Raw genomic sequence first — 144,179 nt, 5'->3', positions numbered from 1 at the left:
ACTTAGAATTCCTCTCTTCAGGATCTCATGAGAAAAAGAGACTTTCTTTTTCTCTCACATAACAGTAAAGTGTGAATTGTGTTGAATTATGGCAGAAGAGGTCGAGAAAGACAGCAAAAGCAACACTGAGCGTGAGGGAAGGTTCTTTCCTCCACGTGGTGGGTGGTCTGCGTGTGACAGTGGAAGGCCCTGTGCTACCATGACTACCCTGTCCCCGTCGGCCACAGTGCCTGACGCTCCGTTCCAAGATGCATGGAGCCAGGGCGTGCTGTGTGGCATTGGCATCAGGAGGGGCCAGAAAGACATTCCCCTGCAAAAATGTGTTTCCCAGTGCTTCTGAGGGCCTGTGATTATAAAAAACCGAAAGAGAGAAAGAGGCGGGGGAGGGAGAGCAAGAGAAGAGCTTAATAACCGGCAAGGGGAAGTTGTTTAGTCTCAGGCCAAACCCTTCAGGTCTTCTGCAGGCCCGTGGAGGGTGGAGGGTGGAGGGTGGAGGGTGGAGGGCTGCCAGCACCAAGGACCTAACTTGGAGGTCAAGAGAGGGCCCCGGGTGGCCTACGTCATTCACACATGTCCTTGGCGAACCCCAAGAAATTTTTGCACAGAGCCTCACACTTGTTCCCAAAGGTGACAGCTATGAACAGATGGGCCCTCACACCAAGGTACAGGCCCAAGAAAAAGGTGAGAAGCAGTGAAGTCATAAAAACCTGAAAAGTACCAGCAATCATTTCAGAAAGCAGCCACCTGGCAGATCTTCTCCTGGGAGTGCCTGTGTGTACCAAGTGGACACCCGTGAAACACACACAGGTGAGGACGTGAGAAGCTGTCAGGGTCCAGAAGCTCCTCCTGGGCCCCCATCTCCCAGTCATTGCCCTGGTCCACACTACTCCTGAGGGCAACTGCCATCTTGACTTCTAATACCAACGTTTAGTTTACCTGTCTTCAAACTGGATACAGTATATAATAATTTCATATATTTTCTTTGATTCTGGCTTATTTTTCATAATATTATGTTTCTAAGATTTATTTATCTTTTTTGGGTAAAGGATTAATTGTTTGGGGCTTCCCCGATGGCTCAACAAGTAAAGAATCTGTCTGCAACTCAGAAGACATAGGAGATGCCTGTTCGGTCCCTGGGTGTAGAAGATCCCCTGGAGGAGGAAACAGCAACCCACTCAGGTAATCTTGCCTGAAAAATCCCATGGACAGAGGAGCCTGGTGGACCACAATTCATGGGGTCACAAGGAGTCAGACACGACTGAGCAACTAAGCATGAGCACGATTAATTGCTTTATTTTAACAGACATTCAGGATTCCATTGTATGAATTGTCATCATTTATTCATTCTACTGATGATGGTTGGTTATTGCTAGAAAATGATACTATAATCACTCTTTGCATATCTCATTGTGTTCATAGGCACCATTTCTGTAGGGTATATACCTAGGAGTGTGTATCTTCAAATTTAATAAGTTAAACTCTCCTGTAATGATGAATATATAGTTAAATTCAGAATATTTTAATAATATAATGGGGGAGCATGAATCACATATAATCTAATACAAATATTAAAAGACAAAAGTGTTAAAAATAACTGTAATTATAATATTTTTAATAGACACATAATAAAAAAGATGTACATTGTGGCACCAAATCATAAAATGTGGGAGGGGAGTGTAAAAATGTAGAACTTTTGTATGTTTTTGAACATAACTGACTGTTATAACCATAAGATGTTTTATGTAAACCTCATGGTAACCACAAAGCAACAACCTATAACAGATATACAAAGGATACCGGCACACAGAAGGGAATCAAGCATACCACTGGATAATGTCATCAAAGCACAAAGGAAGAGGGCAAGAGAGGAGGAGAGGAACTACAGAAGAGCCAGAAAGCAACTAACAAGACGGCAATAGCATTTCCACACTTATCGATAATTTGTTTAAATGTGAATGGTCTAAATTCAACAATTAAAAGACACACAGTGGCTGAATGGATTTTAAAAAAAGATCCAACTGTATGTTGCTTAAAAGAGACTCATTTCAGTTTTAAGGACACACATAGGCTCAAAGTGAAGGGATGGAAAAGATATTCCATGCAAGTGGAAACTAAAAGAATGTAGCAGTAGCTATACATGCATTTTTAAAAATAGACTTTAAGACAAAAGCTGGAACCAGAGACAAAAAGGTCAACAAATAATGATGAAAGGATCAGTTCCCCAATAGGATGTCACTATTGTAAATATTTATGCACCAATATTGGAGCAAAACTGACAACCACCACCACTACCACCACCCCGAAAGAAACAAACCAATGAAATCCTCTATTCTCTAAAGAATGAACAAAGATTAGGCTTTGGCTCAATTGCCTGAGCCTAACCTTTGACTCTGCCTGGGCATCCCAGCACACCTGTGTCTTGGGATGATGCTGGTCCACACCGGGGAGGTAGTGAGTGTCACCTTTGTTTTCACTCTAGGGTGGCATCACTGACTCAATGGACTTGAGTTTGAGCAAAGTGTAGGACATAGGGAAGCCTGGCGTGCTGCAGTCCATGCAGTCCCAAAGAGTTGGATACGACTTAGCGACTGAACAACGAGGTTCATTTTAAAACATTCTTCACAAGACTCAGGAACCAAAGGTGCATATAAAGAATAAATGCTCACTCTTTCTTTTTTTTTTTGCAATGGTTCAGATCTAGCAGGAAAATGAAATTATAATGTCAAACAAGAAAGAAAAGAGAGATTTTTAAAAGTTGCTAGATCACACTACTCGAAATAAAATCTCAGTTTAATGCAAGAGTCCCTAGGTAGGGTCCCTCTTCCAATCTTGCAGAATCACTTATTCAGCTCCAAGTCCAATGCTTCCCACAGCGCCTCCTGCCCTTTATTTCTCCTTTCTTGCCAGGAAAGCCCAACAATTAGTGGCATCCCTTCTCTCCCCTGTAAACACCTCCTCTTCTCCCCAATTCAAACACTCAAAGCTTCAAAGAAATGAAGAATTTCTCTTCCTTACAAAATAATCCTGGGAAGAACTGACCTGACACACCAAAGTGCAATAAACTCCTTTTTCCATGAAACTTGAAGCAACCAGTAGTATTGAATCGCATTAGACCCCTTCAGGATCCCACCGGCAGGAATACATTGGGTGAGGGCATACCTGAATTCCTCCGGCTTCACAGGAGCATGTGTGGTATGATCCAAACTCTTCCATTTCATAGCAAATATTTTATAATGTAACTCAAGTGTTTGCCTTTGAGATATTGTATTCCAAACCTTTCTCCCAGGGCTCACCCTTGCCTTTAATACCCAAGCAAAATGGCGTGATGTAATTGGAAAGGCCAGATGCCATGGAGCCCCAGTGAAATACAGGTGCTTCTGATTACTCAACAAAACGGATGCTTTTTGAGGACCTATTATGTTAAAAGTCTCAATGCTAAGGTGCTTATAAAATACAGAGAGATTAAAAAAAAATAGTGATGGCCCCATCCTCAAGAGCTTTTATAAGCCAGTGAGTTTTCTGTGTCTTTCACACCAGATCTCAAAACAGCGCCACTCCAGGGGCAGGTGGCTGTCCATTTCCTGTAAAGCCTGGAGAGGAAAAGCGACTGTGGACAGCCAGGGGTGAATCTTCTACTAGAAGCTTGTGCCTGTTTCTCAGGGTATAAATAATCACACAACATAGCGGATCAATTATTTGCTGTTTCTGCAGGCATTTGGAACCATGTCACTTCTCTTCTCCTAGCTGTGAGTTTTTGTCATCACATTTTGCCCCAGTAAGAGTTGGCAAACCTATTCCATGCAGCCAAATGCTTCAGTGAAATGGGATTTAGCTCCTTAGGGCTCAGCTCCCCCATGAGAAATGATCCCCCCAGCATCCCTACTAGGTCTCTCCTGTTGCCAGGCAACAGCCGTAAAGCTCCCTGAGCTTTCGGTCAGGGCTCTGACTGTGGGAATGACTTCCTTTGTCCTCATGTGTGCCTTCCTGCTTTCTAAATGTCCTCTGGTGGCTGAGGTCACCCTGCATGCGAGAATCTATATGCTGATTTGTGTCTACTTCTGAGCTTTTTCCCCCCAAGTATCCCAAATCTTCCTCTTTATGTCATGGATGTTATACCATCTATATGCACACAGCATATATGAACACATTATACATGCAAATGGAGCTAGTTCCTTGGAAGTTCTCTATTTCTTCCTTGCCAGCTGCCAGATTTGGCAGGCCGGCTGACACCCAGCCAGGCCATTTTATTCATCAAGGCACAAAACCGGGGTTTGGCCCCTCTCTTCCTAAGAATCACAGAATATAAAGGCTGGGAAGAGCTGGGGGTGTCCTCAATTCTCCTTTGACAACTCTGGCCCTTTCCTTGAAGCTAAATTAAACTGTTCTCCCCAGCTATTGTAAACCTGTCTTCCTTATGATGGAGTACTTGTGGCTTATTCCTTGGGGAGCACTAAAGACAGTGTCTAAAGAACAGCTGGATATATAAGAAAGAGGGCAGTCTCAGCCTCTGTGGAGAGTGTCCATCAGGACCTGAGGTTTCTTTGTGGCAGGAATGTGTGTGGCATGATAAAAACCCTTCCATTTCATAGAAAACTTGTGATGCAATCCAAGTGTCTGCTTGGGATGTCAGTTCCCAAGTCTTTCTCCTGCGGGTCATTCTTTCCTTTAAGATCAAAAAGAAAAAGAAAAAAAAAAGGAAGCTTGAGTACATTGCACATTCTTTATGAAGCCTGAAGCCCAGTGTCCCATGTATCCTGGGAGTCTCAGAGGGATTGTATTCCTTGCAGTGTCCTCTCTTTCTCTCTCTCCCCATCCCCACTCTCCTCCCCATTCCCTGGATTTCTCTGCCTCTCCTCTTTATCTTCCACAGAAGGTCTCTTTAATATATATGAGCTGCTGCCTCAAGCTAAGCCTTTATAGGGTAATAGAGGACATCTTTGCAAATTAAGTATTTCCTCTGGATTAAAAATAATCCAATCAATACTTTCCCATTCAAAAGAAAAATATGGGGCAATACATATTTTATCCCTCCATAGAGTATTTTTCTAGCTTTTGTATTAGTTGTTAATGGACCATGTAAATTACAGCAAAATTTGGTGATTTAAAATAACATACATTTATAATCTCACAGTTTCTGTGAACCACAAAACTGGAAGTAGCTTAACTGGGTGGTTCTTGCTTGGAGTCTCTCGTGAGGTCTGTCAAGCCCAGGACTGCAGTCATCTGAGGGCTCAACTAGGGCTGAAAGATCTTCTTTCTAGTTGGTTCACTCTCATGCCTGGTGTGGAGTGGGAAATGGCAACCCACTCCAGTATTCTTGCCTGGAGAATCCCATGGACAGAGGAGCCTGGCAGGCTACTGTCCATGGGGTCGCAAAGAGCTGGACACGACTGAGCAACTGAGCATGGATGCCTGATAAGTTAGTCCTTGCTGTTGACAAGTGGTCTTACCCCTTGCACCAATTTCTCCTTGGAACTGCTTGAGTGTCCTTACAGCATGGAAGCCGGCTTCTTCTAAAATGAGTGATCCAAAAGAGAACAAGACGGAAGCAGCAAGGTCTTCTATGGGAAGTCATACTCAGTCATGTCTGTAACGTCCTGTTGGCTTGCGCAGGTCAGTCTTTTTCAATGTAAGAGGCGACACACAAGGGCATGGGCATCAGGAGCAAGGACCATGGTGGATAAGAAGGGCACCATGAAAACTGCCTGCTGCACTGCTTAAAATGAACATCAGACCTCAAAAAACACACATTTCGCTGGATCAAAAATACCATTGACTGCAAGATACATCTTTATTCTATGTAACAATAAGAAAGAAAAAATGGCCAATATTGGGAGACTCTCCAGATAAAGCTGACCCACCAAAGCTACACCTTCAGTTTTCGGGTAAATAATAATAAATCCACTCCACAGAAAGAAACAGCAGAAAACTTGTAAGTCTCAGTTTGCATGGAGTGAAGGTAGGGAAAAAGTACTCCCTAGAGAATTTGAACTCAAGTGGATAGGAGCCCCCAGACTGAGACAGCTTTAAATACAACCTAAAATCCCCTCTTAAGAAACTTGATCTCAATCTAGATGAACTAAATTGAAAAGACATTTGAATTTTAAACAAAGTTAAAATATGGGAAAATGTGTATCTTAAACTCAAGAAAACATAGTAAGTCACCTCAGCGAGAATTCAGATAAAATGTACAGAAATGGTTTAGAGTCAGCATTCTTTAGGGCAAAATCACAAAAATGGAATCTTATTTTTGACAAAAGAACAGAACCTCGGTCCATCTGCTGTGTTTTGTTGGCCAATGTTGTGTCTTTTCTCATGTTGGTTTCTTAGACTCAGCTAATTAATTACAGAAGAAGATGAAGAGAAGCAGAAAGTTTATGAAGGGAATCAGCATAGAATCAGTGGAAATAAAATAAACTTTGAATTAGATCCAGGTTTAATTCAAAGTAGATTGCAGGTCTTTATAGCTGTGTGATCTTAAACAAGCTGCTTTCCCTCTCTGAGTTGTAAGAATTAAATAGCACCTACAAAACACCTAGCACAGTTCTTATCATATTTGTTCAAGAATGATAAGTATTATGATAATTACCATATATTTATCAATTTCTAAAACTGCACTTCTTTTTTGAGATTTTTTTTTAAAACCTCAACTAAGAGAAAGCCTAATACCCAGGGAAGACTACCTTCCTCCTGCTGCTCATTCAGTAATATCTGTCAATAACTGAACATAGGTCCTGGGCTTGAGTGTTAATCCAGCTGCAACAGCTAGACAAGGCACGTGTGTCTACATGATTTTATCTCCTTCCCAAGGAGCCTTAAAGGAAGAGCAGTGTTTTGCCAGATTTACTGTTTTGAAGTCTTGCATTCAGGCTGAGAGCTCTGCATCTTCAGTTGTGTCCAACTCTTTGCGGCCTTATGGACCATAGACCATCAGGCCCCTCTATCTGTGGGATTCTCCAGGCAGGACTACAGGAGTGGGTTGCCATATGCTCCTCCAGGGGATCTTCCCAACCTGGGGATCGAACCCGAGTCTCTTAGGTCTCCTGCATTGGCAGGTGAGTTTTTTACCACTAGCATCACCTGGGAAGCCCCATTGAGGTCTTAGGGGTTCACTGTATAATATCCATTTATTTTTTTCCCTTCTCCCTTCTTCAACTGAAGAACAAAATGCAAGAGGTCGACAAAGAAGGTAAAAAATGGCAGCTATATTGCTGAGAAAGTCAATTAGAGAACATGGCGTTAGACCTGTGATCAAAAGAGCATGTCACAAGAAAGAGGAACTTGACAGTGAAGAAACCTGGCAGATGCTGTCTCAGCCAGGTGATCAAGGTCAATATTGACAGTTGTAAACCCTGCAGATACAAGTACCCTTGACATGTATGGTATGACGAGAATAACACTTTACCTCCAAGGTCTTCCTCCCCAAAACCTATAATTCTGGTCTAACCATTAGAAAAACTTCAGACAAGTTGAAAATGATGAATTTTCTACAAAATACCTGACCAGTACACCATCAAGGTCCTCAAAAACAGGGAAAATCTGAAAAACTAACATAAGCCAAGAGGAGCCTAAGCAGATGGGACCAAAGATTGCAATGTGATACCCTGGATGGGATGCTGGAATGGAAAAAGAGCATTAGGGAAAAGCTAAGGAAACCTAAATAAACAATGGACTTGAGTCAATAAGACTTCAGTCAATTTGGATTCTTTAATTTAACAATGAATCATACTAATATAAGATTTTAATAATAAAGGAAACAGTACAGATTATACAGCTCTCTCTGTACCATCTTCTCAAATTTTTTGTAAATTTAGAACTGTTGTGAAAAACAGAGTATTGAAGAGAAAAACAGGTGGACCATGCCAGTATACCCCAGCCCTTCATCCAAGTGTAGATGGTGGGGCAGCTACCTGGGACCTGCAGAGCAGACTCCCTGACCCAACATGGCTCCCCAGGACCGCAGACAGAGGAAACCAAATCCCCAAGACTTAAAGGCGTTTCCCTGATTGACCCCACCCGACCATGGGCCACCAGCTGTGACCCCTTATCAGGTCATGAAGACAGCCTCCATGGAGGGTCAGGGAACCATTGCAAGGGGCCAGATATGTTTCCAAAGAGGCTCAAGGCAAAGCAGTCAGCTTGTGGATGCATGGGCTCAGCTGTCTGAACTCAAAGCCTGGGTTTGCCACTTTCTACCTGTGTGACCCTCGCAGGTGGCTTAACATCACTGAGCCTCAGTTTTGTGATCTGTAAGATGGTGATGGCGGTGGTATCTACCTCAATGGGCTGAAGAGGATTAAATTAGATAGTATAGCAAAGTGGCTGGAACGGTCCCTGCTAAGTCACTTCAGTCGTAACGATCACTTAGATCAAGAAGTATAAATTTCTAGTACTCCATAAATCCACATACTCCCAGTCACACCTCTTCATCCCACAGACATAACTACTATTTTTAATTTTATGGGAATTACTTCTGTGCTATTCTTTATAGATGTATGACCTAAATATGCATTCCTACACAGTTCTATTGCTTATATTCTTTTGACTTTGTTCTTTAGCTTAACATTTTATTTGTAAAATTCACTCAGGTTAGGCATGTGACTGCAGTTCATTCATTTTTGCTGCTGTGTAGTGTTCTGTTTCATGCTGCTGCTGCTGCCAAGTCGCTTCAGTCGTGTCCGACTCTGTGCGACCCCATAGACGGCAGCCTACCAGGCTCCCCTGTCCCTGGGATTCTCCAGGCAAGAACACCGGAATAGGTTGCCATTTCCTTCTCCAATGCATGAAAATGAAAAGTGAAAGTGAAGTCACTCAGTCATGTTTGACTCTTAGCGACCCCATGGACTGCAGCCCACCAGGCTCCTCCGTCCATGGGATTTTCCAGGCAAGAGTACTGGAGTAGGCTGCCATCGCCTTCTCCAGGAACAGTCCCTAGGAAACAGTAAGTGCCTGATGATTGTATGTTGTTACTATTACTCTCAGAGAAACAGAAAGCCAGGGAAAGAGGGGCCCTCCCTGACCTGGGAGTCGGCATGGGAGAGCTTTCAGGGGGCCCAGGAAGCAGCCCTTGCTGAGATAAGAGGGTGAAAGGCAGTGAAGGGAGCACGTCCGTGCTGTGGCCACAGCCCAGGGCACGTGTGGGAAGAGAGGCAAGACCAGACAGGAGTGGAGATGGGTTCAGCCGTGAGGCCAAAGAGCACCAGGTTTCTGTATTTCTGTAAGGAGAGACAGGGCACATCAGGGCTGAGGTGTGTGTGCTTAGTCGCTCAGTCATGTCCGACTCTTGTGACCCCATAGACTGTTATGTAACCTGCCAGGCTCCTCTGTCTGTGGGATTCTCCAGGCAAGAATAGTGGAGTGGGCTGCCATTTCCTTCTCCAGGAGCTGTGGTAGGCAGGCTTTTTCTGTAAAAGGGCTTAACGTGCACAAAGGCAAAATCAAGGATACAATGTGTCTCTGTTATGTAACGATAAATACACACATACCTTGTGTTATCATGCTTTGCTTTGTTGCATTTTTACAAATTGAAGGTTAGGGGCAACCCTGCACTGAGTAAGACTGTCAGAACCATTTTCCTAAGGGCATTTACTCACTTCATGTCTTTTATACAATTTGGTAATTCTCATGGCATTTCAAACATTTTCCTTGTTATTAGACTTGTCATGGTGACCTGCCAATAGTGATCTTTGATGTTACTATTGTAACTGTTTTGGCATTTTAAATGTTTTTCTATTTTTTATATTTTTGGTTTGGTGGTGCCATGCAGCAGGCAGGATTTTAGTTCCCAATCAGAGGTCGATCCCGCACCCTCTATGGTGGAAGCTAGGAGTCCCGACCACTATATCACCAGGGAAGTCCCTTGGCATTTTTTCGTTTTTACATGTAATAGCCATTTGAAAATACCCTGATGTTGGGAAAGATTGAAGGCAGGAGGAGAAGGGGATGACAAAGGCTGAGATGGTTGGATGGCATCACCAACTCAATGAATATGAGTTTGGGTAAACCCCAGGAGTTGGTGATGTACAGGGAGCCCTGGCATGCTGCAGTGCATGGGGTCGCAAAGAGTCAGACGCGACTGAGCAACTGAACTGAACTGAACTGAACACATGTACACTGACTTGTTAGATATAATGCTATTGCACTAGACTACAGTTTAGCATTGATGTGTATATGCACTCGGAAACCAAAATCTTATGTGACTCACTCCGTTTCAATACTTGCTTTATCGCAGTTGTCTGGACCTGAAACTGCAGTGTCTCAGAGGTCTGCCTGTAAATAACTCCTGGGTGAGTCTAGTGCCATCAGATGGCTTCATTCCTCCCCATCTCAAATGCCACCCCCTCTCATACTTTAATGTGAGTATAGGTGTAAAAATTAAAACAACCAATATAAATTGCAGGATTTACTGGTCTAGAGTTGTTAGCAAGTCCATCTTCAGCAACAGTGCATTAGAACCCAGAGCTTCAGAGCCAGTCACTTCTCCTCTCTTGTTCTCCATCCCCGGATGTTTTTGGAACAGCTGGCAATAAGAAGCAAAAGGAAATGCTCTGGTATGGAAGTAGCGGTGGCTTCCCAAATATTGCTGAGTTACAACTGCGCCCCTGAGATTTGCGGTGCACAGAGCAGCAGAGTCAAGTGATGAGGTCACGATTTGGGCTCCTGGCAACCTCTCTGCAGCTATGGCAGGAAGCAACCAGAGACAACTTGCAGACCAACGGGGTGGCTGTGTTCCCATACAACTTTATTTATAGACACTGAAATTTGAGTTTCAGGTAACTTTTACATGTCACAAAATGTCATTCTTCTCTTGATTTTTTTCCAACCGTCTAAAAACAGTGGCAGAGAAGGCAATGGCACCCCACTCTAGTACTCTTGCCTAGAAAATCCCATGGACAGAGAAACCTGGTGGGCTGCAGAGTCGGACACGACTGAGCGACTTCACTTTCACTTTTCACTTCATGCATTGGAGAAGGAAATGGCAACCCACTCCAGTGTTCTTGCCTGGAGAATCCCAGGGACAGGGGAGCCTGGTGGGCTTCCGTCTATGGGGTCACACAGAGTCAGACACGACTGAAGCGACTTAGCAGCAGCAGCAGCAGCAAAAACAGTGGAAAAAAATAGTCTTAGTTCCAAAACCCTACAAAGATAACAAGATGAATTCAGCTTTCAGGTCACAGTTTGCCCACTCCTATTTTGAAGGATGGGCCTCCCTGGTAGCTCAGTGGTAAAGCATCTGCCTGCCAGTGTAAGAGATGTGGGTTCGATCCCAGGGTCAGGAAGATCCCCTGGAGGAGGAAACGGCAATCCACTCTAGCATTCTTGCCTGAAAAATCTCATGGACAGAGGAACCTGGTGGGCAACAATCCAGGGGTTGCAAAAGAATCAGACGTGGCTAAGCAACTGAGCAAGCATGAGCATGAAGTATAAAGAATGGTTTTAAATAAAGCCTTAATTCTATAAAGTCATCAGCAAACTACAGACCTAAAGCCTCTTCTTTATATTTTCTGGGGCAAATGGTAACAGCACCTCTGCAGAGAGGGTTCTCCGCATCAGAGAGGCAGTTCATCTTACTCTGTTCATCCGTCTTCCTTGTTTGCACCATCTCACCCCACCTTTCCATAAGCAGTTGCTGTCTCGGATGGTAGGAGAAGGAAACTCAGAGAAACCCTTATCACTCTCAACTGGGTGATTCTGGGCTCCTGCTACCATTACAAAAAAGCTTCTTTTAGCCTCATAACTGTTGCCAAAACTGAATGAGTTCAATTCAGTTGCTATAACTCACTTCTATGGCACCTCCCAGGCAGGCAAGGTGTTAACACTAGATGGAAGCTCTTAGCTCCCAGCCTCCCGGGAAGGGTAAGCTTAGGGTGTGCTTGAGAAAATGACATGTAAACAGCAAGGATACGGTTCAATCTAGCTGTGATGCCTCCACAATTAAAATAGTCTTTGGTTTTGTAATCAAGCGGCCTGCATGCTGAAACCAGAAATTTGAAATAGTAACAATAATGGTAGGTGCTGACATTCACATGTGGATGCAGAGTGTCAAACAGATGCTAGATGAACAGGAGTAAACAAAGAAAAGGAGAAAGGAAACCAGAGCTCCTTAATCAGTTCTGAGATTGCACATCTGGGCCATTTTTCAGAGAAGGAGATGAGGCCACAGAGGTCATGGTTCGTCCAAGCTCACCGGCCATTTTGTGGGTACAGTGAAGGCTGGACCTTAGTGTCCCTGGCTGGGATGTTCATGTCAGGCATAGACTTCTACTAACAAATTGGCTGAAATCACAGGATTTATATCTGTTTACGCTGACAGTCTCATGTTCCTCGACTTAAGGAAGAAGGCATTAGCGTGGGTGTCCAGGACAGTCTTGTGTATATTTCCATCCCGTAAGTAACAGTACCCTTTTCACTCTCAACAGTGTCTGGCTGCACAACAAATTACACGATCACTCTAGTATTTGGCTGGACAGACGGCCAGTGTCTGCCAGACTCCAGAGACTAATCAGAGGGAAAATGTTCCCTGATTCAGCTTTAGGGTGGCAGGCTCCCCTGGGATGGCCAGAAGCCTATGTTCAGAGTGCTCTGATTCTCCTCACCCAGTTCTTAGCCGAGGCATCAAGTTCAAAGAGTCTTTTGTCCAGCACACTCTGCAGGCATCTTCTTCGTGCTCTGGAGCCTGATCCTTTCAGGAGCAGGAGACGCTCAATGCAGACATGGCCTTTCAGCATATCTGCCCTGGCCCCTCCCCTTTGAACAGCCCTGGCCCCTCCCGACCATCCCAGGAGAGCAGCCTCAGCAAACTCCAGAAAACCCTCTTACCCGGAAGGTATGGCTTCCAAGTTGGATGCCCTCTGGGAAACAGATTAGAAACTTACTTGGTGTTGAAAAACAAGTACCTAACCATCTGGGAGGGCTTCCCATGGGGAAGTCCATGGGGTCACAAAGAGTTGGACGTTACTGAGCGGCTGGCCTGAACTGAACTGAGGGCTTCCCAGGTGGTGCTAGTGGTAAAGAATCCACCTGCCAGTGCAGAAGACCTGAGAGACTCAGGTTCAGTCCCTGGGTTGGAAAGATCCCCTGGAGGAGGGCATGACAGCCCACTCCAGTATTCTTGTCTGGTGAACCCTCGTGGACAGAGGAGCCTGGCGGGCTACAGTCTATGGGGTCACAAAGAGCTGGACACAACTGAAGTGACTTAGCACTCACACAACCTTCTGGACAAGAGAGAGTTAGAGGTAAACACCACATGGGCTGAAGAAACACAGTGTGACCCTAACCATCCTGATGTTCAGTTAACAAAGGAAGAAAGGAGGGGAGAGACTGTTTTGAGCAGGTGTCCCCCAAAGTGACCCGAGGACCCTCCTGAAGGGCGTGGTAGAAGGCGGATTCCTGACCTCCCTCCTACAGAGAAGCTGAGGACAAGGTCGTGTGTGCTAAGTTGCTTCAGTGATGTCTGACTCTTTGCGACCACACATACTGTAACCCTCCAGGCTCCCCTGTCCATGGGATTCTCCAGACAAGAATCCTGGAGTGGGTTGCCATGCCCTCCTCCAGGGGATCTGCCTGACCCAGGGACAAACCAGTGTCTCTTACATCTCCTGCATTGGCAGGCAGGGTCTTTACCACTAGTGCCACCTAGGAAGCCCGAGGATGAGGTCGGAGGCTGCATCTACCCAGATTTCAGATGATTCTAATGGGCACCACATGCTGGGGAGAAACTGCTTTAGAAACATGTTTCAATAAATGCACTCTGAATAATCTTCTCTCTCTGTAGTGTTTATACTGTCTTGTGGTGGCTTAACAGGCCTTTTTTCCTAGAACTGAAAGGGTGAGATCCCCAAAAGACAGATTCTGATGAGAAAAGAACCAGGCAATCAATCAAAGAGGGGCAAAGGAAGCAAGAAGAGAGGAACAATCATGTGAGCATGGGTCTCTGGGAGCTTTTCCAGCTGGCCTGTGCTAAACACCCTTTCCCCTTGCCTCCCCAGGTAATACAACGTGACTGGGCTTATTAACTCAGAATGTTCCTCTAGCGTTGTGGGCTGGGTCACTGGTCTGATTCTTCAGAGGCCAGTTTGTCCATTTACTCTGCTTTGCCATCAAGTATCTCTCTATGCATCTTGTGAGGTGAAAACAATTGGGAAGCACTGTAATTATTCCACCGCAAGCATATTTATTAGCCTTCTAATGATTGTGCACTCAAGTCTAATGTGTGTGTAGGTGTATATGTGGCATGGATTCCCCACCACCAACAGATTCTCCCACACCAGCGGGGTGTTACACAATTCTGACCCTACCTACCAGGAGATAGCATCAGATCTCACAGATTAAAGAGTTCAGTCCTGCAAGAATGCCCTCAACCTACTCAAATGCTAATCACAAGCCTAGGTCGTCACCTGTGCTTCTGATTGACCAGCTATAGACCAGAAGTTCCCATGACCCCTCTCCTCGGGTTTGATTCATTTGCTTAAGTGGCTCACCGAACTCAGAGAAGCATCTTACTTACTAGATAATGGGTTTATTATAAAAGGATATAACTCAGGAACAACCAAATGAAAGAGATGCACAGGGTAAGACATGGGTAAGGGGCGCAGAGCTTCCATGCCTCTCCAGGTGCCCTACCCTCCCCAAACCTCCCCATGTTTACCCACCCGGAAGCTCTCTGAACCTGTTCTTCTGTGTCTCTTGAGGCTTCATTATATAGGCATGATCAATTAAATCATTGGCCACTGTTGATGGAGGATTCAACGCCCAGCCTCCCCCTGTCCTCTCAAATTTGGGATTGGGACTAAAAGTTCCAGCCATCTATTCACCCACTTGGTTCCCCGGGCAACCAGCCCCCATCCTTAGGTGACCTAGGGGCTTTCAAAAGTCACTTCATTAACTTAACAAAAGACAGCTTTATCATTCTCATCCTTTTCTTTTTTTTTTAAACTTTATACTTAATCATCACTTTTGAAAAATCCCGAGGGTTTTAGCAGTTCTGTGCCAGAAACTGGGATGCAGACCAAATACATATCTTATTTTAATTATAAACCGCATTATCACCCTGTCTTTTCACAGGTTTACTTGGGAAAGGGGGGTGGGGAGCAGTGATTTCAGCTTGCTTGCTATTGAACGAACGGAATGAGAATGCAACATTGTCATATCCACGTGTCTCTATCAAAGTCCCACAGTCAGTACAGGGCTGGTTTATCCAGAAACAGCTGGAAGACTGTGCATCCCTTCAGAAAAGGCTGAAACTCTCAGTGCTAATCTGATCAGAAAACCTCCCATCTAGGCCCTCTCCCCTCCCGTGGCTGGCTTTCTCTCTTTCCCGGTTTACTCCTTCCTCCCAGAGCTGGTGGTGTTTCTGGATGCTTCTGAAGCATCAGCAATAAAAAGGAAAAGCCAGGGGCAGAATCCCGGTGGGGAGAAGGAAAGTGCTGAGGTGACTGCTGCCCCACAGCTGGGTCATTTTACATCAAGTCATTCTCATTGAAAGATGGAGAAGGCCACTCACGTCCTTGCAACACGAATGGACGCACATGGTCTTTCCCCTGAGAGGATCACATTAAGACTGATTTGCCCTTTTAAGCTACCCAAGTGCAACTCTAGAAGATGTGGTGAGGCTATATTTAACCTCAAACCCAAATTCGAACGTCAGCCTCCAGTGAGGGATCGTTGTTCCCCTAGGAACCGGCCAGACTGGACTTTGCTCTCACCCAGCCTTCACTCATGGGCTAGGCCTCCCGAGGGGGGCCCTCTGGGGATCAGGAACTGGCAACCACACCACAGACACTCCTTTCCCGGAGAAAGGACAGGACTGTAGCCGGCTAGACGGACACACCCCAGCCTGCCCTGCTTCACAGCAGACAGGGAAGGAAAGCCGTCCGCCAACTTCTCAGGGGCTTAAGTAGCAGCAGAGTCAGAACGCATGTCCAGGGACTTGCGGAGATGCTGCCCATTTAGTGAGACTTTGGTCCACACACTTTCTAGAACAAAAGCCCTTGTTAGTTCATGCATCCCTCATATCTTCTTCCCACTCCCCAGACATCTGTCAGACTCCTGACAATTCTACCAAGCAGGTTTTCTGTCTTCCGAAGGAGTCGGTGGGCCTTTCTTCATATCTTCCAGAGAGTGGGGGCCAAATGTTAACCTACCACTGTGGACCTGAGAAAATGGGCCACAACCGCACCAGTTTTTTAAAATTAACTATTAAAAAAAAAAAACAAAGACTTTTGTACATACTGCTATATTTAAGATGGATAACCAGCAAGGACCTACTGTATAGCACATGGAACTCTGCTCACTGTTTTGTGGCAGCCTGGATGGGAGGGGAGTTAGAGGGAAATGGATACATGTGTACGTATGGCCGAGTACATTTGCTGCTCACCTGAAACCAACACAGCATTGTTAGTTGGCTATACCACAGTAGGAAATAAATAGAAAGTTTCTTTTTTAAAGAGTTTTCTGAGAGAGTGGTGACTATTGAAATGAAAAGTGGTGGTGTCTCCTTGATTATATTCCTTCAAGAGGAGAGAGCTCCAGCTACGTGATGAAGCCCTCACTCCGCTGTTTGCAGATATGCATAGATCACCTTATTTTCTTGGATTCCTTTTAAAATCCTGTGACCTGTGGGAAAAAAAGAAAAGTGCCAAAATGTGTGGCAAACAGTGTGTGGTACAATTATAGATTCGTTTTCCCTTTCTTCCTATTGGATGTATTTTGCAGTGTTCTAGAACAAGCGTATATTATGCATCAGAAAGAAGGCGAGACACTGTCCTGGTGCTGGGACAGTCATAGGTCACACTGTGCAAATGGATTAACTTAGCGGCAGATGCTTCGTGAGGGATGGGGAAGGGCTGGCACAGTGGCATCATTTCCATGAGTCATGCAGCTGGAATCCAGAGTCAAGTCTTCCACGTGGGCAGAGCTGTCCTCTCTCAGGAATATGCCCAAATCCACCTGGGCCTGCAGTTAGATTGGAAGCAGAGATGGTTGAGGTATTTCCCACCCACCTTTATGCATGCTTGCATGCTAAGTCACTTCAGTCATGTCCAACTCTTTGCAACCCTATGACCTGCAGCCCGCCAGGCTCCTCTGTCCATGGAATTCTCCAAGAATCCTGAAGTGGGTTGCCATGCCCTCCTCCAGGGGATCTTCCCAACCCAGGGATCAAATCCAAGTCTCTCATGTCTCCAAAATTGGCAGACGAGTCCTTTACCAATAACACCACCCAGGAAGCCCAGCAACATTTATAAAACCAGTTAAATGCCAGCTTCCAGAAACCTCTTTACAAATTTGAGAGCAACAACTATGAGAGCTACCATCAGTCATCCAGTCTTGGCTAAGTGGTCCAGGAGCAATGGAAAGAGAAAGAAATGAATGGACTGCTTCCGATCCATCTGACTTTGTGTCTTTGGCCCATAAAAGTGACCCTTGTCAGCAATTCTCTTGGAGCTTGCCCCAGCCTGGTTTAGCAAATCATGTCTCCAGACTTTGGTTAGCTTGAGCACAAACTGGGGTCAAGGAACAGGGTAAGTGTTTGGACTTTTCTAGGTAAATATATTAAAAATAGGAAGCAAATGAGAATTCCCCTCCTCTTGCCAGCTCCCAGCATTGATCTTTTTAATGGTATTTTTAATTTTTTTTTTTTTGGAGTATAGTTGGTTTACACTGTTGTGTTAGTTTTTGCCATACAGCAAACTGAATCAGTTATACATGGACGTATATCCATTCTCTTTTAGATTCTATTCCCATGTTGGTCATTACTGAGTACTGAGTAGAGTTCCCTGTGCTATACAGTAGCTCCCAGCGTTACTCTTTAATAGCATGCACTGGACAGAGGACTATTCAGATACTTTCTCAGTGAGGTGGAGATGGTAGCTTGGTAGCTCTTTATCTATTCCAACCCAAGGGCTATCATATGCTGCAATCACTTTGAAGGCTTAAAAGTACAATTTTCCAGACCTTTGATGGGTCAATCCTTAAATCATGTTCTCCTGAAAATCTTTTCTGGGGACCCAGCCTAAAATCCCACATCTTTAGACCTCCCAACAATTTTGTAAGCAGCTAATGGTCTGTGTTAAATCCCTTTGTGCTTAAACTATAATGAACACTGTTATCTGCAACTGAACCCTGGCTTTCAGCAAAGATGTGCTGACTGCCCCATAAGACAAGCCCTGTGCTACTTGGTGAATGCATGGACAGTAATTCATCTGTATCGAGTACCTCTTATGTGCCACAGATCACTCCAAAGTTCTTTTCCTTCAAAACCTTATTGATGATAATTACAACTGGATAAACAAATATAATTACAAGTGTACATTATGATATAGCCAGTTAATACTATAACAGGAGCTCTAAACAGAGCTATGTAACAGAGGAGAAGACAGAGATCAAGAGTTGGGTAAACTTTCAAAAGTGGGGCTCCATACTCCCTGTATGTAACACGGCTATAACTCCTAGGCTGCTCCTAAAGCCCTCTTCCTTTTCTGGCTGTCTGTCCACCTACTGAGGCTTAATACATTTCAGTCCTGCGAAGTTGGTCTCCTCATGATTTCTCACCTCACCACCTCTGTTTGTTTTATCCCCCATACTTTGAGTTTTCCTCTTTGCCCATCCAATCTGACTCCTTATTCCCCTCTACTTTCTCTGAATTCCTACACCATTTCCACACTCACTCTTTTGTGTTCAGTCTTCCTGATGTGAGGTCTGTGTAGTTTGTCATTATCACCCATCTGCTTATCCTGCTTCAGCAGCCCTTGGAAACAAGGAACCTTATACTAAGCACATGTCAGTCACTGGATAAGGCGCTGGATAAGGCACTGGATACATCTGATATTTTAACAACCTCTGCTGCCTGATTCACTTGTTTACCCACATAGCCCTCACCCTTGCTGTCCTAAATGAGGTCAACACAAATCAGAACTCAAGGGAGAGGAGGAAGTGGGGTACTCAGTTTAGGAATGAAAAGAGGACAAGAAAGGCAGAAAATGGGGAAGGTAATACACCAGAAATCAAATGAAAAAAGGAAGGGAAAAAATACTTTGTCCTAAGGCTAGACAACATATTTCTATCTTCCTCCGAGTATCATCTCCATTCTTGATGATACTGTTTGACTTTCTAAGTGCTTGTTCAGATGATACGAACCATGTTAGAGTCTTCTGATGCTCATGCGAGTGTGACAATAGAGGTCAGGTTCCCAATCATGACCCCAGTCTGCCATTCACAATCCCCATCAGTTGCAATGGTGCATTTGCTTTATTTCCATCATCCAGGCACCAAACACAAAATCCTCTCCGTTCTTTCCTGTCTACCATACTGCTGGGGAAACCAATCTGCTTCTCTTCTTCTAATGAACTAAAAAAAAAAAAGCAAAATGCTTCTCCTGAGAGTAAACTAGGATTTGGAAGTTTTTGCAGTGTTTGTTTCCATCTATTTATCTTCCACTTGAGAGTAGATGGATGCATTCATCTTTATTGAGTATCTCCTATATGCCACAGATCACTCTGACATCCTTTCCCTTCAAGACCTTATTGATAGTTACATTTGAGTAAACAAGCAAACCGAAAATTACAACCAGCTAGTGCTATAGCAAGAATATACCTGAGAGCAAACCAGGTTTGGAAGGCTTTACAGTGTTTATTTAATCTCTCCACCCTCCACATCTCCCCATACAGAGCAGTACTTTTGACCAATGAAAAGGCTGGTCAGCAGCTGAGCTGAATATGTTATAAGCACAGATAAATACCAAACCAGCATGTGAAGATGCATGGCCCTTAAATGGATCCAAGGTTTTTTGTTTTGTTTTGTTTTGAACTTATAGCTCAATGACCTTTGCTACTAACACGGAGACTCTCACTCATGCTACTGCGGTTCTTCCCTAAGGACTCTTCTAGACACCATTTCTTCACCTAGATGCTCCCAAGACAGAAATTACTCCCTTCGTGTCAGGCACTGAGGGCAGGCATGGTAACTCTCTGCTGCCCCTGGAGACTCGTTCATCACAGGCTGCTGATCATCCGCTTCCCAGAGCAGAGGGAAGTCACGCAGGTGCCTCCGGGAGCCACCTGCACAGCAGCACTGGGCCCTGCCCCCTTCAGACTCCCGGCAGGCCTCCCCCCACCCAACACTGATATTTCCCATAGCAGCCTCACAACCTCTCTAGGCAGAGGCTCCTCTTATCTGTCTAATCATGCAAAAGGAAAAGGAAAGTCACTCAGTCATGTCTGACTCTTTGCGACCCCACGGACTGTAGCCTACCAGGCTCCTCCATCCGTGGGACTTTCCAGGCAAGGGTACTGGAGTGGGTTGCCATTTCCTTCTCCAGGGGACCTTCCCGATCCAGGGATCGAACCCAGGTCTCCCATATTGCAGGCTGACAGTTTACCGTCTGAGCCATCAGGGAAGCCCAGTCATGCAAAGGAACAGACAAAACAAGCAACAACAAAACCTAGGCCCAGGTGGAGTTAATTCTTTAGCCAAGGTCACACTGCAAGATGGATTCTCAATCCTCAGGCGCTACAGTGGATCCCTGTGTGGATAAAGTACAAGCTGCTTAACACATGTGTGAAGCCCCTTTTGACCTGGCTTGTCAGCTCCACCCCTCCCGGCCTCAAGCTGCGCCTCCAGCCCTGCTCAAATCATTCGTGTCCAGACGCTTGAACCATGCCGTTACCGCTGCTAGAACTTTCTTCTCCAGCTGCCAACCCACCACCTCTGATGCCTCCTCATACTCATCTTTACTCATCCTTAGGGTCCCAGAATCCCATTCACCCTCTCATTCAATCGATCAACAGGCATTCTGCTAGTCCTTCCCCTACGTGGTGTTGTTGGACTCTGAGGATATGACAAGGAATAAGGGGAACTGGTCCCTGCCACCCAGAGTTCACAGCCCAGTGAAGAGGCGTAAGTAAACAGGCAGTGATAAGATGCTGGGGTAGGTGGTGTGAAAGGATAAGAACAGGGTGTGTATTCAAGGTTGTCCAGAGAAACAGCCAATAGACACTAGAAGGGATGAGTGTGCGTGCAGATCAAAATAAGGATAAAGAGATGTATTATAAACACTTGGCTCATGTGATCACAGAGTAGGCAAGTCTCCAGTCCTGCAGGGTGGGAATCATCAAACTGAGACCCATAAGAGCCCATTGGCTCTAATTCTAGTCCATCTCTGAAAGCTTGAGAACCAGGACAGCCAGTGGTGGAGTTCCAGTCCAAAGGCCAGCTGGCTGAAGATCTGGGAAAAAACTGATGTTTCAATTCTAGCCCAAAAGCAGAAAAAGATCCAATGTCCCAGCTCACAGGCAGGCAGGCAGGCAGGAGGAACCACCCCCCTCACTCAGGGTAGGGTCAGCTCTTTGTTCTAGCCCAGCCTTCATCTGATTGTGTGAGGTCCACCCACACTAGGCAGGGCTGTCTGCTTTATTTGGTCCACACATTTAAATGTTAATCTCATCCAAAACACCTTCAGAGAAACACCCAGGATGATGCCTGAACTAATTATCCTGTAACCCAGCCAACCTGACACACAGAAGAAACCATCACAAGGTGCTGTGGGGACACACAGCCAGGCCCTTGACTCTGGAAGTGCTTTCGTGACCACCCCCTAAGACTCCATCCAAGGTCCTTTCTCTCTGTTCCAACAGCCCTCACTACACTCCTTACCGTAATTCTTGCGGGCTAGTATTCTCTCTCTCCTGACCGTAAAGTCCCTGACGTTGTTAAAATGCTCTTGAGACCTTGCTCTGAAGTCAGACCTACTAGGCTAAAGTCCCAACTCTTCCACTTTTAGCTGTATAGCTGGGCAAGCTTTCTAACCACCTGGGCCTCAGTTTTCTTATCTGTAAATGGGATCGCATTAGTGCCTACGAGCCTCACAGGAATATTGAGAATTAAATGAAGCAATACACAGAATGTGCTGAGGGTCTGCTGACACACAGTAGGTCTCCAGAAAACAGTAGCTCTGACAGTCATTCTCTACGTACTCCAGCACCCAGCAGGCTTCCGGCACATGACAGGTTCTTGTGGAGACCTGCACATTGCCACCTGACTCCCTCTCCTATCCTGCCAGCAGCTGCATCTGTGCCTACGAGCATCTCAGGGCCTTGTCTTGCAGAACGCTGCTAGCATGCCCCCAGACAGGAGCGGTGGGAAGGGAAGTGTCTTGTCTTGCTGGAAAGGTGATGACAGGATAGATGTCTGTGAAAGGCTGTAAGTGCCTGGAGCAGCTGCCCTCAGGACTATTCCCAACAGGTGACAAACGGTGGTCTTTAGTGACCAGCTTGACCTTCAGTTAATAGTAAAAATGACTTCAGTAGGGAAATTGATTTTTGGCCAATCACCTTCAAAAGATGGAGACCTCGGGACAACTCATTATCCAGTATTTGATTTCCACTTGGAGGAGAAACAGGACCCAGGGGAATGAATTGACATTGTGCAGTTTCATTTTTCCCACCATTAAGGCCTCGCCTGTCTTTCTGGAAGCTTTTAACAAGTCCTTAGCTAATTTTTTTTAATTGAAGTATAGTTGATTTGCAATATTGTGTTAGTTTCTGCTGTACAGCAAAGTGATTCAGTTACACATACATATGCATTCTTTTCATGTATTCTTTTCCTTTATAGTTTTGCGTAGTATACACAATACATCTCCTTGCGCTATGCAGTAGGACCTTGTTGTTTATCTGTTCCAAGTAGAATAGCTTACATCTGCTAAGCCCAGCCTCCCACTCTAGCCCTCCTTCAACTCCCTTCCCCTTGGAAGCCATAAATCTGTTCTCCATGTCCCTGGGTCTATTTCTGGCTCATAGATAGGTTCATCTGTGTCATATTTTAGATTTCACATAAAAATGATATCATATGGTGCTTTCTCTTTCTGACTTATCTCACTTAGTACGGTAATCTCTAGTGGCACCCATGTTGCTGCAAATGGAAATATTTCATTCCGTTTTAATGGTTGAGTAATATTCCAATGTATACAAGTACCCCATCTTCTTTATCTGCTCCTCTATTGATGTACATTTAGCTGGTTTCCACATCTTGGCTATTGTGTATAGGGCTGCTATGAACATAGGGTGCATGTATCTTTCAGGATTAGAGTTTGGTCTGAACCAGTCCTTTGTGTAGTGTGAACTCAGTGGTGTACAGACACGAAAGGATTTTTTAAATTAATTTATTTTTATTGAAAGATAATTGCTTTACAGAATTTTGCTGTTTTCTGTCAAACCTCAACATAAATCAGCCATAGGTATACAAAAGGGAGGGTATAAATCCCCTCCCTTTTGAACCTCCCTCTCATCTATCTCCTCACATCCCCCTAGGTTGATACACAGCCCCTGTTTGAATTTCCTAAGCCATACAGCAAACTCCCATTGGCTGTCTATTGACATGAAAGGATTTTGCTGTCCTTCTACCAAGGTCTTCCATCTGTGGTCATGGAATCAGCCCTGGAATGGTAGCTCTATCCTGGCCCGGCCTCTCACTCTCTGTGCATCTCAGTGACCACACTTGTAAAGTAGGGAGCATCACCTTCCCCACAGACCTCAGAGTGACGTCTGAGATAGGACAGATTGAGTATCTATATCAGCTGGGCGGTACTTGTGAAAAAGCCTGGGAGAGTTTGCAGAGTTACGCACATACAGGGCAGGAGCTTACATGGGAGGAACTCAGCCTGAAGGTCTTCCGTAACCCAAACTAATTTTTCATTTCAGTTCAGTTGTTCAGTCATGTCTGACTCTTTGCGACCCCATGGACTGCAGCACGCCAGGTCTCCTATTCATCACCAACTCCTGGAGCTTGCTCAAACTCATGTCCATCGAGTTGGTGATGCCATCCAACCATTTCATCCTCTGTGGTCCTCTTTTCCTCCTACCTTCAATCTTTCCCAGCATCAGGGTCTTTTCCAACTAGTCAGTTCTTTGCATCAGGTGGCCAAAGTATTAAAGCTTCAGCTTCAGCATCAGTCCCTCCAATGAATATTCAGAACTGATTTCCTTTAGGATGGACTGGTTTGATTTCCTTGCAGTCCAAGGGACTCTCAACACTAGGATAAATGTAAAATGGGAGAAGTATTTTCTCACAGCATGTAAGTAAAAAACCATGGAGTCATGCTTTTTAAAAATAGTATAGCTTTTTCTCTAAAATGTCCATGGTGTGTCAAGGTGTTTGGACTTCATCATAGCTTTTTATTTCCAAATCGTTCCAACCCATCTTTCAGCATGAACACCACCAACTAAGCGAGTGCTTATGAGATACAGAAAAGATGTTAAAACGACAGGGAATATTAACAACAGCATGATGGCCCCCAACGTCACTCTGGCTAAGGTTCCTCAGCACATACCACTGTGTGGCTTGAAATTGGGTATTTACTCATCAGCTAGCGACTTCACTTTCACTTTTCACTTTCATGCATTGGAGAAGGAAATGGCAAACTACTCCAGTATTCCTGACTGGAGAATACCAGGGACAGAGGAGCCTAGTGGGCTCTATGGGGGTCTCACAGAGTCGGACATGACTGAAGAGACTTAGCAGCAGCAGCAGCAGCAGCAGAGGGCCCTGCCCAGGCCAGAGCATAAGCTGATTATAATTCACTAGACCCAACACGAAAGCTGAATGTCATGAGTTTGTGTCCCCCCAAAAGATACTGAAATCCTAACCCCAATACCTGTGAATATGGTCTTACAGTCTTCACAGATGGTCGAGTTAAGATGAAGTCATTAAGGCAGGCCCTAGCCCTACATAGCTGTGTCTTTACAAGAAGTGGAAATGGACACAGAGACAGACATGCATAGAAAGAAGACAACAGTCAGGTAAAGACACAAGGAGGAGCCAGCCTTCTACAAGCCAAGGAAGAACAGAGGCTAAGCTTCCGAACCTAGGAAAGAAGCATGGAACAGATTTTTTTCCCCAGCCCTCAGAAGAAACCAATCCTGCCAACACCTGAACTTAAACTTCTCATCTAATGAACAATGATGAATATGAATTTGTTTAAGCCACCTGGTTTGTGGCTGTTTGTCTTAGCAGGTATATTGCTAGTATACTAGCAAACTAATATACTAAGCTACCGTCGGTTTTTTTAATTTAGAGGGACTCTCTTCCATAAGGTAATATCTTCTCAATTATTTAACTAGCACATAGCTTCCAGTGTGCAGTTAGCAGTGGTAACCTAGGAAATGTTTGAGAAAGAAGAACTTGTAGAACTCTGGCCTTCATATAAGAATGTGGAGCTCAAAGCAAAAGAATCTAGGAAGATGTACAAATATCAAAGGAAATTATAGCTAACATTTACTGGCTCTTTCTACGTGCCAGGCACTGAGTTCAGCCCTTCACATGCATTAACTCATTTACTTTGCACAACAACCTTATGTAGTAGACACAGTCATCACCCCCATTTTTAAAATGAGGAAGTCAGTCAGAAAGGTTTAGTTACTTGCCTGAGGTGGCACAGCTAGTAGGTGGGAATTTTGTGAATTTCAGTCCTTGACAGTCAGGCTCCAGAGCACACTCTAATGGCTAGAAAGAGCTGGAAGCCATCAGTTTTATAAGCTATGGCTAACCCAGGGCCTTCCCTGGTGGTCCAATGGTTAAGAATCTGTGCTTCCACTGCTGGGGGCGTGGGTTTGATCCCTGGTCTGGGAAGTAAGATACCACATGCCCTGCAGGGCAGCCAAAAAAAAAAAAAAAAAAAAGATATGATTAACTCCATCATTGACATCTCTGAGATAATGAGGAAGTTTTAAGTACACCCCTTGAGTCCATATTCACTGATGGCCTCTCATGGCTACCCATCATTCCAGGCACTGGGAAAGCAAAGCTGAGCCTAATGCAGACCCTGCCTGCAGGGGGTGCAGGCCGTAGAGCACGGGTTAGGGCCCAAATCTTCAGTCTTATTTGCATTTCTCTGCTAACTCTTTGTTCTGCCCACCACAGAACTGAGACTTATCCTAGGAAAGATTTTTATCATATAGCTGTGATGCTTACTTTATGTTACAGCTTGGCTAGACCAAGGTGTGAAGTGAAGTGAAGTGAAAGTCGCTCAGTCGTGTCCGACTCTTTGCCACCCCATTTACTATACAGACCATGGCATTCTCCAGGCCAAAATATTGGAGTGGGTAGCCTTTCCCTTCTCCAGGGAATCTTCCCAACCCAGGGATCAAACCCAGGTCTCCCACATTGCAGGCAGATTCTTTACCAACTGAGCTATCAGGGAAGCCCCAGACTACGGTACTCAGTCATTTTATCAAACAGTAATCTAGGTGCTGCTGAGAAGGTATTTTGTAGATGTACACAATTTTTTCAAGTGGTTGATAGTAAATAAGGAAAGTAAGCTTGATAATGTAGGTGGGCCTCATTCACTCAGCTCAAGGCTTCAAGAACAAAAACTTAAGTTTCCCAGAGAAGAGAAATTCTGCCTCAAAACTGCACCATCAACTCTTATCTGAGTTCTGAACTTCCAGTCTGCTCAACAGATTTTTGAACCTACCAGTTCCTGTAATCATGTAAGACAATCCTTAAGATAATAAAATGATAATATTAATAAATAATAATATCATAATATATAATTCTGAAACCTAATATTTTAAAAATAGTGTACACACATAAATATAGACATACACGTTTGTATGGGTATATGCGAATGTGTATTTGTATATGTGTATTCTATTGGTTCTGTTTCTCTGGAGAACCGTGAGGAAATAATATTCTCATTAAAAATCACGAGATTAAGGTTGAAGATTTGGCTCTGAGTCCCAGATCTATCACATACCAGCTCTGGAAATTTCAGAAATTTCTGGAAGGCCTAAAAATTCTCTTCAGAAATTCTCTTCAAGCTTTAAATTCCTTACTTATAAAATGAAAAAAATTTAAATGTTTGAATAAAATTTGCTTCACCTGCTTCCTAGAGATGTGTCGAATGACACAGATTAAAAATAGTTTTGAAACAAAATGCCAAACCAGTGTCAGTTATTACATTCCAAGGGCATAATTCTTACAAGTGTAGGTGGCTATTTCTTTTTCTTTCCAACTTAGCACAACTGGCCTCAAAGTGGGACAGTAAAAAGACATGCTGGGTATCAGAGGGAATGAATGGAGACAGAGCTGACTGGAGGTCATGGTGAGTCGGTGCCAGAAGGTGATCAACACACACCGTGGGGCATCCTTGCCGGGGGCACAGGGAGGACAGAGGCAGGCAGGACCTGCATGTACTGTTGGCATGGAGACAGAGGAAGAAGGTATTTTCCATCAGCCCTGCAATCTTCTTAGGAGACGCATGACCTGGAAAATCAGCAGGCAGAGGGGACTGCTCAGAGTTGTGCAGTGAAACTGCCCTCTGAAGCTTCAGCATCTTGGGTCCAGAGGTCCCTGAGTTCTAGTTGAGCAGCCCCCTGTGATATGAGAGGTGGAGGGGAAGCCCCCCTGACCCTATACAGGGCCTGGAATAAGCCTTCAGAAGCATAGAGCGTTTGGCTGGGTTAGGAGTGATATCCCTCAGAAGAGGAGCCTTCTGGTGGGTTAGACATGGGGAAGGCATGAGAGATGGGGTGCAAGGTGCCAGGGAACCCAGCAAGGGTATCATGAGAGGAGCACTCTATTTGCTGTATTCAGAAAGGTGTAGACAAGCTAGCCACCCAACAGCACCTTCCTCACAGTGTCTGGGATGCCCTGCAGTTACTTCTCTGTCTACACAAGAAGGATGCCATGCTGCTGGTTTGGCTGAGTCCTCCCGGAAGCCCCCAGTGACTCCACCTGCTTCAGCCTCATGCATTACAGGGTGCTCAGCAGTCACCCTCTCCAGTTTTGAGGGGGCAGTCTCCATGCATCCCTTCTCTCTACTCCTCTTTAAGCCAATGACCCCAAAAGCCAAATGACACCACACCTGTAGGGTCACAGGGCCACTATTCCCCTGGTCTTTGGGGTTTTATCCAGGCCAACAAATTATTTCTGAGAACAAAATGTTTGCATCTCATATCCAATAGAACCAATCCATTCCGCTAATATTGTAGCTCTAACTTAAAATGTGTCAAGTATGACTGGTGTGAGCTTGTTTGACGTCCTGCAGCCCATGGTCTGGAATTTCTCCATTTTCTCAAAGCTTCTTACCATATACTTGTCATGACAAATATTGATTTTGTATTCAGCTCTCAGGATGTGTCATATTTTTCTTTTGTATTTTCAAGACTGTTCTCTGTTAGTGTTTTCTTTGTCCTCCAGAACATTATCACCATTCCCCATATGTTTTCTCCCCTAGATAATCATAAAAATTAAAAGCCTTCACTAGCATGCACCATTGATGATGCCAAGTTTCCTAAGCACATTTATGGCTTTGCGTCCAATGAACACTGTCTTCTCCCCTTGTCCCCATGTGGCACCTGTTCTGAGGCTGTAGTTCTAGAGGCGGAAAGCATTTCCACTGTTCCCACAGTTTACCACCTGCCCCAGCCACACACCGGTTTTCAGAAGTGGGATAAACTTCAGTCTGTAAGAATTTTATAGAGGAAGAGTGACTCTGGCACTCTCCTTCTCCAAAGTAAACCTCTGAGTTCAAGCAAGAAGTTTCCATAGAAATGATAAATCTTGCAACACATAACCATACCAGAAGGAAGGAAGGAGGAAGAAAGTCATGGACTATCAGGGAGACAGGGGAGGCGACAGATTTTATGGCATTCCAAAGTCATCTAGTCAAGGCTATGGTTTTTCCAGTGGTCATGTATGGATGCCAGAGTTGGACTGTGAAGAAGGCTGAGCGCCAAAGAATTGATGCTTTTGAACTGTGGTGTTGGAGAAGACTCTTGAGAGTCCCTTGGACTGCAAGGAGATCCAACCAGTCCATTCTGAAGGAGATCAGTCCTGAATGTTCTTTGGAAGGACTGATACTGAAGCTGAAACTCCAGTACTTTGGCCACCTCATGTGAAGAGGTGACTCATTGGAAAAGTCTCTGATGCTGGGAGGGATTGGGGACAGGAGAAGAAGGGGACGACAGAGGATGAGATGGCTGGATGGCATCACTGACTTGATGGACGTGAATCTGAGTGAACTCCGGGAGCTGGTGATGGACAGGGAGGCCTGGCGTGCTGCGATTCATGGGGTCGCAAAGAGTCGGACACGACTGAGCGACTGAACTGAACTGAACTGAACTGAATAGGTTTACGGACATAGGTAGCCTCATCTCAGTGGTACTCAGAGCAGGGTCAGGCACAGGCTAGTGGACCAAATCTGCCAGCATACTATAGACAGCCCTCAAATTAAGAGTGGTTTTTATATTTTTTTGAGGATTGTGAAGAAGGTGGGCTGGAGGGAATTGACAGGGCCTCTCAAGAGCTTTGTCACCACAAAGCTGAAACTATTTATGATCTGGCCTTTTACAGGAAAAGTTTGCTCTAGAGTTTCCCAGACTTGCCTGATCACCTTGATTCACTTGGGAAGACTGTCACGCACACAGATCCCCTGTAATGATGAATCCATCACAGCATTGTTCATAATTACTGAAAGTCAGGGCCTAAACATCCATCCAAAAGAGAAAGGGCACACCTCCTTTAGAGTAAATGAAGTGGCCAAATTATTAATATTTACACAGGAAATCCTCACACGTGAAAAACAGGTTGCAGACAGATACATAGAATATGATGCTATTTACACGAAGTTTTTAATGTAGTATTATTTATGGATCCTTCATAAGTAGTGAAAGTATGAAGACATACATGGCAAGGATACACGCCAAAGTCAGGTTCATAGTTACCACTGTAGAGAGAGGGATCAGCAGAGGGGCATAAAGAGGACTTCAATTTATCTATGTTTCACATCTTAAGCTTAATGGCTTGTAGATATCACAGGTGATAAATATATACAGATATTTACACAGACATAGATAGATACAAGTATAAAACATATTTGAATATTCTTCCTTGGATTTTTTGTACACTATAAATATTTTGTTATAATGATTTCTTTTTAAAATTACTGTTCAGTAATTTATAGCTCTTAATAGATATCCAATATAGTGCAGAAGAAGACTCTTGAGAATCCTTTGGACTGCAAGGAGATCCAACCTGTCAATCCTAAAGGAAATCAATCCTGAATATTCATTGGAAGGACAGATGCTGAAACTGAAGCTCCAATCCATTGGCCACCTGATGCCAAGAGCCAGCTCATTGGAAAAGACCCTGATGCTGGGAAAGATTGAAGGCAAAAGAAGAGGGCGGCAGAGGATGAGATGGATAGATAGCATCACTGACTCAATGGACATGAACCTGAGCAAACTCTGGGAGATAGTGAAGGACAGGGAAGCCTGGTGTGCTGCAGCCTGGCATGCTGCAGGTCACAAAGAGTCAGACATGATTTAGTGACTCAACAACAACAATAGATATTCCAGGAAGCTGAAGTATTTAAGGCGCAACATGTGGATCACATGAAAGAAAGTGCACATTTTCTGTTCCCTTTTCTTTTTAGATTAATTAATTGAATGATGATTTAAAATACCAACTGAGTTTTTCTAATCATTTTAGGGTGCAGTGTCAGCTGGGTGGATGCTTGAGTGAGAAGGCTCTGCCACTTTGGTTTTTCTGGCTGAAGGAGGGAGCATGGCTTCCGTAAGTTTCTTTCTGAAAGTAGTAAGGAATGCTGGTCAATATCTTGATTAAATACATGGACAGGTGGAGACTAATTCTAGGAAGAGCCGGGAATAAAAGTCAGTAGGGTAGCAATAGGCGGGGGGTGGTGGTTTAAGAGACAAAGCTGGCTGTGGCCTTAGCTGGGCTCACAACAAAGACACACTGGGAGAGAAAAAGAATGCAGCCTGAGGCAGCCAGGGAAGAAATTCTACAAATGCTGCTTCCAGACACAATGAAACAGATTGGAGCTGTCAGAGCACTGTGAGACCTGCAAATAAAACCTCGAGGCTGGGAGGAAGGATTCTGCTAATTGGAGTGGATAATTTAAGAGGTGAACACAGCACAAAGCCCTAGAGGGACTGATGCAGGTTTAATTAAAGATGATTTTCTATAACCTTGTCCTTGATTTAAAAAACACTGGCCCCTAGAAACACTGGGGATTTAAAAAAAAAAAAAAAAGCGTGTGCCTTGTTAGATGGATTTCACCTTCTTTGAGCCTTAGCTATGGAGGGCCATTTTCCCATCCACAATTTTGCGGATGCCTGCTGGATTTAGGGTACTGACCCAAAGGCCATCTCCACCCCCAGCCAGGTATGACCCCAAGAAGGAGAAGTGATACAAACACATTTCAGTACTAATGAGGACAAAATGTAATACACAGACAGCAAGGATCAACCCAAAGTTCTTTCAGTTCCTCCAAGCTTCTAACTACGGAATTGGAAAACCTGGAGAACCCTGGGGTTCAGATCCTTGTCCCCCATGGGCAGGTGCTCCAGCCTTGCCCCTGGAGACTCACAGACTTAAGCTATGCTGTCAACTCCACTGACTTCCCCCGGCTTCACCCTTGTGGTTGAACCGAATCAGATCAATAATGGTAACAGATGGAGAAGCAAGAGAGAGGAGAAAAAGCAAGGGCCCTAAGGGTAATGATCATCATTTTTGAAACTGAGAATGAGCAAGAAAGATATTCTAAGTAATGACATGCATGTAATAGTAATAACGTGCTGGGTGAGATGTAAGATGTGAGAGTTGGACCATAAAAAAGGCTGTGCACTGAAGAATTGATGCTTTCGAATTGTGGTGCTGGAGAAGACTCTTAAGGGTCCCCTGGACAGCAAGGAGATCAAACCAGTCAAGCTTCCAGTAGACATTGATGCTGTGGCCGACCTTTAATGTTTATTGCTCATTCCTACTCCGCAAGATAGTTAGGGCAAATATTCTTAATTTTAAGAGGAGGAGATGGAAGCCCAGACAGAATCACTTGCCCAAAGACACCAGGCTGTGTTCTGACAGATCCAAGTGCTTTTTTCACTCTGCCAACCTCCTAGGGCCCACGTGGGGCCGTCAGTGAACTTTATCACAGTGAAGGCCATACCTGCCCCATCCACCCCTTTGCAAACTTATCCAAGGCCCCTCTGGTAATTTTCTGAGCTTTACCTTTCTCTGAAATATTTGCATCACATGAAACATTCTGTGGACAAAATATTCAGATCCACGTACCAGAATCACAGACTGTTTCATCTAGTGCCAAAGCAGGGCCTGCCTCGATACATATTTAGTTTTGCTATTTTAGCATTTTAATTACAAGAGATGCCCTTACTTTGTTTGGTGGTGATTTAGTCACTCAGTGGTGTCCGACTCTTTGTAACCCATGGACTGTAGCCTGCCAGGCTTCTCTGTCCATGGGATTTCCCAGGCAAGAATACTGCAGTGGGTTGCCATTTCCTCCTCCAAGGGATCTTCTCGATGCAGGGGTTGAACCCAGGTCTTCTGCAATGCAGGCAGATTCTCTACTGATTGAGCTACCAGGGAAGTACTTTGTTTGGGGAGCCCTATATCACAGTGGGGGCCAAAAGACATGATGGTCCACACTTGACAAAAGCGAAGATGATTAAAGCTTAAGATCCCAGGAGTATGTGCTTAACGTGAAGGAGAATGAATGACTGTGGGGCCTCTGATAAATTGGTAGGGGGGGGTCACTGTGTGGAGGAAAACAGGGGCCCAGGGACCTTGCTATGGCTGCTTAAGCCTCTTCTAGAAGGTGTGTGCTAACCCCACCCCTCTTAGTACCCCAAGCTTGCTTCCTATAAGATTCTTATAAAATCAGCAACACAGCACTAAGGGAACCGTATTCAATATCTTGTGAATAACCATAATAGAAAAGAATTTTTAAAAGAATATATATATATACATATATATGAATTCAGTTCAGTTCAGTCGCTCAGTCGTGTCCGACTCTTTGTGACCCCATGAATCGCAGCACGCCAGGCCTCCCTGTCCAACACCATCTCCCGGAGTTCACTCAAACTCACGTCCATCGAGTCGGTGATGCCATCCAGCCATCTCATCCTCTGTCATTCCCTTCTCCTCCTGCCCTCAATCCCTCCCAGCATCAGAGTCTTTTCCAATGAGTCAACTCTTCACATGAGGTGGCCAAAGTACTGGAGTTTCAGTTTTAGCATCATTCCTTCCAAAGAACACCCAGGGTTGATCTCTTTCAGAATGGACTGGTTGGATCTCCTTGCAGTCCAAGGGACTCTCAAGAGTCTTCTCCAACACTGCACTTTAAAAGCATCAATTCTTCAGCACTCAGCTTTCTTCACAGTCCGTCTCTGGCATCCATACATGACCACTGGAAAAACCATATCCTTGACTAAATGGACCTTTGTTGGCAAAGTAATGTCTCTGCTTTTGAATATACTATCTAGGTTACTCATAACTTTCCTTCCAGGGAGTAAGCATTTTTTAATTTCATGGTTGCAGTCACCATCTGCAGTGATTTTGGAGCCCAAAAACATAAAGTCTGACACTGTTTCCACTGTTTCCCCATCTATTTCCCATGAAGTGATGGGACCAGATGCCATGATCTTCATTTTCTGAATGTTGAGCTTTAAGCCAACTTTTTCACTCTCCTCTTTCACTTTCATCAAGAGGCTCTTTAGTTCCTCTTCACTTTCTGACATAAGGGTGGTGTCATCTGCATATCTGAGGTTATTGATATTTCTCCCGGCAACCTTGATTCCAGCTTGTGCTTCTTCCAGCCAGGCGTTTCTCATGATGTACTCTGCATATAAGTTAAATAAGCAGGGTAACAATATATAGCCTTGACGGACTCCTTTTCCTATTTGGAACCAGTCTGTTGTTCCATGTCCAGTTCTAACTGTTGCTTCCTGACCTGCATATAGGTTTCTCAAGAGGCAGGTCAGGTGGTCTGGTATTCCCATCTCTCTCAGAATTTTCCCCAGTTTATTGTGACCCACACAGTCAAAGGCTTTGGCATAGTCAAGAAAGCAGAAATAGATGTTTTTTCTGGAACTCTCTTGCTTTTCCCATGATCCAGCGGATGTTGGCAACTTGATCTCTGGTTCCTCTGCCTTCTCTAAATCCAGCTTGAACATCAGGAAGTTCACGGTTCACATATTGCTGAAGCCTGGCTTGGAGAATTTTGAGCATTACTTTACTAGCATGTGAGATGAGTGCAATTGTGTGGTAGTTTGAGCATTCTTTGGCATTGCCTTTCTTTGGGATTGGAATGAAAACTGAGCTTTTCCAGTCCTGTGGCCACTGCTGAGTTTTCCAACTTTGCTGGCATATTGAGTGCAGCACTTTCATAGCATCATCTTTCAGGATTTGAACTAGCTCAACTGGAATTCCATCACCTCCACTAGCTTTGTTCATAGTGATGCTTTCTAAGGCCCACTTGACTTCACATTCCAGGATGTCTGGCTCTAGATGAGTGATCACACCATCGTGATTATCTTGGTCATGAAGATCTTTTTTGTACAGTTCTTCTGTGTATTCTTGTCACCTCTTCTTAATATCTTCTGCTTCTGTTAGGTCCATACCATTTCTGTCCTTTATCAAGCCCATCTTTGCATGAAATGTTCCCTTGGTATCTCTAATTTTCTTGAAGAGATCTCTAGTCTTTCCCATTCTGTTGTTTTCCTCTATTTCTTTGCATTGATTGCTGAAGAAGGCTTTCTTATCTCGTGTTGCTATTCTTTGGAATTCTGCATTCAGATGCTTATATCTTTCCTTTTCTCCTTTGCTTTTCACTTCTCTTCTTTTCACAGCTATTTGTAAGGCCTCCTCAGACAGCCATTTTGCTTTTTTGCATTTCTTTTCCATGGGGATGGTCTTGATCCCTGTCTCCTGTACAGTGTCACGAACCTCAGTCCATAGTTCATCAGGCACTCTATCTATCAGATCTAGGCCCTTAAATATATTTCTCACTTCCACTGTATAATCATAAGGGGTTTGATTTAGGTCATACCTGAATGGTCTAGTGGTTTTCCCTACTTTCTTCAATTTAAGTCTGAATTTGGTAATAAGGAGCTCATGATCTGAGCCACAGTCAGCTCCCAGTCCTTGTTTTTGTTGCCAGTATAGAGATTCTCCATTTTTGTCTGCAAAGAACATAATCAATCTGATTTTGGTGTTGACCATCTGGTGATGTCCATATGTAGAGTCTTCTCTTGTGTTGTTGGAAGAGGGTGTTTGCTATGACCAGTGCTTTTTTTTTGGCAAAACTCTATTAGTCTGCCCTGCTTCATTCCGCATTCCAAGGCCAAATTTTCCTGTTACTCCAGGTGTTTCTTGACTTCCTACTTTTGCATTCTAGTTCCTTATAATGAAAAGGACATCTTTTTTAGGTGTTAGTTCTAAAAGGTCTTGTAGGTCCTCATAGAACCGTTCAACTTCAGTTTCTTCAGTGTTGCTGGCTGGGGCATAGACTTGGATTACTGTGATATTGAATGATTTGCCTTGAAGACAAACAGAGATCATTCTGTCATTTTTGAGACTGCATCCAAGTACTGTATTTCGGACTCTTTTGTTGACCATGTTGGCTACTCCATTTCTTCTGAGGGATTCCTGCCTGCAGTAGTAGATATAATGGTCATCTGAGTTAAATTCACCCATTCCAGTCCATTTTAGTTTGCTGATTCCTAGAATGTCGACGTTCACTCTTGCCATCTCTTGTCTGACCACTTCCAATTTGCCTTGATTCACGGACCTGACATTCCAGGTTCCTATGCAATATTGCTCTTTACAGCATCGGACCTTGCTTCTATCACCAGTCACATCCACAGCTGGGTCTTGTTTTTGCTTTGACTCCATCCCTTCTAGAGTTATTTCTCCACTGATCTCCAGTAGATTGGGCACCTACTGACCTGGGAGTTCCTCTTTCAGTATCCTATCATTTTGCCTTTTCATACTGTTCATGGGCGTTCTCAAGGCAAGAATATTGAAGTGGTTTGCCATTCCCTTCTCCAGTGGACCATATTCTGTCAGACCTCTCCACCATGACCCGCCCATCTTGGGTTGCCCTGCAGGCATGGCTTAGTTTCATTGAGTTAGACAAGGCTGTGGTCCTAGTGTGATTAGATTGACTAGTTTTCTGTGAATATGGTTTCAGTGTGTCTGCCCTCTGATGCCCTCTTGCAACACCTACCATCTTACTTGGGTTTCTCTTACCTTTGGTGTGGGGTATCTCTTCACCGCTGCTCCAGCAAAGTGCAGCCGCTGTTCCTTACCTTGGATGAGGGGTATCTCCTCACTGCCGCCCTTCCTGACCTTCAACGTGGGATAACTCCTCTAGGGCCTCCTGCGCCCATGCAGCCACCGCTCCCTGGGCATGGGGTTGCTCCTACCGGCCCCCGCCCCTGGCCTTGCCGCAGCCGCCTGCACTCAGGGCGCCATCTGCAGCCACCTGCGCTCCCGGCCGCAGCCGCCTGCGCTTGGTTGCTCAGTCATTCCCAACTCTTTGCAACCTCATAAACTATAGCCCCCCAGGCTCTTTTCTCCATGGAATTCTCCAGGCAAGAATACCTGAGTGGGTTGCCATTCCCTTCTCTAGGGAATCTTCCCCACTCAGGGATCAAACCCAGGTCTCCTGCACTGCAGGCAGATTCTTTATTATCTGAGCCACCAGGGAAGCCCCACATCAGCAGCACAATAGCTTTCCTTCAGAACCACCATTTAAAGTGAAAGGGGAGACCAGAGGCCACAGCAGCAGTATTGTAAAAACCTGAACCCCGTGGGGTGATGGGCAAGCTCCACCCACTTTCCTAAGGAGATGATCCCCTCTGACAGCTACAGGTAATTTAAAAGTGCTTGTGAAGCCTTGGGTGGAAAACCAACACAACTTCCAGACTCAGCCAATCCCATATAAGCATTTGAAGGGTCAGTCCTAAAGCATCCAAGGCAGACATTAACACTTACTTTCCCAGTGACCTATAAATAGCCACCAAGGACTTTTCAAGAAAACCCTGACAACACAAATGTGATGACTCTTTAGTAATGAAGTTAGTATCTGAGGGATTTGACTGGATTGATGATTGGTTATAATCTTAAGAGCTCTTGTTGCTGCTGCTAAGTCACTTCAGTCGTGTCTACTCCTGCTTGTTTTCCTCTGGGCAATCACCACTGAATGGACATTCTGTCTAATATTTGTTGTTGGCAATAAAATGGGAATTTCAATTCTCAAAGGGTTTCTGCCTTCAGGGTCTGGAGTGCATTAGAAATGTTGCTTTGTCTGGTTCATTCTGTACACGAATGAGTCATTCTTGATCTCAGAAGGTGGAAGGGTAAGCAACTACTTAAGCAGGGGGCAAATTCTGTTCTGAAATGTGCATCCTGCTTGCAGAGTGGCTTTAAGAAGCATCTTTCATGTTTCCTCCGCAAAAAGATTGTAAATTAGGAAGCAACACTTTGGATTAAATGAAACTCATGATAAAACATGAGCAAGAACAATTAAGGGTTGACTTCCTCCTAGAAATTAAAAAATATTTTATGGAATTTAAATTCCCAGACCAAATATAATACATTTGTATGCTTCTGGAACAACAGAAGCATATACAGAGAAGTGGTTTGCAGAAGGCCAAGGCATTATTCCTACCCTTTCTTTCCTTGCTTTTTCCCAGGGACAGGATGACAAAGTGTGGATTTTCTTCCACTCCTTCCGATGCATGGTATACCACTATTCACAGGCTTGTTTTCATGCATTTTCTTGTTTGATGACCTAAGCAAGATTCCAGAAGGGACAGGAAGGGGAGGAAAGACATTCCTCCAGGTGTTCCATCAGCTCAGGGTATGCACTGCTGAGGCAAAGGGCACTGGCTACCGAAGCAGACCTGGGAAGCTGAGCCTGTTGGAGGTGAATCTACATCAAAAACGTGTGATCCTCAGAGCCTATGAGTGGAATTCATCCCACAAAAGCAGAAGAGGAAAGGGACATGGAGCTCACTCCTGAATAAGTCAGTGTATGTGCGTGGTGGGGGGGAGGGGCGCAGGACCATCCCCAGCGGCTTCCCTGCTGGGCAGGTTGCTGTTTGCTCTGGGAGTAGCATCTCAGGGAGAAGCTAATATTCATAGAAGCTATTTAGCAAGTGGAACCTCTGAGGATGAGGTGGGAAAGACAGAAACCAGGGAATCAGGGAGGGCTGGGGCCCAGGACGGGAGGCTGGGCTTGCCCAGCTCTTCTGGAACACCCAGCAACCCTGGCTTCCTGTAGGACTATGGCCTCCAGAGCTTGGTTCTTCACCTGTTCTCAGGATGGACACTGTGGGAACCTGAAGAGAGCCTAGACCCTCTCCTTCCCGAAATGTTCCCACCTCTCTGCTCTTCCCTCTCTGAAGCAATTTATCTCTCCTTTAGAGCACTCTCTCTCTCTCTCTCTGTTGCTCTGTGTGTATCTCTATCTCTGTCTGATCTCTTTCTCTCTCTCTTACAAAGTTTCAGAGGTTTTGAAGTCTCCCCTTAAGGCCACATGAGCTGTAGCTTTAAGAACTCCTAGCTTAAAGATGCAACTTTTCTGGTGGCTCGAAGGTAAAGAACCTGCCTGCCAATGCAGGAGACATGAGACATGTGGGTTCGATCCCTGGATCAGGAAGATCCCCTGGAGAAGGGCATCGTAACCCACTCCAGTATTCTTGCCTGAAGAACCCCATGGACAGATGAGCCTGGCGGGCTACGGTGCATGGGGCCACAGAGAGTCCCAACACAACTGAAGTGCCTTAGCACAGCACGAGCTTAAGGAGATAGGCAGGGCGCTCTCAGCTCTGAAAGGAGCATGTGGGGCTTCCCTGGTGGTCTGGTGGTTAAGCCTCCACACTTTCAATGCAGGGGGTGCATATTTGGTCCCTGGTCAGGGAACTAAATTCCCACATGCCACTCAGCATAGCCAAAAAGTAAAAATTTTTTTAAATGAAAAAAGGAGCACATGTTTGAAACAGAATAAAAGATTTAAAAACTATACTTTTTTTTTTTTTTAAAGCAGTTTGGGAGGTTTTGTTCAACTCCTCACCCATCATTAATTTCAGAAAGAGATGATTCTCTAAGCCTACACTATAGATTATGCATTTTGGTGCTCCATGTTGGGGTTACAGCCAAAAAGAGTGAGGTGCTAAATGCTATAAAAATATTTTTTAAATTAAGATACTTTGCCTTATTTGTCTCCTAATCCATAGCTATCAGAAAGGGGGTTTGAGTCACTAACGGCCCCCTTTACAAATCTAAAGCACACCAGGAGTAATTTCCTACTACTAATAAAAGGAAAACCAACCTGCAAAATCACTTACCCTCAAACAATTTGTGACCCCAAGGGGCATGATGTGTTACACTTTATATGGATCACTTTGCTATCTGGGAGCACCAGGAATTCATTCCATGAGCTTGCTTTCCTATTTTCTTGTTCAGGGACCACTGGATTGACTGTGATACTGCAAATAAAGTTTACAGTCACTAAACTGCTTTTGGAGTTTAATTTGAGGATGTCAAGGTAGCATGTGATAAACTGCCACTCATATTATTTAAGTACCTATTTTAAAGAGAAAGATTCAAGACAAGAACTGCCATCTGCCTATCTTCTCAGCTTCACTCGAGTGTCATTTTTCTGTAAATTTGTTATGTCTCTCTTCCATTGGCCCATTTCCCCTTATCTCTACCATACAGCATCCTCCTTTTGTTGCTAACAAGGAGAGAGAGAAAAAATAGCTTTTGTGAAAGTAAAAGTAAATTCTGCCAACAGAAAATCATTTCCAGACATGAAATCTCTCCAAAGAAAATTTCTGACTCTATGATTGAAAACGATGGATCAGATTAGCGTCTAAACAAGAAAAAGTATCTACTAGTTACACAAATGATGCAAATCATACTCAAAGAGACCAGGAAGACTGATCATTGCCAAGACTTGGGTGGCGTATGAGATTTGACCCTATTTCCAAGTTGAAAAGTTAGCCTGCCTGAGAGCCAGGAATGCATCAAAGACCCAATACTCCTGGGTCAGAGAGAGAGGACAGCTTATTATTCACAAGAATAGTAGCTAGAGAAGCAGCATTTTGGAATGATGATTTTGCAAGTCCCAATTCACACAGGGGGTTGCAAAGAAGGCTGAGTGACAACTGTACTTGCAAAGGGTTGCACTACAGAAGAAAGAACTCTGGACTTAGGGAACCCGTATCTTTTATAATAGGCAGTAAGCTTACCTATTTTCTGCTCTAGAAGGAGAAGCAATCTCTATCTTCCAACACAGTTTGCTGCACATACAATCATACTTGAAAACACTTGTGCAGCCTTAAGGCAGTGTCTGGCCACAAACACGCAGAAACACTAGAGACCCATATATAACTGTCTCCCAACAAGGATAACACTGAATTTGTGTGCATATGTGTGTCTGTAAAATGTGACTAAGTCAACATAGCACAAACACTTTTTTAAACCCCCATATACTTGATAGGACTTTCTACCTCTAGAATCCACCATAATAAGGTGAACCCAAACCCAGCAAGGCCATTTAATACACTCTACTTTGAAGAGCTTGAAGCTGAAGGAAATATGTACCAGAGATAAATCTGGTCTTATTTATCCAACGGACCCAACAAAAGCATCAGAAGACCAGATCTCCAGGGCCTAGTTTGCAGTTGTTGTAACAGTACTCCACTGAGATGCTCATCCAATATGCTGTGGTGGGAACACCCACACAGCTGAGAGAGGTGAAGAACAATTCAGTCTTATACAAACCATTCATTCCCAAGTGCACGATGCCACGGTGGCATCAGAACACTGAAGAAGTGAAGCATTTCCAGCTCTGGTGTCTGAGTCGGGGAGGAGGGGATCTCCAGGAAGTCTGGATCTTTCTTGCTCACAGAAGACTGGGAGAATCCACCTGTTTTTCACAGCAAATTACAAACACCCAGCTAGTTACATCCCAAACTTCAGAGAGAATGTCACCAGCTCTCAGTGATAACTCTCCAGGATCCTCTGGGTTGAAATAAATTCAAAGAAGAAAACAGCAGTGGGGAAAATCACTAGGACCCCTGCCTCTGTTCAATCTGAAACCAGCTTTCCCAAAGTTCCAATGCCAAATACGCTGAGTTCTTTGTGTGTTTTTAGACCATAGACAAGGGGCCCTCCCATCCACAGTACTTCTCCCCACCCAAGACCACTTAGGCCATTTCTACTATCAAAGTGTCCTCAGGTTAGTGCCCAAAGCAGGGGTAAAAGGATGTGGGTGAGGGGGGTGGTAGGAAGCTCCCCAAAGTGTTGGCATTCGAGGAAGATCCCTAAGAAGCAGAGGGAATCACAACTTTAACTCAGAAGCAGAAGCAGGGTGAAGTGCAGGAGTGTCACTCAGCAGTCACACGAAGGGCTGGCTCTGAGCCCGGGTGTCTCGCCGAGCAACACTGGAGGGACAGGAATAAGAACAAGCCCCGTGCTTGCAGGCCGGGCGTGGAGCAGCACCCAGAGCAACACTAGGCACCAAGGCAAACATGTGGCTCCCACTCTGGCCATGGAAAGGGATGAGGTCGCCTCCCAGATGCTCGCCCACCTGCGTCTCCAGGTGGGGGCCTGGTGCCTGCCTGGCAATCTCTCGGCATTGACCCCTTCAGCCTGTACCCCTCAGTGTGGCTCGCACAGAGGTCATGTCCCCAGCCACTCCATCTTCTTGGAAAGAATTGGAAATAATGACTTACTCATCTACTGTTGATCAACTGATTTCTGCACAGCACACAGCCTTTCATGGGGTCTCCAGTTTGTAAATGAAAATCAAACATCTGTGTGTAACAAGAGCTGGAAACCACATCACCTTGGGCTTCTCTTTCTCCTAAATTTGCCTTCCCAGGAAACTGAAGAAAGGGTGCTCTGTACTTTGCTGCCAAGGCCAAACCCAGGAGCTTTTTGTTAGGGGAGACAACAAGAAGAGCCTGGAATAGGCTGTGCCACAGCTCCAGAGCAGGCGGGGCCCTGGGTTCTCCAGTAGAAAATAAAATGAGAAACAATGTGCTCACATCATGGCTGCCACCTGTCACAACAGCACAAGCTGATGACCTGTTATCAGACGTGAGCATTGGGTTATACAAGAATGGCCAGTGGCCCAGGCACTCAATCGGGGGACCTTGAAAATTGCCTAAGCTCTGCTTCTACCTACAGATGGAGAGGACTGTCAGGAGGCCGAGGACCCCTCCTACCACAGAGCCTCCCCACCGCACCCACCAGCTCAGGGGCCCAGCCCACTGTAGACGCAGTGAGATTCCCTGATAGATGCAGATGCAGGGGCCCTTCTCCTGTGTATGGGACTGAATATCCCCCTGTAAGAGGCAGGTAAGCCTAATGGTCAAGGGCTTGAATCTCGGCTCTATAACTGTGTGATCTCAGGTAAGCTGCTTACCTTTTCTGAGTTGATTTTTTCTCACCTGTAAAATGAGAATAGCAATCCACCCCATGAGACTAATGTCAGATATAATGAGATAAGGCAGATAAACACTTAACACGGTGATCAAGAAGTGGGAGCCACTATTACGATTGCTGTAAATGGATACCACTCCATTTAAACGTGGATTTCCCAGGGTTCAAGCAATCACTGAGCCAGAAATTGGCTCCTTTGAAGTCATTCCCCAAGTGCTGACCCTTAATTGCTCTCCAGTAGAAAATAAAATGAGAAATAGTTAGCGTGCTCATGTCATGGGGGCCGCCTGTCATAACAGCCCAAGCTGATCCTGCCGTCAAACGTGGGCATTGGGCTGCACAAGAATGGCCAGTGGCCCAGGGTACTCAACTTGGGGACCTTAAAAATGCCTAACCTCTGCTCCTACCTACAGATTCTGATTAAGTTGGTCAGGACTAGGGTCTAGGCATCAGCAGCTTTTAAAGCTTCGCGGGTGGTTCAAACATACGCTTGGGTGTAATATGCACTCTCCAAGGTGGGAAGGAGTCAGTTGAGTTTTCTCAAAGAATCATTTATAATGTTTATTCAATTGGAAAACACATATTGATCACTCTGATGGGTCAAGCACAGAACCAGGGGCGTGATTGATAAGACCCAGTTCCAACCTCAAGAATCCTAGAGTCTAACAGATGAGACAACAGGTGAATGGCCAGTAGTAACAGTGGAGACATGCCACTAGGCTGTACACACACTTAGGAAGGGTCCAACCCAGCTCTCCAGATACAGCCTGTTGGTGGAGAGGGTGTACCAGATGCAGGTAATAATTTCTGTAAAATTTCTGAGGAAAAAAAATACAGAGAACATTTCAGACACCCCAAGGAATTCAGTAGGACCAGACATTAGTCCGAAAGGCCAAAAGAGAAGGCTGGAGAGATAGGGACCAATTCCTTGAAGAGAAGTCAGAGGGGTTTGGGTTTTAGGTAGGGGAGTAGAGTGATCAGAGCTGTTTTGGGGAAAGATTATTCTGATTACTGGGTGGAAAACAGATCAGAGGGACATAAGACAGAACACAGGGAAGTCAAATCCAAGATAGTTGTAGCAATCACGGCAAGATTTCCCTGGGACAGATTTAAGCAGTATTAACAGAGGAAAAGCTTGGTGACTATGGATGCATTGGGACCTGGATGAAGAGGCGAGGAGGAGGTCCCAGCTTGTGGCTTGAGTGCTCCAGGGAGTCAGGTGATGCCAGGCCAAGAGCAAGGCCGCGGGGGGTGGGAGGGGGGCAGGAAGTGTGTGATGTGGTAGGCCTCAGAGGCCTTCAAAGGAAAAGTTCAAAGGAAAACATTATAATTTGGGCTGGTCAAACCTAACAGAACTCCTGCAAGTTTTGATTTTTGTGTACTCATAGCGTGTAAGGCATTCTAACAATAACTGGAATATCTGATTAATCTGAAATCTTGAGAATATACACCAGATGGGCAAAAGGCAGTTTGAATGAAGTGAAAGACGCATGGCCTGGGGGAGTGCTGTAGAAGGCAGGCAGGGCCAAGGCACAGAGTTATTTTCTGTTTCCTGCTCAAGTGGGGATTCTGTCCCAGCTCCCCTCCTTTCGCCCCCTGATCTGAGGATGCCTCAGGTGAGGTCCAGGATCAAATGAACAAAAGACCTGAAAATGAAAAGCCAGGGGTGCTTGGTACCCTTGTCTGTGGCTTCTCAGTTGTAAAGAACCCACCTGCCAATGCAGGAGGTGTGGGTTCGATCCTTGGGTCTGATCCTTGGGTCAGGAAGATCCCCTGGAGGAGGGCAAGGCAACTCCAGTATTCTTGCCTGGGAAATCCCATGGACAGAGGAGCCTGGCGGGCTTCAGTCTATGGCGTCGCACAGAGTCAGACACAACTGAGCATATGCGCACACGCCCTCGTCTTCAGAGCATCTGACAAAGTAAAATCACGCCCATGCTGTTTTGCAAGGCAAACGTGTAAGCAGAGTTGTAAGCAGCTTTGTTTATTTGAGTAAATAGCTTGTAAATAAATCATTGGTAAACATTACAAAATTAAATACATTTTCAAAGCTTGCCAGTGTACATAAAATTCACAAACATAGTTCTTTTAAAAAATAAAATATGTTCAGAGCACCCTTGATATAAAATGCCTGACCCCTGTCCTCTGACAGGGCCACCTAGAGACACCTTACAGTAGGGAGGGGGTTTCTATGGGAGGCAGTGGGGGCTTCCTGGAGGACGCCAAGAGTTTCTACTCTGACCTTTGACCCCACCCACATCCAACTGCATTTTGATCCTTCTCCAAGGAGCTGGTATAAAACTGAGAGGGGCTCAGCAGGTGCCCCAGGCTCAGCTCCAAGCAAAGGGATCAGATCAGGGTGCACAATTAGGGCCAGAGTCCTCACCATAAGCCACTGAGAGAAGCCAGAAAGGAAATCTCTACCACACTTCCAAACCAGCCAATGCTCCTGCATCGACTTTCTCCAGAAGAGCGGAGGTTTTCTCAGTTGTACACCCACTCATCGCTCAGCTCATCCACTCTGGTCTGATGCCCCCCAGGCACAGAAGTGCCCAGATCTACTTCTAAGGAGGAAGATATTGAATCTGCTCACTTCCTTATGACCTGCTTTCATGGAGAGAGAATAATATATGGTATTTGGTAGAAAGCACAGAATGAATTGCTACACGGCGCTTCCTGGTTCCACCGCCAAACACCCCTCAGATAGTGTGAACGTTTCTCGAGAAATTCGAATAGTCATTCAAAGAAAGGGTTCAGAAAACTTTAAAATACCACAAATGAGGCAATAAGTACATGACCTGGCGAAGCATCCCGATTAACAGAATAATACAAAGTCCATAAATTAAGCCCTTGACCAACTCCACATTGTCGTAGTGTAGCTCATTAAAATAACGGATACGCTGAGTTCTTTTCACTTTGGTGCAGAAAGTGAACATTGGCGGTCTCCAGCACTCACATGAGAAGACCTAGCGGCCTTTTGAAAACACACATGTCGTGACCTCCAATTAAAGGATGACCACAAGTTTATTCCATCCATGTGAAATAAAACTCACATCCACATTTTAACTTAGTTGCCTGTAGATATATACAAGTACAAGAAATTTGACCTTTGTGTCAAATGTACAACTCAAGAAAAAAGTATTACCAAACTAGCTGTAAGAAAACCATCATCCCTGTATCATTAGGTCCTTAATATCTGGTTTCTCCAAGAAGATGCTGCCTGGTCCAGCCCCTCCTTGCATGTCTGCCTGATTTGATGCTCTCTGGTTGGGCTGAAGCCAGAGTCTGTGATATCTTTGCTATTAAAATATTACACCAACCAAACCTTTAAAAACCAAAAAAGGAACACTCTTGAATAAATGTCTAATAGATATCACCCCTCCCCACCCCCAAAAAAGTTGCTCATAAGGACAACAGTTCTTTAAGAAAAGTCTTCGTGAAGTCCAAATTCCTCCCTGCATCTCCAGCAGAGTTCCACCTGGGCTGGAATTATACAGCCTTCTTCTGTGGGGGGCTCAATTTCCTCATGCCTCTTATCCGAGAGAGCAGCTCCTTAATGAACTCCTAAAAGAGATCAGAAGAAGTTATTATGAGAGAGACACTATTCAAATAAGGGTTTAAAATCTGCTTAAGGCAGCTAACCTTAATTGATGAGCTTGGTTGGGTGTGTTAACCCAACTGGCACAGTATAGGACATTTTTTAAACAAATGAAGATAGTTAAACTTCTCACCATCTTGTGTTCTCACTGCTGTACTCTCTCTAAAGAGAAAACCAAGCTGCCTTCACTCATTGACATTATCTACTTGGCCCCTGAAGGCCTATGTGGTTTAGATCAATGCTATGCAAACTTCACTACATCTTTAACACTTGCTTACAACTCACCAGGGAAATGTGTGGATTCTGAATGAATAAGTCTGGTTGGGGCTGAATATTTTGCATTTCCAACTGGCCACCAAATGATGCCAGCGTTAGTCTCTGAACCTCACTTGAAATAGCTAAACTAGACCCGTGGTTTTCAAACTTGAATGCACATCAAATCGCAGGTGAGCAGGAGGGCTTATTAAATAAACTCCAGAGTGCTAGGCCCACTCCCCCAGAGTTTCTGATTCAGTAGATACAGGCTGTGGCCTGAGAACTTGCATTTCTGACAAGCTTCCAGGTGATACCTGTGCTTCTGGTCTCAGGATCTTACTGAGAACCATGGGTCTAGATCGTAATAGAAGTCTCTTGACTTTTTTGGACTGCAAATCACAGTTTGAAAAGAAAAACAAGACACATTTATATTTACAATTCAGTACATACAAAAATACATCTGAAATAAAAACTTGAAGAATGAACACTTACTATGATGACAGTGAAAGAGGAGAGTGAAAAAATTGGCTTAAAGCTCAACATTCAGAAAACGAAGATCATGGCATCTGGTCCCATCGCTTCATGGGAAATAGATGGGGAAACAGTGGAAATAGTGTCAGACTTTATTTTGGGGGACTCCAAGATCACTGCAGATGGTGACTGCAGCCATGAAATTAAAAGACGCTCACTCCTTGGAAGAAAAGCTATTACCAACCTAGATAGCATATTGAAAAGCAGAGACATGACTTTGCCAACAAAGGTCCATCTAGTCAAGGCTATGGTTTTTCTAGTGGCCATGTACGGATGTGAGAGTTGGACTGTGAAGAAAGCTTAGTGCTGAAGAATTGATGCTTTTGAACTGTGGTGTTGGAGAAGACTCTTGAGAGTCCCTTGGACTGCAAGGAGATCCAACCAGTCCATTCTGAAGGAGATCAGCCCTGGTATTTCTTTGGAGGGAAAGATGCTAAAGCTGAAACTCCAGTACTTTGGCCACTTCATGCGAAGAGTTGACTCATTGGAAAAGACTCTGATGCTGGGAGGGATTGGGGGTAGGAGGAGAAGGGGACGACAGAGGATGACATGGCTGGATGGCATCACTGACTCGATGCAAGTGAGTGTGAGTGAACTCCGGGAGTTGGTGATGGACAAGGAGGCCTGGCGTGCTGCGATTCATGGGGTCACAAAGAGTTGGACACGACTGAGCTACTGAACTGAACTGAACTGATATGCCACACACTCTTTTTTATTCCACTCTAATTTCATTTAAAACATAATAGTGGGAAGACCCACTAAAATGATGTTGTGACTATTCATGGATCAGAACCCAAAGAACAATCTAGAATAGTTCTCACTTTAAGCCATTAGCAATCTTTCATTGTTGCCTCATGTATTAAAGTTTCTGGCTACTAAATAAGTCACCTTTATTAGATAATAATCACTTTGTCTTCCTTTTTTAGATTTGTTGAAACAAAGCTGACAGCCAATCAGACTTTCTGATCAGCAAGGGACAGCCAGTGATTGATAGAACTGTGCACAGTAGGGACATCCGAGAGCAAAAACGTCAAGACTTCCTTTCCTTTAAGACCTCTGAAAAACAGTCACCCACCAATTAGAACCCCAAGCCATAGCTCCCAGACTAAATGGTCCCTGTGCTTCTATCCAGCTCTAAAACATAATGTGCTTAAACAGTTAATATATGATGAGCTGCCATGATTTCGTTTTTAATAATCTTTTTGCTAATATGAAAGTTACATGTGCTTTTTCTAGAAAACCTAGAAAATATAAACCAATAACAATTACTCCTCAGAACGAACCACTATTAACATATTTTCTTCTATGGAAATTATTTTTACCTAATTAAGATTATACTATATAAATATATCCTTTATTTGCACTTAGCAGTGTGTGTGTGTGTAAGTCACTCAGTCAAGTCCAACTCTTTGTGACCCCACGGACTCTGACTCCAGCCTGCCTGGCTTCTTTGTCCTTGGAATTCTCCAGGTAAGAATACTGGAGTGGGTAGCCATTCCCTTCTCCAGGGGATCTTCCCAACCCAGTGATTGAACCCGGGTCTCCTGCATTGCAGGCAGATTCTTTATTATCTGAGCCACCAGGAAAGCCCACACTTAGCAGTATGTCATCTTTTCCCCACAATATTAAATAGTCATTTTAAAAATTAATTTTAATAGTTATACAGTCCTTTATTATATGGATGTTCTACAATCTGTTTAATTCCTCCATCACTGGATATTTGGTTGGTTTCTGGCTTTTCAAAAGTATAAACAATGCCACAATTAACATCTTTATGTATAAATCTCTGTATACAATTTGGATTATTCCCCTTGGAGAGCTATTCTGTAGTAGGTCAAAGGACACAAACATTTTAATTACTACCATTTCTGAACTTGGACAGAAAACATAAATATGGGTATGACTAGCACTGATCTAAATGGCTTTCAACTAAAAACAAAAACAAACGAAAAACCCGAAAAGTCTTGTGATCTATATAGTTATAGCAACCTAGTACACAGAGATGCAAGATGGAAACAAAAGCTTCGCATAAAAATTCTATATGTAATACTATATGTAAGATATTTTCTATTCTATTCTATTTTGAAAAAAATACAGATCAAGATCACGTAATGGTTACCATCTATAATTTGTAAACACAGGAATCTAGACCAAGGTTATTCAATACATTAATCCCTAACCACATGTGGCTATTTCAATTTAAACTAATTAAAATAAATAAAAATTAAAATTCACTTCCTTAGTCACACAAGCCACATTTCAAATACTCAGTCGCCACATATAATATGTTAAACTAGCTAATGGTTATCATATTGAACAGTAGGATTTTTCCATCATCTCAGAAAATTCCATTGAACTGCTCAAGATGACAGTACTTGGAATCACAAAACTAGATGCAAAAACCTTGGAGAAAAGTGCAAATAGAGAGGGAAAAAAGGCCAAAGACCAAGGGCAGAGGCTCCCTAACAAGTGAGATCTAAAGGCTTGGAGCCAACAAACAAGACTGAAAAAGAGGAACCAATGAAATTAGGGGAAACTCAAGAAAGTGTTCTGGTTTTATTTTATTATTTTTTAAAAATTGAAGTTTAGTTGATTTCCAATATTGCGAAGAAAGTGTGTGGTTAAGAAGCCAAAAGAAGGAATTACTGATGAGAGATTAAGTCAAAGACAGAGCTACTGAATTAGGCAAGAAGGGGCCGTTGTGTCTTGGAGGAGAGAAATTTTAATAGAATGGTGGGATGGAAGCTCTTAACACTGAAAGGATCCCAGGGACTTTTTTTGTTAACAGCTTCACTAAGATATAATTGATATGCCACAAAATACACATAGTTGAAGTATACAACTACTATGGGCATACTATCTGCACAGTGAATAGAATGGACATATCTAACACCTCCAGGTGATTTTTCATTTTCCTTGTAATCCTCCCCTCCTACCCCAGTTCTCCTGCCCCAGGAAAACACTGATCTGTTTTCGGTCATTCTAGATTCATTTGCATTTTCTAGAGTTTTCTATAAATACAATTATAACACTCTATACTTTTTAGTCTGGCTTCTTTAACTCAGCAAAACTATTTTGAGGTTCAGCAATACTGCTGCATGTATTAATAGTTCATTCCAACTTTGTTGCCAGTTGGCATACCACTTTAGAGAAGTATCACAATTTGTTTTACCTAGTCACCTGTTGATGGAAATTTGAGTTATTCCCACCTTGGGGCTATTATGAATAAAATTGCTTAAAAACATAAATGTTAGAGAGAGTGTGGAGAAAAAGGAATCCCCTTGCACTGTTGGTGGGAATGTAAACTGATGCAGCCAGTGTGGAGAACAGTATGGAGATTTTTTAAAAACTAGGAGTAAAACCACCACGTGATCCAACAATACCACTACTAGGCATATACCCTGAGGAAGCCATAACCGAAAAAGACACATGCACCCCCAGTGTTCACTGCAGCACTCTTTACTATAGCTAGGACATGGAAGCAACCTGGATGTTCACCAACAGATGAAAGGATAAAGAAGCTTTGGTACATATATACAATGAAATATTACCCAGTCATAAAAAGGAATGCATTTGAGTCAGCTCTGATGGGGTGGATAAACCTAGAGCCTATTATATAGAATGAAGTAAGTCAGAAAGAGAAAAATAAATATTGTACATTAATATATATGGAATTTGGAAAGATGGAACTGACGAACTTATCTGCAGAGCAGCAGTGGTGACGCAGACATAGAGAACAGACTTATGGACATGGTGCTGGAAGGAGAGGGAGGGATGAATTGAAAGAGCGACACTGAAACACTGCAGTCCCTTGGACTGTAAGGAGATCCAACCAGTCCATCCTAAAGGAAATCAGTCCTGAATATTCATTGGAAGGACTGATGCTGAAGCTGAAACTCCAATACTTTGGCCACGTGATGCGAACAACTGACTCACTGGAAAAGATCCTGATGCTGGGAAAGATTGAAGGCAAGAGGAGAAGGGGACGTCAGAGAATGAGATGGTTGGATGGCATCACCGACTGGATGGACATGAGTTTGAGCAAGCTCCAGGAGTTGGTGATGGACAGGGAAGCCTGGCGTGCTGCAATCCATGGGCTTGCAAGGAGCTGGACACGACTAAGCAACTGAACTGAACTGAACTGAACATTGAAACATATACACCACCATACGTAAAATAGATAGCCAGTGGGAATTTGCTGTATGATGCTGGGAGTTCAAATCCAGTGCTCTGCGACAAGCTGGAGGAGTAGGATGGGGTGGCAGGTGGAGGGGAGGTTCAAGAGGGAGGGGATATATGTATACCTATGGCTGATTCATGTTGCTGTATGGCAGAAACTAACACAATATTGTAAAGCAATTTCAAAAATAGAAAACTACACAAATCATAAAAAAAAAATTGCTAAAAACATCATGTATAAGTCTTTGTATGAAATATGCTTCCTCTTATTTTGGGTAAATACCTAGGAGTAGAACAGCTGAGGCATTGATCTATTTATGTGTCTATCCTTACACCAATAAGGAAAGTATAGATTTTTATAATAAGTCTTAAATCAGGTAATGTTAATCAGCCAAATTTATTAATTTTTTTCAAAACTATTCTAGGTCCTTTAAGTTTCCTTGATAATTTTAGATTTGTTTTGTTTGTAAATGCCTACCAATGAAAACTGGCTGGGTTTTCATTGAGACTGCATTAAATCTATAGATCAATTTGGAGAGAACTGACATCTTAACAATAATAAATCTTCTCACCCATGAAAATGGTATATCTCTGTACCCATTTAAGTCTTGTTTAAGCAACATTTTTGGTTTTCAGTGTACAAATATTACACATCTTCTGTCAGATTTATTTCTAAGTATTTAATATTGTTGATGTTATTGTGAGTGGTGTGGATTTATTTCAATTTCGATTGTTGCTAGTATATAGAAATACAATGCTGCATTTTTATATATTTATCTTGTATCCTGCAAGCTTGCTGAACTCATTATTTCTGATAACTTTTGGGTACACTCTTGGATTTTCTACATAGACAATCATGCTGTATGTTAATAAAGATAGCCTAAGTGAATAGCAGAAGAGGGGATAAATATGTTACAGTATATTGTAACATATAATGTTATTGCCTTCTTTGAGGAAGACCTGTGTTTGCGGTGCTTACATTCACTTGAGACTCCAAATAACTTGATTTGGGGAGAGAAGAGGAGCTTCACCTAACTTCTTTGCAGTTAACACTTAGTATTTGAGGGGCCTTTATTTGGCAAGGAGAGTTAGTGAGTAACACACTATTTTAGGAAGATAAGACTGGACAGTTCAAAAATGTTAAATTTTGGAATTATTTAACTCTTAAAAGTCAGCAGAGTGATAGAAAGTTCTGTTGCCAAGGTGCCCACTGAAATTCACAAGGAATTCCAGAAGACACTTGAGTAGGGGTAGAGAGACACATGAGACTGTATTGTTTTATAGTATAGCCCTGGGAGACCCAGAGACCTTTCTAGGTTTCCTATGAGGTGAAGACATAATGACTAAGATACTAGCCTTTTCTTTCTTTCTTTCTTTTACCATTCTCAAATAAACAGTAGATTTTCTAATGAGTAGAAAGCAGATGCCCGTAAGAATCTAGTGTCTTAGCAAACAGATCCATGTCAGTTTTTAATGTAGTCATGAATTATAGTAAAGAGGATTATCTACATTTAAACAATGTTATTGCACAGGAAATCAATAAAAATGAATAAACTAGAGCCTTCTATGTGAGCATGGACAAATCTCAGAAGTCTCATGTTGGGCACAATAAGCAGGCTGAAGAAGAAATGTTACAAAGTATCATTCATATAAAGGATTCAAGATAATCCCTGCACCCTTGTCACTCCTACTTGGCTGCAAGAATCCAGTTCCTTCTTGTTTTCCTAGCACGGTGCATAATACAGGAGGTGCTCAGCAAAGGTTTGTAAAGCCAAGAAATATGTACAAAAAGCAATTAATCCACATAACAAGGCATTAAAGTGAAGCAGCAGGGAGAGAAAACATGAAAATCTTTGTATGTCAGTGGAGAAGGCTGGAACGGTGCAAAGTATCAACTGGCCCCAGCTACTCTGGAGGAAGGTTCCAGAGTTCTCTCTTCAGCGCTGGAACCCTAGGCCTCCTGGGAGAGTTAGGGAAGAGGAGGAACACTTGGGGGAGAGTGGAGTCTAGGATGCTGGAGGCGGGGAGGGCAGCGAATGGAGGAGAGCTGTGCACAAGCACACACACGGAAGAGATCAGAGAACAAAAGAAAGAAAAGAAACATCTCCAGTGACCCTGGAAACCTGACTCAATGACAAGCGGCCACCGGATTTATGGAGAGAGTCCTAGGAAAGAAAAAGCAAAGCAGGCTTCTGAGGGGACCTGGCAGCTTTGTGAAAACAGAAGGTTCCTCCTTGCTCTCGAGTTTGGGCGGTGTGGGCTGGCACGGGGCATGGCCTTGCAGTGGCCACACTCTGAGCTCTCGTTCCTAATCCCTCCTGAGCCCTGTGGCTTTCAGCTGCCACCCCCTCTCGCCTGCTGGGGTCTGTGCCAGAGGTGGCAGATGGATGCGCATTTTGCAATTATCACCAGAGCCAGGCGTCTGCAGCCCTTCCCTAGTCGCTCAAAGTGACTCATCTGTTAGTGATGACACTGCGCTGCTCTGGGTGGGTCCCTCGAAAAGCGGGAGAAGGAGAAATCTGGGTGTCACTACAGACCGCTGCTGTGTGCATGACTAAGCTGCACTCACTCATGTCGCTCTTTCAAGCGTTTCAAGTCATTGGAAAAGATAAACAAGATAAATGGATATTATGACGCAGCCCCTTGATGAGAAATATTTCCCAACAAACAGATTTTTCCAAAGAAATGCTTAAAACTGCCGCTTGGTGAATGATGTCACCAGTGAGAACAATCGTGTGCAACATGTAAGTTCTGACAAAGGGCGCCCGGCAGAACTCTGGGGGCTTTACCTGCTTGTCCAAAGAACACCACCCACCCCTTAGGTGGCATGAAGAGAAACAGCAGGGGAGGATTCTGAAGGCTGGAACCCATGAGGATCAGCAACTTCTTGTGTGCCTCCTCTTGGTCAACCCAATCACTGCACCAAGCATTTCCTAAAAAGGCACATTCGGGGACCATCTGTCCCTGAGCCTCGCTGCCAAATGACGGCAAATCAAGTCAGCTTGCACCTGTTTCATGTAGCTACCTGACACTTCTTCCAAAAAGCCTGGCATTCAACAGATGACATGGGAATCAGGCAAGTTGTGATTGGCAGAGATGGAAGAATTTCACTTTTTTAATCGACATATAATTGACATACAACATATTAGTTTCAGGTATACGACATAATGGGGTTCCCTCATAGCTCAGTCGGTAAAGAATCTGCCTGCAATGCAGGAGGCCCAGGTTAGAGTCCTAGGTTGGGAAGATCCTCTGCAGAAGGAAATGGCAACCCACTCCAGTATTCTTGCCCGGAGAATCCCATAGACAGAGGAGCCTGGCAAGCTACAGTCCATGGGATTGCAAGAGTTGGACATGACTTAGCAACTAAACCACCATACGACATAATATAAGAATATATCGCAAGATAATCATGACAGTAAGTCTAGTTAACATCCATCACCACACAGTTACAATTTTTTCTCTTAGCAACTTTCAAATATACAAAACAGCACTGTGAACCACAGTTACCAGGCTCTATGAGAAGAATTTCAAGATCCAGCAAAGATTAGATACGTGAGAACAATGGAAGTGTAGGCAGTACGTGCCTCTTCTTAAATATGATGGCAACACCTGAAAACTATTCCAAATGGCAAAATGTACCCCCTCAACGAAACAGCTAAGCATTTAAAAATCACGCTGCAAACTTTCACTGGCTTGACTATCCAGGTCACACAGGATGCCAAAGGAGCAGGCCGTGAATCAGTCCTGATGAACGTGGCTTTGGGGGCTAGCCCATCCCTGTGTGACCCTGGGATTTGCTCTCCTCAGTCACTGGCATTATTTAGCAGCACCAGTGCCTTCATCACTCATCACTGAAATACTTCACTTCTCTGTCTTTTGGGGGAGAAGAGGAGGGGAGAGGGTTTATCTTCAGAGGAGTTCATTTGCTGACAGGGCCACACCAGAACTGATCCTATTTTTCATGATCTGAAGGGAGGCTTATGAATCTGTTTTGGGTGAGGGTTTGTGCCTGCTGTGCTTATAATGACTTCTGCCAACATAAATTCCTGAAGGTCTTAACTGCATTCATTTTGTACATTAATTTCCTTGACTACCCACCATTAAAGATTAATTTGCTCTGCTGATGAGAGCAGTCTCATGAATCTATTTTAGAGATACAGACCACTGCTCTTAGATTAATTTATTTTGTATCCAAATTCTAACCTTTTTGTATATGCAGCAGAACAGTTCATTTGCCCTCACCAGATCCAACCTAATTGGCATTTAATTCTTCCTTCACTTACTAATGGGTTTCTCACATACCATACACCTGAAATTTATACCACATAAAGTCCACATAAGTAATCCAACTCCAATAAATAATCAGTGGACTAAACTCAGCAGAATTATAATTTAGAAAACTAATTTCATCGAGGGTCCCATTATCAATGAAGGACAATATTATTTAGTACAAACACCTGAATTGTGTCTAAAGGAAAGAAATCCATTTCTAAATTGTTTGAGACTTGTGTGATTGTGACTCCCTTTGCTAAAGATACAGAAATCAAAAATCATGTGTTAAATTGCCTTTAACATAGTTTTTCTCCTGCCCAGATAAATCTAAACACAAGAAGAGAACATAAAGCTGATTTTAATATAGGGTTGATCAGCTTTTAAAACATGATCATGGCGTCACATGATCACTTATTTGAATTTAATAGAAAAAGAAAAGGCCATAAAAGCACAATCAATCACTGGAAAATGCCAACTGTTTAAAGTCACTGCCCTTTAAAGCCTCTACCTCCTCCACTGAGTCTTTTATAAAATAATAATCATTAATTATTGGGGGGAGGAGGACCGTCCAATGGCAAGATGCACGTGGTTCTTCCAGCAAAGCCAAAAAATAAATAAATAAATCTACTTTAAAAATGGGTCCAAAAGTCAGCTCCAACACATCCTGGCTCTTTCTCCCTGGGCAGAAGAGGTCTGGAGCCTAAAGAGCCCTAATGAAAGTGTGTGAACAACTGACATACTGGGACTAAAACCCTTTTGGCACTTGATAAAGCTTCCCATGTTTCTGGCTAATAAATCTGAACTCTTTATGATCTGCCCACCTAATTACTCTAACACGTAATTAGGCTCTTGTAGCCAATGGCTCCAACCGCTAGAATGTTGTTCCTACTTGACTCCAGTCTTTGTAATTTCCCAATTCTCACTTTTCAGAAACATCATTCTGAAGGTGACAGTTTTCAAAGGGTAGATTTCCACTCATTAATCTCACATTCAAGTTCTACTCCTCTTCCCAGCCCCAAACAGCAGTCTCTTTTGAGGAAATCCCATGAGAAGCCAGATGAAAAGTTTTCCCTGCATGCAAAACCGTGGCCTCCTTGGCTTTTTCCAGCAAAGCACAGATCCCCTAAAATCACTCTCCATTCATCAGTTTGATTTCTAACTTAGAGAACCGTGAGATAAGCTGACACCCCAGCATATCTGTCCTTTTATCCCTATTTAAAAATTTTGTGAGCATTGAAATTCTCACCATAGGTGGCTGTGGCCTTTAAAAAGATTGTTCTTATTTTCTATTTATTATTTAATGTTTTTATTTATTTTGGCTGCACTGGGTCTTAGTTTCAGCATGTGGGATCTAGTTCCCTGACCAGGGATGGAACCCGGGTCCCCTGAATTGGGAGTGTGGAGTCTTAGCCACTGGACCACCAGGGAAGTCTCTAAGAGATTGTTTTCAAACTGGACACACATGTTCGCCACCCTCTCTAACTCCCTAGATTACAGAAATCTTCTATAAATATTTGTTGAGCAGATGAACAAAGAGAATATAGCAAAACACCAAGCTAAGCCTTCTCCAGTCACTCACACTGATTCTCCTAGTTTACATTTTCTTTCTGTTGCAGTCAGCTCAGTAATCAGGGCCGGGAGTACTTCCATGTACACATAAACTGAACAATATTTAAATGACAGATTAAGATACTAAATGGTGGGTGTGAGTAGGAAGGTGACAGTGGCCGGCACCAACGCCTATCAGCAATGTAAGAGCCACTGGGACATCAAAGCAAGGAAAGAGCATCTGTCTTCCTACCCACCAACACACGATGAACAACGGAGCAGGCCTGTCCTTCTGAAAACGCTAGTCAGTTCCCATTTGCAAACAGTAGTTAGACATCCTTCTTCTGTACCGTCACACGTGGCATAACATTTCCATGACCCAGCCGACTACCGGGATCAAAGATGCCTCTCACCGCCTACTCACAGACTGACTCATCCTGCGTGAACCTCTCATGCATATCAATGGACAGACTCTGATGGCTCAGAGTCGCGAAGTCTCTGCTCCCCCCTAGTCTGGCTAATTAGCCTTGACATCCCCATCCTTGATTTCTACAAAGCCCACTGCATGCTTGCTCAGTGGCTCCGTCATGTTCACTCTTTGCAACCCCATGGACTATAGTCCACCAGGCTCCTCTGTCTATAGGATTTTCCAGGCAAGAATACTGGAGTAGGTTGCCATTTCCTCCTCCAAGGGATCTTCCTAATCCAGAGATTGAACGTGTGTCTCCTGCATCTCCTGCAGAGGCATGTGGATTCTTTACCATCGAGCCACCTGGGAAGCCCTACAAAGTCCACTGGCATACTTCAAGTAATAACCAAAGCAAAATTACTTATTTTCTTCATGTTTTACCTAGAAATATCCTTTTTCTACCTATCAGCTCTATGTTAGTATCAACTACATCAGAAATGGCATCTATTGAAGTGGGAAAAATGAAGGCATCATTCTGACTAGTCAGTCACTAATCCATTAGTGTGGGAACTTCAATTATACTGCTGTGTTTTCTAAAGGGCCGGAGTCAGGAAAGATTTAAATGTCAAGAGTCCACAGTTTGGCATATCAATCAAAATGGGCAAATACAAGTCTCTTTCTTCCTAACCAGGGAGCCACACAGGATGAAACCACGGACCCAAAGTCTGTGACAGAACAATATCACTTCTGTGAAGTCAGCAGATTCTTTCAAACCTGCTCTTCAAATTAAATAATGCAAGAATATCATTATCAGTGCATTTGGGCATTTTATGCAATTAATATGTAATGGAGAAATATTGCCTTATATGGAGCCAGATTCAACCAGCCATGTGGCAAGCTTCATGTTATGTGCTCTCCTACATACCCTGACTTCTCCACTTATTAACTATGTCACCTGAGGCAATTTACACAGGCTGTTCTGTGTCTCAACTGATGATCATAGTGCCAACCTCATAACTCTGCTGTGAAGATGAAATGATTAATACATGTATTAGATCAGTGCCTGGCATGTGCTTTGAGATGACTAAGCTATTATTATTGTTGATATCACTAATATTCTCATTGCAAATAGCCCTTACTAAAACCTAAGGAGGTGGTTATTAACTACCTCCATTTTCATAAAGGAAGAAAAGGAGGCTTAGAGAGGTTGAGAAAATTCCTATAAGTCACACAAATTTGGTGCTGGTTTAAGACTCTAGATTCAAAGTCCAGTCTTCTTTCCACTCCCCGGTCCCCACCCCAACCGCCAACTCATCCTTTGCAATGAGACTATAAATAGATCTGTCTGATTCAGCAAAGACGGCTTCCTTACATTTCTAACTTCAAAGAGGCATAATAATTGTATGTAAAATTCTTTTGATCAAAAAATAGTACTTCCAGAGAAGGCGACTTGAAAAGGAACATCATTAATTGTCAGGCATTTAGCTGAGATAAGTCAAAGTCCTTTAATGTCCTGCATGTCTTGCTGTGCAAGCAGCTTAGGAAGACTGGCAGGATGGAAAGAAAGAGCACAAGATCAGGTGTCAGAAACTCAAGGATAAGTCGCGGGTCTCTCTGCTCACTGCTATGAGATCTTAGACAAGTCACCCAAATTCTCTGCTTCAAGTGATGGTTGTGAGGATTAAATAAGATAATACTTGTTCCCTCAGTGTGAACTCTAGAGCTCGGGGGAAACACAAGCTATTATTTTTATCATCACAATCCAGGTGCCAGTAAACTCTGTTTCTTGTACACATAAGCTTGAAGACAAAACTATCCAAACTTTTCTGAAATGATCCTTTAATACATCAATGACATTGACTGAAATTCCCCAGCATTTTATACCATTTCTATTCCTAGGAACCATGAGCTAAAAAAGGGGGCAAGAGAGGCTCCCTCATAAACTCCAGCACCTTTTCCTTCCTTCTTCCTTTGGGACTCCGATGAACGTTCAAATACCACATCCTCTCATCTCATAAGCCTCCTCAAAGAGACCAGCTCAGTTCAGCGGCTTAGTGTATCTGACTCTTTGACGACCCCATAGACTGCAGCATGCCAGGCTTCCCTGTCCATCACCAACTCCCAGAGCTTACTCAAACTCATGTCCATTGCGAGTCAGTGATGCCATCCAACCATCTCATCCTTTGTCGTTCTCTTCTCCTCTTGCCTATACCCATTCCCAGCACCAGGGTCGTTTCCAATGAGTCAGTTCTTCACATCAGATAGCCAAAGTATTGGAGTTTCAGCTTCAGCATCAGTCCTTCCAATGAATGTTCAGGACTTATTTCCTTTAGGATTGACTGGTTTGATCTCCTTGCCGTCCAAGGGACTCTCAAGAGTCTTCTCCAACACCACAGTTCAAAAGCGTCAATTCTTCTGTGCTCAGCATTCTTTTCAGTCCAATTCTCACGTCCGTACATGACCACTGGAAAACTCACAGCTTTGACTATATGCACCTTTGTCGGTAAAGTAATGTCTCTACTTTAAGGAATACTATTATTGCAGGAGGAAAAGATCCTCCATCTCATTTAATTATAAAGAGTATAAACACTTTTCTCCTTGAACATTGCAAAACCTGGGGAAAGGGGAGGAGGCCTCTCATGCATATCCAACCTTTCTCACCTAAATACCAAAAGATGCACTTCCCCACGCAGAAGAACCGAAGAAAAAAGGGACTGATAAGTGAGTACGGGGCATGCCTACACCCACCAGTCTGCATCCACTCTCAGCAGCCATCCCTCACCCCTACATCCCATGTTAATTTATCGGCATAATTCATCACTTATCCTGACTAAGATTCCACTAAGCTTGTCCAACCCTTCGCAACAATTTGATACTGCTCTCCAAATATCTAATTGTTTTAACTCTTAATTTCCCAACTATGTATAAATAAAGGAGTTCTAGTCCCCGAAGAGCTAAGGGGGAAGTCTCCCGCTGCCGTTCTGTCCTTACTTCGACAAAGCCTAAAGTCAGATTATCAACCCTCAGATAGGAGTTTACCAGGTCAAATCTTAAAAAAAATAAAACAGAAAAACCTAAAAACCTCTCCAGAAAAGATATGTCCAAACAGCAACAGTTTGAGAAGCCCCCTGTTCCATATGGGTGTGTGTGTGTGTTTGCACTCAGTCGTGTCTGACTCTCTGCAACATTATGGACTATAGTCTACCAGGCTCCTATGTCCACGGGATTCTCCAGGCAAGAATACTGGATTGGGTTGCCATTTCCTACTCCAGGGGATCTTCCTGAGCCAGGAATAGAACCTGTGTCTTCTGCATCTCCTGCACTGGCAGGCATATTCTTTACCACTGAACCACCTGGAATGCACCCCCTTCTCCATACCCACATACAATAAAAAAAAAAAATCTGATTTGCAACCTGGTCACTCCATGGTGAGACCCACCAATGGACAAATTGTGCTCATACACACATATTCCAATCAGCTTACTGAGTCCTAACATTCAAACATGAATACACTGCCCAGAATTAGCAAGGATGGACAAAGACAGAGAAAAAGGTGATTCAGAGAAAATGCAGAATGCAGAATAATCTTCAAAAGGAAACAAAACATTGACTGATATCCTCAAAAAGAAAAAAGAAATAAATGCATCCATAATATCAAAAGAAATACTCAAACAAAATAGTGAACAGTGATCAAGAAACAGTTCTTGAATATTAAAAATAAGACAGCTGAAATTTAAAAATATCAGTAAAAAGTATAGAAGATAAAGTCAGGGAAATCTTTCAGAAAGTAGAACAAAAGATCAAAGAGACGAAAAACAAAAGGAAAAAGATAAGAAATTAGAGGCTCCATCCAGAAGATGTAACATCTGAATAATAAGAGAACCAAAAATACAGAATATTGAGGGGAAAAATTTATAAAAATAATAAATAGTAAAAAGTTAGTTTTGAAGAGCTGAAAGGCATAAATCTTCAGACTAAAAGAGTTTACAAATTACCCAGCATATGAACAGAAAAGAACCCACCCTAGAGCATATCATTGTAAAATTCCAAAACATGGAGATAATCCAAGTTAACTGAAAGGAAAAGAATAGGTCACCTAGATTCTAAGAATGGAAAAAGCTTCAGAATTCTTCACAACCGAAGTAATACAACAATAGAATAACGCCCTTAAAATTGAGTTTTAGAAATGAATTTTATTTAGAATTCCATACCATCCAAACTGTCAATCAAGATACACTTTTATATATGCAAGGATTCAAAAATTTTACCTTTTATACATCCTTTCCCAGAAAGCTATTGTAGGATGATGTACTCCAACTTAAATGAGGAAGACTGAGATTTAAGAAACAAAGCATCTGACATGGGACAGCAGTGAACAGAAGTCTCAACACAATAGCTACTCAGCAGACCCAGAGAATAACTTTTCCATATTGTTGCAAAGGGGCTCCAGGAGGAAAGCCTGGTGTACAGTGAGTAATGATGCATTTGAGCATACAAAAAATATACTACATAGACAAAGATTCTGGAGAGTTCAACAAAAAATACCAATAGGCACTAGACAAAAACAAATGACAAGGTACTTATCAGCTCTAGGAAAAACAAATGGCTATGCAAGAAAGAAGCATTGGTAATATTTCACTGTTTGACTTATCAGTGAAAACCATTTGTTTAAATCATAATATTATTAATCTTGACTACTGGGTTAAAACAATACTGTTATATAATTTTATTGAAGGGATGGAAGGAAATGAATTGTGTGGAGAGTAAGAGATCTATCATATTTCTCTTAAGTCAAGGAGTGAAAAAAATAGTAAATTCATACTTAGCAATATAAGAGTAAACAGCAGGGAAACAGCCAAAATTGTTGTTATGTAAAGATACATAAATATAAAATATATACTCTAGGGAGGGGAACTAAGGAATGGGAAAGACAATGCTACTTTTTCATCATAAGCCTGTTTTGGGTTTTCAAAATTATGAATATGTATATCACATTGATTAAAAATATATATGTTTTGATAACTAAAATTTTAAAATCTCTATGAATACAGTATGTAATCAATATAAAGGAAAACCGGAGATTGTAAGAATAAAGCTCAAATAAGTAACTGACCTCAAGGCAAATGACCCTAAAACCTCCCATTCATTTAAATTTTACACACTCTTAAAAGCATGCTTTCCTCTCACTTTGTAGTTTTACCACATCAAAAATAGAAGTCCTCTTATTATTGCTTTGATATAGTAAATTAACTTCAAAACATCTGATAGATCTTCTAATTTCTCTTAGTTATCATAGGAGCAAAGTGCAAATACCTCTTTTACATATATTTTCATAAATGATCAAATCCTTAATTTGTACACTGGTCATTAGAGTATTCATTAAATGCTTTGGTCTAATCAAACTAATATCCACGTGTTTTACATGAATACTTCTGCTCTTGATGAATATCCACACAAAGCATAAAATTTATCCTTCCAATAAAGGCAACCATTCAATTATGAATAACAGAATCAGCTTTAAGCTTTTTAAAAATACATACCTCTACACTAATAGAATGTATTCTCTAGTCATAAATCTAAAATTTTTGCTAAAATGATTCCAAATCTTCTTAATTTCCTTTGAAGTTTGGCTTTTATATGATATAAAAGCATGCAACACAGCCAATTCTATTAGTTTTTAGTCTTCTAGAACCAGACATGTTTAGGTTTACAAATAAGGAAGTCAGTGTTATTCAAACACATGCACTTCACTTATGGATATAATGGTTACTTAGTGTACACATAATCAAACCACTTATTGTGGTTCTGCCTTAAAAATGGAGAAATTGATTTAATTAAAAAAAGAGGAAAAAACCAGCTCAAACTTGACATTTAGGGAAAGTGATTTGCTTACCTCTGTTGGTTTGTAGCAGTCTACAAGAGCTTCCTAGAAGAAAATACACAGAAGCTTTATTTTAAAATTCAACATCATTTAAGTGAAATCATTTAATTTTTATAACATTATTAACAGGGTAAATCAATATTTCATACTGACTACCAAGAATCACACTGTATTTCACTATCTGTTAGCCCTCTGAAGACACAAAATTGTACCTTTCACTTTCACTCTTTAGAACACACACACACACATCTGTCCTTCGGGCTGCTTATGTGGTTCATAACAATCTGGGTACACTTAAGTTGAGACAGCCTGTGAGAGATGGTGGCAATCACACTGGACGTGGAGAATGAGAGCCTGACTGTGATTCAATCACAAAGTAGCTTGTCTCACCTCTGCAGGCTTTGGTTATCCTTCCCTGGGAACCAGACAGGGTGACCCGATGGCAGTTAAAGCTTCTTTCAAGTAATTACTTTTTTGATTAAAAAAAAAAAAATTATGTCATTACATCTTCTATAGAACTGGTGCCTGGGGTTTTTTGCTTGTCTTTGTTTCGCTTTTGTAACTTTCATAACTGGGATGCTATCATCTCCCAACTAATTTACCAACAAGAAATAAGAGCCTGGCTCTACCACATTAAACTGAGACACCAGTAATTATTAACACACTAAACACATTAACACATTTAAATGTGTCCTTTACTTGCCTCTAGTGATCATTTGTCTTCTGTGATAACTAACAGCCATTAACAGTAATTATCAATGAACAGTGAGAACCATGGCAGGTCACAGGTTAATTGGTTTTAGAAACTCACAAATGCCAATTTTAAAATGATAGATTTGACTTCCTGTGGAAAGGGAAATAAGTATTTTTTTGCTCTGGACAAAGGAGATGGGGGAATCTCAATATCCATTGTATTAGGTGAGCATGAACCAATAAAAGATATTTTATTAGAATTATGTTGTAAACAATCTTATCTAGAAATGAATTTCATGAATGGTATAATCCACAACTGCAAGACTGGAATCCTGGGTTTAGGTATTCCAGTTCTAGCTCAGCCCCTCTCCTTCTCATACAATTGTGGGACATGCCTTCCTTCTCTGGCAAATGGATCTCTGGAGGCAGAACCATCCTTCTCCCAAGAAGTTGGAGCTGAAGAAACCCATATCTGTAAGGTGGTGTAAGATCTGACTACAGTCAGGTCCTTTGGGCTGCTTTATCCCCAGATATGCAGTTTATGTAGGTAAATACTCAGCCTCCTATTGATTCCCTCTGCAAACTGCCATTGCCCAAGTGCTGGTGCCAATACCACCCGAGGGCAGGATCAGTGAGAGCCATGCTCTGGAGACCCAAGTGGATTCAAGCATTCATCAAAGGATTGAGATTTTGAATACTACTTACTCGTAATTTTAAAGCCCTCTCTTCTTCACTGTCTGCATCAAGAAGATCATCAATGTCAATTTCCACATCGGGCATTTCTTCTTCCTGGGGGACAAATATGGAAACATTCTATTTAGTAAGATACTGCATTGTATCGAACCAATGTCTTAGTAAGATACTGCACTGTATCGAACAAATGTCATTGAGTCATATAGATGTGCTGACAATTAACGGGGGTGGGGGCACAGGGAAGAAACTCGGAGGAAGAGGGAAAGAAGAAGGAAGGGGAAGTAGGAGACAGAAAGGAGGAAAGAGAAGAAAAATGGAGAAGAGGTGGGAAGGGGAAGGAGGGAAAAGGAACAGAGGGAGGAGTGGGAGCAAAGGAGACATTAGCGTCACAAAGCAGACACTAATGCTACCTCAACAATGAGGATTTCCCACTTTCTGAGAGGAAATTGCCTTTCTGAGTTTTTAATGGGGGGGTTGATCAATTATAGGAAGAGTAGTGTGACTTGCAGCTTCCCACCCAACGTCTACACTTCCCTTAGTGACTACTTTGTCTGTTTTCAAGGGTTGGGGGCACGGGGGGACATGGATCTGCATCTCCCTTCCTAGCTCTGGGTCTGGAAAAACCTGAGTCCACCAGGGGTTTCTGAGCCAGGGCTCTTGGGTCAGTGTCACCCCAGCCCCAGTTACAGACTCGATGCTCTTTCAACAGCAGCATCCTGGCTGGAGAGCGGGCTGAGGCAGCCCGTTACCTAGAAACTGCTGCAACCATTGTGCAATCATGAAGGGAGAGTCTGACTCATGGTGGGCAGACTGGGGAGAAGTAAGAAAAGAGGGTTCTAGAAAATGTCGCCTCTGAAGCCCACCTACATTCCAGTAGAGCCCTATTATTGTGAATCGAGTTTAATATTGCTGCAGCCAAAGACATCCCGTCCATAACAGAGGGCGGCGGGGAAGTGCAGCGGCAGTGCAGCGATAGACCGCCTGATCTGGAATCTGACCTCCAGCGCCTGATCTGGAAACTGACCTCCAGCGCCCGGTCAACCCCGGCTCCCTCTCCTCTCTGTTACCTGATATTCCCTACATCTCCGTCTGAGAAAGCAGAGAGAAAGATCGCATTTAGAAGAGTGCTTTAATTTCGCATTTCCCCTTCCCATGAGGAGTCACCTGCATGCCAACTCATCCCAGCCTCAGGGATGGCGAGGAGTATTTACAGAAGTCAGAGAGAAACTTGTGCGTGGACACCTGCGCTTCCGCCTGGGCTTCGCTGCTCGGTGCCAGCTGCATGGTCTGGTCCTCAGAGGCAAGGCTGACTTTCTGAGAATTTTCTTTCTAGCAAAGCACGTTTTTCACTAGGTAATGGTGCTCAACCATTCTTTTTCCTGCTCCTACACAAAAGTGAGGACCCAAGTGTTTTGAGGAAACTGAGGTAGATGATATACTACTGTGAAATAATAAGTAAATGTTTATTGCTGTCTGTATCCCAGTTCCTGACACAGAGCTCTTCAAACCCTTGTAAATAGTGAAAGTGAAAGTGAAGTCGCTCAGTCACCTCCAACTCTTTGCAACCCCATGGACTATAGCCCACCAGCCTCCTCCATCTATGGGATTCTCCAAGCAAGAGTACTGGAGTGGGTTGCCATTTCCTTCTCCAGGGGATCTTCCCAACCCAGGGATCGAACCCAGGACTCCCACATTGTAGGCAGATGCTTTACCGTCTGAGCCACCACGGAAATCCTTGTAAATCCTTGTAAATAGGTGACTATTGTGTGTGTGTGTGTGTGTGTGTGTTTAACTATTATAAGATATGAAGTCGATATTGGAAAGTTCAGATAAAGCAGAAGGAAAACTGAACCCAAAGTAGAGGGGCAAGTCTAAGACGTTAGTCTTATTAAAGTTAAAATCTCTTTTTAAAATTGTTAATAATACTAACAAAAAATGGGAAGGAAAAAGCAAGTCTCCTTAGAGAAGTCAAATGACCTCAGAATTGGGGAAGAATGATTCTTGCTGGAGGGTAGGGACAGGAATAAAAGTAAAACATAATCACCTGGTCTTCCAGGACATCAGAAAAGCAGTACAGGGTTGGAGGTATGTATCTGCCTATAGGAATATTTGACAGTACCTTACAGGCCCTAAGACTCAGTCTACATGAGGCAATGAACACAGCATCACTGTGCTCCACTTAGAGCTGGCTGGGCTGCTGAGCCTTTTCCCTCCTTTCCTGGAAGCCATCCAGCCCACACTTTTATCCAGCCAGTCTGTCTCTCAGGCTGGTACAGAGCCATTCTTTCAAATGAGATAACCATTTTTAAGCCCTCCCCAGGGCTCTGGAAGCAACAGTTAGAACTGGACATGGAACAACAGACTGGTTCCAAATAGGAAAAGGAGTATGTCAAGGCTGTATATTGTCACCTTGCTTATTTAACTTCTATGCAGGGTACATCATGAGAAATACTGGACTGGAAGAAACACAAGCTGGAATCAAGATTGCCGGGAGAAATATCAATCACCTCAGATATGCAGATGACACCACCCTTATGGCAGAAAGTGAAGAGGAGCTAAAAAGCCTCTTGATGAAAGTGAAAGAGGAGAGTGAAAAAGTTGGCTTAAAGCTCAACATTCAGAAAATGAAGATCATGGCATCTGGTCCCATCACTTCATGGGAAATATCTGGGAAAACAGTGGAAACAGTGTCAGACTTTATTTTTTTGGGCTCCAAAATCACTGCAGATGGTGATTGCAGCCATGAAATTAAAAGATGCTTACTCCTTGGAAGGAAAGTTACGACCAACCTAGATAGTATATTGAAAAGCAGAGACATGACTTTGCCAACAAAGGTCCATCTAGTCAAGGCTATGGTTTTTCCAGTAGTTATCTATGGATGTGAAAGTTGGACTGTGAAGAAAGTTGAGCACTGAAGAACTGATGCTTTTGAACTGTGGTGTTGGAGAAGACTCTTGAGAGTCCCTTGGACTGCAAGGAGATCCAACCAGTCCATTCAAAAGGAGATCAGCCCTGGCTGTTCTTTGGAAGGACTGATGCTAAAGCTGAAACTCCCGTACTTTGGCCACCTCACGCGAACAGCTGACTCATTAGAAGTCTCTGATGCTGGGAGGGATTGGAGGCAGGAGGAGAAGGGGATGACAGAGGATGAGATGGCTGGATGGCATCACCAACTCGATGGACATGAGTTTGGGTGAACTCCGGGAGTTGGTGATGTACAGGGAGGCCTGGAGTGCTACGATTCATGGGGTCACAAAGAGTCGGACACGACTGAGCCACTGAACTGAACTGAACTGAAGTGAGGGCTTTGGATATGTGGTGCTGAAGAAGACTCTTGAGAGTCCCTTGGACTGAACAGAGATCAAACCAGTTCATCCTAAAGGAAATCAGTCCTGAATATTCATCAGAAGGACTGATGCTGAAGCTGAAACTCCAATACTTTGGCCACCTGATGTGAAGAGAACAGACTCCTTAGAAAAGACCCTGATGCTTGGAAAGATTGAAGGCAAGAAGAGAAGGGAGCAACAGAGGATGAGATGGTTATCACTGATTCAATGGACATGAGTTTGAGTAAACTCTGGAAGATGGTGAAGGACAGGGAAGCCAGGCATGCTACAGTTCATGGGGTTGCAAAGATTTGGACACGACTGAGCAACTGAACAAAGGACAGAGCAGAGAGATGGGGACAGATGTGGCCTCTACTGGGGGAGGATGCCGGAGGACCCCAGGGCTGCACTCCACTCAGTCAGGATGCTGGGGAAGACCACACTGACGCTTCCCCGTGTGGGTGCCAGTCTCCCTGTTCAGCATTTACCCTTCACACTGGTATTTTCTTGCTCCAGTGCTGCCTGTGCTGACTTCTTATATTGTGTATACTTGAAATTGTGGTTGAAAGAAAGACTGTGGGTGGAGAGGGGAGCCATTTGGGGAGCCACAAAGAGCAGTGTGGCTCTCAAGGGGCTGCCAGACTTTCCACAGTGAAAGGACTGGTGGGAACTAACACACCAACAAAGAAACTCACTAGATGACGGGACAACTGGCAGCCCATGACCACAGATTGCAGCTGGGAAGACGCAGTGTGGGATAAATGACGCCTGAACACATGGACCCTCCCTGGAGCCAGGGAAGACTGACGCCACGGCACACACGGTGCGGATATTCTAGCAAATGTGGTGCAAGATTAATTCACCTAAGCCCACAGCTCAGCACGACTTTAATAACCACCATGTAAGGGCAAAACACCCAGAGCCCGTTTCAGCTGATGCTGTTCAAGACAAACCAAGTAAAAGCGAGAACCTCACAAGTTTCAGTGTAACAGTCTATACAGCCTCGCCGGAAGTTCCCTGACTCCTCTCTCAAAGCAGTCATTTGGGTTCAGTGATTAGACACGCTTTGGGTGCAAAGTGTGCATTTATGTCACGGTTTAATGAAATCAAGTAGAGGAAACAGGATATAGAAACTCGTTCAAGTAATTACAGCTGAGGGGAGCTCCGTGCCTGCTCTTCTGAAAGGAAATAAAAGAATAAATGAACAATGCCCTCGTCAGCACAGCACAGCACAGGTTTCCCCGCAAACATCGTTCAGCTTTGAGGCCAAATTTGGTCAAACAAGCTTTTACTTGCACAGCGGCAGAGTCTCGCCTACACGGCAGCGTCTGTAATTAGGTGTCCTCTCACCACGACTGTACCAGGCTCCCCAAAAGTTCTGACCTCGTATGACCCATTTCCCCCACCCTTGAGGTCTGGGCCATCCAACGTGGCCACCACATGTGGTATTTATGTTTAAATTCACTAAGATGAAATAGAATTCAAAATCTGGTTCCCCAGTCACCTTAGCCACATTTTAGGGCTCAGCTACCACATGTGGCAAGTGACATGGGGTCTTTCATTTCACTGGACACCATGGCCCTAGGGTCCACTCACTCTCTGGCCCAGACAAAGCAAAGCCCCTTCCCCTCTTAAAGGAGCTTGACAGGAATAAAGAAAACAGCCAGCATCCCAAGGTCACCGCCATGCCCCAAGGGCATATAGCTGAGAAATCCTGGGTTTGGCTTTCTAAGTGGGAAGGTTGATGCAAACCAAGTATTTACTCGTTGAGTAATTGTACCGAATCACTAGGTATCAGCATTTTCTACCAACCGATGAGCTTCTCAGGACCCCCACCTGCTTCTCTCAGAAGCCAGGAGGAGGTCAGGTTGAGTGTATGGACAAGAGCAGAGCATGGAACACAGAGCAGGGTGGATTCTGAAGGTTGGTGATCCTGAAACCAAAGCCCTGGGGAGGACAGAGAGACAGGGCCACGGAGGTACAGGCGGGAAGACAAAGCAGATCTAGCATCAAGCATAGAATCCTGCATATATTTGGGGTTTAATCATTTCAATAAGGAGTGTGGACATAGTCCAAATTCAATTGATGTTCTCTTGAGCTCTATCTTCTGTGTAAAGCAGTATCAGTGAATAACCTTGGGGACAGATCAGGTCACTTACAAGGAAGAAACTCCACCCATGACATACTCTGGTTTGCTAGAATTTAGTTGTGTTCAGGGACTTCCCTGCACTAAAAATAGATATGCCAACAGGGGCTCAGGTGACAAGATATGAAACAACCTCTTCAAAGTGGCTGGGTAAGTCACTAGCTAACATCATCCCCACTGAGTCAGAGGTCTTCCTGTTGGTACCCACAGAACGAGGCCCTTGATCACGTGTGTGCATCCTTCTGGTTAAGAAAGTATCCATTGAGCGTTCACCATGCGTGAGGCTCTGTGTGTCAACCCTGTGAGGCCATGCTCTGGAGAGGCAGCCGACACACAAAAACAAAATGATATCCAGAGGCACCAAAAGACAGACAAACCAAAGTGCTTTATGATGAAGGAAGGGGAACACTTCCACCTGGAGCAGGGAGGGAGGGTTTCACAGAGGAGAAGCTGGCCTTGTAGAATGGCAGAATTTGGACAGGCTTAGAGGAGAGTGAAAAAGTTGGCTTAAAGCTCAACATTCAGAAAACGAAGATCACGGCATTTGGTCCCATCACTTCATGGGAAATGGATGGGGCAACAGCGGAAACAGTGTCAGACTTTATCTTTTTGGGCTCCAAAATCACTGCAGGTGGTGATTGCAGCCATGAAATTAAAAGATGCTTACTCCTTGGAAGGAAAGTTACGACCAACCTAGATAGTATATTGAAAAGCAGAGACATGACTTTGCCAACAAAGGTCCATCTAGTCAAGGCTATGGTTTTTCCAGTAGTCATCTATGGATGTGAGAGTTGGACTGTGAAGAAAGCTGAGCACTGAATAATTGATGCTTTTGAACTGTGGTGTTGGAGAAGACTCTTCAGAGTCCCTTGGACTGCAAGGAGATCCAACCAGCCCATCCTAAAGGAGATCAGTCCTGGGTATTCATTTGAAGGACTGATGCTGAAGGTGACACTCCAATACTTTGGCCACCTCATGCAAAGAGTTGACTTATTAGAAAAGACCCTGATGCTGGGAGGGATTTGGGGGTAGGAGGAGAAGGGGACGACAGAGGCTGGATGGCATCACTGACTCGATGGACGTGAGTCTGAGTGGACTCTGGGAGTTAGTGATGGACAGGGAGGCCTGGCGTGCTGCAATTCATGGGGTTGCAAAGAGTTGGACACAACTGAGCCACTGAACTGAACTGAACTGAACTGAGAAGGGGACAGAGAGCACCCAAAAGAGACAGGATGGTATACAGGAGGCAAAATACCAGAATTGTTCTAAATATTGGGTACAGAAAGGGAGTCAGACTGCTCTGGGCTGCAAATATTAATACTATTGCCTATGAAAGCCAGAAATGAGAGCTGAGGCGGGTGGGAGTATGGAGTATGAGTGCAACAGGCAAGAGAAAACATGCCCCATGGAAGAGCAGCAAAAGAAAAGAAAACAAAAACAAAAAACTAAAACCCTCCATTCCCGACCACTGCAACCTTTTAGGAACAAATGCTCAGTGCTACCAGATTTTCCAAGTTTTCAGAAAAGTTGAAAAGATGTATTTTTTAATGTTAAAATATCCTGATTTTTTTTTTCCAGTTGGCTTACAAGTCCTTAAAATATTGTGAAAGACAAACAAAATCCATCCCCTTCATGTTGCCAGCCATTCCTTGGAGACTGTAGCAACGGAGGGCTCCAGAGCAAGGGTGAGGAATAATGTTGGGAGAACTGGCCCAGCTGCGCAGTCCCAGCCCAGGGGCCCAGGGGTCCAGGGGCCCAGGGTATGGGGTAGGGTTGCTGCTGAGAGGCTGCTGCACTCATCTATGGGAGCTAACAGGGCCTGGATGCCAGTTGAGGCAAGAACGGAAAGATTTCAACAGTGATAAATAGGAAGGAGAAAGAGATGGAATTTGGAGATGAACTGGAAGTTGGAAGAGGGAAAGAGAAGATGCAGGTTTCCAGCCTGAGAGGTTTTTTGTTTGTTTTGCTTACAATTTCTTTCTTTTTTAAAAAATTTATTTTATCATTTGCTGCTGGGCCGGGTCTTTGTTGCGGCATGCAGGATCTTTAGTTGCAGCATGTGGGATCTAGTTCCCTAATCAGGGATTGAACTTGAGTTCCCTGCATTGGTAGCTCAGGATCTCAGCCACTGGACCACAAGGGAAGTCCCAAGCCTGTGCAGTTTTGAAGAAACACACAAAGACAGGACATGCCTCGGACCCTGAAGATACCTCACAAACCAAAACGCAGTTCAGAGGGCAGCTATCTCCAGCAGCCCCACCCCTAAGCAAAAGGGGGACCCCCACGCTGCCACATCCCCGTGCAGGCAGGACTCTGCAGGGCCTGTGACCACCCCCGGCTCACGCACCAGGACACAGTGATGCAACCTCATATTGTGTTCCTGAAACACAGACGGCCTGTGGGGAAAACACACACACTCATACACTGCTAACCAGAGATTTTACACCATGAACCCCGACAAGTGTGGGGTCAGCCGTTAAAAAGTACAAATGCTCGCCTCCCTCCACAACAGGGAAGGCGGCAGGAAGGAAGATGCTAAAGCAGCTTGAAAACCCTCAAGCACTTTGAAAACGGAGAAAGGTTTTTAAGCTCCACCACACAGCCGAAGGGCTTCCCGAAAGTGACAGTGGCTCATTGTTCTCCACAGTCTCCGCCCGAAAATAAGGACGTGAAGGGCTGTGAGGTCAGAGTGTTGTGAGCATGGTGCCAGCGAGGGAGACAGGGCAGCGGGGCCTGGTGGGCACTCGCCTATTCTGATACCCGCACTCCCCACAGCTCCCCTCCACAGGCTTAAGGGGGAACTGGAGGAGGAAAAACCAAAGAAGGTCCCCACTCCCAGGGACTATGTGAGTGTTATTTATTTTCTCTGAAAATATTTGCATTTCATGTTTTCATTAATGACAGCCCAAAACCATTTCTGTAAGCAAGCACATTTCTTCTAAGAATTATCTGGATGACCATCCCATAACTAGATCCAGCTCTGTGTTTATCATCAAGTAGAACTATGTTAATGGCCTAAGGAGAAAAAGCCAACAGATAGATTTAACACTGACTCATTCACACCAAGTGAAGCCCCAAGCCACTGCTCAAAAGACTGTGCTGCCCACAACCCTGCCTTGCTGTTGTGTTAGTGGCTCAGCTGTGTCAGACTCTTTGTGACCCCATGGACTGTAGCCCACCAGGCTCCTCTGTCCATGGAATTCTCCAGGCAAAAAGACTGGAGTGGGTAGCCATTCCCTTCTCCAGGGAATCTTCCTGACCCAGGTATCAAACCCATGTCTCCTGCGTTGCAGGCAGATTCTTTATCATTTGAACCACCAGGGAAGCCAACTGTGCCTAATTCCCCTTAGAGAAGGAATGACATCAGCCATCTCAGTCAATTCACATTGTACGTTTGAGTTGGTTGGGTACTTTATGGTTAATTTGCAATTTTGATTTTGTAGTCAGAAGAACCGCAAGCATAAAAAGTTTATGCTTGGTTTTAAGCGGCTTATATCTAAATATTATCATATTAAACCTTTAAATCACATCATAGTAAACCTTTAAAGCCCTCAAATTTGTAAGAAATTTTTACTTAAAAAGGAGCCCAGCCTACCCTAAGGCACATCACTGTGAAATATCAGAACACTGGAGATGAAGCGGAGATCTGGGAAGCTTTCAGAAGGAAAACAGGTCACACACACAAGGACAGAAAATCAATGTCATCAGGCTTCCCAACAACAGTGCTGTGAGCTGGAAGCCAAGAGAGCAAACGTGCCAAGATCCTAAGGGAAAACGATGCCTACATCCCCCCGGACTGTCAACTAAGAGATAGGGAAAAATCACAGACATTTTATGACACATCAGGTTTTATATCTTAATATGTTTACCTCCTGTTTCAGGAAGAAATGCTCCAGTGAAACAAATAAACTAAGAGAGTCATCTGTTGCTGTGGACCGTGGAGGCCAGAGGGCGTACGAGGATCAGGACTGAGGAGGGGGGCATGAAGAACTGGGAAGGGACCAAGACTGAGTGGGGAGGCGTAAAGAGCTGGAAAGCTGAGTGAAAGGAGAGGAGATGAGCCTCTTTTTAATAGGGGCACCAGATCCAGTCCCTGATGGGCCCACATCCACCAGGCACTTTAGAGGAGCTGGGGTAGGAGAGTCCTGTAATAGAACTCAAAGAGTTAAACGAGCACACACCATTCCAGATTCAACACTGACAATCCCATGTCGCTAGCACATATCTAATACACGCTTGGTTTTTGCTTTTTTGAGTTTGTTTGTTTACATCCCCTTTTTCTTGGATTGCCTTCCCATTAGGTCACCACTGAGCACCAAATCCAGTTCCCTGTTCTATACAGCAGGTTCTCATTAGTCATCTCTTTTATACATAGTATTGATAGTGTATATATGTCAGTCCCAATCACCCAATTCTTGTTTTGAAAGTTAAATAACCTTCAAAGGCTGAAGCTTGCTCCGAGCCAAACAGCAAAATCCGTCAAACTCCTCCTTTAAAAAGATTAGAACAGCCTGACTGGGCTTCACCCTGTGATAAAGCGAAGGGATGATTTAAATAATAAGCAGAGAGGCTGCCCTCCTTGCCTCCCGGTCAGACATCCCTCTATCCCGCACTCCCCACAGCTAAGGTTCATTTCTGGGGTGTCAGCGCATACACACAGCGGTGGCAGGAGACAGCAGGAAAGCCACAGGGCAAACCCCATCCCCAGGGCCACAGGCAGCGTGTCTCCCTCTCGTCCTGCTCAAGGAAACACTGTGATACCAGTGAGCAAGACTGACGTTACTTCACAACACCTAGAATATATTTTAACTTTCTGATAGTTCACCACCTTTACTTGGTACTTTCACTATTATCATTGAATAAATTATTTGAGATACATCCTTGTGTCACAGCAATCCAGTTGAGAACTGTCACCCTGTTCTGTTCTTAGTCACTCAGTCATGTCTGACTCTTTGTGACCCCGTGGACTATAGCCCACCAGGTTCCTCTGTCCATGGGGATTCTCCAGGCAAGAACAGTGGCATGGGTTGCTATGCCCTCCTCCAGGGGATTTTCCCCATCCAGGGATCGAACCTAGGTCTCCTGCATTGCAGGCAGATTCTTTACCATCTGAGCCACCAGGGAAGCCCAATCAACAATACAAAACAGGGGCTTCCCTGGAGGTCTGGTGGTTAAGACTCTGTACTTCTGGTCTTTCCAGTAGTCACGTACGAATGTGACAGCTGAACCGTGAAAAAAGCTGAGCACTGAAGAAATGATACTTTCAAATTTTAGTGCTGGAGAAGACTTTTGAGAGTCCCCTGGAAAGCAAGGAGATAAAACCAGTCAATCCTAAAGGAAATCAACCCTGAACACTCTTTGGAAGGAATGATGCTAAAGCTGAAGCTCCAATATTTTGGCCACCTGACAGTTGACTCCTTGGAAAAGACCCTGATGCTTGGAAAGATTGAAGGCAGAAAGAGAAGAGGGCAGAGACAGTTGGATGGCATCCCCAATTCAATGGACATGAACTTGGGCTAACTCCAGGAGACAGTGAGGGATAGGGAAGCCTCATATGCTGCAGTCCATGGGGTTGGGAAGAGTCAGACATGACTGAGCGACTGAACAACAACAAGTTCCACTGAGAGGGGTGCAGGTTCCATTCAGGGAACTAAGATCCCACATGCTGCACAAGGTGGCCAAAAAATAATAATAATAATTTTAAAATAATACAAAACAAATGCCAGCCCAGAGATATAAAGATTCACACCATTGGTCACAGGAGGATACTCCAGATCTAGGCACATTTACACTGGGCTCTAAACACCCCAGGCAAATCCATGTGACAGCCGTTAATATTTACTGAGGACCTGCTATTTGCCAAAACTTTCTAGATGCCAGGGTTAGAGAATGAATTATGGACAAAAATACTTGCTCTCAAGGAAGTTGATGGGGAAGACAGACAATAAACACCTAAGTACAATATACACAAATGGTGATAAAGGGGTTTCCCTGGTGTCTCTGGCACCCCACTCCAGTACTCTTGCCTGGAAAATCCCATGGATGGAGGAGCCTGGAAGGCTGCAGTCCTTGGGGTCGCTAAGAGTCGGACATGACTGAGTGACTTCACTTTCACTTTTCACTTTCATGCATTGGAGAAGGCAATGGCAACCCACTCCAGTGTTCTTGCCTGGAGAATCCCAGGGACGGGGGAGCCTGGTTGGGTGTCATCTATGGGGTCGCACAGAGTCGAACACGACTGAAGTGACTTAGCAGCAGCAGCTGATGGCTCAGACAGTAAAGAATCTGCCTGCAATGCAGGAGACCTGGGTTCATTCCCTGGGTAGGGAAGATCCTCTGGAGAAGAAAATGGCAACCCACTTCAGTATTCTTGCCTGGAGAATCCCAAGGACAGAGGAGCCTGGCAGGCTACAGTCCATGGGGCCGCAAAGAGTCAGGTACGACTGAGTGACTAACACTTTCACTTTTAATTCAAACCTCAAGGGGCGAACTTCTATACGAGCAGCTGCATGGGTTAACAAAGTGGGCTGAGCCTGAGCGCTTTTCTAGGTGCATGCATAAAGGCACCCTACTGAGCTTGGGTGGGTGTGATGGTGGCTGTGAGCCACTGGCAATGCAGGACACTTGGTGTGCGTGCCCAGGCCAGAGGCGACCTAGATACTAGGAGCTGCCCGGGGAAGCAGCAAGTCATGCGGAGTTAGCCGAGGGGTTGCACCCCAGTTCCCTTCCCTCCCCTCTTGGCACATTGCTCCCCCTCCATAGGTCTCTGAGGAGCTGGTCTTCCCCACCCCCAAATCTCTGCCCTCTCTAAAACATTTAGCAATTAGTTTTAACAGAAGATTGTCCTTGGAGAGATAATGTAGCTCCCCAAACAGTTTTAAAAAAGGGCTCTCAGAGTCAGGGCAGAAATGACATTATGTGTCCCATCCTTGGTCTCAGTGGACATCTGGGTGACCAGGGCTCAAAAGCTGCCTCTTTCCACACAGGCCCAGGTGGCCCTGCTTCTCAGTGCAAATGAGACCCCTCCAGCAGGCGGCAGGAAGTGGCACAGGGCATCGAGTTTGCAGAGAGACAGGCCTAGGTTTAAATTCTGTTCTTGTCTCTTACAACATGCAAATCAGGCAAGATAATTCATCTCCTGACCTGGGTCCCCAACATCCATAATCCTCAGGGATGAATAAGCCGCTGGCCTGAAGGTGCCCGGCTGGGTAGCGCAAACTAACAGATGATAACATGACCTCAGAAAGTGCTCAGTTGACTGGGTGCTTCTGATGGCTGGATTTCTCTTTAAAAAATAAAGCTCAATGTGAAAGTGTCTTCCAAGGAATCCTTCATTCCTGATGCCTGAAAAGGGCAAGTGAAGACCTAACACATTACCAACTTGTTCAAAAGCACAAGGACTCAAAGGAAGAAAAAAGAAAGGAAATATAAGCAAAAATCTCCAGATGCCAAGCTTTCTGAAAACAATAGCACTTGGTTCCGCATTTCTGCATGTGAACATTAAAGATGCATGGCTGGCTGCTAACAGCACCAAACTGACAAGAAGAGGGAGGAGAGATGGCTCCTAATAAGGTATTTGAAACCATCGATGGCTGAGGCAGATGGCAGAGATGGCAGGGACAACCTTCTCAGCCGTGGCACACCTGAGGATGGGGAGGACAGGACGTCCTAAAGGCTCCAGATACAGCAGGCGGACGGCCACCATCCTCACACCCCCGTGCTGACTGACAGCAATGCCTCACCTCTGACCCTCACTCTCCACGGCAGCACCTACATCACGAGGAACACCACACGTAAGCGGGTCCTGAGGGAGGTGGATGACCCAGACATTAAGACACCATAAAAAGACAAGGGACTGGGCAGCTGCAAACTATGAGCAAGGCAACTCAGCAATGACCTCAAATCGGTCCTGGACTGCAGGCAATGACTGAGGACTCTGGGGAAGAATAAAGGAGTGTTCTAGAACAGGGTGGTGATGTTCAAAGAGAGCAAGAGGCCACAGCCATGCAGCCTGTCTCTAGGAAGTCATACTTGTCTGTGTCCCATTTCTCATTTTCAGTGATTTGGCCAGAGCTGTCTTCTGATGCAAGATGGCATACACTCTCCCTTGCAACAAAACTACTTAGGTGCCAAGCCAAACTCTTTCAGCTAGAAATGCTCAATTTATCCCCAGGGTGTTACAAAAGCATTAATAACTCTAAGTCTGGTACAACCCTATTCTTAGAGAAAAGGCAGTTCTCCCATGCTACCAAAACTTTCACTGAATCATTCAGTAGGAATATGGAGTCACTGTGGTGTCTTATTTCCTGAACACGAACACTGAATCCAATCATTTTCCAGTTCCTATGTTGGGAAGGTTCCTAAATCAGCTATGGCTAAATGTCTCCAGGGCTGAAGGTGCACAGAAGAGCAAGATGGAGGAGAAAACGATGTGGAAATGCCACTTGGAAGAGAGGCCAGGCACCAAAAAGAAACTGTGATTCCCATACGGAGACTTCCAGGTGCAGATGGAATATGCAAGACTTGGTGAAATGAGCTACCAAGTCATGAGAAGACATGGGGGAACCTTCATGCTAAGTGAAAGCAGCCCATCTGAAAAGACTCCAACTATAGGACATGCTGGAAAAGCCAAAACTATGGAGACAGTAAAAAGACCAGTGGATATCAAGGGCTCACAGGAAAGGAGGGATGAGTGGCTGAGCACAGGCATTTTGGGAGCAGAGAAATCATTCTTAAACCGTCATGGTGGATCCATGCCATTACTGTCAAATCCCATAGAATGTACACACAGTGAACCCTAATGGAAACCATGGACTTCAGTTAATAATAATGTATCAATAGTGACTCATCAACTGCAATAAGCACAACTGCATTAATAACAGGGAAAACAGGGAGGGTGGAATTGGTGAGGGGGTGTAGGGGAGCTCTGTAATTTCTGGTCAGTTTTCCATCTAATATAAAGCTGTTCTAAAAGTAAAGTCTATTGATTTTTTAAAAAATGACTATTAGATACAGAGAATAGACTGGTGATTGGCTGGGGTGGGGTGATGGGGGTAAAAAGGGGGGAGGGAGTCAAAACTTGGAAACTTCCAATTATGAATAAATAAGTCATGGGGATGTAATGTCACAGCATAGTGACTACAGTTAGCAAACTGTATTGCATATTTGAAAGCTGCTAGGTTTAGAAATTCTCATCACAAGAAAGAAATTCTGTTATGGTGATGAAAGTTAGGCTTATTTTGGTGATCATTTTTCAGTATATACATCAAATCATTATGTTGTGCACCTGAAACATAAGGGATGTCAACTAAACTTCAATTTTAAAATGTGCTTATAATTTTAAAAAATGACTTCTGTTGTTGTGGTGACAACACAGCAATGTGACAGGCTGACCGTCTTGCTAATAGCCTTGAGAATCCTTATTATAACATATGGAAGTCTAAAACATCCTGATGCAGGGAAAGATTGAAGGCAAGAGGAAAAGGGGGCAACAGAAGATGAGATGGTTGGATGGCATCACCGATTCAATGGACCTGAGTTTGAGCAAGCTCTAGGAGACGGTGAAGGACAGAGAAGCCTGGCGTGCTGCAGGCCATGAGGTTGCAAAGAGTCGGACACGACTGAGCGACTGAACAACAAAAGGTCCCGACTGCCATGGCTCAACTGCCAGGCTGAGGGAACAGGCCAGCTTCCTCTTCACCCCTCAAAAGCCATTTAACCAGAGCTTCTGTGAGAACTGAGCAGACCAAAGGGAGAGAGAGCTGCTTTGTAAACAATTACCATAATAATTTGCATTTAATGAGGGCTTGCTCGAGGCAGGCAATTCGACTATTCAGAGAGGCCCTGCCCCTGAAGCCTCCTCCCCCTCTGTCCCTACCATCAAATCATCACCAAGTCTATCAATTCATGGCTTAAGTGTCTCCTGAACCTGCACTTTAACCACTTTCCAAGTCTAAGCTAATCATCTCCCCCAGGCTGGAAGCTGGTACAGGATGGATTTCCTTACAGTGCAAAAGATATGCTTAAGTCTGGAGACTTAGGTAGAGAAGGGTTCAAGGTTACAGAGGGAAAAAAAAAGCAACTGTTTCATAGAAACAATTAATTATAACCTTGATGCCATAAGGGGTGGCTGTGAGGTATTGCCTAGTCTCCCAGGGCTAAAATCGAATTTCTTTAAGGTCTGATATTTGGACACTTCACTGTTTTTTTTTTTTTTTTAATGTATGTCCAGTAATTTTTTACTATTGTTCTCCTATAAAAGTGTTGGGACCTAACAAACGCCATGATAGGCTTCAGGGACTAAGGCAGGACTCACAGGAAAAGCTGAGTCATTGCCCAGTGAGGTCATCCCCGCGGATGTCAGGGCTTGTCTAATCAGCATACTCCCCGTAACCTAGTTTGAGTTTATCAGGACGTAAAAGACATCCCCCCTGCAGCCAATAGCCAATTAGTAAATACCAGGAAACCCCTGCAGCCAATAAAGATTAGCCAATTAGTAAATACTAGGAAACTCCTGCAGCCAATCAGCCCTTGCCAACTCTCTGTTCTAAAACCTATAAATACTGCTGTAAATCTGGGCTCGGGGCTCCTTGCTCCACTCCACTGTGTTGGATGTGGCGGGAGCCCTAGCTCAAGCTAGAAATAAAACCCCTTCATGCTTTTGCATTGCTGTGGACGTCTTATTCTCTCAGTTTTGGGGACTCGGACTCTGGGCATAACATTTGGGGGCTAGTCCGGGATCCCTTTAACTGGGAAGAATAACACTCCCGGTAGAAGGGGTTTCCTCACTAGGAGGAAAGATATTTGAACACCAGTGTTAAGTCTGTTTAAGTCCAGTGTAAGGCCAAGGCCCAGCATATGCACTGGAAGGCAGCTGGCTCTTGTTAGGCCTAATCAGAGGTGAATTAGTCGTCTTAGCCAGTGTAAGACCGAGGCCCAGTGAGTGCACTGGAAGGCAACTGGCAGCCAGCATAAGAGCGGGGCCCAACATTTGCCCTGGAAGGCAGCTGGTTCTGTGAGGGATTGGGAAGGAACATCTCTCCTGACTCCGAATCTGGTGGGCAGTGGACACCCTTTGGTGAGATAACACTGGGAAGCAAGACAACAGTAACCCGGGATAGACCTAGTTCTGTGTTTTCGGCCGATATTTCTTTGTCTTCTGTCTGTCGCCTTTCTTTGTGTGCCGGCGCCACTTTTGTTTTTTTGTGTGTTCATTGTGAGCTCCATCATTATGGGTCAAAGCTCTTCTACCCCTTTGTCGGTAATGACTGACCATGAAGATCGGGAGAGTCAGAAGAAGCAGCCGATACTCCAGGAATCCTCTTTATATCCTAGCCTGATTGACTTAGACACTGAGATCTCACCTCCCCCATATATGCAGCCACCCTTGCCCCCACAGGTACCGCAGGTGTCGTCCGTAGAACAAAGGAGGGACCCAGAACCCTCGGCTCTGCCATGGGAAGGGGGGCCGGCCCAAGGAACTGTGGAAGGACTCAAAGGGGCGGAGACTTGTCTGAGGACGGAAGCCGGGAGGCTCCTTCATCCACCGTTTGGGCATTCCCGGTCCAGGTGGGGCCAGCAAATCCCAGTAGGGAGCGAACATACCAGTACTGGCCATTTTCTACGAGTGATTTATATAACTGGAAAACTCAAACCCCTTCTTTTTCCGAAAAACCCCAAGGTCTTCAGACTACATCTGGTATACAATCTTGGACTTAAAAGATGCCTTTTTCAGTTTGCCTCTGGCCCCCCAGAGCCAAGAGATCTTCGCATTCGAATGGACTGATGAAGACAGTCAGACTGTAGGACAGCTGACCTGGACTCGCATTCCACAGGGATTTAAAAACTCGCCAACGTTGTTCAACGAGGCTCTAGGCGAGGACCTCTGTGAGTACTGGACTAGCCACCCTGACGTTGTCCTATTGCAATATGTGGATAACCTCATGCTGGCCGCTACTACCAAGGAGGTGTGCCTAGAGGCCACAGGCGACCTCCTTCAGACTTTGGGGACATTGGGGTACCAGGCAAGTGCAAAGAAGGCCCAAATTGCTAAACAGGAAGTCATCTTCTTGGGGTACAAAATAAAACAGGGGCAAAGATGGTTGACTCAGGCTATGAAAGAGACTATTTTACAGATCCCCGAGCCAACGACTCCTCGGCAACTGAGGGAGTTCTTAGGGACTGTTGGGTACTGCAGGCTATGCATCCTGGGGTTTGCTGAAAAGGCCCGGCCTCTATATGAAGGAAGTAGAGAAAATAAGAACTGGACTTGGACTGAGCCAATGAGGCGGGTGTTTCAGGAACTCCGGAGGGCATTGCTAGAAGCCCCGGCCCTAGCTCTCCCTGACCTGGCTAAGCCATTTCAACTGTTTGTGGATGAAAAGCAGGGAGTGGGAAAGGGAGTCCTGACACAGCAATGGGGACCTTGGAGGCGGCCTGTGGCATACCTCTCTAAACGGCTGGACCCGGTAGCTGCTGGATGGCCGCCCTGTCTCCGTATCATCGCGGCTGCTGCTCTCCTTGTCCATGACGCTGACAAGTTGACTTATGGACAGCGCCTCCTGGTCTACACTCCCCATGCCATAGAGGGGATCCTCAAACAGTCACCGGGTAAGTGGATTTCTAATGCTCGCTTAACCCATTACCAAGCCCTGCTGTTAGATGCTCCCCGGATACACTTTCAGACACCTTGTTTTCTAAATCCTGCTACTCTCTTGCCCATCCCGGAGGAGGGTGGGCCTCTCCATGACTGTGTTGAAGTATTGGCTGAGGTAACCGCCATACGAACAGACATGCCATTAAAGGACAGTGAGCTGATATGGTTCACAGATGGGAGCAGTTATATAAAGGATGGGCAGAGAAAAGTAGGGGCAGCCATAGTAGATGACACTGGGAGGGTCATCTGGGCCGAGGCTTTGCCCCCTGGAACATCTGCCCAAAAAGCAGAATTGATAGCTGTGATACAAGCACTAGAGAGGGCGAAAGGAAAAAAAGATCACCATTTACACTGACAGCCGGTATACATTCGGCACCATGCATATTCAAGGCCCTATATATAAAGAACAGGGGTTCTTGATGGCAGAGGGAAGAGATTAAGAACCTACCTGAAATACGCAGACTCTTGGCAGTGGTCCACTTGCCCCGGGCGGTATCCATAGTACATGTCCCAGGACACCAGAAAGGAGAAGATGTCAGGGCCAGAGGCAACCATGCTGCTGATGCAGCAGCCCACGAGGTGGCCGCTGGATACTGCCAAGCTCATGTGCTGGCTGTAGGATTACCACCGCCGGGGATGGGGACTCTCCCCCCAAACCCCATATACTCCCCCTCCGATTTAAGCTGGATGCAGGATAACACCAACCGCCCTGCGGGCAAGGACGGATGGTATCGGGACCAGGATGACAACCTGTTGCTTCCTGCCAACCTGGGCAGACATCTCTGTACCCATTTACATCAAACCACCCATTTGGGAGAGAAAAAGACTTTGATGCTTCTACAAGCAGCACAGCTGCGGTTTCCCCGACAAAAGAAAACCATACAGGACATAGTCCGCACCTGCAAGGCCAGTCAGATGATGAGACTGGGAAAAGGACAGCACACGGGTGTAAGATACCGGGGGGGAAAGGCCAGGACAGCATTGGGAGATAGATTTTACAGAGGTAAGGCCAGGCAAGTATGGCTATTGTTACCTGTTAGTTTTGGTTGATACATTTTCTGGGTGGGTAGAAGCTTACCCCGCTAAAAAGGAGACAGCAATAACAGTGGCTAAGAAGCTCCTAGAAGAGATAATACCTAGGTTTGGGCTGCTGGCATCTATTGGCTCTGATAATGGACCTGCATTTGTGAGCAAAATTGTTAAAGGACTGGTCTCAGCCCTGGGGACCAAATGGAAGCTACATTGCGAGTACAGTCCCCAGAGCTCAGGACAAGTAGAAAGAATGAATCGGACCCTAAAAGAAACTTTAGCAAAGCTGGCAATAGAGACTGGCAGGGACTGGGTAACCCTCCTTCCCTTTGCACTTTTTCGGGCGCGCAATACCCCCTATGAACTAGGTTTGACTCCCTTTGAAATTGTATATGGAAGTCGACCCCCCATGTGTTCAGTGTTGGAGGGAAAGACTAAACCATCTCTCTCGCTACGCACGTTCCAACAAGAGATGCTGGCTTTAAGTAAAGTGCCTAATCATATCTGGTCACTGATACAAGAAGTTCATGAGGCCCAGAGTAAAGGAACAAGCCTGTCCCATGATATGGGCCCCGGGAGACTGGGTCTGGGTTAAGAGACACCAGTCAAAAACCTTAGAGCCAAGATGGAAGGGCCCCTATGTTGTTCTCCTTACCACCCCCAATGCCCTAAAGGTGGACGGAATTGGACCGTGGGTGCACTGCAACCACGTGCGTCGTACCACCCCAGAGGAACAAGAAAAGGCCCAAAAAGAATGGAAGGCAATGCTGCATCCCACCAACCCCTTAAAAATGAAGCTCTTCTGCCAGCTGGCCCCAGACAAACCCCCCTGACTCTCCTGTTGGTGGCCCTCCTTCTGCACTCCGGAACTGCTGGTGCTAACCCACATCAACCCAAGATCACCTGGATGCTTCGTAATGGACTAACCCATGAGGTACTCAATTTGACTACTGGAATCCCCCCAATACTTGGTGGCCAGATTTATTCTTCGACCTTGGACCTTTGTAAAAAGAACATATCAGTACAGTTCAAGTGATGATGCTGAGACAACAATATCAGGCAATGTCTCAGAATGAAGAGGAGGATTCCTCTCCATGATCAAAGGACAGGGAGGAATGTTGGGACCTAACAAATGCCATGATAGGCTTCAGGGACTAAGGTAGGACTCACAGGAAAAGCTGAGTCATTGCCCAGTGAGGTCATCCCTGTGGATGCCAGGACTTGTCTAATCAGCACACTCCCCGTAACCTGGTTTGAGTTTATCAGGACGTAAAAGACATCGCCCTGCAGCCAATAGCCAATTAGTAAATACCAGGAAACCCCTGCAGCCAATAAAGATTAGCCAACTAGTAAATACTAGGAAACTCCTGCAGCCAATCAGCCCTTGCCAACTCTCTGTTCTAAAACCTATAAATACTGCTGTAAATCTGGGCTCGGGGCTCCTTGCTCCACTCCACTGTGTTGGATGTGGCGGGAGCCCTAGCTCGAGCTAGAAATAAAACCCCTTCATGCTTTTGCATTGCTGTGGATGTCTTATTCTCTGAGTTTTGGGGACTCGGACTCTGGGCATAACAAAAAGCACTCAATTTTTAAAACGTCACCTGCTTTCAACAATGTCATTGAAAATTTGAAGTGCACTTGGAGAGAATTTGAGTATGCCTCAGGGACTCAATGCAGGGCAGCACAAGATATCAAAGTTTGGGAAACCGCAGGCGCAAGATGAAAGCAGGGCAAGGGCCAGAACTCCCTTCTCCAACTCTTGATTCCCCACTTGGAGAGATTTTTCACTTTTAAAAAATTTATTACTTTTTTTATACCGCACAGCATGTAGAATCTTAGTTCTCCCACCAGGAATCAAACTCATGCCCCCTATGGTGGAAGTTCAGAGTCCAGTCCACCACTGGACTGCCAGGGAAGTCCTGAGAGATTTTTCCAGGGCACGTCCCAGCTAGAAGCTTGAAGGGCTCTTTCTCAAGTCATAATTCATGGAATACCTGCCTGAGAAACCCCTTGTGAAGATGCAGATTGCTGGGCACCTCCCTCAGGATCACTAGACCCTGACACATAGGGAGGAACTCAGGACCCCCACAGGGAACCGGAGCCCAGGGGATTTAAAGTCAGTTAAAGCTTGCAGGGCTTCTCTTCCCCAGGGGCTTAATGGTAAAGATCTGCCTGAAGTGTATAAGACTTGGGTTCGATTCCTGGGTCAGGAAGATCCCCTGGAGAAGGAAATTGCAACCCACTCCAGTATTCTTGCCTGGAGACTCCCATGGACAGAGGAGTCTGGCAGGTTATAGTCTATGGGGTGTAAAGAGTCGGACACGATGGAACGACTAACAACAACAACAAAAGCTTGCAAACCCTGCCTCAGGAGGTTCTGAGTGTCTCCTAAGACAGTGACAACAAAAAAGGGAAAAGCCATTCCGTGTGCACGATCACTGATTTCCACGGCCCTTGTAGAACCTTCATTCTGCACTGGCTGCCTACTAGGGGCTGGCCAGGGGCTGGGTACTGAAAACAACCATCAATAAGACAAGAGACCCACACCCATGCAGAGATGATGCTGATGGAGGCAGATGGCCATGACCCAAGGCACACTGCTGCTTGGCCAGGCACTGAGGCTCAGCTGAGTGAGTGTTGCCGCACCGTCCCCATCAAATTGGGCCTGGGAGGTTGTCTCCAGGTCCGAGGCCACCATTGCTCTGACATTGCTCAACCTCGCTTCCTCTGGGACCCTCAATGAAGACATCATCTGAGTGTTCCTCACCTCCTGCTGGTAACCCTATTTTGAAAATGAGCCTCGCCTTCCATAAAAAACAAAATCTTCCTTAGCTTTTGTAATTGTGCAGGTCTTGCACACACACTGATGCATGCTCAGTCAAATGCCCAGGGTGAAGGAAGCTGTGGCAGGGGACCCGAGCCATCACACAGCTCTCACCGAGGAGCAGCCCTCCTCCCCCAGGGGTCAGAGGTCATCTGGCAACAGTGCAGCCAGAGCAGGATCCAACCCATATCTTCTTCTTCATTGACCACAGCAATCAATCAGGGGACAGATGTCACAGGCAGATTGCCACCACATTGGAGAGTCATCCCATAACAGCCTGGAATTCAGCAATTTGCCAACCTACAAAGCAGCCCTTTAACTTTGTGGCCTCCTTCTCCCTAATTTCACAGATTCTGGGGACATGGTAAACATCAAATGCAACTCAAACACTTGGTGCCTTTAACATGCAAGCCAAGTGCCCTCCTGAGCCACTGCTGGAACGGCTTCTAGAAGCGAGTGCTGGCGAGAAGAGGTCCAGAGCGGAACTTCCTAGACAAACAACAGGAAGAAGAAAGCGGTCTTCACCTGAGCTGAACCTGCAGCGGGTCCAGATTAAATTCTCAGGTGGGGCTGAGGTCTCAGCCTGGGCTGCACTCCTGACTTTCTCCCACAAAGATACCTCCCCACCCTCACTTATGCATGGCCAGAGGGAGGCAAGTGCAGCTGATGATCCTTGCAACTGAGTAATTCCCCCAGGTTACCTGTCGGGGAACTAAAGGGGTGAAGCAAGCAGAGCAGTTCAAGGCTTAGTGGGTGGCGAGTGGAGGGTTACTAGCTTTATGTGGTGCTGTTGGGAAGGGAGGGGAGGGTACCCAGGCCTTCCTGAAACTTAGAAATTCTCATCTGTCTTCCATAAATGCTGCCAGCCCTGATTATGATAGAGTTTCCCCTTTATGGTAACAGCTCTGGGACTTAGACCCTAGGTGAGTCACACATAATTCCAATAATTCTCAAAATTCTGATTCTGTTATTCTGATTCAGCCGCAAAGCAAACTTCCGCTAGTGAGGCAGTAGGTTGCTGCCTCACGTCCACCTGTGACTTCTGCTCCTAGGACAGACCCTCATTGGAGATCACAAACAGTGGCAGATGGAAGAAGAGTAGGGGCTCCATACTTTCATTTTAACACAAGAATTGACTGAATGACAGATTTATTTTTAGAAGGAGAAAAAATGGTGATAAATAATGAGGGGGACAAATTTCTCACACTTACTCTGATTTTATTCCCAGAAAGCTACTGAATGCTCAAATCTTTCCCCGGAGCTTCATTAATTTTGTTGTGAGCAGGGAACAATTTCGATTGAGGATGACATATTCAAAGCCACCTGGTGTGCTCAGTCCTCAGTCATGTTCAACTCTTTGTGGCCCCAAGGACTCTAGTCTGCTGGGCTCCTCTGTCCATGGGATTTTCCAGGTAAGGATACTGGAGTGGGTTGCCATTTCCTCCTCCAGGGGTTCTCTTCCCAACCCAGGGGTCAAACCCAGATCTCCAGCAGTGGCAGGTGGATTCTTTACCACTGCACCACCAAGGAAGCCCCCTCTTTTCTGTATCTGCTGCTGCTGCTACTGCTAAGTCGCTTCAGTCATGTCCGACTCCGTGCGACCCCATAGACAGAAGCCCACCAGGCTCCCCTGTCCCCGGGATTCTCCAGGCAAGAACACTGGAGTGGGTTGCCATTTCCTTCTCCAATGCATGAAAGGGAAAGGTGAAAGGGAAGTCGCTCAGTCGTGTCCGACTCTTAGCCACCCCATGGACTGCAACATACCAGGCTCCTCCGTCCATGGGATTTTCCAGGCAAGAATACTGGAGTGGGGTGCCATTGCCTTCTCTGCTTTTCTGTATAAATACCAACAAATGCCATACACCATTAAGCCTGATCCATGCTGTGCATCTCAGCACCCATGCCCTGGCATTTGCCCTGGCCATGGAAGACACCCGCATGTGCAGAGACCAATCCTGGAAGCCTCTCCCCTCAGTGCACCTTATCAATTTTTTTTTTTAAGTCCTTAGAACAGAAATGAGATTCAAGAATCCAATGCCTTGCTCCTACTCTGCTAAATATTGACATAAATGAAAGAGGGACCAGAAGGCCTCACACCTAGTGGCCACTCCATAATTGTCTGCTGGGTGACTGCCTGAATGATTTATTCCGAGTCCCAGTGGGCCTTTGCTCTAGCAAGCTAACGCCAGTGTTATAAAGGCAAGAAGGATGAAGATTTATGACGGCCCAGTTGCCCCTAGGACTATAAGTCTTTGCCAGCCTCTAGGCTGCTTGAAGCAATCCAGCTAGTATTCAGCAGGCATAACAACAGTATACTGTGATGATTCCCTTCTGAAAGTCCCGCTGTTACTCCTACTTATAAAGGGAGGGTCTACTAGGATGACCGTTCTCAGGGTCTATGACACGGGACAGCGGAATCCTGTTTCTCCACTCCCTGAGACAGGTTCTTCTGCCCAGACAGTGACCAGGCCAGAGGGTCTCAGTCTTCTCCCCTTGGTACCCAGTGCACATGAGGAGATGGGTGCAGCCCATTCAGGCCAATCACTGCCCATGGCCGGACACTGTGTTAGCATCCGGAGTCTCCCATTCTCTGGTTGCCCATGCCCTGTGGTCCTTGGCAGATTCCATCTCCCCACAGTCACTAGCATATTAAAACCCACCAAGATGTATATCTGCTGTCTCCACCAGCAAACTCAGAGCTCTGGGAAGGCGGGACTACGCTTCCCTTATTCTTGTAATTTCCTCCCCTGCCCGTGCAGATCATGGTATCCAACTCACATACACACACAGTGACCTTTTTATAGTCAGTGAATAAATTGAAGCCCTCTCCCAAATAAAATGCTCAGGCCTCAAACTTTACCATTAAACACATTTTCTAAATGATTCAAGTTAACGAGGAACCCATATAATTACATAGGTACTTAATTTCCTCTTGAAATTGACCCAGAATTGGAGATAAGATAATCATGCAGGTTATATAAGAGAGGCTGTAAATAGTAACTCCTCTAGGTATGTAAGTAAAGCTAGTCCAAAGGGAAAGTGGGCATATATTCTTTTTATAACTCTTGCCTTTGTTGAATGATTCAACCCAGACAGAGAACCTCTTGGATCAATTGTTATATTTATAAACTGGCTCTATCTCACCTTTAAATTCCACGTCAGTAATTAAATTCAACAAGCATCAGAGCTTAAACAAGAGGATTTCCCCTTGACTCACTGAGATGTTAAAGAACAGAAAATATCTACTGCCAAGGAGCTTAATTAAATGAAACAGGGTTTTCAATTACAGAACAAATTATATAAGAGCATCTTTTACATCTTGCAATTCGCCAAGGCAGTTATTTTATCAGGTTAACAAATGCCAGAGCTGTCTGAAATGTCTGGAAACTCTTGCTGTCTGACATAAAGCAAGAGTAGCCCGCCTCCTACTAAGTAAAGGGGTTAGTCATTTCAGAGTGAGGAGAGGCCAATGCAACTTAATAAAATGTAAAATGTTTATTTTTCTCTGTGCTGGGTCTTCACGGCCCCAGGGGCTTTTCTCTAGTTGTGTCGAGCAGGGAGGGCCACCTCTCCAGTTGCCGTGCACGGTCTTCTCACTGTGGTGGCTTCTGTTGCAGAGCGTGAGCTCTAGGGCAGGTGGGCTGCAGAAGCTGCGGTGCACAGGCTTAGCCACTCTGCAGCATGCGGGATCTTCTTGGACCAGGGATCGAGCTCACGTCCCCTGTACTGCAAGGTGGATTCTTAACCACTGGACTATCAGGGAAGCCCCAAAATATTTTAAATGAAAAATTGTTGGGTTTTTCTCATCACTTCAAAGTAACATTCAAAAAACCATTCTAGGATAATAAAGTATTTCTTGGTAGACAGTTGGAGGGTTCTGCCTTTAATTAATGGAAAAGGAATGATATGTAATTGACATACAAATTGTAGCAGGACATTCTGTGGTTTTCGTCACTAAGTTACCACTTAGATCCAGCCACCCGTATCCTTTTGTACACATTCTTTAAAGGGAAAACAAACAGAGATATGCAATACAAAGGCAAATCTTGGCTCAGGCTGCGTCCAAATCCTCAGTAGGCCTATGGATCGGTTGAGTAACTGTTTCTTGGGATAAGAGAAGGGCAATCAAAATGGAAGAGGGATGTTGAGGGAAAAGAGATAAGGGAACCATGCCCACATCAAGCATTCAGTAAACATCTGCCAGGGTGAGAGGCAGGGTAAGGAGGCTTAGGACAGTGGGTTCAGGGGCTCTATCCCTGGAACAACAGTTAAAGGAAAAGGGGAATGAGTTATTATCAAGAGGAACTATTCAAAACCAGAATGAGATGTGTCGGAAGGTATTCCAAACCTGAATCAGCAGAGGCTGATAGAGGGTGCCATTCCTCCTCCAGAATATAGTTTCCTTGTGTTTATTAATGTTGATTCTTGCACCCTTTCTCTGGCAATGTGACCGAAGCGGCTTTAGAAAGCTCCCCTGGGATGGGTGGGATGGATCGGGAGACTACTGCGTACAAAATAGACAGCGAGAACCTGCTGTACAACACAGGGAGCTCCGCTCAGTGCTCTGTGGTGACCTTAATGGGAAGGAAATCCAAAAGAAGAGGGGATATATGTATACGTATGGTTCATTCACTTTGCTGTACAGCAGAAACTAACATAGACAGCAAATATTCCAATAAAAAAATAAAGTATTTTGAAAAGAAGTCTCCCCTGATGACTCTGATAAGCATCAAGCTTGGGAAACACAGCCTAAAGGAAATCAGTCCTGAGTGTTCATTGGAAGGACCGATGCTGAGGCTGAAACTCCAATACTTTGACCATGTCATGCGAAGAGCTGACTCATTGGAAAAAACCCTGATGCTGGGAGGGATTGGGGGCAGGAGGAGAAGGGGACGACAGAGGATGAGATGACTGGATGGCATCACCGGCTCGATGCACATGAATTTGGGTGAACTCCGGGAGTTGGTGATGGACAGGGAGGCCTGGTGTGCTGCCATTCATGGGGTCGCAAGGAGTCGGACATGACTGAGTGACTGAACTGAACTGAACTGAACTGAAACTCTTCTCTCTGTGAATCAAAGCCTGGCCCTTACCTGTGGTCCAGTGGCAGCCTACACAAATGATTTGTACTTTGCAGTAAAATAGGGGAGTAAGAAAGGAGACATGCAGAAAATAGCAGTGAGCACTCAGAACATTTCAGGATCTCTCTCCTTCCCACTAAAAGGCTGACTAGGTTTATAACTGTGCCCATGGCATCCTGTAGGACACTCAAGTAACACTCAAGAACAACACGAACAATTCAGGCCAGGACTTAAGAGACATGTAAATTACTACACAGAGAGGCTGGCATCCAGATCAAGTCCACAGAATGGATGGGCAAAGTAAAAATGGACCAGTGCAAACTTAGTCAATCAGATCTCAAGCATTGAGTTTCTATGCTTTGGGTGGACCTGAGGCAAAGTATTCAGGACCTCTCCAAGGAGACACAGCACCTCACACACGGGAAGCTTAGAAACAGACAAAGTGATACCGAAAACCAAGTGACTCATTCTCTACACCGAGTCTGAAAGCTCCCACCTCTGTGCACATGGGTGTCCACACCTGGAATGCTCCTCTGTCCTCATATAAACCCAACTCCCAGCTTAAGATCACTGTAGTGCCTGAAACCATTTCCTTCTAGAACAGCTGGCAGGGTAAGGTCTCTTTTAAAGTCTCATATCAGGATGGCTAGAAGTGAAGAGGAACTAAAGAGCCTCTTGATGAGGGTGAAAGAAGAGAGTGAAAAAGCTGGCTTAAAATTCAGCATTCAAAAAGCAAAGATCATGGCATCCAGCCTCATCACTTCATGGTAAATAGAAGGAGGAAAAGTGGAAACGGTGACAAATTTTCTTTTCTTGAGCTCTAAAATCACTTTGGAAGGTGACTGCAGCCATGAAATTTTAAAAGATGTTCACTCCTCAGAAGGAAAGCTATGACAAATCTAGACAGTGTATTAAAAAGCAGAGACACCACTTTGCTGGCAAAGGTCCGTCTAGTCAAGGCTATGGTTTTCCAGTAATCGTGTATGGATGTGAGAGTTGGACCGTAAAGAAGGCTGAATGTTGAAGAATTGATGCTTTCAAATTACGGTGCTGGAGAAGACTCTTGAGAGTCCTTTGATCTGCAAAGAGATCAATCCTAAAGGAAATCAACCCTGAGTATTCTTTGGAAGGACTGATGCTGAATCTGAAGCCCCAATACTTAGGCCACCTCATGCAAAGAGCCAAGTCATTGAAAAAGACCATGATGGTGGGAAAGGCTGAAGAGAAATGAAGAGGACAACAGAGGATAAGACAGTAAGACAGTTAGACAGCATCACCGACTCAATGGACATGAATTTGAGCAAGTGGGAGCTAGTGGAGGACAGAGGAGCCTGGTGTGCTACAGGCCATGGGGTTGCAAAGAGCTGGACACAACTTAGCAATTGAAAAACAACAATCAGAATGGCACTTAAATAGTGATTCTAAAAGTTGATGTGAGGCACATGTCTTTTCTTAATGGTCATCTGAGTTTAATTCACCCATTCCAGTCCATTTTAGTTTGCTGATTCCTAGAATGTCGACGTTCACTCTTGCCATCTCTTGTTTGACCACTTCCAATTTGCCTTGATTCATGGACCTGACATTCCAGGTTCCTATGCAATATTGCTCTTTACAGCATCAGACCTTGCTTCTATCACCAGTCACATCCACAGCTGGGTATTGTTTTTGCTTTGGCTCCATCCCTTCATTCTTTCTGGAATTATTTCTCCACTGATCTCCAGTAGCATACTGGGCACCTACTGACCTGGGGAGTTCCTCGTTCAGTATCCTGCAGATGGTGACTACAGCCATGAAATTAAAAGACGCTTACTCCTTGGAAGAAAAGTTATGACCAATCTAGATAGCATATTCAAAAGCAGAGACATGGCCGACTAAGGTCCGTCTAGTCAAGGCTACTGTTTTTCCAGTGGTCATGTATGGATGTGAGAGTTGGACTGTGAAGAAGGCTGAGCACTGAAGAATTGATGCTTTTGAACTGTGGTGTTGGAGAAGACTCTTGAGAGTCCCTTGGACTGCAAGGAGACCCAACCAGTCCATTCTGAAGGAGATCAGCCCTGGGATTTCTTTGGAAGGAATGATGCTAAAGCTGAAACTCCACTACTTTGGCCACCTCATGCAAAGAGTTGACTCATTGGAAAAGACTCTGATGCTGGGAGGGATTGGGGGCAGGAGGAGAAGGGGACGACAGAGGATGAGATGGCTGGATGGCATCACTGACTCGATGGACGTGAGTCTGAGTGAACTCCGGGAGTTGGTGATGGACAGGGAGGCCTGGAGTGCTGCAATTCATGGAGTTGCAAAGAGTCGGACACGACTGAGCCACTGAACTGAACTGATAGGGAACACTCTGAGAGTATTATACACACCTAATTTATTTTTGTGTCCCTCCCATTTCTAAGCACTGTTCTTTGCACATTGTGATAATAACCAAACATTTGGCAGATAAATTCATTCTGCAGATATTTATTGGGCACCTACTATAGGCAAGGCCTTGTTCTAGGTACTAGGAAGAGAGCAGGAAACAAAATTTACAAAATTCTACCCTCCAGGGACATAAGTATGCAAAATAATGTTGAATGGACACAAGTGCCATAAGGAAAATTAGAGCAGGCAAGAGAGGTAGGAAGGATTGAGGTATTGCAATTCCCCAGATGTTGAGGGTTCATAGTGAGTAAAGTTCTGAAGGCAGTGAGGGACTGAACTGTGAAGATGTCCAGGGGAAGAATGTTTTGAGCAGAGGAAGAGCAAGTTGCAAAACCCTAAAGAGGAAACACAAATGGCTTGGAAAATGAGGACACCAGTGTGAGAGAGCAGAGTCAGTGCAGGGAAATGAAGGGGAAGATCAGAGAGGTAAGGCCTGGGGGCCAGAACACAGATCTCATAGATCAGTATAAGGACATATACATAATCTGAATTACAGTAATGAGATCACTCTAGCTCCTGTGTTGAGGATGAAGGGGGAGGAGGCAAAGGAGGAAGAAAGGAGAGCAGTAGAGCTAAAGTAATCCAGGCAAGTGAAGTGGGTGACACAGATCACAGAGGAGGAGGTCAGCTCTGGCATACTTGGAAAGCAGAGCCAATGGGGTCTGTTGACCAACAGAATACAGGATGCAAGGAGAGAAGGGCTCGAAGGTTTCTGACTTGAGGAACCATTCAGATGGGCTGCCAGGTCTTAGCTGAGCAAGATGGGCTGGAAGGGCAGGTGAGGGTGGGGGCGATGGAGCTGCAGATGGAGCTTGGTTTTGGATATACTGAGGCTGAGCCACCTTCTAGGCATCTAAGTGTTGATGTAGAAGATGCTGTTGGATATGGAAGGATAAACTCTGATGGAGAGGTCCAGGCTAGAGATAGAAATTTGGGATTCACAAGTGTATAGATGATATTTTAAGCCATGAGACCAAATAAGAACCCCAAGAGATGGGATGTAGAAAGAGAAGAGGTCTGAGGGCTAATCCCCGAGGCCTCGAATGTGCAGAAATTAGAAAGATGTCAGAGGACCAGCAGAGGGAGTGGGAAGAGAACAGTGTCTGGAAAACCAGCGGAGGGGAACAAGTTTTAGGGAGAAGGGCTGATCAGCTGCATCAGACCCCCAAGTGAGACTGGGCCACTGCACTGAGCGCCATGGATGTGACAGCTTCCTGACAAGAACAGCCTTGGTGCAGTGCTGGAGGCAGAAGCCCCAGCTGAACACAGTAAAGCAGGTTCCTTTTCAGTGGACCTCACACATCACTTCGCACACTGTTGACACTCCATTCAATATTTGCGCCCAACAGAATATTCTCAAACTCAACATCACCTGCACCGTCAAGCCATAATGGCATTTCAGAACAGACAGTAAAGCCAAGCAGACCAAGGTGTGGGTCCTGGCGCTGCCAGTTACAGGCTGTGCAACTTAACCTCTCTGCTCCTTAGTCTCCTCATCTGTAAGATGGGAATAAGGACGAGAAAGCCTACCTCACTGGGCCGTTTCAAGGATTCAATGGCATGTCCTTTGCTTAACACAATGCCTGCTGTATAGCAGGCACTTCTCCAACAAGAGCTTCTGTGAGTCTGAGGAAGTCAACCGTGGACCCAGGCCAGAGAAAAGATTAGTCTCGATTCAAATTCTTTATCATATCTGAGTGATGCTTTTGTTTACAGAGTTCAAAACATTTTATTATGCAGCTTTACAGGGCGACTGGCCTCTGTCCAGAAGACTGCTTAGCAAACACTGCATCTATAGCCTCTGAGAATCCCAGAGTACAGACTATTACATCCACTGATTAAAAAGGCAAAGTCCTGAAGCACAAATCAGCTATGAATCAGTAACTTACAGCCTACGTGTCTTTTTTTCAAGAAATTTGGGTAAAGCACAAACCATCACAAAGCATAGTCCTGGGTCTGGTGGAATAGTGCAAAACTAAATAAGGTAGTCCTCTTTTTTTTTCCCCCCTAAAGAATAATCACTAATATTTATCAATACCTCTGTGCCAGGCACTGTGCCTATAACTTTTACAGTCAAGAGTTTAATCACTTCTCATCTCAACCTAATTGTAGGTGCTCATATGCCAAATGAGGAAATAAAGACTTTCAGAGGTTACAAGATTTGTCCTGGGTCAGGCAGCTTGACCGAAAGGTGATTTGACCAAAAATATCTTTTACCTCTCGTAACCTGCAAGTGGGATGGGGACTCAAAGCCAGAGGTGAGAAGGCCTTGCTGGGCAGTCCCCGACTTGGCCCTCACCTTCCTGGAGATGGTCGGTTTTGGGGGGCAGTGGGAGGTTACAATCCAGAAAAGATCTGTGTGACTCCACAGATTCCAAAGATGAACACGAAGGGGGTTAAATTCAGTACAGAATCAGCCAGGATTAAGATTCCAAACCATGGTTGTTGGTGTTAAGATGTCTACAACTTTTAAACTCTACCCAGAGGCAGAGGTATGCTTGATGACAAAGCATTCCATATGTAAACATCTTGAGAGTCCCTTAGACTGCGAGGGGATCAAACCAGTCAATCCTCAAGGAAATCAATCCTGAATATTCATTGGAAAGACTGATGCTAAAACTGAGCTCCAGGAGATGGTGAAGACAGGGAAGCCTGGCGTGCTGCAGTCCATGGGGTCACAATGAGTCAGACATGACTGAGCGACTGAACAACAACAAATATGTAAACATCAGTTTTAAAGCTTTCAATGGGAGTAGCTCTCGAAAGTAAGGTGAGAAAACATTCCCTCTGAAAAAAGAAAGAGAAAAAAAAAAACTACGACAAATTAACATCCACATGATGAGCTTGGCCATCCCCAGAAATCCCTCCCAGGTAAAAGACAGCTTGATGATGTAGGGTAAGGGAGTTAGAGAAGGTGAGGCTCAGGAAAAAAAAAAGAGAGAGAGAGAGAGACTAGCACTTTATAGGAACAGATCACCTTCAATGAGGTGAGAAGGGGCAGCAGTCAGACTAGTGGGCTGCTGTGCTAAGTCAAGAAGAGAGTAGGTATACATAGAAAACATATATATGTGGAGATACATCGTTTTGAGGGGGTCTGTTTTTCCTCATGATTATTTTTGATTAGTTAGCTTTTGACAACTGGGGTAAGGAATTCCTGAGACCAGCTGGAGACTGGGATCCGCTGGGAGCTGAACAAAATCAATCCTAATGTCCATTTCTTTCTTCGGGGGAGAAAGTTCTTTATTCTGTATAGAATGGTGAGGAGGACCTGGAGGGGAGTTTTAACTCCAGGCTATTTTGAGCTGTGTAGCTTTCCTTCAGATGATGATACATTGCGGATGAGACTCAGGTATTTCCTCAGTCCTCCACAAGACTACCGGAACTGCCAAATTCGATCAGGGACACACAGGTATCTTCCTTATCCAATCAAGAGACCAGAGTCTCCCTCAAATCCAATAACAGTGACCATGAAAAATGGGACAAGGATGTCAATTAAGTCATCAGAGAACACTGTGTTCTGCGCTATTGCATTCCGACCTCCACCTGAGCTGGCACTGTGTCAACAGAAGGAAATACATTAAGAAGCACAGGGGTGGGGAACGGGGACACAAACATGCCAGCTGTATCATTCTTCATCTGGCATTCTGGAGGGAGAGGGATGGCACTGACCCTCAAGGACTGATTTCAGTTACACCCATAAAAAATAACACAAAGGAGGGAGAACTTAGAGATTGAACAGGGGTAAAGAAAACACCTGCTGTGAAGGTAGTTCCCTTTGTTCAGTTCAACACCAATCTTCTGATGTCCCTCCTCAGTTCCCAGGTGCCCCTGCCCTCCTGGAGAGCTGCCCTGAGCAAATGACCATTGTCACCTTCCTGCTACACACCAGCCATCCACGGGCGAGTCCCGTCAATCTCACCTCCGGGGAGCATCTGTACCCACCCCATTCACCGCTCCCCCACCTCCATCCCCTTGGTCCAGGCCACACACCCGCTCCAGCCTCCTAACTCTCTCTGGCCTTCAGCCCTGGGTACTCGGCCTGTTCTACCCACAGCAACCACACCGGTTTTCTCCAAATTCTAATCTGCCTTTAAACATTTAGAAACAGAACTTACCATTTAAGAGTGCGTTGGATAAATATTTGTCTGACCATCTAATTAAACCCTTAACCAAAAGAAGAAAGATTCAAGTAGATTATCCCACCATAAAACCAGACGTAGATTAATCTGTTCTAAATTAGAAACAATGTTTTAAGAACACACAAAGTTAAATTTTCACAAGACAATAAATGGTAGCCATCATCTAATAAGATAAATAAACGTTGATAATAAACAGATCTCTCTCCACTGTAATTGAATCTGAGAATATAATATACTCCCTCGGTCTTTTCATATAGTTGAAATTTCTGTGTGAGTGAAAAATACTGGAAAAGATGGGATTTAAATGTGGTTATCTGGTGTAAAGGGCTTCCCAGGTGGCGCTAGCAGTAAAGAACCCACTTGCCAATGCAGGAGACACAAGAGACATGGGTTCGATCCCTGGGTCAGGAAGATCCCCTGAAAAAGAGAATGGCAACCTATTCCAGTATACTTGCTTGGGAAATCCCATGGACAGAGAATCCTGGCACGCTACAGTCCAAAGGGCCTCAAAGCATCAGACACTACTGAAGTAACTTAACAAACACACACACACACATTCGGTGTAAAATAAAACTTTAGGTTTAAGACAGTAATATTGTGAAGAGTCATTAGTTGTGGAAATATAAATCATACCAAGAAGTAAAGCATGTGAAACAAAAATTCATGAATAAATCCAGAACAACTTTGAAAAATATCCAACCTGACCATCTCACTCCCTTGATTGCTTCAATGTCTGACTAAACTCAAAATTCTGACTCCTTGACTTGCCTACAGTGCTCTCCTGGTCTGACTCCACCAGCTTCATTAAAGTGCCAGTCCCCCATTCACCGCAGGCCAGCTGGCTTCACAGCCTCCCAATCAGCGCCTGGGAGAGGCCTGATCTGCCCAGCGCCTCCGGGGCCCAACCCTCCCTTTATTCATCAGCCCAGGGCTTCCCTCTGCTGCTTCTCTCAAACCGTTGTGTTTATGAATCATATAACCATAGAATACTATGAGATTATTAATGCAGGCTTACTTGATGTGACGTTTCTCCATACAATGACAAGCCCACTTGGTCGTCATGATGAAAGGCCATTTAAACAATCCCTGGCAAAAGCCTGATGAAATAGCTGAGTTAATTCAGTTCAGTCACTCAGTCGTGTGGACCCTTTTGTGACCCCATAGGGGCTTTTCCTGTAAAACACTCCCCTTGAAGCTTGGTTCTAGATTACAGAGGACACATGCTCTTCACACTGCAGAGTGCTTTCCTTCAACAAGGATGGGAAGGCTGTCCCAAGAGCCCCGGAAGACCCTCACAAAGGAAAACCCCGTGTGTAAAGCTTCCTGGGATTAGTTTTTCTCCTTGGCTACATTAAATAATGATTTAATATGAGGGTAGAGATGTAGCAGGAGCAATCCCTTTGAGGAGTGACAGTAACACTCCATGTATCAGCAAAATCTCTCTGGTTGCAAATATTCTGGTAGCTCCTTCCTGGTATAGGGCGGGTCTGCACTTTGCTGCTCCCTCTGAAGTTGGCGGTGGGGAGTGACTCGTTAGGGCCAATAAACTGGGCGGGGAAGTGCTGTGTGTCTGCTAGAAGCTCTAAGAGCCATGGATGACTCACATGCCACTGGATCTGTTTTGTTAATTGTGTCCAAGGGGGAGCCCCATCGGCCTGGGCCCAAGTGACAATGAGGAGCAGAACCCCACGTCAGCCAACACTGGACACACCGCACGAGTGAGAGCTATGATTTGTTGTTTCAGACCACTGAAATTTGGGGTCACATCTGATTGCTTCTTGGCAATCACATCATGGTGGCACTCATGATAAAGAGCTCCGCCTGCCAATGCAGGAGACATAAGAAACATGGGTTCCATCCCTGGGCCAGGAAGATTCCCCTGGAGGAGGGCATGGCAAAGCACTCCAGTATTCTTGCCTGGAGAACATCACGGACAGAGGAGCCGGGGGGGCTACAGTTCATGGGGTCTCAAAGAGTCAGACATGACTGAGCACAGCAGCAAAAGCAAGCTGAGTGCAACATAACCTAACCTATCTTGACAGATAACGCTGATTTGTCACTGATTGTTGGAATTAAAACTGTCGTCAGTTTTCTATTACAGACTAAGAGTCTGCAGAACTGTTATGCAGTAGCAGCCTTCAGACTGGGAAGCCCTGAGCCCCACACCCAGCAGGGGACTAGGCAGGGAACATCAGCTTCCTTCAATCAACAATTACTTACTGATACACATTGTCAGACCCTGGGCTAAATGCGAGGGGTACCATTGACTATTGCTGGAAAACTGTTCTGGTGGCTGTGAGGAGGGTCCCCATGGCAAGTTGGACAAAGTCAGGAAAACAGTGAGTTAGCTGGCAGGGCCAAGAGCAAAGGCCAAGAAGCCTGGGGCCTCAGTCAGAGCAGCTTAGCATGTGTCTGTGACAATGAGAGTGACTGTGGGTGATCAGAGCTGACTATGGCCAGGCACTTTCTAAGTACTTTACACCATTAACTCCTCTCAACCTCTCAGCCAGCCTATCAGATAGGCAGAAACCACAGTTGTCATTTCACAGATAAGGAAAGTGATAAGGAAAGAAGTTCAACAACTCACCCTAGGCGATCCAGTGAGGCTGAGAGGTAGGGATGTGGGAATGCAGACATAAGAAATTAGCTATCTTAATAATAATCTGAAATTAAAAGGGGAAGAGATCTGTAACAGAATGTGACAGCTAAGATCCAACCACAGATGGTATGGTTAGCCAAGAGAAGGCCCTGACTGCTCACCCAGAAATCAAGGGAAAAAAGAATTAGTCTTCCTCTCCCTCAAAGGATGAGTCATGACCAAAACCTCTCTTGATTGTATCTCAGCCAGGCCATGTGGGCCAGCTGAGGTCTGCTCAAAGACATAGTTCATTCATTCACTGACTCATTCACAAATCTTTTGGGACACCTGCCATGTGCAAGGAACTGTTGGACATTCAAATATACAATCATGAGTGACCCATGTAGTGGCTGCACTCCAAGAGCCTTTCCTCCAATGAAGAAGACAAACTGGGAGTGAGGACTCCCCTGGGCAAAACAGAGGTCACTTATCCAGATCTTTGGCAAGGAGAAGCTCTAAACATGCCAGAAAGTAACGTCCCCCAAATTGCAAGCGATGCAAATCACACACATGGCCGTAAAGGGAACGCGGTGGGGATGGGGATAAAGAGTCGGGCATCCACGTTTCCCTGGAGGAGGTGGGGTCTGCCCAGCCAGGAGAAGGCAGGTTGCCTGCTAACAGGAGGAGGTGTCAGTGAGTGCAAGAGCCCCTCTGTGCTCCGCACGAGAGTCACCGCAGCTCAAAGGTGGGTCGGGCCCAGTGCTAAGCCTCTCTTGCAAGAGAGAGCATCACATTCTACCTGGGAAAGATGTTCACCAGGTGCAGCATTTACTGTACTCAGACAGGTGACGACGCCTGCAGATTAGCTCATGGAGAGCCCAGACACTAACTTCTGATCCGCCTATGACAAAGAAGACGACGATCTTTAACCTGCCCGATTCAGTGGTGCATCAAGTTTCGACAACAAACCCATCTTCAAAAGCTGGATGAATCACCGACCTGACACTCAAAGTGACTACTCAGAACTTGAGAAACCTTTGAACGGTCAAAAGGAGAGCCTCACACCAGAACACGTCTCTTCTGCTTTTCTCAGATGTTCAAAGTAAACAGACTTAGTAACACCTGCACTAGTGTGAGGTTTCACATAATCACTGAAACTTTTCTACCTTTTACTCACTCAAGAAATTTCCCAGTTTAGTGACACGGGTAGAAACCAACACTCAGATGCTCAGCCATAGGTTTGTAAGAACTCTCCATGTCCTATGACATTTCGAAGGATTTTTCTGAACACTGAACTTCCCTGAAGTCCTAAGACAAAATACATTTTATTTTTCATTCTATTTCCATTCTGTGGAGCAAGACAGAATTTATAAACCCATTTTCACCAACTTGTTTTCCTTTCTAGAGATAGCTGTAATATAGAAAATGCAAGTGAAATTTATGACTAACATTAGCTAGAGTTGCTTGCTAAAAATCCAAGATAACTCATTTTAAAAAAATCACTCCCACTGAAATGTAAAAAGTCTCAACTATACAGCAGTTATGAAAAGGATAATCCACAGACCAACAGAATATTTGCACCTTAAATGGGCATTTATGAATTTCTACAGTGATAGCGTGCTTACTTGGTGACAGGCACTATACCGTGTACCTTACATATTATATATCATCTCATTTAATCCTCACACTGATCCTATAAAGTAGGTATACACCTTTATTATCCTCACTTTATAGTTAAGCAAACAAAGAGGCTGAGTAACTGGCCCCAAGGCACACAGCTTGAAAATGACAGAGCCAGATTCAAACCCAGGAGGTCTGAATGTTGAGAATGCTCCCTAGGCCATACCAAACTAAAAGTGCTCTGTTACTGACCCTAATCAATTTGATAAAAATGGCTCAGTTTAGTCAAATGACAAGACTGTTTTATTTTCCTTTAATAGCGTTTATACCCAAGCTAGTTAGCTGCATGGTCCATGTCAAGCCCAGCATTTTTAAAAAATGGATTCTTATTCTACCTCTTGCATCCAATTTCCCACTGCTTCTAGCAGCTGCTATGGAAGAAAAAGAAGAAAGGGGTAAACATACTGCAAACTATTTACTGCACAAGGTAATTTTATTTCGAGTCTCAAATTAGAGGAGCAATGAAAAAGAAAACCTGTCAGAGCCCCAACTCAAAAATAATCATCACGTTAAAGAAAGATCTTAACAAAGATACTCACAAAGGGTGCGTGTTTGTCAGGTAGATGGCTCACACAGACTCAGAGCAACCTCTCTCTCCAGAGAGCTCCAGTTAAGGCGAAGGACAAAACATCTTATTATGTTTAGAAACAAGAGGGCTAGGCTCCTATGTGACATTTTTTCCTAATTAAAGCATAACCCAGGAAACCATTATGTGCAAGAAACCATCTTTTTTTTTTTTTTTTTTTTTTAAATTTGAGAAGTGCCACATCTGGGGAAACAGGAAACCGCAAAAGTGACGAGCCAGGGTAACAGAGAAGAACATGAATGACTAACAGTTACTCAAGTCAAGATTGTTTAAAGGTTCAACCACACTATTAACATTTCTCCTCTAAGGACAGTCTACATCCTACAGCAGAAAGAAAGGGAAAATGCCCACCAGTGCCTCCCCTCACTGAAAAGTACCCTCGAATGAGAGGAGCTGATTGCCCACCAGGCTGAGCAATCCTTATCAAAACGATCTCAATGGTCAGCCTCACCGGAAGCAGTGGGACACTCATTGATTAACAGGCAAGCAGAGAGAAGAAAAACTGCGGTTCTGAGGACAGGCCTCATTGATTCCACTTTTAAAAAGATACATATCACTTACTGCTGCTGCTAAGTCGCTTCAGTCGTGTCCGACTCCGTGCAATCCCACAGACGGCAGCCCACCAGGCTCCCCTGTCCCTGGATTCTCCAGGCAAGAACACTGGAGTGGGTTGCCATTTCCTTCTCCAATGCATGAAAGTGAAAAGTGAAAGTGAAGCCCCTCAGTCGTGTCCTACTCTTAGCGACCCCATGGAACTGCAGCCTGCCAGGCTCCTCTGCCCATGGGATTTTCCAGGCAAGAGTACTGGAGTGGGTTGCCATTGCCTTCTCCACATATCACTTACTACTAAATTTAAATCTGACCATGAGTTCCTAAGGGAGAAGCTATAGTTGGTCGACCTTCCTCTCCCCCAAATAAACCTAAACTTTGACAGTCTGTCCTTACTTTGGAGGCACTGTGACAAAAATGTGGACATTAATTTTTCTAGTGATGATGCAGATTGGCACTGAGTCATTTATTACTTCAAGTAGAGCCCCTCTGAGACCGGATGATACAGTTCAGTATCAGCACTTGGCCCTTCCAACTGCACACAGGCTTCCTTCAAGTTCAATCAAGCCTGTGGTTTTTACACTCACCGGCCCCTCCTGCCAGTCACACTGTTCGGTGACAGTCTCAAATCTCTGCAAAATCACCCAATTGCACTCTGATCTCCATATCACATGTGCTTTAGGAGCTCATACTGATGCTTCCTCCTGCATCTCCCACTGAAGTGACCCCAGGGAGGTCCTCCAAACATGCACTCAAAGCATCACTTCCGAGAAGGGTTTGTATGGCTGTAGCAAGGTTTACATCAGAGAAAACCAAAGGCGAAATGAGGAGCTTTTGAGATTTTCCTGAATGTGTGGATTCCTTTCTGCAATTCTGGATGAAATATTAAACTACCATGCCTGACAGTCCCAAGTACTTACATGTCATTAAAGTACTTTCCCCAAATGCTGTTACACATTGCTCTAGTGACAGCTACTTCATATAAGTGGGAACTAATTTCCCATTTCATGATGAAGAAACTGAGGCTCAGAGAAAGGTTATTTGCCTGCAGTCACACAACCAGAACCTTGTATCAGTTTATGCTGCTGCTGCTGCTGCGAAGTTGCTTCAGTCATGTCCGACTCTGTGTGACCCCTTAGGTGGCAGCCCACCAGGCTCCCCTGTCCAGGTACTGCAGCCTACCAGGCTCCTCCATCCATGGGATTTTCCAGTCAAGAGTACTGGAGTGGGGTGCCATTGCCTTCTCCAAGTTTATGCTATTCAAGTTCAAATATAATAATAGCTGACATTTACTGAGAGCCTAGTAGCTACTAGACCCCATAAGTGCTCAGTGCTAAGTCAGATCTGACTCTGTGCAACCCTATGGACTGTAGACTGCCAGGCTCCTCTGTCCATGGGGTTTTCCAGGCTAGAATATTGAAGTGGGTTGCCATTTCCTCCTCCAGGGAATCTTACTAACCCAGGGATTGAACCCGTGTCTCTTGCATTTCCTGCATTGGCAGGTAGATTTCTTTACCACTGAGCCACCTGGGTGCTTTATTACCTAAATCATCTCAATTCATTCTCACAACATCCTTCGCATGACTCTCAATTTTACAGATGAGAAAACCAAGGAGCAGGAAGGCTGACTTCCCCAAGGCTGTACAGTCACTATGTGGCCCAGCTGGCACTCAAACTTTCCTCTTCCTCACTCATTCTATGCATGATATTACCCTTCAGTTTCACCACAAACACACTAAAAATAATCAGACAGATGTTTCTTTACCCTAATATAAAATCATCATCATGAATAATGACAATTATTTTAATAGCTCATGAACCAACAACTGAGATTTAACACGAGATGCGTATTTGGGGATTCAGATTCTAACAAAGGGCAAAACTGCTGGGTTAGTTTCCACTTAAGAAGACAGGCCAGTGCTTAGGCCTCCTTACTGGGCTCTTCAGCCCCCCGGGGGCCATTTCCCTCACTGAGGATGAAGGCCCCAAGGCTGGAAGTCTCTTCCCTCCCTGGGCCCCTCCCCAGACCTCCCCACTCTGAGGATGGCAGACACCTCAGAGGAAGTGGGCTTGGAGAGGAACTTGGGAAATTGAACAGGGCTTTGAAGGGGACTAGTCCACTCAGAGTGATGGAGACAGTCTCGGAAGTCAATGAGCAGAGTTGCTGGGCTTTCCTTGGAGAACGTGCTATGCCTGCAACACCCAACGGGTACACAGATCTGCTCTTCAATCCTTCTCTGTGGATGGAGAGACAAGACAGCTGTGAGAGCTGAAAACTTGCATATCAGGGATCCCAGAAGCCTCCGGATCTCCTCAGGCTGGCTCAGAGTCAATGGGCGCTTCATCTCAGATTATCGCTTCCACGCATAGTAACACAACAACCAATGGCATAAAGATCCTCTTCAGTGTTCCTGACCCAGGATTTTGTAGCGTTGTGACTGTTCCGACAGCCAGGGGTAAGTTTGATTCCAAAAAACGAAAGCAGAAACCAAGCCATCACGGTAATGAGTCTATGACTGGGCTTTCCTCAGACACGCAGTCATCTCTTGGGTTGAGACACTCTTCCAGCAGGTCTATCCACCTGTCATGCTGACCGTGCTAACTCTGAAGAACTGAACTTCAAGGGCTGGTCGGGCATAAAAGGAAAACGACAAATCTCCACCTGCTGCACCCCCTCCCCCTCCAATCAGAGCCCGAGTCTCCTGAGATTTCTCCAGCCGACTTTGCCCTCTCTGTCAGCCCCCTTAAGGGCTTCACTGTCCTCATGGCCCCCAACATGCTCCTCTGCCCATACTTAGGTTTTCCTCCAGTCTTCCACACGGGCCTCATTATCAGACAGACGAGACCCTTCATCCCGACCTCCCATCGCTGTTCCCAGATGTGCCCAAGACAGGTCCCCACGAGCCTTCCCAGGGGGTGTCAGACTAGGAGGGCACAGAGCCTCCTCAGGGTACCTGTGTTCGGAGGGCACCAGAGGGCCCAAAACATCTACAACAAACCCAGCAAGTTGTCTGTCAGGAATGAAGGTGAAGTTTACAGGCTGGGAACACAGATATCAGAATTTCTGGTGAAAGGAAAGCAGCAAATAGGACATGGAGTCAGGAACTTGAGAAACCAGAGGGTAGAGGGACAGGGCAAATGATACATAGGGTGTGGCCCGATCACTGGCCTGGGGTGGCATCTACGTTAAATAATTCCCATAGCGGGCGGCGGCGTGGAGCCCTGAGTACCAGGGAACACACAGGAACCCTGCTGGGAAATGATGTCACAACCCACAGCCTTGTGGGGAAAGTGTGTTCATGACCGAGATAAAACCTTAAACTGATGAGCAACTGAACAAAGTTCGTCCCACAGCCTAGGCCAGGAGCAAAGAGGAAGGACACGGACAGCCAAGAGAAGCACATCTTCCTCACCCGAGACCGGGCCTTGACGATGAGGCCCGTCCCATTTACCTGCTGGGAGGGCCGCTGGGCCACCCTGGTTGCTGGTGTTTGGATGTAGGTCCAGTTGGTCCAATTACAGTAACTCTGCCTCACCCGCCCTCTGCCTTCATCTGCAGGAGAAGAAGATACGCCAGCAGGATGGAAAGAAGAGGGCACCGGGGGGCTACCGCATCCCTGCAGTGGAATCACCACAGCTCCTGATAGCTTCTCAGACACGCCTCACATGACCTGGTTTCCCTTCTTTGCTGTCAACAGACAGGGTCCAGGCCTCGGACACATGACAAGGATTTTTACCTCTTATCTACCAAGATAGTTCCCTTCCCAATATAGACTTGACCTGAAAGCGCCACTAAGACCCACACATGGACCCAAATGATCACTTTGGTTTCCTTCTCTTCTCCCAGATCCCTTTGCAGAAACAACGGATACAGAGCGGTGCACCTTAGTTTCTCTGGAACTAACCAAATGCTTCTCCTGAAAGCACTTCTCCCTCAGCCAATCCACAGTGCAAGGACAGGGCCTGAGTTCTCTGCTGACGGTTAAGACGGGGCTTAACTGTGTTCAGAGGGCACCAGAGGGCCAGAAACATCCGCAAGAAAAGCCAGCAAATCATCTGTCAGGAACTAGGGTCACGTTTGCAGGCTGGGAACACGGATATTAGAATTCCTGGTAAAAAAGGAAGGCAGCAAACAGGACGTGGAGTCAGGAACTTGGGAAGCCAGACAGTAGAGAGACGGGGCAGCTGGCACATGGTGCGGCTGGGGCAGTTGCCTGCGGTGGCACTTGCCTTAAATAATTCCTGCAGCTCTTTCATCCCACTTCCTTGAGGGGCCTCATCAGTCAGCATAAATGGCACTGCCTCACCCCCAACGTCCCCAACACAGCGAACAGTATTCTCCCGATTCAGACTCCCCTCCAAGTGCTCTGCTGAACCCAGACACCTGCACAGTGACAGGGACCTTTCTGACACGCACCTGACCACCAGGAACAGCTGGAAAGAAAAATCTCACTTCTCTGACCCGAAAAGCTTTTGTTTGAATGTGGGCTACTTGAAGACGATCATAAGAGCTCTACTGGCTCCCACGACACCAATCCACTAATCCTCTGAAATATCCATAGAAAGAAGTAGAGCGCAAATTAGACAGAACAACTCCTTCACAAGAGCTAAGGAAGTTCTCGCATCTGTGGAGCCTGAACTTGGTACTTTAAGTGTCTGCACCAACGGAAACAGGATGCTGCTTTTCTGTCATCCCTTTGGCACTAAGACTGATAATCAAGGGGAAAGTTCAGTTTAAGCCAAAAGATACTATCTTGAAACAGGAAACAAGACAAGAGGTACTTGCCCCAAGGGAGTCAGATGCAAACTGTACCATAAGCATCCTTCTTTATCCTTGATTATTTTGGGGGGGGAGGGGGGAGCGCCACCCCAAGTGGCACGTGAGATCTTAGTTCTTTGACCAGGGATCAAACCTGGGGCCCCTGCAATAGTGGAAGCACGGAGTCCTAACTACAAGGCTTACAGGGAATTTCCCAAGCTTGATTTTTAGGAACCATTCCTGGTTTTGTAACTCAAGGAGGCCATGGGTGCCCCTTGGGACTTCCCAAGGTGGCTCAGATGGTAAAGAAGCTGCCTGCAATGCAGGAGACCTGGGTTCAATCCCTGGAGAAGGAAATGGCAACCTACTCCTGTATTCTTGCCTGGAGAATTCCAGGGACAGAGGAGCCTGGCAGGTTACAGCCCTTGGGGTCACAAAGAGTCAGACACGACTGAAGCGACTTAGCATGGGTGCCCCTTAGAGATGGAGACAGCCTCCAGGGTGGCTTATCCAGACCGGTCAGCAGGTGACTGTCAGCGTCATACCCCAGCCCCACACTCCATCTCCTAGCGGTCCAACAGGGACCCTCTTGTTCATCCCAATCATGAGAACTCTTTCCCCCCTACCCTCAAACCAGGTAACCCAATCAAAGGATAAACCCACAAGAAAGGGCGGGACCCCCACAAGCCGCGACAGGCTAGAGCACCAAATATTTCCAGAGGGGGTTTAAATTCTTTCTTAGAGTAACTAGTGACTTACATGCAGATGGTTTAAAACTCCTGTTATCAAAGGGAGAACTTCAGAAAGTTCAAGACCCACTGGAGCAAACCGAATGGTGATTAAAATACCACAAGTTTTTTTTTTTTTTTGAACCTGTGGTTCAAACTGCTCTTCCCAAACACACTGGTGGTAAGACATCTGAGTTTTATTTTAACCGTTTCTGCTGAAATAAACAATCAGCCTGAAACCTCGTAGTGTCAAAAGCTGTGTGTTATGGTTACCCAGTAACGCAGGGTTTGGGTGCTGTAAAATGATTAAGCATTAGAACAAACAAACTGCACAAAGTAAGAGTTCTGGTAACTGCCTACATTCCTGTTGGGGGAACTACCACCCAGGAAATGTCAGAGTGACTTTCTTGCAGTGAGAAATGCCCACAAATGCCAAGCTAGGGAGCTCACCTTTGTTTGTGCTTTTTATGGTTGAAGTAATGTTTTACATGGAAATTACTGTGCAGTCATGAAGAGAGAGGAGTTAAATATTTATAAAGACCCACAATATAAACAAACTCACTTTCTCCAAACTATGCTCAATGTATCAAGTTTCTGTATCCTTAGTACAAGATCACTCTGATCTCAGGAAAAGAGGAGGTGGGTTCTGTGACGCTTGATGGCAAAGACCCCAGTGAATCAGATCCAAGAGATCCACAGGGGACAAGCCTTCCCACCCCACCAGCTGTTCTGCAGCCCTCGGGAAGTTACTGAATCTCTCTGTGCCTGGTTTCCAGCTTTTTAAAAACGGGACCAGTGATAGTATCCAGGGGCTTCCCAGGTGGTACTAGTGGTAAAAGAAACCTGCCTGCCAATGCAGGAGGCAGAAGAGACACAAGTGCCATCCCTGGGCTGGGAAGATAGAATGTAGGAGTGCATGGCAACCCACTCCAGTATTCTTGTTTGGAGAATCCCAAGGACAAAGGAGCTTGGTGGGCTACAATCCATGGGGTCGCAGAGTTGGATACAACTCAAGTAACTTAGCATTCTCACACACCTCATAGGTTTGTTAAGAGGATAAAGAGTTAATATGAAGAAGGCTCAATGTTGTTTGGGCTTTATTATTTGCTCAATAGGGATTAAATGCCATAGTAGCACCATCAGCAACATTCAAACCATTCATGGTATGTTTCAAGTACCATGAGACCAAAAAGACAAATCCTTCATTATTTATCATCATGTGACATTCCAGGAAATCACACTTACTTATTAAAACAAATGTATTCAACAAAGAAATGGAGTAGCCATCAAGGAATGCAGTACTTGGATGCAATTTCAAAAATGACAGAATGATCTCTGTTTGTTTCCAAGGCAAAACATTCAATATCACAGTAATCCAAGTCTATGCCCCAACCAGTAACACTGAAGAAGTTGAAGTTGAATGGTTCCATGAGGACCTACAAGACCTTTTAGAACTAACACCCAAAAAAGATGTCTTTTTCATTATAGGGGACTGGAACGCAAAAGTAGGAAGTCAAGAAACACCTGGAGTAACAGGAAAATTTGGCCTTGGAATCCGGAATGAAGCAGGGCAAAGGCTACTTGAGTTTTGCCAAGAGAATGCACTGGTCATTGCAAACACCCTCTTCCAACAACACAAGAGAAGACTACACATGGACATCACCAGATGGTCAACACCGAAATCAGATTGATTATATTCTTTGCAGCCAAAGATGGAGAAGCTCTATACAGTCAGCAAAAACAAGACTGGGAGCTGACTGTGGCTCAGATCATGAACTCCTTATTGCCAAATTCAGACTTAAATTGAAGAAAGTAGGGAAAACCACTAGACCATTCAGGTACGACCTAAATCAAATCCCATATGATTATACAGTGGAAGTGAGAAATAGATTTAAGGGCCTAGATCTGATAGATAAGAGTGCCTGATGAACTATGGACTGAGGTTCGTGACATTTATAGGAGACAGGGATCAAGCCATCCCCATGGAAAAAAAATGCAAAACAGCAAAATGGCTGTCTGGGGAGGTCTTACAAATAGCTGTGAAAAGAAGAGAAGTGAAAAGCAAAGGAGAAAAGGAAAGATATAAACATCTGAATGCAGAGTTCCAAAGAATGGCAAGAAGAGATAAGAAAGCCTTCCAAAAAAAAAAAAAAGCCTTCCTCAGTGATCAATGCAAAGAAATAGAGGAAAACAACAGAATGGGAAAGACTAGAGATCTCTTCAAGAAAATTAGAGATACCAAGGGAATATTTCATGCAAAGATGGGCTTGATAAAGGACAGAAATGGTATGGACCTAACAGAAGCAAAAGATAAGAAGAGGTGGCAAGAATACACAGAAGAACTGTACAAAAGAGAGCTTCACAACCCAGATAATCACGATGGTGTGATCACTCACCTAGAGCCAGACATCCTGGAATGTGAAGTCAAGTGGGCCTTAGAAAGCATCACTATGAACAAAGCTAGTGGAGGTGATGGAATTCCAGTTGAGCTAGTTCAAATCCTGCAAGATGATGCTGTGAAAGTGCTGCACTCAATATGCCAGCAAATTTGGAAAACTCAGCAGTGGCCACAGGACTGGAAAAGCTCAGTTTTCATTCCAAACCCAAAGAACGGCAATGCCAAAGAATGCTCAAACTACTGCACAATTGCACTCATCTCACACGCTAGTAAAGTAATGCTCAAAATTCTCCAAGCCAGGCTTCAGCAATATGTGAACTGTGAACTTCCAGATGTTCAAGCTGGTTTTAGAAAAGGCAGAGGAACCAGAGATCAAGTTGCCAACATCTGCTGGATCATCAAAAAAGGAAGAGAGTTCCAGAAAAACATCTATTTCTGCTTTATTGACTATGCCAAAACCTTTGGCTGTGTGGATCACAAGAAACTGTGGAAAATTCTGAAAGAGATGGGAATACCAGACCACCTGACCTGCCTCTTGAGAAACCTATATGCAGGTCAGGAAGCAACAGTTAGAACTGGACATGGAACAACAGACTGGTTCCAAATAGGAAAAGGAGTCCGTCAAGGCTGTATATTGTCACCCTGCTTATTTAAATTCTATGCAGAGTATATCATGAGAAGTGCAGGACTGGAAGAAGCACAAGCTGGAATCAAGATTGCCGGGAAAAATATCAGTCACCTCAGATACACAGATGATACCACCCTTATGGCAGAAAGTGAAGAGGAACTAAGAAGCCTCTTGATGAAAGTGAAAGGAGAGTGAAAAAGCTGGCTTAAAGCTCAACATTCAGAAAATGAAGATCGTGGCATTCAGTCCCATCACTTCATGGGAAATAGATGGGGAAACAGTGGAAACAGTGTCAGACTTTATTTTTCTGGGCTCCAAAATCACTGCAGTTGGTGACTGTAGCCATGAAATTAAAAGATGCTTACTTACTCCTTGGAAGAAAAATTATGACCAAACTAGACAGCATATTAAAAAGCAGAGACATTACTTTGCCAACAAAGGTTCATCTAGTCAAGGCTATGGTGTTTCCAGTGATCATGCATGGATGTGAGAGTTGGACCGTGAAGAAAGCAGAGCGCCGAAGAAATAATGCTTTTGAACTGTGGTGTTGGAGAAGACTCCTGAGAGTCCCTTGGACTGCAAGGAGATCCAACCAGTCCATTCTAAAGGAGGTCAGTTCTGGGTGTTCTTTGGAAGGAATGATGCTAAAGCTGAAACTCCAGTACTTTGGCCACCTCATGTGAAGAGTTGACTCATTGGAAAAGACTTTCATGCTGGGAGGGATTGGTGGCAGGAGGAGAAGGGGATGACAGAGGATGAGATGGCTGGATGGCATCACTGACTCAATGGACATGAGTTTGAGTGAACTCCGGGAGTTGGTGATGGACAGGGAGGCCTAATGTGCTATGATTCATGGGGTTGCAAAGAGTCGGACACGACTGAGCGACTGAACTTAATTGAACTGATTCAACAGAGAACATTTGCTGGACTTTTTGGAGGACCTAATATGTTATGAGCCAATGTCCCTACCCGCTAGGAGCTTAGAGACAAATTAGGAAGATAAGATAGATATACATAAGAAACCACACCACAGGCAGCATATGGGAAGTGCCAGCTGAGCAATGCTATCACACTTATTTTTGATTGGCTTATAAATACTAAGATGCTTTGGGTCGAGGGTGTGTGTGTGTGTGTGTGTGTGTGTGTGTGTGTGTTACTTGCTCAGTTGTGTCCGACTCTTTGCAACCCCATGGACTGAAGCACACCAAGTTCCCCTGTCCTTTACTATCTCCCAGAGTTTGCTCAAACTCATGTCCATGAGTTGGTGATGCCATCCAACCATCTCATCCTCTATGGGCTTCCCTAGTGGCTCCTCCTGGTGGAGGAGAATCAAAAACAAACTCCACTAAATACAGTGAAATATTCTAGATTAGGTCTTGGAAGAGAAAAAGGACCTAATCTAGGGGGAAAACAACAACAGCAGCAAGGAAATCTGAATAAAGACTGTAGTTCAGCTAACAGCATTAATATTACACTGAGGTTGATTTCTTAGTTTGGCTATATGTACTAGATTACAAGATGTTAGCATCAGAGGAAGCTGAGTGAATGCGGATATGAGAAAAATTGATACTATCTTTGCAGTTCTATCCATCCAAGTTGTGTTGAGGGGTAGGGTAAGGTGATGGGGAGAGAGAGAGTGTGGAAGTGAAGAGGAAGCAGAAAGAGGAGATGGGAGGAGGAAGACAAGGGGAGAGGAAGGGGCAGAGAATGGGTGGGAAGAAGGCAAGAAGGAGGCTAAGGAAGAGGGGAGGATGGAGGGGGAGAGACCAGAAGACAGAGAGAGAAAGAGGAGTATTTTATCTATTTAGTGTCCTGAGGAAAACAGTGGCTCCACATGTATAAGCAAATTATTTCAGATAACCAATATTGACACTCTTTTTCTAAAATTTGCTCTAAATGCACCTGCCTTCTGAAGCAGAGGCTATCGTTAGCATTGAACATTTTCTTGATAACTCGGGTCAGATGTCCTATGCGTTGCGCTGCCACCCTCCAGGCCAGCGACACGCACACAGTTCTTTGTCTTCTGGGAAGACGGTGCCAATCTCCTGTGCTTTTTATAGCTTCCCTGTCAACCCCCTACTGTCAGGCTGTCAGCTGTCACTTCGAGACAGTACTTACATCTCGCAGCCTACTTTGTGGCTTCTAAATCAGAATGAACTAAGAAATCAAGCCTGTTAGAACCGTGGCTAAAGGAAGAGGAAACAAGCTCCTCCAAAGAAGAAAGAACAGACTCTCCAGGGCAGCTCCTTCACTTCCCAAATCTCCTTCTGCTTTCTTCCAGGTCCATCTCTGTATTCCAAATGAGTGACCTCCAGAGAGGTAAGGTTTCACTCAGTAGGTGAAAACATTCAATGGAGACAAACTTAGAAAATAAAACTTAAAAGCCAGCGGTCACTACATAAGAGAGGGAATCAAAGCCCTGTCTGTAAGGGATAGTGGAGTGCATGGACCCTCAGCTCTCTGGCCAGTCTCTGTCTCTTTCCTGAAGCAGAGGACAGAGCCAGCCCTGGCCCAGCCGCAGGGCTGCCTGTCCCAGTGTCCACAAAGGGCTCCGAGCAGCTGGAACTGGAAACCACCAGAAACAGGAGCAGTGGCCAAGAAAATGCTGGCAGAAGCGGCCCCACCTTCCAGCAGCTACTGCGGGGCGGGGCGGGGTGGGGCGAGCGAACTGGCTCCAGCTTCCAGCATCTGCTGAACACACCCCACGTCGTTCACGTCCCTGGAGGAGGGAGGCACGGGGCAGAGAGGCCCTGGGACATGAACGGCGGCCCCAGCATAACGGAGCAAGATGGCGGCCACGGGGAAGCCACCGACTGACAGGCCGCCAGCGGCACTCGTGTGAGACTCGCCTGCTGTGCAACGCCAATTCCCGCTCCTAGGCACAGTGCCAACCTCCTGAAAAGGCGCGTCTCTACTCCCCTGAATGTGGTCTTTGCACTGGCACTGAATTCTGAAAATAAGAAATATATTTCACTGCTCACTAAATTCACTGGATGAAATAATGTGCTTTAAAACGTTTTTGTTTACTCTCTTTTCCTCTGTAGAGTTTTGTTTTAAAATAGTCTGATAGCAACATAAAAGCTCTAATTCATAGGCTTGTGGCCTGTTTACCCAAACTGTCACACACACACACACAAAATTTTAAATAACTATAATAGAACAACAAAGCTACCCCAGAAATAGAAAATTCCAAAAATTACCCTCCTCACACTGGAATGTTTAACTTACAAAGAAAGAAACAAATGCTCTAAAATGAAAAACAGAAACTCTGGAAAGAATCCCATAATTTCATAGTTCTACTTCAGGCCTGACACACAGTAGGCCCATAACAAATATTGATCAGATGGATGACTGGATGGTTGAATAGATGAAGTCCTATTGACTAGTCTGAAGCTACCTGGCCTTTCTTAGGACTGTGGCCAATAGGACTTGTCTAAAACCATATTTGGACCTGTTGAAGAAATATAATTAAGTTGTCAAGGCAAGTCTTCTCTAAAATCAAATCTGAGAACCTTCTCTTTGAGTCTGAACCTAGGGATTTCACATACTCTTGCTGAAAAGTCAAGTTCAGACCTGACCATCAACTGGCTGATACCTACTGATCATTTCCTGTCTGTAGGCCATTGTGCCAGGAATGGAAGACAGAGTATAGTAAGCACAATGGGAAGATCCCATCCAGCAAGAAAACACACCATCAGAATCTAAAATAGCCCCCCACACACAAGGTCCTTGTTTCTTGACTGTAGCACGGTAGGGAAGAGGATGAGCTTTTCAGTGAATGGTGCTGGGTCAACTGGATGTCCGCAAGGGAAAAAAAATGAATCTTGAGGTCTATAGTATACCATCAATTTCAGGTAGATTATAGATCTAACTATAAAAACTAAAACAATGAAGGATCCAAAAGATAACATTGGAGAACATCTTCATGACCTTAGAGCAGACTAAGATTTCTTAAACAGGATGCAAAATACACTAAGTATAAATGAAAAAAACTGGTAAACAGGACAACATCAACATTAAGAACTTCTGTTCATCAAAAACACTTAGACATCACAATAGTGGCAAAGGCAACTTACAAAGTGGGAGAAAATACATACACTACGTATTTCTGACAAATGACTGACATCTAGGATGCATAAAAGATTAGTATCCAGGATACGTAAAAATCAGTAAGACAACTCAATCAAAAGTTTATTTTTTAATGGGCAAAAGAGTTGAACAGGTACTTCACAAAGAGAATACCCTGAGGGTCAATAAACATAAAAAAGGACTAAACTTCATGATAAATGCAGACAAAACCACAATGTGAAAACACTGCATACTTAACAGACAGTTAAAGTGAAAGAGAGAAAATACCAAGTGAGGACAAGGATGTGAAACAACTGGAACTTTGCGATACTCCAGTGGGAACGTAAGTCACTGTCACTGCTTTGGAACACTGTCTGGGAATATCTAGCAAAGCTGAGCATATGTATGCCCCGTAAGCCAGCAATTTCACTGTCGTGTATACCACCCAACAAAAATGCAGACACATGTTCACCAAAAGACGCACGCAATAATGTTCACAGCAGTTCACTTCAGAATAATTCCAAACTGGAAACCTCCCCAATGCCCATCGAAAGCAGAACACATTAAAAAACAACTGAGATGTATTCAGACACCAAGCACTGTACAGCAACTCAAGTGGATAAACCTCGATGGTGTGCACTGACTTGGACGTGTTTAACACAATGCTGAACAAAAGACATGAAAGTTATTTAAAAAGGCCATCACCCTTGCAGGCGAGGCTGGGGGGTATACTAACGATGGAAAGAGGGTACAACAGGGACTCATGTGGTACTAGCAATGTTCCGTTGCTTGATCTGGATGAATCGTGGCAGATTCAATTTGAGACAATTCATCAACCCGTACACTTAGGATTTGTGTACCCTGTCTGTTATACTACAAGAAAAAGTTTTTTTAAAAATATGCTCTCACTCATGATCTCATCTCACAATTTTTTCTGTCTCTAGTCCCTTGATTATGTCAAGGTCCATCCTGCCTCGGGGTCTCAGCATTAACTGAATCCTACTGCAGAAAAATTCATCCTCTCCAGTCTTTGCGCAGCTGATGTCAACTCTCATTGTGTAGGTCCTGGTCCAAATGCAATGAACTTCCTCAGAGAGGCCGCCCCTGGTGCCAGCAAGCTAGGCACACTCATTTAGTCTTTATTCCCTTAGTCTGTTTTATTTCTCCCACAGCACTTCTCACGAGCTGAAAGCATTTTATTTTACTCTTGGGTATTTGGTTCCAGAGTACAAGGATTTTGTCTCTCTGGTTTATTGCTGTGTCCCTACTACCCATATCTCTAGCATTCAGAACTACATCTGGCTTATTTACCCAAATAATTTTAAGTTTATATCCACTCAAGAGCCTGTGAGTGAATGTCTATGCCAGGTTTATTTATAATTGCCCCTAAACTTGAAGCAACCAAGATACCCTTCAATAGTTGAATGGACAAATTGTGGTATGCAAAGGAATATTATTTAGCTATAAAAAGAAATGAGCTATCAAGTCATGAAAAGATGTAAATGAATCTTAAATACATGTGGCTAACCATAAAGAAAACTGAGCGCCGAAGAGTTGATGCTTTTGAACTGTGGCATTAGAGAAAATTCTTGAGAGTCCCTTGGACCGCAAGGAGATCAAATCAGTCAATCTTAAAGGAAATCAATCCTAAATATTCATTGGAAGGACTGAAGCTGAAGCTCCAATCCATTGGCCACCTGATGCAAAGAACTGACCCACTGGAAAAGACCCTGATGTGGGAAAGATTGAAGGCAGGAGGTGGAGGGGATGACAGAAGATAAGATGGTTGGATGGCATCACCGACTTGATGGACATGAGTTTGGGTAAGCTCCAGGAGTTGGTGAAGGACAGGGAAGCCTGTCATGCTGCAGTCCATGGGGTCTCAAAGAGTTGGACACAACTGAGTGACTGAACTGAAGTGAAACAAGCCAGATTGAAAAGGCTATATACTACATGGTTCCAATTATGTGACATCTAGGAAAGACAAAACTGTGGCAATGGTGAAAACATCAGTGGTTGTCAGGAGCTCAGGGGGAAGTAGGAAAGGTTGAATGAGTAAATTATGGGAGATTTTTCAGCACGATGAAGCCATTCTATAGGATACTGTAAGGATGAATACATGACATCATGTATTTGTCAAAACACAAAGTACTTTACAGCACAAAGGACAATTTAGGATGTGCAAGTTTCAAGAAAAATTTTTAAGGAAATTCTTTGATGGTCCAGTGGTTAGAACTCCAGGCTTCCACTGCAGGAAGTGCAAGTTCAATCCCTGGTCAGGGAGCTAAGATCCTGCAAGTTGCATGGTATGTCCAAAATAATAATAAAAAAAATAAATAATCACTTAAGAGTTTGCGTGATCCCAAAATGGAATGCAGAATATGGCAAAATCAATCTAAGTATATTACAAATGTATGAAACAACCTCACTGAAAGGGGTATGGGGAAGAGGTGCTGACCTAAGTACTTGGAAATGAGTAGAGTCTATAACTCTAAATGCAAAGTGAACTGTACACAAATACTGCACTCCCGTTGATAAAGCTATTTCCCACAGGGGTATGGGTAACAGTTCTGATAACTGCTGTACATGTACCCCACAACTGCACAAAGTGAACGGATTGCAGGTGGTGGGAACCTCAAGTTTCTCATCGATGGAATAAAAATTTACAGGTGAGCAAGAGGCTAGAATAATGCACATGGTGATGGATTAGAGTGGGAGACATCACCTTGAACTCATGTTTGGCTTAATATAGAGAGTGATGGTTGGTTACCTATAGAAATATTTACAGATATATGTATATACCATAGTTATTCACACATCCCTTTCTTCACTCTGACAGCTGACAGACCCTAGAAGCAATGACCCCAATACCCACACCGAACATCCATGTCCTGGTTTCTAATACCATTCTTCTACAAAAAGAACTAAATCTCCTTGTAGAAATGGCTGACTCTATGCCTAGGGCAAAAAGTACACAAGAGGAACTTGGAATATCTTGTAGAACCAGAGAGTAAAGAAGTATTAAACACACACAAACACACACGCGCAAACACACGCACACACATACAATGATGGGAGTATGTCAAACACACAAACAAAGGAGCCAATTGAAACAGCTTCCAAAGTTGGAACAATTCAGGCAATAAAATAAATACAGAAGGAACAAATTTTAACCCAAAGTACATAATAAATACCCACAGCCCACAAAGATTTAAATAAATTATTGGCTAAATAAACAAGTGGGAGAGAGGAGACGAATGTCTCACGCAGAAGAATTCCATTTAGCTTATGCAGAAATATAAGGAGTTGGAGCGTAAGTCCCCCCTCCTTAGGTGTGACGGAACCTGGAAGACTCTATGCCAGCCAGGTGATCGAGATTGACATCAACAGTGACAAATCCTGATGATAAGAAGTCCCTTGACAGGATGTGATGAGAACTACCCTTCACCTCTGCGATTTTCCTCGCCCAAACTCATAATCCCAGTCTAATTATAAGAAAAACATCACACAAGTCCCATTTGAGGGGCGTTCTACAAAATAGCTAACAGTACCTCACACAACTGTCAAAGTTATGAAAAACGAGAGGCATCAGAGAAACCACCGTAGTCAAGAGGAATCTAAATGACGTGACAACTAAATGTCACACGGTATCTTGGGTGAATTCTGGAACAGAAAAAAAGACGCTGGATAAAAACCAGGAAACTGAATAAAGTATAAATTCTAGTTAAAATAATGTACTGATATTGGTTCATTAATTGTAACAAATGTGCCATACTAATTTAAGATGTTGCTAATAGGTAAAACTGGTTGCAGAGTACATGGAGTTCAGCTCAGTTCAGTCACTGTCATATCTGACTCTTTGCGACACCATGGACTGCAGCACGCCAGGCTTCCCTGTCCTTCAGCATCTCCCAGGGTATCCTCAGACTCATGTCCATCGAGTCAGTGATGCCATCCAACCATCTTATCCTCTGTCATCCCCTTCTCCTCCTGCCTTCAATCTTTCCCAGCATCAGGGTCTTTTCCAAAGACTTGACTCTTCACATCAGGTGGCCAACATATTGGAGCTTTAGCATCAGTCCTTCCAGTGAATATTCAGGGTTGATTTCCTTTAGGATTGACTGGTTTAATCTCCTTGCAGTCCAAGGGACTGTCAAGAGTCTTCTCCAACAGCACAGTTCAAAAGCATTGATTCTTCTGTGCTTAGCCTTCTTTACGGTCCAACTCTCACATTCACACATGACTATTGGAAAAATCATAGCTTTGACTAGACAGACCTTTTTCAGCAAAGTAATGTCTCTGCTTTTTAATATGCTCTTTTGGTTTGCCATAGCTTTTATTCCAAGGAGCAAGCGTCTTTTAATTTCATGGCTGCAGATCTCCACAGTGATTTTGGAGACCAAGAAAATAAAGTCTGTCAACTTAGTTTGCAATACTACATTCATAATTTTTCGGTAAATCTATAAACTTTTTTTTTGAGTAGGCCCAGCAGAAGGTGATTGCAGGACTGGTAGATGGATATTGGAAAGAGGGAGAGATGGATGGCAAAATGACTGATGGGAGGATGGGCAGAGGGTAAGATGGCTGATGGATGGATAATGGGTTGAGTGGCTCCAGAAAGCAGAGCAGACAACCACTGCTGAGAGCACAGAAGACGAGATGGGCATGAGGGTCTCAGCACCCGGGAGGGCGTGAGCCCCATCCGTGGAGAGGAGAGACAGCCACATGGCAATGGGCTGAGGGTGAGCAGAAGGTGTACACAAGCTCCCTGCTGTGTATGCTTCCGACTCTATGCAACTCCATAGACTGTAGTCCACCAGGCTCCTCTGTCCATGGAATTCTCCAGGCAATAATACTGGAGTGGGTAGCCATGCCTTTCTCCAGGGGACCTTAAATCTGGGCAAAGACAGGAAGAAACAGGGAGAGTCTTCTGTGTATGCGTGTCTGGCACTTTACTGAGGCATCATTTCCATACAATGAAATGCACAGATTTTCAGTGTCCTGCTCTGTGACTTCTGAAGGAAAGGCTGAAGATGAAGAAGTAAGTCCCTCCTTGAGCAGCAGGATGGAGGCTCCTGAGAGGAGGTAAGAGTGTTGCTCACTCACACTCACACTCACACCCACCAGGGCTGCTCAGAACTCAAGCTGGTACCGTAGAGGCAGCTGAGTAGGATAGTGTCTTAGTTGGCTTGAGAATTTGGATTGCACTTTGCGTGCTTTGTATGTTCTCCGTATCTCATTCTTTGCCCTCCTTGACTGTTCTAAATTGCTTTAAGCAGGCAATTTATAGTACAGTGTCAAGGATAAATAAACTAGCTCCTCTTTAGAATAATGATGAACTCAACTGACAGATCTTCCACGTATTAAAGGCAGCCTACTATCCCTCTCTGAAGTTTACTGTGGAAATAGTCCAGAAGTTTGAGACGTGACTGTCAACTAAATGCTTTTAAAGTCTCAGGCTAGTTTGGGTGATGGTCTGTTTACCTAGATACACACACACACCTGTGCGCACACACACACCTGCACACACACACACACACTTTCATTATCTAAACATCCATCCATATAAACTGCTTCTGGCATAGATTACTAAATATTGAACCATCTGGGTTTGATGAAGAAATGGAATATTTTAGCTTAACAAAAGACACTTGTCTACCAGAGATAGTACATGTTATTTTTTTTAGTTGTAATATTTGGAGGGTGTTATCATTATAGCAAGCATAATCATGTTTTAGCACCCAATCAATGGCTCATTTTCTTTCAACTTGTTAAAGAGCTGCCACACCCCATCACAAACAGGAGAAAAACCAGTTGACCAATTAGAACTGTTATGTGCAATATTAGCTCATGAGAACAGGAAAGTCATCTTTACCAGTCTGAAAATGCATCACCTTACTTGCTTGCCTTGAAACAGACTCGATTCAATTAATATTCGCAGAAATGAATAAAGCAGCTCTGTCAGTAGTACTACTGACAAAGAAAACATAAAAGATATTAACAGATGGTTGACCACAAAGCTCGGGACAAAAATATTCTTTAGCAAAAGCAAAAGATATTGTTTAGGATTTTTCATATTTTATTTGGAAGAAGCATTATTTCTTTACTTCATGTCAAAGATAATATTGGGGATTTTCAAACATGAAGGATAAAATACCTACTCTGTATCCTATGGCTTATTTAAAGTGAGTTTCCAACTTTTTACTTGTTCTCCATTTATCTGCTCAAATGGAGTTTTGAAGTAAAAAGTTGGAAACTCACTTTAAATAAGCCATAGGATACAGAGTAGGTATTTTATCCTTCATGAACCCCAATACTAACTACTCATGCAAACCTGGCAAAACGAAATAAGTAATACACTTAACTGTGATATACACTTGAAAACTAATGGATTTGAATTTTTCTAAAGAAACAGCTGAATCCGGTAAATGATTCATCTGAAAAGTAACAGAATGCTATAAATTGTTTAACTAAGATGCAGAATATTTGAAAGTATATAAAATAAATTAAGCTGAAAAGTTTTGCCTGATGTATTGGTCAAAAATGCTAGAATACTTGGAAATGATCAGGGGTGAAGGTGAAACTGATGTTCATGGTTTCCAAGAACTGCTTCTGAGTCTGAGTCTTGTTCTTCTTACTGGCAATTTAAACTTGGGCATGTTACTAAGCCCTTCTGAGACTCAATTTTCTCATTTAGAAATAGGATGACTGCTTACATCACAGAGCTTTTGCGTAGATTGAATGGGATTATCTGATGGGGCTTTATGGATCCTATCATAAAACAAAATAAACCAGTATTATAAGGAGCAATCAATTCTGCTTTCCACTTTCTACCAGAACTGTCTATGAAAAATCTTAATTTCATTTTTCTATCCTGTTATGTTAGTTCTAAATCTAACTATAAAGTGACATTCCAGGAATAAATTCCCCAGTGGAAATTAATTTGTTGAGTACAGATTTCTTCAGCCTCTTATTTAGGCTAATTTATGCTCCTCGCCTTTTTAAAAATTTATTTCCTAAATCTGCCGCACTTTTCTCTCTCGAATGCTCATTTTATATCTCAACACAAATCCTCCTCAAGTTAAAATAAATACCACCATTAGTTAATTATGAGCTGCCAAGATAAAGGACAAATAATTAGAACTGGAAAAGTCCCTAACAGCCAATATTAAAAATTATATGCCTAAAAGCTTTAAGTCAGATATGCCAGCTCTTCTTAAAGGTTAGCCCAATTAAATGCAAAAAAAAAAAAAAAAAAGAAGAAGGCAGATAAGAGTAGCTCTGAGTATCTGCACTGTTAGATTTCAAATTCAACTTGGAAGTCAATGGTAGGGGGAAAGTACTAGAGGGGGAAAGAGTGTTTTTCTCTTTTTTAAAAGCCTTCTCAATTTGATCCTTTCCATCCAAGTGGCATCACACAAGAGATTATGCAAGGGAAGGGTGGAGACACTCACTTTAGCTACTGAAATGACTATGGAAATCAGATGATCTTTGAGTGAACTAGTCTAATAATTGTCTCAGGTTTGCCTTGAAAGGAAAGCCCCTCTATTACTGCTTACAGCATCACCCTCCCTTTAATAAATCTCCTTTTCTCCAGTGCACATCCAGATTTACTATAGAACCTCTGAAGATCAGTCAAGGAAGCCCTAGACTTCCTCCCCCTGTTTTTTAGATGAGGAAAGAAAACCTGAAAACAAAAGCCTATCATGAATATGATAGGTCGCCAAGGTCATCTGGCTGGTAAGCGGGCCGCCCACTAGAACAGAGGCCAGGTCATTCCCACAGCATCATATTAGAAACAGATTTTGAGTCATAGATTTCATAGACACCAACAAGGTCCCACAGCCCATAAATGATATAGCCTGCCCTGTTTATTCATTCCTGAAGTTCAGTTATTAAATGATGACTTTCTCTTACTGAAGACTTTACTTCCTATTAAAATGAAAGATAACATGTTTTTAATCATTTACATCATAATGTCAATGAATTTAAGGTAATCTTCCTGAAAACAGGCTTAGAGAAAAGGAAGAAGGACACAACCACTAGGCAGTACATTTGTTGTCGTTGTTCAGTTGTTATGTCGTGTCTGACTCTTTGTGATCCCACGAACTGCAGGACATCAGGCTTCCCTGTCTTTCACCATCTCCCAGAGTTTGCTCTCATGTCCATTAAGGCAGTGATGCCATCCAACCATCTCATCCTCTGTTGTCCCCTTCTCCTCCTGCCCTCAATCTTTCCCAGCAATGAGCTGGCTCTTTGTATCAAGTGGTCAAAGTATTGGAGCTTTAGCTGCAGCATCAGTCCTTCCAGTGAGTATTCAGGATTGACTGGTTGGATCTTCTTGCAGTTCAAGGGACTCTCAAGAGTCTTCTCCAACACCATAGTTCAAAAGCATCAATTCTTAGGGCCTCAGCCTACTTTATGGTCCAGCTCTCACATCTATACATGACTACTGGAAAAACCATAGCTCTGACTAGACAGACATTTGTCAGCAAAGTAGTGTCTCTGCTTTTTAATATGCTGTCTAGATTTGTCATAGCTTTCCTTCCAAAGGGCAAGTGTCTTTTAATTTCATGGCTGCAGTCACCTTATGCAGTGATTTTGGAGCCCAAGAAAGCAGTCTGCCACTGTTTTCGTTGTTTCCCCATCTATTTGCCATGAAGTGATGGGACTGGATGCCATGATCTTGGCTTTTTGAATGTTGTGTTTTAAGCCAGCTTTTTCACTCTTCTCTTCCACCTTCATCAAGAAGCTCTTTAGTTTCTCTTCACTTTCTGCCATAAGGGTGGCAGAAAATTGGTTCAGCATTGGGAAAGGAGTATGTCAAGGCTTTATATTGTCATCCTGCTTATTTAACTTATATGCAGAGTACATCATGGGAAATGCCAGGCTGGATGAAGCACAAGCTGGAATCAAGACTGCCAGGAGAAATATCAACAATCTCAGATATGCAGATGACACCACCCTTATGACAGACAGAAAAAGCAAGAACTATAATTCTACAGCCTCCAGAATGAAAACCACAATCACAGAAACTAATCAAAATTATCACACGGATCACAGCCTTGTGTAACTCAAGGAAGCTATGAGCCATGCTGTGCAGGGCCACCCAAGATGGATGGGTGGAGAGTTCTGACAAAACGTGGTCCACTGGAAAAGGGAATGGCAAACCATTTCAGTACTCTTGCCTCAAGAATCCCATAAGCAGTATGAAAAGACAGTAAAGAAATGTATGGAAAACACATATTCAACTGCAAACAGGAGAGAGCTGCTGCCATCAAAGGACTTCCAACTATGTGGATGCCTCCATTCTCCTCCTATAATGGACAAGTTTCCTTTACTTTCTCTTTTTCTCTTACCTAATTTAAATGGATGATGGCGTCTTATTCCTCTTTCCCCATCTATGCAAATGTCTGTTGGAATGAATGAATAAATGAATATTCTTGCCCTCCACAAGTCTTTCCACAGTTTGCCCCCAGGGTTCTTTCAAAAAGGAAAAACCCTTGTGATTATTTTATCTTCAACCATAAAGTGATGCTTTAGAGACTAAATCACACTCTGGTCTCCTTTTTTCTCAGCTTTTACGCAGTGGAACAGATTTCCAAAATGCCAGTGCTGACTAAGAAAACCCTGGTGAGAATTTATTGGCCTGAACTTTTAAGCAGAGGCAGGAATCCTGGCTTTCATTCCTTGTTCCATCAAGACATGTGTGAGCCTGTCGCTCTGAATGTTATCTGCTGCTGGAAAAGACCTCACCTCTTCCCAGTACAGCAAGCACCTCCACTCCCAAAGAAGTGAACAATTACTGTGCAAACAAAGTAATATTCTTGTCCATAATAAAAAATTAAAATTACAGAGAAGAACGGCAGTAATGTGTGATTACTCCCTTTGAAGACTTTTATGACCAGGGCATCAATGCCTTATTCCATCAAGATACTCTTTTAATTCACAGTCTCAAAAAACTGTGTGCTGGGTTGCTCAGTCATGTCCAACTCTTAGTGGCACCATGGACTATAGCCTGCCAGGCTCCTCTGCTCAGGGAATTTTCCAGGAAAAAAAAAAAAAAAAACTACATGGATATAATTCCTAACCATGAAAAAGAATCAAAACTTCATCAATGATAGAAGATAAGTTTTTTTTTTTTTTGTCATGCTGCATGCTGTATGTGGGATCTGAGTTCCCTCACTAGGGATTGAACCCGAGTCCCCTGCAGTGGAAGAGAGGAGTCTTAATCTCTGGACCACTAGGGAAGTCCCAAGAAGAGCAGGTTTTTAATACAGGCAGATCATACTACATTAATGCACTTAATTTGGGTTATGTACTTCTGAAATGCACGGCACCAGAAGATGCTGCCAACTGGTCTACAGGGCCAGTCTGTGCATCACTTACTTGACAACCAGGTCCTGGACCCCTGAGTGCAGACAGGATGAAGAGGCCACCCAGGCTGCAGGGACCACAAGATTCCACCCTGATGAAGCTGGCAGCAAGGCCAGGGGACAGGATTACAGAAAGGTGCTGAGACACGGGTAGGCACAAGCCGGCAAAGGCCTGTCGGCCAGCTTGCCAGGGACAGCACCTGCCACAGAGGCTTCCTGGAGGAGAAGAGGTAAGAGGTAGACAGGTGAGGAGGAGGAGGAAGAAAGAGGTGACGCTGGCAGAGGGAGAAAGCAAGGGGGATGGGGTTCCCGCCTCACCTGCACTGGGATCTCGGTTGATAACTGAAGAAGCAGGGGTGGGGTGGGGACAAGAGATGGGACCAGAGAGGGGACCCCTGATCTTTGTCATGGCCCCAAAGGCTATGGGGGTGACTAGATCGGGTTGGGATTTTGGAAACACTCCAGCCACGTGGATGGGGCTCCAAAGCTCCTGTGGGGAGGGAGAGCTGGAGGTGAGGGATCAGAGGAGAAGACCCCATCCCAGGAACTGGAGACAGGGCTTCGCTCCAGCCTCGCCACTTGAGATGATATTACTTCTGAACGAGACCTGTGGTTCAAGATCTCTGTACTGCAGTCTCTCGACCTCCCTTCCCGACTTACTGCAAGGACTGAACTCCAGCTCAGCAAGGATCGGGTGTGCAGTAAGAACTTGAGACAAGCAGCTGATGGGAGCAATGGCAGCATGGAGGCCGTGTGACTTTGGGAGTCACTGTGACCTTGGACAGGGACAAGGAGCAACTTCTCTGACCTCAGTTTCTTCCTCTGTAATGTGAAGCAGTGAAGATAATACTTCCCATCCCATAAAGGAGATAGAATGTCTACATCACCCGGCCCTTGACCGAGAGCTATTTGAGCAGCAGAAGTAATAATACCAGCAGCACTAGTGGAGGGACTGTAGTAGTACCAGTACTCGTAGTAGTACCAGTACTCGTAGTAGTACTAGTACTCGTAGTAGCAGGAATTTGAGGGACAGGAGACCAAAGCGTCTGGTGCTATAATACAGGTGAGACGTTGTAAGGTGCTGGGCTAAAGGGGTGGCAGTGAGAAGCCACGCAGTCAGACTCCAGGGCTTGAAGGCGCAGGCATCAACAAGGTCTCCTGACTGCTGGGTGTGACCCGCAGGGAGAGGTCAGAGAAGGGAGCCAGCGTGATTTGGGCTGGGACACCTGCGGACAGCGTGCCCACCACCCACCGAGGCAACTGAGGAAGAGGGCAGGTTTGCATAGGATGACAAGAAACTCAGCTTCAGAGCAGCTGAAGGTGAGGCTCCCACCCGGCATCTGAATATGTCTGGTACTCCGAAAACAGATCAGGGCTAAAAATGGAGATCGAAGAGTTGTCAGTGTGTGAACAGCAACTGAAGCCACAGGAATATTCATATCACCCAGAAAGAGGATGTAGCAGTGGGAAGAAAAATAGAGAGAACAGAGTAGGGACCCAAAGACAGACCCGGTGTGACATCACTGAAGAGGAAGACAGAGGAAGAAAACGCAGAGAGGAGGCTGGAAGAGTCACTAGTGATAAGGATGAGACCCAGGAGAGATCTGCTTAGAGCAAAGGGGTTCCCAAGGAAATGCGGAAGGGCACCGAAGGCCTCAGAAGGTCAATGAAATAGAGACCCAAACAAACCCACTGGATTGAGCAACAAGGAGATCCTCAGGGAAACCGTGGCAGAAGCCAACATCAGATGGTGATGGATAAACAATGGTGTCATGGAGGAGAAAGATCTGGAAAAATAGTAAGGGAAGGAGAAGATAGGGCCACAATCAAAGGAAGTACAGGATTGAAAAAGGAAAGCATTTTTGTGGTAGGGGGTTGTTGGTAACAAAAAGCAACACTGCAACTTGTGTGTGTGCTGGGGTGAAAAGGGGAGGCTGAAAAAACAGCCCAGATAGTAGAGTAATTAACAGCACGCTTGGGAGGGCAGTTGGCCTGGCTTGAACACGGGAGGCTGAGAGGGGCAGTTCAGGTAACAAGAAAGGTACCTTGCAAAGCCAGGTGAAGGTGTGAAATAGCCAAGTACAGGAGACAGAGACAGGATAGCAGACCGCAAGACGCAGTTATGCACATGGTGTGCAGACCAGAAGGAAGATGAAACAGACTTCACTGCGCCCTCCATCTAGAAAGAGGACAGCTGTGAGGTGAGCAAGGGCATCCTAGGAAGCCAGGTTGTTTCAATGGTGGGAGAAAAACAGAAGATCCTGGAAGCAAAGAGTTGCCAGAGATGAGAAGGGCAGGTAGGTTAGTGTGGTGAGGGGCACAGTAGAAGCAAAGGAAAAGAGTGAACAGGACACTGGAGGAAGAAGTTCAATTGTCAAGAGAATTCTCTCAATCTAAGCTTAAAAATCAATTAGCTGCAGCCACTGTCTTTAAGTTCCTAGTTCAAGCAAATAAGTCAATGAAGGTAGGCGTATATCCAAAAATGTTGAAATCAAACAGTGAAGATGCAAGAGCTTGATATGGATGACTGTTTAACAAAACCCTAGATTAGTATTTTTCCATAGCCAGGAGTATGATAAAGGAGCATCGCTAAAAATAATACAGGACTAAAACAACAAGGACTTTTCAAAAGTTTTCTGAAGGTTGATTCTTTTTCATTCATTCACGCTATTGCTTCATGTTTGAGCCCTACTAAGGACACAGACGAAGAAAATTAAAATCAACCCTGCCTTCAAACTGTTGATGCCTAAGACCCTGATGCTGAGAAAGACTGAAGACAAAGGGAGACAAGGGCAGCAGAGGATGAGATGGCTAGGTAGCATCACCGACTTAACAGACATGAATTTGAGCAAACTCAGAGAGAGAGTGGAGGACAGAGGATCCTGGCATGCTGCAGTCCACGCTGTAGTCGCAAAGAGTCGAACACGACTTAGTGACTGAACAATAGCAAGGTCTCTCCACATAAATGAAAATTCACAAGCACTTCCAGAATAAGGAAGGCGCTAGAAAAAAAGGGGAGGGGGATGATATTTGCTCATGTTCAAGTTCAGAGACACACCAACACCTCTGACCTCATATCCATCTCCAAACTCTACCAACAACTAGGTATGAAGACTTCATTTTCTTCCCCACTTCTGCCCTCCTGTATCATAGAGAATGACCAACAGTTAGTGGCTGGTTATGGTTCCAACTGGGGCTTCCCAGGAGGCTCAGTAGTAAAGAATCCATCTTCCAATGGAAGAGACGCAGCGGGAAGATCCCCTGGAAGAGGAAATGGCAACCTACCCCAGTATTCTTGGGTGGAAAATCCCATGAACAGAGGAGCCTGGCGAGGTACAGTCCTTGGGGTCACAGAGAGTCAGACACAACTGACTGACCTAGCACGCATGCATGCGTGGTTCAAATTACACCCACTGAGTTCCAGCTCCATGGTCTGACCCATGCAGAACTCATAATGACCCCGCTAAGGGGCCAGGATGATTCCCTTAAACACAGGGGAAAGTGGGGCTCAGAAGTTAATAAGGAAGATGCCCCATCTCAGCACTACTCAATGCAGGGGCCAGTGTAGCTTTCAGGTTCCCTCACTTCAAAGCATTTACTCTTTTACCTGCTGCCTCCGCGTCAGATTTCCCTAACCATTGCTCCAAAGGGAACTTGTTAAGCACAGTTTCCTTTTCAGCCTTTGGCAATTTCAATTCTTTTATTCATAGAATTGTAAACATGTTTAATTTATTCCATAATATTTTACAGATTGAGTTTATGGTGTTTTCTTTAAGCAGTTCTTTTTTTTTTTAGTTGGAGTATAGTTGTGTTACAGTGCTGTGTTAGTTTCTGCTACACAGCAAAGTGAAACCAGTTGCATGGATACAGATAGCCCCTGTCCTTGGATTTCCTTCCCATTTAGGTGATCAGAGCACTGAGTGGAGTTCCCCGTGCTATACAGTAGGTTCTCATTAGTGGTCTATTTTATACATTAGGGGCTTCCCTGGTGACTCAGACAGTAAAGAATCTGCCTGCAACACGGGAGACCCAGGTTTGACCCCTGGGTCAGGAAGATCCCCTGGAGAAGGGAATGGCAACCCACTTCATAGTAGGGTATATTTGTCAATCCCAATCTCCCAATTCATCCCATCCCCCCTTCCTCCTTGGTATCCATTTTAAGCAGTTTTGTTGAAAAGCCGACTCATTCTCAAATAGCTACCTAAATGGGGATTCGCCACATTATCCGCAAACCATCTTCTAGACAGCAGTTTCTACCTTCCAGCAAAGCAGGCTAATTAGATGTTGTAGAGTGGGAGTTGAGAACAAAGTAAGGACCCGAACTGAAAAGAAGCAGCCTGATCCAAGAACAAACCCACAGACACCTGTGTCCCTCTACATGCAACATCAGTCTACCCAAAAGTTATCACAGCTGCATCCAGGAGCAGGTAACCTACAGGGTTCACAGAGACTGCCAGGCACTGTCCCATCTCAGGAAGCAGTGGTTAGGGTACATCTGGCTTTCTGGACACAGCCCTGCTCTGCTGTGTTCCAGCTGAGGGGCCTCAGGCAACTTCTAGACTTCTCTGAGCCTCAGTTTCCACATCCACGGGACTATCAGAGGTTGTTACTAGGATTACATGAGTCATACCTGATACAGAAAGTACTTAATAAATTTTAGCTTTGTCTCTTAAATATGTTTAAGTGTTTCCCTTTCTGGAGCAGTACATTTTTAATGGCAGGTCACAACCCCCCAAATGTGTGATGAAATCAATTTAGAGAGTCACAGCCAGCAATTCTGGTAAATTAAATAGAACAGAATATTGTATTTAAATATTAATAAAGTCATATTTTATATTAGGGGCTTCCCAGATGGTGCTAGTGGTAAAGAACCTGCCTGCCAATGCAGGAGACTTAAGAGATGTGGGTTCGATTCTTATGTCAGGTAGATCCCCTGGAAGAGGGCATGGCAACCCAGTCTAGTACTCTTGCTTGGAGAATCCCATGGACAGAGGAGCCTGGCAGGCGAGAGTCTATGGGGGCTGCAAAGAGTCAGACATGACTGAAGCAACTTGGCATGTATGCATACATTTTAGATTAACTTGGTAATTTTTCTTTTGCATACATGGTAATATTAACTGGTCTTTGTGAATCTCTGCACCCATCCATATGTCAGTGTAGGTATCAGGAAGCAAGGGAATTTCTTTCTAGGGCCACAATCAAAATATTTTGAGAACCACTGATTTACAGAATGAAGATGGTAGGGAGTAAGGGAAGATGAAAAAGTGTAATGTGCCAGAAACCACTTTTTGAAACACAGACATCATGTTGAGGTTTGACAGAAAATAACAAAATTCTGTAAAGCCATTATCCTTCAATTAAAAAAATAAATAAAATTTTTTAAAATGCAGACTGATGCTGGAAAAGGAAAGTCCTTCTGAATGGACAGTCAGGATCACCAGGGGATGCCCTCTGTGTACAAGTCTGTTTATGCCTAGGCTGCTGTGGGGGTTTCAGTAATCCAAGATTAACGACGGGCTTTTATTTCCAAAGCAAATCAAATTGCAAAACTGGAAGTACCGATGTTATCTTGATGCTGGGCAAGATGAGAAAACTTGACATGACTTATCCAGTAAGCCCTCTTGCAATACTTGTCAAAGTAGAATTATGCCAGATATCAAGTGCTCTTTAAAACCATCAGGGTTTGGGAGAGATATGAAAATGTCTTAAAACAGAAATCCTTACATGCTGATGCAGAGTTAACCTTGCAGTTCCAGGATGATCAAATTCCTAGGTGAAAATGTAACTACCTGTACAAGTAGATGAAATGGAAAATAACTATAAACATAACCATTTTAGAATCTATAAAGACATTTATTTTTATATCCAAAAGGCTATGCTGTTTAACGATACTATGCTTAGACTGTGTAAGAGGGGTCACAGCCCTGGGCCACTCCTGCCACGGGCATTTTCCTGCAGAGTACCAGGTAGACTTCCTCATCCAGGACCGGTAAGCCTCCATCTGGTTTTAGGCTACACTTCAAGTCCCCAGCATCCCCTGATCAAATATGCAGACACTTCCAAGGCATGAACCAGCTCTTCCCAGGTCTGGCCTCCTTGGTTGGAGCCAGAGGCATGGTTAGGGGGTGGCGGAGGGTGTGGACAGACTGGACGTGCAAGTGGATACAATACCCTTCACCAGGTAGGATGGTATCACAGGTGAACAGCCAAAGGAAGCAGGCCCTGGGCCAGGGAACGGTTCTTTTGATCAGTTCTCAGCTTTGGGAGATCTGGGAATTCACGGTTCAAACCTCCCTTTCTGGGTCATTATGAAGATACAGTTGTCAAGGTAGGAGGATAGAACACATTTTAAAGAGACACTTTTAAATATTTAGACACATGCTGTGAGGCCTCCACCTGTTTTCTTACACAGATCACTGCAGAGTTAGAAGCAGGTTTGGTGGTTGGAACATGGACTCAGAGTGCATGCCGTCCACCCAGTGCCATCCACCAGCTACGGAGCTTGGGAAAGCCTTTTAATTCTGCTGTGTCTGAGAGGATAACAGCACCCTGTTCATATGGGTTGTTGTAAAGACTAATGAGTCAGTGTATACAAAGGGCCTAGAACAACACCTGGGACCTAACACAAGTACTTACTCCATAAATTCTCTTTGTGTTATTCTCTATACGAAACTGATTGGCCACTGCAAACTTCTAGATAAAACCATAGCTGGGAAGTTATTCTGTGTATTTCTTTGTCCCCACTCCTTTCTAATTTAAAATATCACACTTTATGGCACTCTAAAAGACCACTATTTCCTATTCTGAAAAGGATAGATCATCTAACTGCTGACCTGCCTGATGCAAGTTTTTCTGAAATTACATCTAGAAGGCCCCCAACCTAGCAGACAGCTCAAGCCTCTGGCCGAGCTGAAGTCTGGCAAGTTGGCTTTCCATGTCAATTTCACACACACACCATTTACTAACCTTCATATTCAGGAGATTCAGAGCTACAAACCAGCTAGGTTCTTCTCAATTTACATACCAGAGGCTGAAATACTTGAAACTATCAGCAAGGAGAGGCTATCAGACCAGAGAGCTGAAGCTAAAAATAGAGCCGTACTAGTGGAGAAAGAGATGGAAGAAGACAGTCCTTTATATGGCTACTTATTAGTCCACAGGCTTTTTATTATTCAGTGAAGGTGTAGCATCAGCATAGTATTTATAAATTGCCAACATGACTTATAGCTCTTCAACCTAACATGACAGAACAAGCAACTTGCATAGAAATACCTGCCACATTTTAATAACAAGCCGGCAGCATATAGCATCTTGTGTCATTTTACCACAAAACCTCTCAGATTTTTAGCTGTTTGCTATATGTGGAGGTCTGAAATGTGAGAAGCACAAGGAAAAGACTCAAGGTCATCTTTACCCTTTAAAATAGGTACCTAATATACATGTTTAATACAATGAGCATTCAATCTTCCTTTTTTTTTTTTTTTTTACCAGTTAGGAGAATTTTGAAAATACATGATTTACCAACCTTGCTAAGAGGCTGGAACTCTTTCCCAAGCTACATGTAATTGGTCTGCCATAAAAGGAGCATTACTAAAGCATAATTTCAACAGTAGTTTCTCTATTAACCCAAATCTTCTCTAAACCCAAAATGGAGCATAAAGACTACTATGAAATAAATGAAAACTAATTGGATTCTACAGAGGCAAGACTGAGTCTTCCATCCACCCCCACAGTAATCCCATTGAAATCAAATATATTGTTTCTTTAAAGAGTTTTGCCAACTTCCTACTTAAAAAAACACCATAAACACTTTCGATTTGGGCCAGTTTTTATTTATGCAATTAAAATGCTTTTATAAGAGCTGGGCTGGAGGAAATTTACAAGCCCATTAGTCATATAGTCAAGCTTCATTATATCATAATCATTCATCAGGAGTCCGTAATGAGAATGCTGTTTCCTCACTCGATGAGAATATTAAGGAAAATAGATATTCATAATAGGCCATAAAATGTGTGAAATCCAAACCAGAGGAAAAGCCAGTGGGTTCATCTGGCTTTCATTTTTGCTGAAGAGGGTAACAGCCGGATGAACGCAAACCCAGCTTTAACTCAGAAGCCATATCCTTAATTATTAACCCTCTTCATCCTTCCACCCTTTCCAAACTCCACTCCCTTAAGAGAAGTAGAATACTTCATTTACAATCACTGCCATTAAAAAATCTCCTGGGAGAGCATTTTAGCTTCTGTCGTTTCTCGGTAAGCACAGTTTTGTTACAGTTTGTTCTTAACATTTCTCCAAAAACACATCAACCATTTCTCCTTATGCGGCAGGTTTGCGTACAGGCTTAGCCCCTGAAGTGTGGGAAGTAAATATCGCGGCGGAGTGGGAGCTGGGGAATTCCCAGCACACCCGCAGGCTCCCTTCCTCCACCCCGAACCCTTCCAGGTTGCCCAAGGCTCTCATTCTGCTCCCATCAACGGGAGTAACTGAAACTGGGCAGGAAGAAAGAAACCTGCTTCAACAAAGCTCAACGCGTGCAGCGTTGGTAAAGCAAGGACAAATCGTGGAGACACGCGTCGGGGCTGGCTGGAACAGGGAACGCGTTCAGCTTACGGTTTTGTGATAATATTTCAAGAACGCAGGGGGCCTCTGGGATCCCCAGAACCTCTCCTCTCGGTGAAGCGGCTTTCAGTCTCTTCCCTGCTCCCTCTCCACAAAACTCGGGGTTGCCAGGATCCTAGCAGGGAGTCCTGTTCTTGCGCGCAGCTGGGTGAGCCCCTCCGAGCCCCACTTTGGGAAGATGCAGCTGAAGCCGAGGAGAGCCCGGGGTTGGGAGCGCTGAGCAAGACCCGACCTCCCCACGATCATCAAGGGGCCCCCAGCTCTCTGGGCACCCGGCAGCTGAACCTAAGCAGGGTGAGCCCTGGCACCAGAGGGCACCCTGGGGAGAGAACGCGCCGCGTCTCGCTCCCAGCCCTCGGTCCCCAGGAACCAGGGCGGCGCGCAGCCGGGAGCCAGAGCCGTGGAGAATTCCCGTGTTAGCACAACCCGGTGCGCGAGTCTGCCCCCCGCCCCGCGACCCTCCCGACCCCGCGCCCAGATACCTCGCAGCCATACAGCTGTCCCAGCTGCTCCACGATCCACTCCTCCAGCACGAGCCGTTTCCGAAGCTCCTTGCGATCGTATTTTACCGTCACTTTTCCCTGCTGGTGGCGCCGCTGCTGCTGCTGCTGCTGCTGAACGTGCCCGGCGGGAGCCGCGGTGGCCACGGGCGCCGAGTCCTCCCGGGAGGAGCCCGAGCCGCTGCTCGAGCCCGGGCTGCCGCCGGCACCGCCCCGGGGACTCTGGAAGAAAACCCGCGCACCGCTGCCCGCGGCCCCGCCGGCCGCCTCGCTGCTGCCCGTCGCCACCGACATGTCCCCGCGCGCGTAGGAGCCGAAGTGCAGCCCGGAGGAGGGCAGGCGGAGCGCCGGGCGCCGCTACCACCTCGGGCCGGGCAGCGGCATGCGAAGGCTTCGCCGGCACCTGCTCCTCGCCGCCGCCAGCTCCAGGGAGGTCTGGAGAAGCGAGGGCGGGGGAAAGCGGGGAGGAGGCAGGGGCGGGGACGCAGCCTTAAAGACGCCGCCGACGACCCTCACGGTCCAACCGGGGAGGCGGATCCGTCGCCCGGCAGGCAGCAGCCAGGGGCGTGGGAGCTGCGCGCGGCGGAGCGAATGTGGGCGCGCAGACGACGCGGGCGCCGGGGTGTGGACACCCGGAGGACTGGTGAGGGTCTGCCGCCAGGGATGGTCCTCTGCGCGGATGACCGTGCTCTGTGCCCCGGGACACAAGGATTGCTCTTCTCCCGCCGTCCCGAAGCGCAGGAAACCCACCGCCGCCAGGGGCCTTGGCCAGCGCTACCGGGGGACTGGCGATGGCCGGGGGCGGGGGGGGGGGGGGGAGGCAGGCGACGCGGAAAGGGACGGAGCCGCAGGTCCCTGGCAAAGGTTTTTCCACTCCCTCCCGCCTCCTGGGAGGGCGGGGACGTGTCTCCTCCCCTCCTGGCCCCACCCCACCGCTCCAAACACCCATCCCTATTCATGCAGCTTTCTCCCTCGATTGGTGAGAAAATTGACTGGGCGACGTTTGTGCCATGAGGCAATCCCGCGCTTGAAAAATACTCTCCAGACCAGTTTTCCTCCTCTTACACCATGTCTTGTTTCTTCATAGACAAAGCATGAAGGTATCTCTATATCTAAAGGGCAGAAGACTCTCTGTCTCTTGGGCAAGAGACTGGGGACGCAAATCTTTCTCTGTGAGTCCCTGCTGGTTCCCGGTCTTCCATTTCTGGTATTGTAGTATTCCCTGCACGGCCGCCTTTCCTCTCTCAATACCATTGCCAGACAACTTCTTTTTAGCTAGGAAAATAACAGCAGAGACTACTTTTAAAACTTTATACAGCCAGTTCAGTTCCGTCGCTCAGTCGTGTCCGACTCTGCGACCCCATGGACCGCAGCACACCAGGCCTCCCTGTCCATCACCAGCTCCCGGAGTCCACCCAAACCCATGTCGATTGAGTCGGTGATACCATCCAACCTTCTCATCCTCTGTCATCCCCTTCTCCTCCTGCTCTCAATCTTTCCCATCATCAGCGTCTTTTCAAAAGAGTCAGCTCTTTGCATCAGGTGGCCAAAGTACTGGAGTTTCAGCTTCAACATTAGTCCTTCCAATGAATACCCACGACTGATTTCCTTTAGGATGGACTGGTTGGATCTCCTTGCAGTCCAAGGGACTCTCAAGAGTCTTCTCCAACACCACAGTTCAAAAGCATCAATTCTTCAGTGCTCAGCTTTCTTCACAGCCCAACTCTCACATCCATACATGACCACTGGGAAAACCATAGCCTTGACTAGGTGGGCCTTTGTTAATAAAGTAATGTCTCTGCTTTTTAATATGCTGTCTAGGTTGGTGAGGAAGGAAAGTTATGACCAACCTATACAGCCAGGAAAAGTTATAAATGAATGAGTTTCTTATAAGGTTTAGGGCAAGGAGATGGAGCAGAAGTTATAAGCAGAAAACTGCATGTTTATGTGTATAAAATTATTGGGAGACATATATTTATGTAGTATTGGTACATAACAATACATTTCTGTTCAGACCATTGAAAGAAATCATAAAGATACTGAAACACAAGTAAGCTGCTTGTATGAAATTCTTTTAAATGCTACTGGGCACTTCTCAAGGTGGCTCAGTGGTAGAGAATCTGGCTGCCAATGCAGGAGACTAAGGAAACTTGGGTTCAGTCCCTGGGCTGGGGAGATCCCCTGGAGGAGGAAATGGCAACCCACTCAAGTATTCTTGCCTGAAAAATCTCATGGACAGAGGAGCCTGGTGGACTACAGTCCATTGGGCCACAAAGAGTCGGACAGCACAGCAGCAAAGGTTACTAGCAGCTACCCGAGTTTCTCAGAGATAAAGAATCAAGTCAATTTCCTCTGAACACTTTGTTCAATGGAGAGGATTCTAGCTGGGCCCTTAGACTCACAGCTATAAAGACACTGGATATAAAGTGGCCAGAGGTTTGTTCTGACTCTTCTGGCTTTGCATCTGGTTCCCTGGTTTCTTCTACCCAGGTTTGTGTCTGCTTTATTCTTTCATTTGGGGTTTTCCAGCCAGAACATGACTGTGAATGGGATTTTCCTAAAGCGTTCCATGCCCGATGTTCATCACGGGGACATGTCTGGCCTTGCAGAATGAAAGGAAAGATCTAGTGGGGATTGTGTGGGGAAAAAAAAGTGGCTGGTATAGGTCTTGGTGCATGCATGCTCAGTCGCTTCAGTTCTGTCCAACTCTGCGACCCCACGGTCTGTGGTCTGCCAGGCTCCTCTGTCCATGGGATTATCTGGTCAAGAATATTAGAGTGGGTTGCTATTTCCTCTTCCAGGGATCTTTCCAACCCAAGGATTGAAACTGCATCTCCTGCTTCTCCTTCATTGGCAGGGGACTCTTTACCACTGTGCCACCTGGGAAGTCCCTAGGTCTTGGACCCTTCTCATAATTAGAAGGGGTTGAGGCTAAAATCCCTGCCCCCTGGAAGAGGCCAGGTGTCCTTAAGGTGGTAGGTTTCCTACCCAGCTACTCGTGGAGAAGGGAGACAAAACTATCCTGACTTGCTCCTGAGAGACTGATGTGAATTCTCCCCATGACCTCCACCCCCACCTGCCTTAGGGGGTAGATCATTTTAAACCCTGTGCTCATAACCAAGAGGGCAAGCACATCAACAAAAAGGAGCTTTGTCAGCCAGGCTGAGGAGGCAGAGGAGGGTAGGCAGTGATCAACAAGACTCTCCCCCCAACCCAGAGAGAGACTACGCTTGTCTCCCTCTAGACATCTGGCACTTATTCAAGTTAGCTAGCACCAGCTTTAACCAACTGGACTAACCAAGAGAATTTTGTTCAAAACAAAAACAGCTAAAATTGTACTTCATGAGGGAGAAACTATATAAAACCTCAGCCTCATTCTGGCACTGGGGCCTGGCTATTCCCATTTATTTTGAAAACTATGCCTGGGATCCAGGAGTGTGGCAAAGAGTGGGAAATTCTAACTCCCTATTTTGAGTCTTTGGACAATGAATTCAGTCATTCGAGAATAACTTCAAAGGATTTATAAAAATTCACCAAGTTCTTTCTGAGAATTTCTTGTGCCAGTTTTTTCTCACTGTATAAGATGCTTTTTCCTTTATGCTTAAAATTCAGCTTTCACTTTCATGACTTCAAAAGTGACAAGTACTAAGAGACATTTAAGAAGAAATTTAGAGTTTTTGCATCCTAACTTGTAGAAAAATAGCCAGGGAGGAGTCAGCCTCCTTCCAGAGGTCCACTGACCTTTAGATGCCCAAATGAGTCACCTTGACTTGGAATTATAAGTTGAACTAAACAAGAGTCCCCTCTTCCTATAAATCCCATAGCTCCACCCAGAACATAATTTACCTTTTTTGTTTTTAACTTCAGAATATACCATGGACATCTTTTTGTTGTTGTTGTTGTTTTGCCACACTGTGGGCCACGTGAGATCTTAATTCCCTGCCTAGGGATCAAATCTGTATCCTCTGCATTGAGAGCTGGGAGTCTTAACCATTGGACTTCCGGGGAAGTGGAATATTCAATGTGAACTGCACAGCCTCATTCCCACCACAAATACACACACACACACACACACACACACACACACGACTCTCCATGTTTGAATAATCAAAACTCAATGTTCAAATCTTGATGGATCATAGAATTACTGTGTTTTGCAGACTTCAAATACTGAAGACAAAGTATTTGGGAGCAAGGGCTAGAAAACATTTACACAGATGAATATTTAAATTCAGGAAAACCAAAGATATTTCTTATCTATAAGATTTATGTGTAAATTTGTTCAGGGCAAACCCTTTCTTTTCTACTTTAAATAATTTTTTAATGGCAGTTAATCAAAAACAATTAATCAGTTCAGTTCAGTCTCTTAGTCGTGTCCGACTCTTTGCAACCCCATGGACCACAGCACGCCAGGCCTCCCTGTTCATCACCAACTCCCTGGGAGCTTACTCAAACTCATATGCATCAAGTCAGTGAGGCCATCCAACCATCTCATCCTCTGCTGTCCTCTTCTCCTCCTGCCCTCAATCTTTCCCAGCATCAAGGTCTTTTCAAATGACTCAGTTCTTTGCATCAGGTGGCCAAAGTATTGGAGCTTCAGCTTCAGCGTCAGTCCTTTCAATGAACATTCAGGACTGATTTCCTTTAGGAGTGACTGGTTGGGTCTCCTTGCAGTCCAAGGGACTCTCAAGAGTCCTCTCCAAACCACAGTTCAAAAGCATCAATTCTTTGGGGCTCAACTTTCTTTGTAGTTCAAATCGCACATCCATACATAACTACTGGAAAAATCCTAGCTAAAGGTTGTTAGAAAATGGTGAAAATCAAGAGTTCCAGGGATTTCTTCATTCCTGGAGGAAAGAAGGACTAAAATACAAATGTTCATACTTAGACCCAATTTCCTTACTTTTTAAAGGCTAATTGTCACAATAATTATGCAACACTTGGAAATCTACCTTGAGACCGTGATAATTACAGTCTCCAAAGCTACAGACCTCAACAGAGAATTCTTATCTTGACTGATACACGTCAGTGATAAGATGCCCGCCCCTGATTTCTCTCAAAGATGCGATAAAGCAAATAGACAAACAAAAAGTAACTTAATAAGTCTGTTTTTCATTATAAAAGTAGAGAAAATATCATCTGTTCTTTGGGATTCTATCAACTGTTCACAGTATTTTTAGTTTTCAGAATACAGTACATTATTTCATTATTCTTTATGGAGTGAGAAAACTGATATTGTTAACCTATATCAGTGTAGTTTCCTTTTGGCTACTACTTCATCTCCCCTTCCCTCACTGATTTTTTTTTTTCTCCTTCTTAATTCTGGGCATTTGATTGTATTATGTACTACAATTTAAAATCATAATTCCTAAATGAACTTAGCCACTATTTGCATAAATAACCAGAATCAACAGCAGTCACTGTCACAGTTCTTTGTCTTAACAATTAATAGAAATTCTTATGCGACAGTTCAGAGATGATGAAAAACAGGGGGAGAAACCCATAGCTTCATTGCATCCCTTCTAACAAAGATTAAGTATCCCTGTGGCTTCCTGTAAGCCTCGCTTATCAAACATTTTGTCTTTTTCTGTGATGAAAGTGAAAGAGGAGAGCAAAAAATTGGCTTCACGCTCAACATTCAGAAAACGAAGATCATGGCATCTGGTCCCATCACTTCATGGGAAATAGATGGGGAAACAGTGTCAGACTTTATGTTTTTGGGCTCCAAAATCACGGCAGATGGCAACTGCAGCCATGAAATTAAAAGACGCTTACTCCTTGGAAGAAAAGTTATGACCAACCTAGACCGTATATTCAAAAGCAGAGACATTAGTTTGCCGACTAAGGTCTGTCTAGTCAAGGCTATGGTTTTTGAAGTGGTCATGTATGGATGTGAGAGTTGGACTGTGAAGAAGGCTGAGAGCCAAAGAATTGATGCTTTTGTGGTGTTGGAGAAGACTCTTGAGAGTCCCTTGGACCGCAAGGAGATCCAACCAGTCCATTCTGAAGGAGATCAACCCTGGGATTTCTTTGGAAGGAATGATGCTGAAGCTGAAACTCCAGTACTTTGGCCACCTCATGTGAAGAGTTGACTCATTGGAAAAGGCTGACGCTGGGAGGGATTGGGGGCAGGAGGAGAAGGGGACGACCGAGGATGAGATGGCTGGATGGCATCACGGGCTCGATGGACGTGAGTCTGAGTGAACTCCAGGAGATGGTGATGGACAGGGAGGCCTGGTGTGCTGCGATTCATGGGGTCGCAAAGAGTAGGACACGAGTGAGCAATTGAACTGAACTGAAACTCTCGAGAGAAGCCGATTCTCTCCTGTCCAGCCAATGGCCTCCTGCCCTCCCTCTTTCACTGTCCAGTGTTCTGGAAGAGTTGTCCATTCCCCAACATCTCTGTCTTCACTCACACTCAGCCCTCTGCAGTGTGACTGCCACCGCTGCCAAGCAAAGTCTTCATGTTGCTCAACTCAGTCTGTGCTTTTTCAGCGCTTCTCTACTTTGCCACACTTGACAGTCTTGAATCTCTCCTGGCCAGCATCCTCCTGCTTTTTCTCCCACCTCTGCCTATTCCATCACCATGCATCCGTGCTTGCTAAGTCACTTCAGTTGTGTCCGAGTCTTTGTGACCAGGCTCCTCTGTCCTTGGGACTCTCCTGACAAGAATACTGGAGTGAGTTGCCATGCCCTCCTCCAGGGGATCTTCCAGACCCAGGAATCAAACCCATGTCTCTTTGTCTCTTACATCACAGGCAGGTTCTTCCCTGGTGGCTCAGCTGGTAAAGAATCCACCTGCCATTCGGGAGACCTGGGTTCAATCCCCGGGTTGGGAAGATCCCCTGGAGAAGGGAAAGGCTACCCACTCCAGTATTCTGGCCTGGAGAACTCCATGGACTGTATAGTCTTTGGGGTCTCAAAGAGTCAGACATGACTGAGCGACTTTCACTTTCACTTTCTTTACCACTCACGCCACCTGGGAAGCCCATCACAGTGATTCTGGTGAACTCCTTTTCCTTCATCTCCACCTTCAAGATAAGTGGTTCTCCAGGGTTCTTCCCTCTGCTTCTTTATTCATTCATACGCTCACTCAAGGTGACTCTGTCTCCTAATGACTCTTCTACTTTGACAACCTACCCTCCACCTGTCACAGACTCTCCAGATGAACAATCTCCAGCAGAATCCTGATCCAAGCTTTATATCTACAGGTACATCACCTTTAGTGCCCAAGCACTATGCAAGTGTGTTTACTGTTAAAATACGCAGATTCAGGGGGCTTCCCTGGTGGTTCAGTGGTAAAGAACTTGGGAAATCCCATGGACAGAGGACCCTGGTGGGCTACAATCTATGGAGTCACAAACAGTAGGACTTGAGTTAGCAACTAAGTAACAACAACACAAATATATATTGATCTCAATTCATTTGAGAGCAAAACAGTACAGTGAATGTTGTTTTGGTCATGGATGGTTAGCACAGTAAAGGCTACTCTAGCCCAGTTCATTCAAACATTTTTTAACCACAAACCACAATAAGAAATACATTTCTGGTATGACCTAAATATATGTCTACACATATAACTTACCCATGTTACGTGTAATATACTCTGACACATCCTATTCTATTCTGGTCTATTATTTCTAAAGACTGCTGCTCACAGTCTACTGAACAGATTTCCCAACCTCCTAAAGGGTTGCAACCCAGAATTGGAAAAGAGCTGCTGTCAGCCAGAACCATACCTAGGAACGTCAATCCTGGCACACTCCAGGATGGTTTATTTCTCCAGTGCTCTCTTTCTGTCACTATTAAATTAAGTGTTCTGGTCAACAATTTTGACCCCAAATGACTGACACAGAACTTGAGTGTGATCCTCCTGAAAGTGCTGCAAAAGAACTAAAAAGGAATGCTCTGGACATGAGCATGGGCCTTTGCTGAACCTCCACACTCCCTCAGGAAATGGGGGAGTCCCTGGAGGGTAAAGACAGAAGGCCATCAGGGATTGGTAGAGCCTCCAGCCTCAGGACAAGAATTGGGTGCTGGGAAAGATTGAAGGCAAAGGATGAGATGGTTAAAGAGCATCACCCACTCAGTGGACACAAATTTGACCAAACTCTGGGCGATAGTGGAGAACTGGAGGATAGAACTGGGTAGCGAAGCCTGGCACGCTGCACTCCACACGGCACAAGAGTGGGATGTGACTAACCAACAACAACAAAAACCCAGCACAAAGCCCATATCCCAAGTGCCTGGATTGAATCTGACCTCTGCCACTTATGGAGAAGGCAATGGCAACCTACTCCAGTATTCTTGCCTGGAAAATCCCATGGATGGAGAAGCCTGCAAGCTACAGTCTATGGGGTCACAAAGAGTCTGAAACAACTGAGCGACTTCACTACACTTCTGCCGCTTAGGCCCTGTGTGACCCTGGCAAGTTACTTAACTTCACTGTGCCTCCATTTGTCCATCTATAAAGGGATCAGTAGCACTTGTTTCCCAGATTGTTCTGAGGGAGAATGGACACCTGGAGAAAAAGCACCTAGAACAGCGCCTGCTGTTAAGTGTGAAGGGATCCTAAACACCACAGAGAGAACTCACCATAGTTCCAATAATGTCGCAGAGAAACTACGGCCATAGGCATGTCCTGACTCCAGGGATGTGGAGTGAACGGTGGGAAACATCTCCACAGGGAACCTGCTCCCGTCATGACACAGCAGACTCAGCATTCCCATCGACAAGTTCCAATAAATGGAG

General features: G+C 44.7%; 1 protein-coding gene across 1 annotated transcript; it reads right to left on the bottom strand.

Annotated features, from left to right (window-relative positions):
- Nucleotides 1-44,238: 44,238 nt before the first annotated feature.
- On the bottom strand, nucleotides 44,239-136,316 carry PPP1R14C (protein phosphatase 1 regulatory inhibitor subunit 14C). Its single transcript, XM_069599308.1, has 4 exons — nucleotides 135,411-136,316; nucleotides 64,345-64,428; nucleotides 62,959-62,991; nucleotides 44,239-45,834 (listed from the first exon to the last, which is right to left on the bottom strand). The coding sequence occupies exons 1-4, from the start codon at nucleotides 135,720-135,722 to the stop codon at nucleotides 45,760-45,762; spliced, it is 504 nt and encodes a 167-aa protein (XP_069455409.1). The 5' UTR covers nucleotides 135,723-136,316; the 3' UTR covers nucleotides 44,239-45,759.
- Between the last annotated feature and the right edge of the window lie 7,863 nt (nucleotides 136,317-144,179).

The sequence above is a fragment of the Ovis canadensis genome, chromosome 8 (assembly GCF_042477335.2).
Source record: "Ovis canadensis isolate MfBH-ARS-UI-01 breed Bighorn chromosome 8, ARS-UI_OviCan_v2, whole genome shotgun sequence".
In the NCBI taxonomy this organism is placed as follows: domain Eukaryota; kingdom Metazoa; phylum Chordata; class Mammalia; order Artiodactyla; family Bovidae; genus Ovis; species Ovis canadensis.
This window is presented reverse-complemented; position numbering and strand designations above follow the sequence as displayed.

Bases quoted from the DNA above. Each gene is read 5' to 3' on its own strand.
- PPP1R14C (XM_069599308.1), bottom strand. From the start codon at position 135,722: ATGTCGGTGGCGACGGGCAGCAGCGAGGCGGCCGGCGGGGCCGCGGGC. The intron at 64,429-135,410 runs GTATCTGGGCGC...TTTGTCCCCCAG, and splicing joins GACAGCTGTATGGCTGCGAG to GAAGAAGAAATGCCCGATGT. The intron at 45,835-62,958 runs GTAAGCAAATCA...GATCTCTTTTAG, and splicing joins ACTGCTACAAACCAACAGAG to GAGTTCATTAAGGAGCTGCT.